The sequence below is a fragment of the Sus scrofa genome, chromosome 12 (assembly GCF_054392235.1).
Source record: "Sus scrofa isolate SSC_HxYL_T2T_F1_AM1 chromosome 12, Sscrofa_HxYL_maternal_Yorkshire_Landrace_v2.0, whole genome shotgun sequence".
Taxonomy (NCBI): domain Eukaryota; kingdom Metazoa; phylum Chordata; class Mammalia; order Artiodactyla; family Suidae; genus Sus; species Sus scrofa.
Window position 1 is genome coordinate 27,683,016 of NC_139394.1, and position 144,179 is coordinate 27,827,194.

General features: G+C 40.5%; 2 protein-coding genes across 52 annotated transcripts; one reads left to right on the forward strand and one right to left on the reverse strand.

The window, feature by feature from the left end:
- Positions 1-633: 633 nt before the first annotated feature.
- Positions 634-75,658, reverse strand: MBTD1 (mbt domain containing 1). Of its 50 annotated transcripts, none has more exons than XM_084984873.1 (21): positions 75,432-75,658; positions 74,722-74,785; positions 70,984-71,081; positions 55,146-55,288; positions 49,223-49,424; positions 43,927-44,060; positions 43,057-43,171; positions 42,517-42,631; positions 40,562-40,644; positions 29,401-29,518; positions 25,526-25,660; positions 25,175-25,263; positions 24,711-24,945; positions 23,630-23,685; positions 23,183-23,287; positions 17,108-17,255; positions 15,344-15,426; positions 14,741-14,975; positions 14,171-14,248; positions 10,331-10,522; positions 634-3,854 (listed from the first exon to the last, which is right to left on the reverse strand). In XM_084984873.1, exons 9-21 carry the CDS (start codon positions 40,634-40,636, stop codon positions 3,736-3,738), a joined length of 1,668 nt encoding a protein of 555 aa, XP_084840999.1. In that variant the 5' UTR covers positions 40,637-40,644; positions 42,517-42,631; positions 43,057-43,171; positions 43,927-44,060; positions 49,223-49,424; positions 55,146-55,288; positions 70,984-71,081; positions 74,722-74,785; positions 75,432-75,658; the 3' UTR covers positions 634-3,735. The 50 variants fall into 50 exon arrangements, with proteins under 50 accessions (XP_084840999.1, XP_084840998.1, XP_084841000.1 ...); XM_084984872.1 differs by having other exon boundaries at positions 40,562-40,647; XM_084984874.1 differs by lacking the exon at positions 74,722-74,785 and having other exon boundaries at positions 40,562-40,647.
- A 385-nt stretch (positions 75,659-76,043) lies between these two features.
- UTP18 (UTP18 small subunit processome component) lies at positions 76,044-114,325 on the forward strand. 2 transcript variants are annotated; one of them, XM_003131596.6, is made up of 14 exons: positions 76,044-76,523; positions 78,419-78,531; positions 80,865-80,963; positions 83,984-84,051; positions 87,683-87,771; positions 89,841-89,966; positions 90,065-90,239; positions 93,631-93,731; positions 94,147-94,237; positions 97,801-97,924; positions 105,832-106,006; positions 111,490-111,632; positions 112,440-112,478; positions 114,028-114,325. In XM_003131596.6, the coding sequence occupies exons 1-13, from the start codon at positions 76,134-76,136 to the stop codon at positions 112,462-112,464; spliced, it is 1,719 nt and encodes a 572-aa protein (XP_003131644.3). In that variant the 5' UTR covers positions 76,044-76,133; the 3' UTR covers positions 112,465-112,478; positions 114,028-114,325. The 2 variants fall into 2 exon arrangements, with proteins under 2 accessions (XP_003131644.3, XP_084841013.1); XM_084984887.1 differs by lacking the exons at positions 76,044-76,523; positions 87,683-87,771.
- The last annotated feature ends 29,854 nt before the right edge of the window (positions 114,326-144,179 follow it).

Here is a 144,179-nt window from a genome sequence, read left to right on the forward strand (position 1 = left end):
AGGAAAAAAAAAAAAAAAAAAAAAGTCCCCTAGCAGGCATGTCAACCCTGAAACACCATGTTCTATCTAACAAGGTGATTTAATTTCCCCACAAGTGCGCCACACTCACTCCTGCTGTAGGTTTTGCCTTTTCCCTCTATGTGAGATCCTGGCTCAAACGCAACCATGGCTAAATTACCCATCCATATTCTCTTCCTCCCTTGTCAGCCAGTAGTTAAATTCCTCCTCACTCATGCTGGCTTTACCTTGTGAAAGCACAGCTTCTGTGAGGGAGGAACTGAGGAACTGATCTTTTACAAGGGCCTTAGATTACTCAGTATTTTGCTTTTTAGGGCTGCACCCTCGGCACATGGAGGTTCCCAGGCTAGGGGTTGAATCAGAGCTGTAGCCGCTGGCCTACACCACAGCAACGCCAGACCAGAGCCACATCTGTGACCTACACCACAGCTCACAGGAATGCTGGATCCTTAACCTACTGAGCGAGGCCAAGGATCGAACCTGCGTCCTCGTAGACACTCGTCAGATTCATTTCTGCTGAGCCATGACAGGAACTCCAAGGCACTCCATGTTTTGAATAAAAAAAGAAACCCCTCAATATCACCAAAGCATATTAAAGAACTGCTCACATACAACTTAACTTTAATGTTTTATTTTGTGTAAAAAAGGGCAAATTTAGTGAATTATTTTCATCTTGTACACAAAGTTATAATTTTAATGCTTTCCACATCCATGCTGAAAATTTGTAATTTCGTAAAAATGAAAGGAACATAAATTTCTCTGAAGGAATTTTTCACGCCATTATATATATACATTTCATGAGAAAGTCTCAAATGCTTTCTCAATGATCACAAGTTACCAAGAAAATAAAAGATTAAATTTGTACAGATATTGATCTATATATCAAATACATACAGAAATGATGTAAAAACCTTATGCAGTTTACTTTGACCTCTGTCCTCAAAAGATTTGCCCAGGGACAGACGCTTTTCTTTTGTATAAATGACTGTGGCTTTAATATTTAAAGTATGAAAATCAAAGGAAGAAACCCAGTTTAATCACAGTATTTTTAAAATCCCTTCCCAATAGTAAAGGATCATTACCAAATATATAGCACCATAATACAAATATTGATGGGAGAGGGTATTCACATCACGCAAAATTAATAATAATAAAAACAAACAAACACTGAAAACCCGTGTTAGTATCCGTAGAAGAAGAAGTTGATAACAGCTTTAGCTTTCCTCATACACAGCAAGGAAAAGGTTAAAGGGTTTAAACTACCAAAAATTCCCAAATAATCCTAACAGGAAAAAAACAAAAACAAACCAAAGGTCAGCAGTACGTTTGAACCGTAAGAGAGAATGGGGCTGAGTTGTATGCTCGGAGTTGCTGCTAAGACATGAATCTCCTCTGCATCAACTCATTTTCTGTTCATCGGCAGTAGGAGTTAGAGTCGGAACAATGAAGAGGGCTTTATGTTGTGTTTAGATGGTAGAAGTCTTACCAACCTTTAACTGTTGGTCATGGGATTAAGACAGGAACACTTCATAAGTACGTAGGAAATTCGAACACTCAGAGCCTGGCTTTGCTGTAGAATTGGAAGCTTATAAAACCTGGCTACAACTGAGCATTTCACAGAGCTAATTACCAGGCTCTAAATCAAATCCCTCCTGGTTTATTCAGTTCCCCGTAGAGCCCCTAAGCCCAGGGTATTGTTAGAGCACTTGATACAACTGGCTTCTTGTGCTCATCGCATGAAATCAGAGTCCTGGGTTTAATTCACTAAGCCTGAGAATAAAGACTTTGTAAGCCCTGCTTTGGAAGTCTTCCAGGCTTTAAGTGTACGGGAAGATTCTTAAAAGTTAAAGATTTGGGAAGTGTGAGGATGTCACATTTACAGTAGGTCCCTCTCAGTAACGTTTAAGATAAATATCCAGTAATTTAACAGTTGAATTCACATATATTTGACACATGAGAATCAACTTGGCGTTGATATGATCTGCATTTTATGCCCCTAAAGAGTCAGTATTAAGAAATGTTGACATGCGATTCCATACATTCTTACACTATAAAGTAACAAATTTTACTTCCAGTAGCAACTACAAAACCTTATGATATTAACCCCTCTTGCATAGAATGAGGTAAACCTGTGCATATTACCAATGCTATTATTCCCAAAAGTAGAGCAATATTTTAGAAAATAAACTGCTGGTTTTTAATGTTCTATGCATTTTAAAATTCAAACAAAAAACCTTACCTAAAATGGTCTCCTGGGGCTTTCCATTAACATTTTTTAAAGCATTCCATAGGCTGAAGGACTGTAGAGGTTAATCATTTTGATTAATTTCTAATTAGCCCTACCTACATTCCAGAGGAGATGGTCAACATTACCACTCTGAGGAGGCCAGGCTAAGACCCAGAAGCACTTCTAGAACAGATGCAATTAATTCCTGAGAGTTTAGTTTATGAACCTCACTGGTAAATGCTAAAGCTCTCTCATTCAGTCACAACTCAGAAAGTTAGAAAAATGCAGAGAGCAAACCTTTCACCAATTTACCCTTATATCCTTTTTTAAAAGGAGGCTATGTTAGTTTTAAAATAGGGAATGTTCAAAATGGTCCAAATGAATTACTATTGTTAAAATTAATTCTGAATATAATTAAAGAAAACTCATACTATATATATATATATACGGAATTTTAAGAAAATTAAATTCTCTTTCAAATTAGCTTTCTAACAAATCCAGAGTAGTTAAAAGCAGAGCTGGAATGATTTTGAAATCTAAAGTTATTTTGGCTTTAAGCAACTTAATTTGATTCTCCTGGTAATACAGAACATGTGTTTTGGGGTGTGGTTATACCAAGTATTATCTCACAGATGGTGGCAAGTGGCAGAGAACTGATCAGAATCCCTTTTGTGGGGTATTTTTTTCTTTTTAATAAGGAAAATAAAATAAACTTAGGACAATATTACAGTTTCCCCAACCCCTCAACATGTAGACTGAGATCTTGTATGTATCTTGTCAACCATTCCAGTTTAACACTTTAGTGTTAGGATAATTTTACTCATTTTTTAATTAAAAGAGAACATATAAAAGTATCCAGAGTTCTTCCAGTTTCATACAGAACTCCAAATAAAATTTCACAGAAAGAAAAACATTTCTGTACAAATATTTAAAATGGGCTGCAATAAAATGCCAAGAAGCAGAATTAATTACCCTTCCATGATCTATGTGGTGATGAGCCCTCCAAGGGGGCAGGGTTCAGTTGCATATTCTGCAGCAGAGGAAGCTGGAGATGTGACTGGCCTAACTTCTGAAATCCCAAAGTCTCCCAACAGGTACCAAAAAGGTTCATTTGTAATGACAGTTCATTTGCATTTACAACTATATCCTTCTTAAATCATTTCCTTCAATCCTGCTACCTAAACTTTAATCTTACCAAAAAAGTTAGAATTTCAGTTCTTGTTAACAATGCACATAAATCCAAACTTGGAAAATATTACAAAATTCTTTCAAAAGCTTCAAATACAACACAAAAATTGTCCATCTTTATAAATTGAAAAATTTCCCCCCACGGCTAAAATAGTTTCCCTACCCACTTGAAAAATCTGGAACTGAAATTTTCTATGTTTAGCAAAATGTCCCAGTAGAACAGCCCCACTGTACAGCTGGATTGATTATAAATCAGTCCTGTGTAAAATTCTTTCCCTCCCACCCACAGTTTCTGAGCCACCTCAGGGCTCTTGTTTGATGTAGAAGTTGGCAGAGCCATTGCTCTCCTGATCAGATGCTCCTTGGAGGAAATTATAATCCTCTCCATCTATCAACTCCTCCTTCAGTTGCAATGTAGTCACTGCAAAAAAAGAGATAAACGTACGAGATGTTATTAAGAATTTCTGGAATATTCAGATTGCTTTTAATCTTCATGTTCCACCAGCTTTTCATTTAGTAAGACCTCTTCATGTCTTCAATAACTCTTAAAATTAACCCCCTGAAGGAGAAGTATTTAATGTTATTTTCAAAGTGTATGTGCAGTTAAGGCAAGTTCTGAAAAGAAACAACACTGCATACTCAATACTGCAGAATGGACACTGTTAATGAAATACTCAAGGTAGCAGTGATCACTAATCTGACTAGAATAATTAGAATTTTTCTCATGATTAAGTATTCACTTTTACGTCAATGTCTATATAAACAACGATGAATTTCTTTGATGGCTCTGAACTTATAAGCAGTAACACAATAAATATGACTTTAATACATTATCTCAAGGAATACCTTTATTAAAAAGACTCCCTTCAGAAAAAAAGACAGGAGTTCCCGTCGTGGCGCAGTGGTTAATGAATCCGACTAGGAACTAAGAGGTTGTGGGTTCGGTCCCTGCCCTTGCTCAGTGGGTTAACGATCTGGCGTTGCCGTGAGCTGTGGTGTAGGTTGCAGACTCGGCTCGGATCCCGCGTTGCTATGGCTCTGGCATAGGCCAGTGGCTACAGCTCCGATTCGACCCCTAGCCTGGGAACCTCCATATGCCGCGAGAGCGGCCCAAAGAAATAGCAAAAAGACAAAAAAGACAAAAAAAAAAAAAAAAAAAAAGACATAAATCTGATAATTTAAAAATATTAGGAGTTCCCATCGTGGCTCAATGGTTAACGAATCTGACTAGGAACCATGAGGTTGCGGGTTCGATCCCTGGCTTTGCTCAGTGGGTTAAGGATGCGGCGTTGTTGAGCTGTGGTGTAGGTTGCAGACATGGCTCAGATCCCGAGCTGCTGTGGCTGTGGTGTAGGCCGGTGGCTACAGCTCTGATTCGACCCCTAGCCTGGGAACCTCCATGCGCCGCAGGAGTGGCCCAAGAAATGGCAAAAAAACAAACAAACAAACAAAAAAAAAACACACAAAAAACCATAAAATATATTATCTACAATATAAATATTATGCAAATATATAACTACATATTCATAAAAAACAAATAATCTTATATTAAACACCTTGATTTTTTTAAAATAGAGAAAAACTTAAGTAATCATTTTAGGTAACATAAAAATTGACTGGCATCAGCAACGTAAACAGCTAGCTTGACAGTAGTACTGTTTGTCTGAGTTCTTGTCTGATGACTTTTTTTAATGAGAGCAAATGACAGTATAGGCAGTCCTCAATTTATGAACATGTTCCAATAGATCTTCATTTTTATGGACAACTGATTTTCAGTTTCCGGTACTGTTAATGGGGATTAGGTTTCTTGGTAGCCACTGAAGTCATGGTAGTCAGAATTTTTAGTGACAGAAGGGCTTTTTTTTTTAGGGCCACACCTGCTGCACATGGAGGTTCCCAGGCTAGGGGTCAAATCAGAGCTGCAGCTGCCAGCCTACACCATGGCTATAGCCGTATGGAATCTGAACCGCAACTGCAACCTACACCATAGCTCATGGCAACAACAGATCCTTAACTCACTGAGCGTCCTCATGGATATTAGCCGGGTTTGTTACCGCTGAGCCACAAAGGCTCTTTCTAATGCATGAACAAACAAGAGAAAGAGGAATTTGTTGCTGTTCCCAGAAATGGTCTTACGCAAAAACGTAGGCTGTTTAAAGTCTGAGATTTTCCTATCTCTTTTTATAAACCTCTCTGAAGTTACTGTCCCTCAACACAATTAGCCAGTAAATTCAGACTGCCTTGAATCCCTTCCCTGAAGCCTACCCCCTGCTTCCTATAGCACTCCTCCCTTCAAAAAAGTTACTTTTCTATTTTAAATTTTATTTTAATTTTTTCTTTTCAGGGCCACACCCATGGCATATGGGAGTTTTCCAGGGTAGGGGTCGGTTGACGACCTATATTGCAGCCACAGCAACACCAGATCAGAGCTGCTTCTGTGATCTACATAGCAATGCCAGATCTTTAACCCACTGTGCCAGGCCAGGGATCAAGCCCGCATCCTCATGCATACTAGCTGGGTTCTTAACCTGCTGGGTGGCAACAGGAACTCCCATTTCCCTACTTTTTAAATGAAAATGATCTCAACTAGATGTCAAACATTAGTCTAAGTGACTACCAACCTTTCATAGATGTGATCAAGTTTCTTAAAAAGCTATTGTTTAACCAAAATTGAGTTGGTAAAGTTTCAAATAATTTAAAGAACAGGTGACCTTCTATGCTCCCATATTCGCTGGAATCTAATCCCACGCTGAGTAACGCTAACTTTCTTCTTCAATTTTTCTAGCACACAGATCTGCCAAATCAGAGGTCACAAACTGGGCTTCTCCCTCTCTCACCTTTGCCCTGTGGTTCTTTTAAATTTGACTGAATATTCTCAAATAGGAGATCTCACTTAAAACCCTGAAAAGTAGAGAGACTTGGTAACATGAAACCAGCATTCCTGAAGTACTGTTAACAGTGGGAATCAGGGGGCTGCTACAGCCTGGCAGGATAGGCTGAGGCCTCTCCCTGCGCAGTGTGTTAACTCTCAGGCTGGTCACTCAGCCAAGAGTAACCAACTGCTTGCTTCCTGCAGGCACTGGTTTGAAGGGAAAGGTGAAAAAATTTTCTTTATTGTGGATCTTTTCATTATAACTAGAGTGAGAGGATGCAGATACATATGGAATGCAAATTGGGAAGTGCTTACACAGCTGAAACCACATCAATTTATGAGAAGAATTACAACTCAAAGAGTGGAGTTCCCGTCGTGGCGCATTGGTTAACGAATCTGACTAGGAACCATGAGGTTGCGGGTTCGGTCCCTGCCCTTGCTCAGTGGGTTACGGATGCGGCGTTGCCGTGAGCTGTGGTGTAGGTTGCAGACTCGGCTCGGATCCCGCGTTGCTGTGGCTCTGGCATAGGCCGGAGGCTACGGCTCCGATCTGACCCCTAGCCTGGGAACCTCCATATGCCATGGGAGCGGCCCTAGAAATGGCAAAAAGACAAAAAAAAAAACAAAAAAAAAAAACAAAAAAAAACACCTCAAAGAGTATTTAGATGAGTAAACCAACTAAGTTTTCATGAAGCAAAAACTCGACAGTGTCACCATGTGGAACAATATTAAAATGACTACACTTTTAAAGTCAAATAACAATAAAAGATTAGTTTCAAAAATAATGCTCTGTGACATCTTATTTAATAATTTAAAGAATAGTCTTTTGAGGTATACGAATTCATTTTGTTTTACTTTGGTACTTGTTATGGTAATGGTGTTAAAAAATTTAATAGCCCAAAGGCAGAAAAGTGAATACACTATCCGTATAATAGCAAAACAGGAGTTCTGGTTGTGGCGCAGTGGAAACGGATCTGACATTGCCGTGAGCTGCGGTGTAAGCTGACAGCTGTAGCTCTGATTCCACCCCCTAGCCTGGGAACATCCATATGCCACGGGTGCAGCCCTAAAAAGCAAAAATCAATCAATCAAAACTAAAAAAGCTATAAAGAGCAACAAATAATAGCAAAACAGATACCAATCAGATTTTTGAAAGGTAAAGCGAACGTGACTGTGCTTGCATTCTGTAAAAAAAAAGTTCTTTAAAAAATTGCTTAATATGGGAATTACCACCGTGTTTCAATGGTTACCGAACCTGACTAGGATCCATGAGGATGTGGGTTCGACCCCTGGCCTCGCTCAGTGGGTTAAGGATCCGTTGTTGCTATGAGCTGTGGTGTAGCTTGCAGACACGGCTTGGATCTGATGTTTTTGTGACTGTGGCGTAGGCCAACGGCTACAGTTCTGATTCATCCCCTAGCCTGGGAACCTCTATACGTCGTGGGTGCGGCCCTAAAAAGACACAAAAAAATTGCTTAATATAATAAAATGGAAGATATTAATACCAACATGCATTAATTGTTAAGACATGGAAAAGGATAACCCCCCATATTTCATTAAAGGTGCAGTACCCACAATAAAAGGTTGATTAAAACAGTATCTTATTATATGATGATCAGATGGCTAAATGAATGAGAAAAGAATTACTGTGCTTCAAGACCAAACATGTTCCATTCAAACAGATGTTTTTTGGTTTTTTTTAAATGTAAGAAAGGTAAATTGAGACAAGCTGAGATTCTAAAACACATCCTGAAACTATGCGCATTTATTAACAATAACAAGTTCTGGATTATACTTCTACTCATGCTAAAATATGGAAACAATGTGCTTAAAAAAAAGTAACTCAAGATAAAGGTGAAACATTCACTCAGATGTGGAATGTTTTAATGCAAGGTTTCACTGTTTTCATGGAATCTAAAATAAAGCCTGTTTGGTAACTTCATGCTAATCATTTCTCCTTTATAAGCCTTGTTCTCAATGAATGATGGATAAAATAAAATAGATTGTGGCTGATGTCAATTTCTACAAAAATGCATTTTCTTGGCTCTGTTTTTAAAAGGAAGGCACTCTGCTGACTCTTATCACTAACGTTTCAGAAGATAAGCCAACGGAAATCACATTTTCCTAGTTAGAAGTCCATAGATAATAAATTTTTTCAATAGCTACACAAACTTCAGCTTTCAGATAGTCAAGACAGCAACACACTCCCTACAAAGTTTCACCAGAGTAAAATCGCACTTAAGTCCCACAGGACATGCCCCCTGATCAAGACACACACACGACAGACACTCGTGGAAAGGAAGTCCCTTAGGCCTTCTGGTTGCCATCCTGTACGTCTACTTCAAGTTCCTGGGTTTCGCCAATCCTAAAAGTCAAGTTCTCTTACAAAACATGACACACACCTTCAAAATCAGTCTAATGCATGAGAAAACACATCTAAAATCCAACAGAAATTCAGAGCTCACAGTACCTATAATTAATTAGGTTACAGAAGACTTTCCTAATAATACATACATACAAAAAGAAAAAAGTTAAAAAGACAAATAGGAGTTCACGTCATGGGGCAGTGGAAATGACCCGATTAGGAACCATAAGGTTGAGGGTTCGATCCCTGGCCTGGCTCAGTGGGTTAAGGATCCAGCATTGCTGTGAGCTGTGGTGTAGGGTGAAGCAGCTCAGATCTGATGTTGCTATGTCTGTGGAGTAGGCCGGCAGCTGTAGCTGCAACTGGACCCCTAGCCTGGGAACCTCCATATGCCACAGGTGTGGCCCTAAAAAGCAAAATAAAAATAAATAAATAAATACAAATAAAAAGAAATAATAGAAGCTGAAACGCTCCTTCGATAGACTTTGAATGCATTTCTATTAAAGAGCAAATAAACTTGGATTTGCAGTCCTAATCTACTTTTTTATACAAAGAGGTATATATAGTGATTTTATCTAGATATAAAGATGAGCGTGATCTTCAGAGAAACAGACTAGGAAGGATCAAGATCACCTAACACACTGTTTAATAAGGCAAAAGCTAAAGAACACATCTTAATACTCGAAAAAATGGCTGATGACAACTTCAGATGCAAAAATACTAGCAAACAGAGCAATGAGAAGAAAACAGAGCTGGGTATTAAGTCCCATCAGCATTTTCAACATAGAGAAGGCATTTTAAAGAATGCCAGTCAGATTAAAAAATTAATGTAAAAGCAATAGTTAGGATACGGCAGAATACAGGCCACAGCAGATACAACTTTGGCTTTGAAGCTATGTGATCTGTACTCATCTCTAAGACTCACCAAACGTTAACTGAAGCCTTTCTGATATTCTATGATAACATGTTTGTTCTTAGCAATTACAAAGGGCAGTCTTTCTTACACTCTACCAGCTTGGCCTAACCAATTCAACTAAATGTCACTTACTTAAATCACTGTACCTACATAAGCACGAAATTACACAAATAAATTTTGCTCAAATTCAACACCCAAATTATACTGATAATGTATTTCCAAGTCCATGCTATTCAACTAAAATTGTGGTAAATGTTACTACCAGAACCAAAATTACAAAGGAACACAAAACACATTATTTCTACTGAATGAGATGCTATGGAATGCTAAGAACAAAGCCTCATTTCTGGATCTGATTAATCGGATTGATCCCTCATGGCCTATTTCTCCTCCAGGTCAAGTAACATAGAATTCTACAATGGAAGATGTTCAACTATTTTAATGAGACCATGAAATAGTATAAGCTGTCTCGCAATTTCATAAACTGAAATTACAGCTCTATCTGAATTTGAAGCTCAGAAGTGGCTTATAACAAAATAAAAGTCTTTCCCTGATGATTCATCTTAGTGAAGTGACTATCAAGAACTAGTGAAAATGAAATTTTCAGTTGAAAGAAAAAGAAAAATTTAATGAGCCAGCATCTGTCACGCCAGACCATGCCTTCTCTCCCCCGCCTTCGCTCCCCCGACCCGAACCCAGACCTTGACCCTCTGCAGTACCTGAGGTGCTGATGGGACTAATTACCTGTTTTGAGGCTGGGACTGAACTCTCGGCTAGTGCGGGGAGGTGGGAAGGCCTCCGAGGCTGTCTGTGCTGGAAGGGTTCGATATGGAGGAGGAGTCAACTCTTCGTCACCAGAGAAGCTCCTCCGCAGCCCACCTGTCATGGGTAGGCTCGACAAACTGACAGGCTTCTTCCCACTTGGCATCTTCCTCTCTAAATATCAAGTCAAACTAAAGTAAGCTTTTACTTACATGTGTGGTAAGAAAAGTGCATCATAACTAGGAAAGGCTGCATTGCATAGGGTACTCTGAAAAGAGAGCCAACTATGCAAGGTTTGCATTTCTAAAACCAAGGGGTGGGTGGGCATGTATGTGTGCGTGCGTGGGCTGCGGAATGGATGACAGGTGATTATTTCTAGTCTCTGCAAGTCCAAATCCTGGATCCTGACTCTCCATTGAAAACAAAAGAAAGCAAAATGAACTATAGAGAGCACTGAGTGTGAAGAATTAGCTGGCTAATTGGGAAAATTTTAATTTGAGGGGACTGAAAATCCACTAGAAGAGAGAGGGTTTAAAAACCCTACTTGCAGGCCAAAGTCAGTGGCTGCCCATGTAAGACAAACACTGTCCTTCAGAGAGAAATCAAACAATTTAATAAATGTATTTGACACGTGGCAGGACTTTACTGATATGAAATGTACTTCTCTAACTTTCGGTTTATAATCCACTCTTTCAGGAAAGTCATAATTCTTAATCTGAAAAGCAGTTCTAAAGTTTAAACATTTGTTGACTGCATGTTTGTAAGCAATCTAATTTCTTCTAAAACACTTTTCATTAGAGTTTCATAAGCACACAAAAACCTTCGAAGACTTACACAATGCTTTCACCACCAACAAATAATAATCTAAGCTCTGCGAATATTGAATAAACAAGCATTCTGCATTAATAGGTTGAAAGCTGAAGGATACTTACATAGCTTTGTGACTATAAATTACATGTTTTCTTTAAGAGTGTTTTTTTTTTTTTTTCTTACAAATGACCCAGGCAGGATCAATTAGAAATTATGCTTTGCAAAATTAGGACTAAAAAGATAAATACAAGTCAGACAGTATTCCTATGTAAAATGATCTGGAAACCAAGCTCCTATGAGTACACATTTAATTCTCAACTGCCAAACCAAAATCATTTGCAGCAATCATGTAGACAAGAGTCTAATGTACCACACACTTGGAGATAAAAATGCCAGGAGAGTTTCTACCTTTCTACTACTTACAAAAGCCCCTGAAGATGGTACAGAAATTAGTGTTGATTTTCCTGCTCTAGAATTATTAAACCTTGAGGAAAAAAAGGCTTTTCAGATTGGATAGATGACTTGCATACAATGATCCTCTTGACAGAACGTAACTCTTATTTCTCAACAGCACTGGTTAATAGTTATCCCCTCATGCTATAAAGCATGTTCATACACAGCTAATCAAAAGACAAGCTAGGACAATGAAGCCAATCTATTTCTGTAAAAAGTAAGCCCTACCAAAAGAATATACTGACGGATGATTTTAGGTACAGTAAGACCAAAGATGAAACAACAGAACCAGAATATAATAATCTGTAGACAACCTTAAAACCAAATAGGTTTTGTAGCCTGTCTGACATAAATCTGCATACAATGGATGACTTAAGTTCTTGGACCCCCCAATTCTTTCTTATTTTGGTAAATAAAGTTTTGTGTGAAAAGGTTGTAATAAACTACTTGCTGCCGAGTAATGTGAAAAAAAAATTAAAGGAGCAAAGAGTACCCTTACAAGAAGACTGCCTCTTCATGCACACAGAACTACAATTCCTTATCCTTAATTCCAAAAATTCAAAGTTTTTTCGGCACAACTTTGGCGACAAAACCAGACCTTACTTGGTATACTATTTATAACCTTTATTTAGCCCATTAAATGTAACTATTTATGCATATTTTGCTTTGGGAAATGCTGCAGAGCCTACAAGGGATGTTACATAATATATGCTACAAACAATGTACTTCTTTTCTAAAATCCAAATAATTCTAAATTTCAAAACACATCTGGCCTAAGGATTTCTAATAAGGGACTGTGGGTCCACAGTTCTTTTTTATGTCCAAAGGACAATTTAAAGGCATTGGAGATGATGTCATAATATTAAGAGCTACTAAAAGTTAAAGGACACATCATATTGTAGCTATATCCAGTTTTTCAGCTAATCCTGAAATCTAGTACTGTTATCACTAAAAACTAGGATAATGATATTACCACTTTATTAATTTCACATTTCTTCCCATGTCCCTAGCCCATTCATTCAAAATCATTACACCCCATAAGCCACAAACCCAGTAAGAGTTACACCAACTGAGGTATGCGATCTGTGCATACAATGCTCAGAAATTAGATCTAAAAAACATACATCACACAGTTACTAAGTAATAAAAAATGTTCTGAAATTCCACACATTATGGAAAGAAAATCCTGATATCTCAAAGTCTTATCAAATAAAATGTGAAAAGACAGGCCAAAGCGGCCTGTACTACTCAGCCTTAGAGAAAGCTTAGTGATCAAACATGGTAAGCAGCTGGGTGGCAAAACAATTCTGGGACTGTAGGAGGCTTATGTCTATAATATGAAAGAGAGGGTTAGGGGCCTGATGGTTATCACTACTGTGAGGCTGATATGGGTTTTTTATGCGGAGGAAACTAAAGAACCACTGCACTGGCTGCTAGAAGTTAGGTTTCTCACTGAAGAAATTATAAACAAACATTTATGATCAAAAAGATAAGGGCTGGATTTTCCTTGTGGCACAGATGGTTAAGGATCCAGTGCTGTCACTGCAGTGGTTCAGGTTATTGCTGTGGTTCAGGTTCAATCAACTTCCATATGCCACAGGGGATCCTTGAACATAGGGCAAGTTAGTTGGAAAAATCTGTTTTAATTTTAATCCTCGAATGTACTTTTTACTTAAAAAAAAAACTTTAAATAAAAATAACCATATCTCAGAGCAAAATATTCCACAAGTTTCATGAAGAAAAAAAATCTGTGGCTTCCTATGTTGGGGGAAAAAAGATTAAAAAAAAAAAAAAAATCAGAGTTAGGGCTGCACCTGTGGCATATGGAGGTTCCCAGGCTAGGGGTTGAATCAGAGCTGGAGCTGCTGGCCTACACCACAGCCACAGCAACACAAGATGCGAGCAACGTCTGTGACCTACACCACAGCTCACGACAACGCCAGATCCTTAACTCCCTGAGCGAGGCCAGGGATTGAACCGACATCTTCAAGGATACTAGTTGGGTTCTTAACCCACTGAGTCATCATGGGAAGTCCCAAGAAAAATTTTTTTTGGCCACACCGATGGCATGTAGAAGTTCCTGGGCCAGGGGCTGAACCTGCCGCACAGGAGCATTCTGAGAAAACTTTTCTTAGGTCTGATTTTGTTAGCTATCACCTTGAATTTCTCAAAAGCATCATTCTAGAAAGAGTTTTCATTTATAAGGATGGGTTTATTAATCTCCAAGTCTATTGTAAGCATCTGCTTTTAAAGTTGTAAAACTCTTAAAGATTTAAAAAAGATTAATTTTCAGAAGGTTTACATGTTACTTCAAGAATTGTCCACAGACTCTATTCTTTACCACATATTAAATATTATGGTAATAATTTCCCCTATCAAAGGTAAGTGTTTCTCATTACTGAAAAGGTTTGCCTTTTATAGCATACTGCACCTTTAAGCATAATACAGAATGCACAGTTATCTGCTCTCAAAAAGGGTATCGTTTCTGTGCAAGAATATTTAAGACCCCAACTGGTTAACAAGTTACAAAGTGTATATAAACACCACATGGTGACCCACTTTTCTTATGTCCTTTGTATTGCTGGGACTTAGCCTTTTTCTTCTGCTTTGATGAACCTGATTGGCTTTCTCTTGATGCTGAAAAATAAAAGGGAAAATTGGTACCAGACAACTCCTTACAAATCTAGATACAACTTAGTTCACCAAGAACATTACGCTTATAAAAGTATACAATGTTTTAAAAATAAGGGTACTTTTTCCTGCAAAACCATGAACTTCAATACCAGAGAGATTCCACTACTTATTCAATAAGTCCTTCAAATACACCAATAACATAAAATTTATTAGCCTGTAATTTTAAACTCATTAAAATAAGTACAGTTTAATTTGGTGAGTGCTCTTGATGTTGTGTTTCTATAGTCATTATGTAACTGACTACTGAGTTCACACTGCCATGGAACACATGGTCTGATTCTGTGATATTGTCGTTGAGTCTTAAGATCTTACCTGGCAACCAATCAGACTTAGGTATATTCTTGTCCTGTGAGCTCACAAGATGATTTATGTGAGATAGTCCTCCGAGAACTGCTGATTTTTACAAAAGGACACCTTTTCTGTATACCAACTTACACTGTGATGCTGGAGGCTGTAGCTGATATCCAGTTAATTGACACCACCCTACAGGATAGAGGTCAGGGGACTCACAGTCTACCCACTGATCATATTCTTCTTCCCATCCATCAAAATGTATCCTCAAGAGACGATGAATAATTCGAGTTACTGTGGCTACACATATTAATCGTGGCTCCATGAGATCTACTGCTTCTAATTTCATTCCTACACGAAATCCGTGATTGGGAACATCCTAACGTGGAGAAGCAAAACATTAACACTGGTGAAAAGAAGAATGTATAATCCGCCATTACTAAGGAAGAAAAAAAAAGAACACAACCAATTGACAATTTAGACCAAAAAATCTGAAATAATTCTTTAATTATTGAAACATATGAGGCTGAAGCATATTAAGCACTACTTAGGAAATGTATTCATTCCTATTTTATTCAGATTAAAAATAAAACAAAATCTGGAAACAACCTTAAAGTCCTATGTAAAGAAAATACTTAGCATTGTTTTACTATTATATGTTCATATTAATCTTAGGAATTCTAGCATAAGGCAAAGACATTCTGACCAACACTGATTTGCATTTGTGAGGCATCATTTAAAATTTACCTTATTAAACAGTTTTACTGGTGCTGCAATGGAGCCAGTTTCCCTGAGGTAGTCAAACCATTTAAAAGGAAGTTTTGTGTAACCTGAAAAACACAACTAGTTTAACTAGCAGTTCTTTTAAAATGAGCATATATTAAAATGCAGATGTAAAGTAATTTAGTATACACTACAATCACAGATTTTGTTATATGACAAGCTCTCTGTTATATGAATCGTGCTCTGATGCTGTAGAGTTTGATAGTTCCTCCTTGTTATATGGATTTTCCTCTTTTCTAGACAGAAACAAGTACCCACTTATTCTAATGCCAAAGTGACTCTCCCCTCCTCACTCTGTAAGAACTACAGACTTCTGCTTTTTCAATCCTAGGATTAGAAGAGCCTAACATTTAACACTTTTCAGTAATATTTTTCTTTCTTTGTAAGAAAGAAAACAGGCTGGGCAAATACTTTTTCTTTTTTTAATAGTCCACTCTTTTGGCTTTTCTCCATTTCTTAAAGAGAAAAAAACCTAAGGCTCAGATACTGAAATTAGGAAAGTCATTGGTTAAACCATAAGAGCTATTTAAGCATATACCTGCTTTTAAAAAGTCACATGGTAATCCAAAGATGAAAACTTGCTTTTCCTCAAAAGCTAAAGTTTTTTTTTTTTTTTTTAAGGGCCACACCCACAGCATATGGAGCTTCCCAGGCTAGGGGTTTAATCAGAGCTACAGCTGCTGGTCTACACCACAGCCACAGCAACTTGGGATCTGAGCCACGCCTGCGACCCACACCACAGCTCACAGCAACACCAGATCCTTAATCCACTAAGTGAGGCCAGGGATTGAACCTGAAACGTCATGGTTCCTAGTAAGACTTGTTTCTACTGTGCCACAACGGAACAGCCTAAAGTATCTATTTTTTTTTTAGGGGCCGCACCCACAGCATATAGAGGTTCGCAGGCTAGGGGTCTAATCAGAGCTGTAGCCACCAGTCTATGCCAGAGCCACAGCAACGCCAGATCCAAGCCACAACTGCGACCTACACAACAGCTCATGGCAATGCCAGATCCTTAACTCACCGATCGAGGCCAGGGATAGAACCTGCAACCTCATGGTTCCTAGTTGGATTTGTTTTCGCTGCGCCACAACAGGGACTCCTAAAGTATGTACTTTTTTTTTTTTTGTCTTTTGTCTTTTGTTGTTGTTGCTATCTCTTGGGCCGCTTCCGAGGCATATGGAGATTCCCAGGCTAGGGGTTGAATCGGAGCTGTAGCCACCGGCCTACGCCAGAGCCACAGCAACTCGGGATCCGAGCCGCGTCTGCAACCTACACCACAGCTCACGGCAACGCCGGATCGTTAACCCACTGAGCAAGGGCAGGGACCGAACCCGCGACCTCATGGTTCCTAGTCGGATTCGTTAACCACTGCGCCACGACGGGAACTCCCTAAAGTATGTATTTTTTAAAAAAAGTTTATGTGTACAACAGACTTTGGAGCCTAAATCACCATCTCAACAGGGCTTGAGAATATTATTTCATATTATAAAATGTATAGATGCTCAGAAAAAGATTCTATACCAATTATACCAATTATTAAAGCTAGTTAGGATACAGTTCGTTATGTTTTCAGAGCACCCAACAGATCTTGTGTGTGTTTATATATATATATACACATATACTCTTATTTTCATACAGCAGGAAATCTAGAGCTGTGGTAAATGTTAACAGGTACCATGTAAAAAGCAAGGATGAAAACTCAGTGTATATATTAGGAAGAAGTACCTCTGGGTGGAGTAAGTTCAATCATGTTAATTTCACAGAAACCAACAGGGAAAATAGAAGGGGAGGTTGCATGATAACAGAACCAGTCAGAACCATCTGCTGCTTCTGAGCCATCGATCCCAATCATCAGGAATCCATCAGCCAGCACCTTTTAAATGAAAAAAATTCCAAGTATTTAATATTAGTATCACTAACCAAAAAGGAAAAATCTATTACATAAAGATCTCTTAAAAGTTAAAAATGCTTCTTCACTGAATTTTGTTAAATAACTGGAATTGTAATGAAAAAAATCTGTGTACATTTTAGAGTGTACCAGAAACTAAAGCATGGCTGCACAGAAGTGATTTCAGAAGTCTAGGGAGAACAGTGTCTCTGTCAATGGCTAAGGCTGTCTGCTGTTTATAATTTAAGTACCTAGTCTCGGCTAAGCTTTAAATTTTACTCAGAAATAACTTATTTCCTTGTGATTTATCACATAAAGGTGTTTTCCCAAACTTTTTCTACCTTCCTCAAGCTCTAACTTTACCTGTCTCATGCTCTGGATAATCGTGCTCCACTATGACAAAAACTATGTGAGGGCCTCTCAAGTCCTTCCTTTAGCCACTCAGATTGTTGTAATAGTGGTCCTTTCTTTGCCCCTCAAGACAAACTTATCCATCTTGTCCTATCATTATTGGTACCTTGCTCCTAAAACACCATCTCTTATGCTCTGTTGTCGCCCCATTCCCATTACAGGAAATATCTTTTATTTTGGGAGTTCCTGTTGTGGTGCAGTGTTAAGTATCCAGCATTGCCACAGCTGTGGCACAGGATGCAGCCGAGGCTCAGATTTGATCCTTTGTCTGTGAACTTCCATATGTCACAGGTGGAGCTTGAAAAAAAAAAAAAAAAAAAAAAAACTTAAACCATTCACACTTACAGAACAGGTATAAGAATAGTACAATGAACTCCTTTATACTCTTCACCCAGAGACCAAATTCAAGTTGTATACAGTGTAACTCGTTGCAGTCTGCCATCTGTCCTTACCCTTTTCAGCTACTAAATTCACCAACTACTTCCTAGTTTGTCAAATCCAGTGCCTTTCCTCCCAACACTTTGGCCTCCCTGCAGCTATCCCATAACATACTGTTCTCAAAAAAGAAAAAATTTTTTTTGTCTTTTTAGGGCCGCACCCCTGGCATATGGAAGTTTCTAGGCCAGGAGTCGAATCGGAGCTACAGCTGCTGACCTAAGCCACAGCCATAGCCACTCGGGATTTGAGCTGTGTCTACACACAGCTCACAGCAACATCAGATCCTTAACCCACTGAGAGAGGCCAGGGATTGAACCCGAGTGCTCATGTATACTAGTCGGATTCGTTACCGCTAAGCCACAAAGGGAACACCTCAATTTTTTGAAACATTTTCTCCCAGACTCTCATTATAGTATACCCATCCACCTTTTCACTTCTCTGTTCATTCCTTTCACACTGTTTTGGTGGCTACTCTTTCACCTTACATCCTTATTTCTGATTTTACTCCTTTTCTTTTAGTCCACACCCAATGCTTCAATGAGTGACTTTTATGCCAACAATTCCTCAAGTTTTTTTTTTTTTTTTGTCTTTTTACGGCCACACCCGAAGCATATGGAGGTTCCCAGGCTAGGGGCTGAATTGGAGCTGTAGCCACCGGTCTACGCCAGAGAGCCGCAGCAATGCAGGCTCCAAGCCACATTTGCAACCTATACCACAGCTCATGACGGATCCTTAACCCACTGAGCGAGGCCAGGGATTGAACCCATGTCCTCTTGGATGCTAGCTGGGTTTGTTAACTGCTGAGCCACGACGGGAACTCCAATTCCTCAAGTTTTATGATGAGTTTGTCACTTTTTCAGTGTCCCAGGCCTGTACTTGACCTGCATGCTGAACATACTGAGAGTTAGTACAGGGCACCAACCCAACAATGCCTTCTCCTGCTCCTTTCACAGGCAATCAATCATGGGGTCCCTAATGCTCTCCCCAAACATTCAGTCCCTTTATCCTTGCCATTAACTCTCTCTCCACTATGTTGTTTGATACCACGGCTTTCAGCCTTCCTCTATGGACATTTCCCCTCTTACCCAGTTAAACTTCCTTTTGGTATGAGCAGAAAACCTTTACCAACTTATCCTGTTCACTAAAGAAAGCTCAGACATGGAGTTCCCATCGTGGCGCAGTGGTTAACAAATCCGACTAGGAACCATGAGGTTGCAGGTTTGGTCCTTGGCCTTGCTCAGTGGGTTGAGGATCTGGCGTTGCTGTGGGCTGTGGTGTAGGTCGCAGATGTGGCTTGGATCCTGTGTTGCTGTGGCTCTAGCGGCTACAGCTCCAATTAGACCCCTAGCCTGGGAACCTCCATATGCTGCAGGAGCGGCCCTAGAAAAGGCAAAAAGACAAAAAAAAAAAAAAAAAAAAAAAAAAAAGAAAAAGAAAAGAAAAAGAAGAAAAGAAAGCTCAGATAGCCAGATTAAGCATTACAAAACTGCACAATCTAATTCCACATCATCTTTTGCCTCTGCCTGCAAGTTCCTTTCTCCTAGTTATTTCGACCATAATGGATATGTACACTAACTTTCCCTTTAACTGTAACAGTTCTAAGACCTCTGGATACGAGGTCTTAGATTCACATGAGATTCTTTACTCCCTTTCTAAATAAGCTGACTAGATCAAAGACTAGTATCTAATCTTCAGAGGGCCAAGCCAAAAGCTGGGCTCAGTGTAGATTTTCTCTGAGGAATCAGAATTAACAGACACAGAGACTGCAGTCAAGTCATGCGCTGGAACTGGACTGCAAGGCTATGTGGTACAGACAGAGCTAGGGGCTATCACAGGTGGCTTGAGCGAGCAGGACACCGATTGAGGCAGAGTGAAAGAACAGTGGCAGAGATGAAGAGCAGCGAAAGAACAAAGGGGACCCTAAAAAGTGGAGAGAAGCACCAATTTTATGCCTTTCCAGGTCTCATCCCTGTGTCCTTGCACATCTGTGGGAGTGCCACTGCACCCTTAGTACCTTTCCTAGAGCTCATTTGAGTGGGTTTCTGTTCCTTAGAAACAAAAAGCCTGGCCCAGAATATTCAAAGCAACTTGTTTTTTTTTTTTATTTTATTTTCTTGCTTTTTAGGGCTGTGGCATATGGAGGTTTGCAGGCTAGGGGTTGAATTGGAGTTACAGCTGTTGGCCTACACCACAGCCACAGCAACACCATATCTGAGATTCGTCTGCGACCTACACCACAGCTCATGGCAAAACTGGATCCTTAACCCACTGAGCAAGGCCAGGGATTGAACCCACAACCTCATGGTTCCTGGTCGGATTTGTTTCCACTATGCCACGACAGGAACTCCTCAAATCAACTAGTTTGGTTTTGTGTGAAACACTCCCCATTGCCTAAGCATGGCCTGTACATTCCAGTCCTGATGCTACTGTACATATTCTCTTTCCAGGGCACAGTTTCCTCCTGCATCTCTGCTTGGCCCATCCCCCCCCCCCCCCAATTACTCAAGACGATTCAGATGCCCTCTCTTCCATAAAGCTTTCCTTGATTCCTCCAACCTCTTCTTTATCTGATTTCCAACAGTACTTGTGCCTTTCTAAAATCATAGTTGACCTTAGGTGTTAACTTACTTTTATATGCCTCATCTTGTTCTATAAGAATCCAAACCAAACCCAGCATGGCAAGAATTCATTAAGTATTTTCTTCTCCTTTTTTTTTTGTTCTTTTTTTAGGGCTGCACGCAAGGCACATGGAGGTTCCTAGGCTAGGGGTTGAATTGGAGCTATAGCTGCCAGCCTACAGCACAGCCACAGCAACACCAGATTCAAATCTACACCAAAGTTCATGGCGATGCTAGATCCTTAACCCACTGAGCAAGGCCAGGGATCGAACCTGCAACCTCATGGTTCCTAGTTGGATTCATTTCCGCTGCGCCATGGTGGGAACTCCGAGATCTATGTTTTAAATAGTACCAGGTGGTTCTGATCCCTCGTCAGGTGAAGAGACCAGGAGGCAGTCTGGTCTAGCTATGTGACCTTGAACACAAGTAAGTGCATGTGACGTGGCTGCTATCATAACTGTTTTAAATTCTTTCGGCTTTAAAGCCAGCTATAACGGAAAAAATAAAAATTATAAAAAGAATTCAATTCTTTCGGCTTAAGGTCTCCCCCCCAAGCTCCCCCCCCCCACAGCAGGCAGAAGTTCCTGGGCCAGGGATTCAACCTGAGTCACAGCAGTGAAACACTGGATACTTAACCTGCTGCGAAGCAAAGGAACTCTACTGGCTTAAGGCTTTAAATTATGTTGAAATGCAAATCACAATTTAATTATATCTTTATGTAAATGGATGTTGGATCAACAGATTTTTTTTTTTTTTTTTTTTGGTCTTTTTAGGGCCGCTTGAGGCATATGGAAGTTCCCAGGCTAGGGGTCCAATTGGAGCTGCAGCTGCTGGCCCATGCCACAGCAACGCTGGATCTAAGCTGCGTCTCTGCAACCTACGCCACAGCTTGTGGCAACATAGAATCCTTAACTCACTGAGTGAGGCCAGGGATTGAACCTGTATCCTCATGGATACTAGTCGGGTTCTTCAACTGCTGAGCCACAGTGGGAAATCCTGGATCAACAATTCTTAACCCTGGTTGTACTTGAGAATCACCTGGACTTTGTTATTCAACTATACTTCAATAAAACTTAAAAAAGATTAATATTTAAAAAATGCCAATGCTAGGAATCCAAACCAGGCTGATTAAATCAGAATTGGGGGTGGGGTGGGGTTGAGGAAGAGGTCTAGTTAACGATATTTTTTTAAGTGTCCCAGGAGATTCTGATGCTTACTGAGAATTGAGAACCGCTCTTCTACACCTTTTTGTAAAAGCAGTTTCAGAAGATAGGAAAAAGAGAAAAAAAGGAAAAACAGGGAAAAAAGCACAACATGGAAACACAGGAAACTGATCCTAAACTTGGCCTTGTTACAATTTTGTATTAGACCAGAAGCTTTGATCAGGAAGTAACTTAAAATATTCTTCCTCTAACTTAAGAACATACTTTGATAAGATAAAGGCAGCAGACTCAAGATGACAATCTGGACAAGAAGATATATAAAAAGAGAACCTCTGGGAGTTTCCATTGTGGTGCAGCAGAAACGAATCTGATGAGTTTCCACATAGACTTGGGCTATCCTGGCCTCGCTTAGTGGGTCAAGGATATGGTGTTGCTGTGAGCTGGGGAACAGGTCACAGATGCGGCTCAATCCTGAGCTGCTGTGGCTGTGGCTGTGGCTGGCAGCTGTAGCTCTGATTTGACCCCTAGCCTGGGAACTTCCATATGCTGCAAGTGCAGTCCTAAAAAGACCAAAAACAAACAAACAAAAAACAAAACACTAAAAAAAAAAAAATCAGCCTGTTGATCCAGCATCTATCTACATAAAGATATAATTAAATTGTGATTTGCATTTCAACATAGTTTAAAGCCTTAAGCCAGTAGAGTTCCTTTGCTGCGCAGCAGATTAAGTAACAAACAAACAAACAAACCCGAAACAGAAAAACAAACAAAAAAAGAGAACCTCTGATAAGACAATTCAATTTTTTTTTTTCTTTTTTTGCCCCACCCTGGCACATGGAGTTCCCTGCACCGCAGTTGAGACCTAAGCCACAGCTGCAGCAATACCAAATCCTTTAACCCACTGTGCTGGGCTGGGGATCCAACCTGCGTCCTGGAGCTGTAGAGATTTCTCCCATCCCATTGCGCCACAGCAGGAATGCTTAATTTTTTTTTTTGTTTTTTGGCTGTGCCTGTGGCATGTGGAAGCTGCCAGCCAGGGATCGAACCTGAGCCACAGAGTGATGCGAGCAGCAGCAGTGACAAGGCTGGATCCTTAACTCGCTGACCCACAAGGGAACGTCGAAGAATTCGAATTTATTTTGAAATGACTGTAACCTTCTCCCCAGTGAAGACCCAGATGCACAAATTTTATATCAAAATGAGTATGTTAGGGGTTCCTCCTATTACCTTAAACCCAGCTCTGATAAACTGCATTTCCATATTTTACAACCTATTCTCTTACCTTTCTAATGGTCGCAACACATATTGTGGAAAGATTTAATGGGTCTATAGCTTCCAATTTCATTCCTTCCTTGAACCATTCCCCAGTCTGGTCTACTTCTTTTACCTAAAGAATTACATGAAAGCACATCTACTATTACAAGTGTTATCATTTTAGTAATTAAAATAATACCAATATGAAAAGATTTACCAGATGAAAATAGCAAGTGCCTTCTCCTACCTACCTAATATTATAACTCAGACTTCCATTAGGGAATAGAGAGAATTCAGGCAATAGACAGAATTTAAGAATAGTTACAATCAATAATTGTGACACATATGGATTATAAGGTCTTAATCCTTTTAGGTGAACATATGTAATTGTGATTTCCAAAATATTAGGGAAAAAACCCACAACCCTCTTTCAAACCTAGTTTATAAATGAGGGTTCTTATAAAAACTTTCTTACCTTAGCAAATAAATGTGGTGGTGTATCAAAATGTCCATCCTGTTTCTTTGTAATATCTACAAGGAAAAGTTACATACTAATCTGTCAGCATTTGTGAGAAGACCAAAAACCACGTTTCTTTGAAGGTTTCAAACTCACAAGGTATGTAGATACTCTAAAATATGGCGAGAATACATGCCTTCTACATTTATGGTGTATGATATTCTTTAAAAGTCTTTCTCTCTTCAGAGTACATGTGCTATCAAAATACAGTCAGCCAACTGGAGTGCTGAAAATTCCCTTGTTAGGAGAATTACAACTTTAGAATTATGTTTTAATGTGTTTAGTAGTTAAGACTAAACTTAGTCTTAACTTTGCTATTTTGACTAAAATTGAATGGAAAGGGAAAAGCTACCTTAATTTTTTTTTGGTATTTTTAGGGCCGCACCTGGGCCACATGGAGGTTCCCAGGTCAAATGGGAGCCGTAGCTGCTGGCCTACGCCACAGTCACAGCAATGCAGAATTCGAGCCGGGTCTTCGACCTACACCACAGCTTGAGGCAACGCTGGATCCTTAACCCACTGAGCGAGGCCAGGGATTGAACCTGCATCCTCACGCATACTGGTCAGATTTGTTTCTGCTGAGCCATGACGGGAACTCCTGGGAAAGGCTACCTTTAGAGCTTTCAAATGGGCTGGATGAAAATGTGTAAGAAAACAAATGTGACCAAAAGAGCTTTTTTTTTTTTTCCCCCCTGGCCACAGCCACAGCATGTGTAAGTTCCCAGGCCAGGGATCCAACCCACACCACAGCAGCAACCTGAGCCACAGTAGTGACAAGACCAGATCCTAATCCATTGTGCCACAAGAGAACTCCAAAAGTGCATTATTGTTTTACTTGGGCAGAAATGGAAGGAATATAAATGAACTGGTTAGGATATTAATATTCCGATGTGAAGCTTCCCTAATTAAGGTAGAATAAGCAGCCCAGGTAACTAGAATGCTAGTTTTTATCTATTCTATTCCGTAAAGAAAAATAACTAAGTAGTACAATTTAGTCTCAAGGATATTTTCAACAGGAGTTCTTGTGACAGGTGCTTACCAGATCTTTTGAATCGATGGCCTATGCTTCGGGACCAACCAATATGATGGATTAATGGGCTGTGCATATGGCACCAGAAGTCATCTGTTCTATCTTCGCTCTCTTCATACACTAGTCTTAATCTTCCTCCAATTACACTTTCCACCACTGCCACCCGTGTTCGACACAAATGCCTCTTGTCAACCACTTCTACTCTCATGCAAGGTTTGAAAGGATACTGCATGCTCTCAGAAACCTTGAAACAAAAGCAGAAAAAAAGCTGTTAGGTATTCATGACAAAGGTCTACAAATAACTGCAATACTATAAAAATATCTTCAGCACTATAAAAATAGAGTGTATTCAACAGTTAACATTGGTCATCTGACTCACTAAATTAAAACAATTCCTTAAAAATTGTGAGGTTACTCCATTTTTTAAGAGCTTTTATTTGCCACTTCAGTCCTTTCTAAGATCCTGACTTTACCTTTTGTGAGAAATCGGGAGGAAGTGTTTTGGCACCAGTAAGTCGTTTCACTAGAAAAGCTTTCCAGTTTGTATACTTATGCTGAATAGCTAAAATGAAAGAAATAACCAGTTACACTTTAGCAAAGAGTAGAATTCCATCATAAGCTATTTGTTAAAAAAAAAAAAGCAACAAATTTTCCTGCAATTACAGCTATGAAGAAGAGTAACAAAAATAGGGAAAGCAAATATGTCTTGCTAGCAAACCAAAAAAATACTATTTTAATTTTTAAGTCACTTCACTGTGACTAAGCATGAAATTTCATTAAAGTGCATATATTTAGGTTACAGTAAAGGTAAAGAAGCTACTCACTTCTAGGAGGGACAAGAGGTTTTCCACTGGCTGCACACCAACCAACTGGATGGATGTCAGAACCACATATATTGCACCAGAAGTCCAGACCAGAATCATTTTCAAATCCTTCATATCTTAAAAGGGCATTGTAACCTGAAACCAACAAATCAATCACCAACAATTAACAAATCTTATTTCTTTTCATAATAAGAAAACCAAATGAAATAAAACCAGATATAGCTGCTGGTAGTGGTCATCAGATGTTGTGAACACCTGCAATGGATTCAAGTGCAGGGCTTGTTAACAGGCAGATGGCTGGGCCGCAAACCCCAGGATTCTGATTTAGTAGATCTTGGTGAGTCTCAGAATCTGCACTTCTAACAAGTTCCCAGAGGCTGCTGCCACTACTGGTGTATGAATGAAACTGGTAACTATTTGATAGTGCAATTAAACTCATTTAACTGTTTTCAGGGCATGGCCTCCTCCTCCTCTGAATATATTTCAACTTTACCCACAGTTACTTAAATTCTAGGAAAGAAGTTCTCAGTGAAAACAGGGGTGGGAAAGTTCTACTAGAAGTTGTAGTTTTGGAAATAAAGAAAATTATGGTAAATTAGTATAATCCTGTTAAGTCACAGAAATCCAGTTAAAAGTACATTTCAGGGAATTCCTGTTGTGGCACAGTGGAAATGAATCCGACTAGGAACCACGAGGTTTCAGATTTGATTTGCTGGCCTCACTCAGTGGGTTAAGGGTCTGGTGTTGCTGTGAGCTGTGGTGTAGGTTACAGACGCAGTTCGGATCCTGCGTTGCTGGGGCTGTGGAGTAGGATAGCAGCTACAGCTCCGACGGGACCCCTAGCGTGGGAACTCCACATGTCCTGAGTGCGACCCTAAAAAGCAAAGGCAAAAAGAAAAAAAAAAAAGTACATTTCAAAGAAACTGCTTCATCCAGTAGATCAAGTGACCAAATTATTCTTGGATAATTTGGATGTGCCCTCTTCAAGAGTGTAAATTTTTTTGTTTTGTTTATTTGGAAATTAGATTTAAAAATGCTAGGTGAAGAAGCTCAATACGAGTTCCTGTTGTGGCTCAGTGGTTAACGAACCCAACTAGCATCCATGAGGACTTGGGTTTGATCCCTGGCCTTGTTCAGTGAGTTAAGGATCTGGCGTTGCTGTGAGCTGTGGTGTAGGTCACAGACGCGGCTCAGAACCCGCCTTGCTGTGGCTCCGATTAGACCCCTAGCCTGGAAACCTCCATATGCCTCGGGTGCAGCCCTAAAAAGACAAAAGACCAAAAAAAAAAAAAAGTTCAATAAACACAAATAAAAATATGTGAAATAACTTAAAATCTATATGTAAAAAAACAGGAAGATTGATCTCCTGGAAAGAACAGAATATGATGTATACTGTTTATAACTGAATAAACCTTATATTGATAATAGATTAATGTTTAATTTAAAGTCTTTAGTGCAATAAAAAGGCCCAATAAACTTTTATTTATTTATTTTTTTGGGTCAAACCTGTAGCATACAGAAGTTCCCAGGCTGGGGTCTAATCAGAGCTGCAGCTGCTGGCCTACTCCACAGCCACTACAATGTAGGATCTGAGCCACATCTGCGACCTTCACTACAAGCTCATGGCAATGCTAGATCCTTAACCCACTGAGCAAGCCCAGGTATTGAACCTGATTCCTCATGAATACTAGTCGGGTTCATTACCGCTGAGTCACAGAAGAAACTCCCCCGCCCCATAAACTTCTATTTCAGCCAGGAGCTATGCTGAGTCAGCATTTTCATGTGTTAATATGTACGATGAAAGTTCACAGTCTTAAACCTTTAGTTTTAAAATTCAGTAACTCACAAAACAACTTATGAGTCCACTAACTATTGCTGAGCTCTAGGCTCATGAACATTAAGCTCACTTCCAAGATGTCATTAAAGTAGCTTAAAATGAGATGTTGCAGTTAGATAAAATACAAATGTAAAACCTAAGATAATAAATTCTTGGATATTAAATGCACTGATATTTAGATCTTTTTTTTTTTTTTTTTGGTCTTTTTAAGGCCATACCCATGGCATATGGAATTCCCAAGGCTAGAGGTCGAATCAGAGCCTATGCAACAGGGACAACAACTCGGGATCCGAGCCGCACCTTCAACCTACGCCACAGCTCACGGCAATGCCAGATCCTTAACCCACTGAGCAAGGCAAGGGATCAAACCCGATTCCTCATGGATACTAGTAGGGTTTGTTAACCACTGAACCTCGATAGGAACTCCCTAGATCTCTTTAAATGCAACTGACTTAAACATCTAGGACAGAAACCATATACTGCTGTTTTAAACTAAAGTGTAGAGAATAGTATAACTATTTAGAAAATGCTTATATACCTGGGCAAATGTTTCAAGGAAAAGACAGGAACTGAACTGGGTTAAACATGGTAAGAAGGGAGCATGGGACACTTTTTTTGTGAGTGAGTAAAAGGCATGGAGCTGACCGAACATGCCATGTGAGGGAGGAGGGAAACTAATCTCACGAGAACAGATCATTTATGTTGGGAAACAACAAAAAATCTGGTAAGCAGTGTATGGTGAAACTCATCGACAGCTATAAATCCTAACCGTTCAGATCCTTTAAGGACATAGAAAACATTGAAGACAGATTATCATTTTTCTGGGTAAATTAAGTCTATCAGCAGTACACCCGGAGCTACAGGCAGGATGTTTTGGGGAGGATGACAGGATGTAAGACTAGAAAGATGAGGATGAGTAAGACACCTCTTCTAGTAATCTTAGGACAACTTCTACTAAGTGAGCAGCTACTCCTTCTTCGCAGTACCACAGTATCCTACCCCATCACTCATTGAACACCTCTGTCACAAAGGTATTCAATATTTAACAGATGTGAGGGTGCAGAGAAAACCAAATCTTAAACGTCTGCATGTCACCTGCCCAGTGTCTAACACAGTGGATACCTAATATGTTTACTTCATAAGCACTAATATAATAAGGGCTAGGGTACATGGAAGAGGTGGAGAATGAAGAAAAAGACAGTACCCAAAACTGATGAAAATGTCAACACTAGCTTACTTTCGATGTTATGGATTATATAACTTTTTTTTAGTACTTCAATTTTTTATTACTATGCAAAGTACTTCCCCTTACCAGGGGCTGGTAAATTATATATGGCCCACAGATCTGGCCTACTGCCTGCTATCTTTTATTTTTCAGTCTGTCATCTAAGTATGGCTTTTACATTTTTAAATGGTTGAAAATAAACAGATAAAATAATATAATGATATGTAACAATTATATGCAATTCAAATATCAGTGCCCATAAATAAAGTTTTACTAGAACACAGCCATGCCTATTCATTTATGTATTGCTAAAGCTGCTTCTATGCTATGACAGTAGAGTTAAATGTTGTGACAGAGATTTTATTGTCCATAAAGCTGAAAATATTTATTGTCTGGTCTTTAAAAAAAAATTTTATTTAAAAAAATTTTTTAGGGCCACACCTGCAGCATATGAAAATTCCTAGGCTAGGGGTTGAGTTGGAGCTGCAGCTGCCAGCTTATATCACAGCCATAGCCACACCAGATCCAAGCCATGTCTGTGAACTACATCATAGTTCAAGGCAATGCTGGATCTTTAATCCACTGAGTGGGGCCAGGGATCAAACCATGTCCTCATGGATACTAGCTGGGTTCACTACTGCTGAGCTACAATGGGAATTCCATTTATTGTATGGTCCTTTATAGAAAAAAATAATGCTAACTTCTGCCCTATATCATACTTATTTGGCAATATTTGAAAATTTACAAACATGTTTTCTTATAAGTTACAAATATAATTGACGTTTTTAGTAAATTATTATGCATGCTTTTCACCTGCTAATTTTACAATTCCAGCAATCCAGAAGACTTTGGTAGGTAGGCTGCAGTCTGTATTGGGAACTTCTACTCTCACATTTTCTGAGATATCACCCCAGCAGGTCCCCATGGGTGCCTGTCATATAAAAATTATTAAATTATCATCTTATTAAATAAAAGCCTGAAATACATCATTCAAAATCAAGCATTACCATCAATCATGGAAAAATTAAACTAAAAATATCATTTAATTCATTCATTTTTCTCTAAAAATGTAACTGTTATTTCCTTTTTCACAGAATCCTATTTGGAAAAAGCTGGTGTTAGGGACAAGCTCGAGATGTTCAAGAGAAGCCACATGTATCAGAAGAGATTCACATCAAGTTCAAAATTCAATATTCCCCTAATACAAAACTTGAGTACCAATTTTTGCAAAAGCCAAATCACAAACTTGATAATAGGTATCACAGGAAAAAAGTGACTTAAGACATTCATTATTTTTAATATGAACTAAATGAATGTACTTTACCTTAACCTCTAATTCTAAAAGATCTATTCAAAGAGCAAGAAGAAAGATAATTCCAGTCAGCAATGTGGTTTCCAATGACACAGAGAAATGAAGATTAGTTACCTATATTTTCAACTTAAGTTAATTCATAGACTAGATTTACAGTCTGTTAAAACAGACCTATGGCAAAAGCACCAGATAATTATTAAAAAGATGGAGTTGAAGAGTTTTTAAAGAATCATACCATGGTAAATTAAGTAATTTATTATTTCAAAATTTCTTCTGCAAGAATTACTATAAACAAAGAGAAAATTTTCAATGTTAGATCTGGTAATAAATGGTCTGCACACAAACTATTAAGATGGGGATTCAGAAAATGATTAAATATCATGAAGGGGTTTTCCAAAATCTGTTATATGCTCCCAAGTTACAACTTCTATTATATTTTAATTCTTAAATTTGAGGTAATTTGCAATTAATAAGAGTTTATGCAATGGTTAATTAAACCAAATAAGTGAATTTAGCTTTTTTTTTTTTGTCTTTTTAGGGCCGTATCCGTGGCAAATGGAAGTTCCCAGGATAGGGGTCGAATTGGAGCTGTAGTTGCCAGCTTATGCCACAGCCATCGCAACTCTGGATCCGAGCCGTGTCTGCAACCTATACCACAGCTCATGGCAAACCAGATCCTTAACCAACTGAGCGAGGTTAGGGATCGAACCTCCATCCTCATGGATACTTGTCGGGTGTGTTATTGCTGAGCCACAATGAGAACTCCTAAATTTAGGAATTTAAATGCTTACAACATCAGTCTCTACAGCCCTTGATAACCAGCTTTTTGGCTGTGCCTGCGGCATGCAGAAATTCCTGGGCCAGGGATCGAACCTGTGCCACAGCTGTAACCAGAGCCATAGCAGTGACACTGCTGGATCCTTAACCTGCTGAGCCATGGGGGAACTCTGATAATGAGCTCTTTATTAAACATAATTTAGAACCTTGACCACAGAGAAAAAGATTAGGGAATGTTATAAAAGGCCTGATAATATGAACAGATCAGGAAAAGACAAATAGCTCAAAGATGAGTAAATAAAGATATCTAAGAGTTAATACACACTAGTCCATCAAGACACTGGGCACATGTCTTCCATGCAAGGCTGCTCATACTTTGGTGGATGATAATCCCACAGGAGGATTGCCTAAAACATTACTCAACCCCTATGCTCTCAATAGTTTATGGAATTTCTGAAGGAGAGGAAGAAAATGTCAAATGATACTGAACTAGGATACTAAACACAGAGTCAACTTATGGCTATTGCTTTAAGTATCAAGTAAAGAATACTCTTCAGTCACCTGGAGACAGTGGCCTATCTCAACTATTTGTGATTCTGGAAGGATACACATAACTATCTTCCTAAGCTGCGCAAAAAATAATACATCCATTAGGTCTACCCTTTTCTGCTATTTTTAAATTGAAAGAATGGACTCTTCAGGTTCTGCTGTCTCCCCCTATATCATTCTAGACTGTAGGGCCATCCCTATTGCCAGCAGATATGATCAGAAAAGGAGAGGCTGGAAAGAATATAGGGTATCAACACAAAGACTGTGTATTAATTTCTGTGAGGATGAACCAGTTAGAGCAGACAGATGCAGTGAAATGTATGCATTAAAGTAGGATATCCATCCCTCTTTGTTCGGCTGCCAAATCTTGTGGAATGGGCTTTCTTCTTCATTGAGAAGGAAGAGGCATGGTTATGCTGACAAGTTGCGGGTTTGTTAGCACACTGCTAAGTGAATTTGGCACATAGGACTGACTCCCTTTTGAGCTAAATATGACAATGTCACACTGACCTTTTAAAAAATCTTTTCGATTGTTTGGAGAAAACAACTTTTAGTCACATTTTATTAAGGAAAATAGGTGTAACTTAAAAAATAAAGTTAATGGTCATTTTAGTGGGGGATGTTATGTTTTGGTCCCTACAGTCTGGATTGGTATAGGAGAAAGTAGCAGAAAGTGACATTTGTTCTTGCCTGTAAGGTTGTGGTTCTGCTAGGCCCTCTTAAACCAATCCATATGATTCACTCTAAGAAGAAAAATGAAGAAACAAAACCAGTAACAAAAAAAGAGCACCACAGTCATTGCATAGTATGTGCTCAATGTGTTGAAATAATAAAGTAATTTCATAGATATATCTGCCCTTTTGCTTAAAACGAATATTCTTAAGTGTGGAAGACTAAATGACCCAGGGCTTGAGAGCCATCTTCATCCAAGTCATCTGTCTTCTCTTGCTGGCAGGAGGGATACCTCTGAAAGTCTGGATTGGCATAGCATGAACTAGCAGAACCATAATTTACAGGTAACAACAAATTTACCTTCCAGACTCAGGACGAGAGAGGTCCACCTCAGGTTCCTCCCAAACCAGGAAGATCTGCTTCACCACTTCCTGCTCCAGGACCACTCGTGAGGGCTATGTGGGAGCGACTCTCCTTCCCTGCAAGGTAAGCTGTCATCAGGTCCTGCAGGACACGGCCAAATCCAAATGTTGAGGGCTCCCCAATGCAAATGTATGAAAATCTCCACCTGTCTGTCTATAGGAAAGTAACTGGGTGGGATGTCTTATTTTTTTCTGTACTTCAAGAACATTCTCAGATAGTCCAATAGCCCAGATGGCTACTATTTACTCTCAGAGGGCTGACACACTGTACACGATGCTTTATGACAGAAATACAGATTTCCCTCCATAGAGCTGACCACCTATAACTTTTGATAATCACACTCAATCTTCAATAGTGACAAAGACGTTAAGCAGGCAGAGGTTATCCTTGAAGGTGCACATAGGTAACCAAGAGGAACTGAACCCAATAATGATCTGGCGAATATACAAAAAGCCACCACTGAAATACTTTGACTAGTAGGCATATGATTACTAAAGTTCATCTAGTAAAGACAAACTATTATTTGGCTAAAAAGGGGAGAAAACATTATAAAAGATTAACTAGAAAGAAATTAGAACTCCTAAATACTATTTGCTGGAATTGATAGGAAGTAGAAACAGAAAAAAAAAAAAAAAAAAAATTGTTTCGCATGTCTCCAGAAAGTCCACTCACCTTTTGGTTTGATAACAGAAACTATTCTTTAGGGTAGTGTCAGCAGGGAGATGGGGAGTACAAGGAGAGTACAAAAGGAAAATGGGGAGTTTCTGTGTGGCTCAGAGGTAACAAACCTGACTAGTACCCATGAGGATGCGGGTTTGATCCCTGGCCTTGCTCAGTGGGTTAAGGATCCAGCGTTGCCATGAGCTGCAGTGTAGGTCGCAGACACGGCTTAGATCTGGCATTGCTGTGGCTGTGGCGTAGGCTGGTGGCTGCAGTTCCAATTCGACCCCTAGCCTGGGAACTTCCATATGCTGTGGGTGCAGTGCTAAAAAAAAAAGAAAAGAGAAGAGAAAAAGAAAATGGGATGCTTGGGGTGAGAGAAAGATTAAGAATGAGGAAATGCTAGTGTATGTAAAAAGAAACAGGAAGCAGTGGTTACAAATCTGCAAGCCATAAAAGTCTATAATACAAAAAAAAAAAACCCACTGAATCTATAATTTAATAAAAGTCTATAATTTAAATGAAAATAAACCTAGATTATTTAAGGTTTCCTTAAAACAAGTGATTTTGGGGAGTTCCCGTTGTGGTTCAGTGTAAACGAATCTGACTAGTATCCATGAGGAGGGAGGTTCGATTCCTGGCCTCACTCAGTGGTTTAAGGATCCGGCGTTGCCATGAGCTGTAGTGTAGGTCACAGTCTCTGCGTGGATCCCAAGTTGCTGTGGCTGTGGCATAGGCCAGTGGCTATAGCTCCAATTCGACCCCTAGCCTGGAAACTTCCATGTGCCATGAGTGTGGCTCTAAAAAGACAAAAATGAACAAACAAACCAAAAAACCAAGGGATTTTTAGGAGTTCCCTTGTGGCACAGCAGGTTAAGGATCCAGCATTGTCACTGCAGTGGCTCAACTCACTGCTGTGGCATGGGTTTGATCCCTGGCTTGGGAACTTCCATATGCTGTAGGTGTGGCCAAAAAAACCCCCCAAACAAAAAACAAACAAGTGGCTTTTATTATATTAGAGTCCACTGCTTTTCTGCAGACAATCTATTTTGTGGCAACATTCACGATAGCTAAATAAATGTGAAGTAATAACATGTGCCAGAAACTAAGTTTTATTTCCATCAGAAAGAAATTCTGCAATCTAGGATGACATACTGAAGATTCTTACTTTAGTTAAAATGGATGCAAAATTACATTTCCTTTTTTTTTTGTCTTTTGTCTTTTTAGGGCCACACCCTAGGCTAGGGGTCAAGTCAGAGCTATAGCTGCCAACCCATATCACAGCCACAGCAACTCGTGATCTGAGCCACGTCTCAGACCTACACCACAGCTCACGGCAACGCTGGATTCTTAACCCACTGAATGAGGTCAGGGATTGAACCCAAGTCCTCATGGATACTAGTCGGGTTCATTAATTGCTGAGCTGTGATGGGAATTTCCATATTTACTTAATTTTTAACGGAGTTATGTATGTATGGTTAAGGTTAGGGAAAAAAAAACAATTTTATTTGAAAGAGACTGTTTTATTAATAAACATATACCCGAGAAATAAATAGATGAGTTTTACTATAAACTTGTTACTGCACATACATAAACAAAGGGCTTTTGTTTTTACCTTTAAACCCCCAAATATATTTGTAATACATGTTGCAAAGAAATATGGATAATCTTCTCCCCTTCAAAACAGCCGGTGTACAGGTCAGGTACGAAAGAGGATTAGAAAATTTCATGTAAGCAATACCAGGTGATATCTGTGAAGGCAGGATGAACTATTACGGTAAACTCAGCTCTAAAGCTATGGCATGCATGTGTGCAAAGGACCCTTTTTAAAAAAAAGACATAACTACAACTATTTTTAAGGGAAGAAACAGTAGGATGATTACATTTCTGGTTTTAGTAATGACAGTATCAAGACATTAGAGTATATAGTCCAGGTATCAACCAAAGAAATCTGAAGTTTGTAAATATATAACTAAAGGAATATGATTGTAGCTTTTGTATGATTTACGTATACTTGATATTAGCAGATTTTGGCCTGTGCTGTAATGCTTAGAAAAGAAATATCTTACAAGGCAAATAATGGCAAAAATAGGAATGCTACAATTTAAAAGACTACTTAGTGAAAAAAAATTAAGACTACTCTAAAGCTAAATACTCTGCATACAACTAGATCAACTGGAGGCTCTCTTGGGTTCAACATAAATTACCAGTAGAAGAAAGCAACCTGTGAATTTCATTAATGTGTACAATGTACCTAACTGGCACGTAGTACTGCAGCAGTACTTTGGAGATTTTCCCACGATTAGGAAAGATATAGTTACCGCTTTTAGGGATTGTGAAATAATAGAAAAAATACATCTTGGTCTTTGGTCTGTTCCACCACAGAGCTCTTAAAACCTTCATGACTTCCTAAGTGATAAGAGAACCTCACATATCTTTTCTTCTAATATTTGATCTTCGACCCTTATTCCTGACACAGAGCTTTTATATCCTTAAGAATTTTTTTTTTTTTTTTTTTTAAATGGTCACACCTGCAGCATATGTAAGTTCCTAGGCTAGGGGTCTGAACTGGCTGAGATTTGTGCCACAGCAACATCAGATCCCAACTGCATCTGCGACCGATCCTTAACTGACTGAGTGAGGCCAGAGATAGAACCTGCATCTTCATGGACACTATGTCAGGTTCTTAATCAGCTGAGCCACAATGGGAATTCCTGTTTTGTTCTAATGAGGCAACTCTTTGCAGGCCCCTAGAAAGCTTCAGCATGGGAGTTGGTCACAACACAGATCAAAGAGTGATTAGAAGCCTGGAACTTTCAGCCACATTAACCATCTTCCAGGAAAGGGAGAGGAGCTAGAGACTGAGTTAATGACCCATTATGCCAATGTGATGAAGCCTCCATAAAAATCCCAACATACAGGGTTTGGAGAGCTTCTGTGTTGATGGATGAATAAATGTGCTAGGAGAGTGTGTGTGGAAAGGGCATGGAAACTCTGCCTCTTCTCACATACCTGACCTTACATATAGCTCTTCATCTGGCTGTTCATCTCTATTTTTAAAAATTACATCCTTTTTTTTCTTTTGGTCACCCCAAAACATATGGAGCTCCTGGGTCAGGGATCAGATCTGAGCCACCGTCGAAACCCAAGCTGCAGCTGAACCAACACTGGATCCTTAACCCACTGTGCTGGGCTGAGGATCAAACCTGCATCCCAGTGCTCCCAAGATGCAGCCAGTGATCCCACTGCACCACAGATGGAGCTCCTTTAATTATACTCTTAATAATAAGCCAGTAAGGAGTTCCCATCATGGCTCAGTGGTTAACGAACCCAACTAGTATCCATGGGGACATGGGTTTGATCCCTGGCCTTGCTCAGTGGGTTAAGAACCTGGCGTTGCTGTGACCTACAGTATAGGTCGAAGACAGGGGTCGGATCCCGAGTCGCTGTGGCTGTGGTGTAGGCCAGCAGCTGCAGCTCTGATTTGACCCCTAGCTTGGGAACCTCCACATGGTGCATGTGTGGACCTTAAAAAAAAAAAAAAAAAAAAAAAAAGGACAAAAGACAATAACAAACCAGTAAACTTAAGTGTATCCCTGGATTCTGCAAGCCATTCCAGCAGATTATCAAACCCAAGGAAGGGGACATGGGAATCCTGATCTATAGCTGATACATTAGAAGTATAGGTGACAATGTGGTACTTGCAACTGGTGTCTCAGTCCCCTTGTGGGACTGTGCCCTTAATCTGATGGGATCTGATGCTAATTCCGGATAGTGTCAGAACTGAACTAAATGACAGGACATCCAACTGGTGTCAGAGAAATGCCACACATCTGGTATCAGAAGTACTGCACAGTAGAACTGTGTAAGTAAAGGGCAAACAAAGGACCGTTTTTCCAATAGGGGCTACATTTAAAATTATGTTTTTAAAAAAAAAAAAAAAAAACCAAAACAACTGCACAGAGAAGAGCAAGTTAAAGTCCAAAGTTGAAAATTTCAATATAGTAACTGAAAAAAGTAGTAAGAGGTAAAGTAATAATTTTAAAGATAGCTTATGGCTTTGTGACCATATGATTTAGGATTTATTTGATATTGCCTAATTCAGTGGTTTCCAACCTCAGAGACTGCCAAGAGAAAGCCAGGGGTCAAGGACCAGGGCTCAAGCCAAACCCTACTACTGCCAGACCAATCAGCATAGCGTCCCCTTATCCTATCTATGTTATTAGGGAGAAGCAGAATTGTAATGCTTAGGAAAAAAAGAAGTCTGAAAACTTCTACCTAGATAAAAATGAAAGCTTTATCAGTATATAGCAATCATAATATACAGATTTCTAAGTTGATATATTTAACGACACCTGGGCTCCATTTCCACTGATAATTATTAAAAATGTCATTGTGGTAACAGTGATTGAGAATAAACCTTTATGCACAATTATAGCAATAATCAAAGAGAATATCATTCTATGATATACTCTGCAGAAACTTTCAAGAAACTTAAAGACAGACCATGGAAAAGAGTAATTCTACTGAAATTGTATGGTTTACAACTAATCACAATCAAATTTAAGTGCTGGAAAACATACTCACCTGACGTCCTTACTGCAGAAGGGGTTATGTTAAAGAAGCAAGGTAGTTAAGGCTATCACAGTGCCCCTCACCCCAAATCCTGGTTTAACTAGAATAGCTCGGTTTTCATGTTACGTATTGAATGTTTTTAAACATGATATTTGAAAAAAGAATCCCCTAGGAACAGGGAAAGGCTCCCAACCTGTGCTCAACTTGGAGGTAGAGCAGATGTAGAATCTGAAGGAAGGGGCCCTACTGATGAACTGGTGTTAGAGCAGGCATCAAGTGTTAGAAGACTGATGACTCGAGGCAGGACTGTGTGCCTGCAGCCATTCCCGGCAATAGAGTTTCTAAAGCTAAAGCCTGTAACTCTCCTTAGAGACAGCGAAAACTATCTGGGGGAGAACCATGAAGACTCAACTCTAAAGGACAAAATCAAGTACAGCATCAAGTCTGACATCCTAAACCAAATGGCTTCAAATGAAGATGCTGGTTAAAGCAACAAAGCAAACTTATTTTGTACTGAAATGTACTAAGACATTACCCATATAAAATGTTTTCTATTTGGTAAGGAGGAGGAAGAGGAGTGAAGCAGGACAGCACTGGGTGACAAATGCCTTGCTTCTGAGTGAGAAAGAGGAAGTTCCGCAGTATCATTAGTAATTACACAACTAAGGCTGGCTACCTATTCTATATGATAGAATATATGATTACATATGACAGAACATTTTAATCTTAAAAAAGCAAAGTCAGGCGTTCCCATTGTGGCTCAGTGGTTAATGAACCTGAGTAGTAACCATGAGGTTGCGGGTTCAATCCCTGGCCTTGCTCAGTGGGTTAAGGAAACGGCACTGCCGTGAGCTGTGGTGTAGATTGCAGACGTGGCTCAGATCCTGCGCTGCTGTGACTGTGGCATAGGTGGGCTGCTACAGCTCCGAGTCGACCCCTAGCCTGGGAACCTCCATATGCCGCAGGTACAGCCCTAAAAAGACAAAAAAACAAAAAACAAAACAAAACAAAACAAAAAGCTAAGTCAAATACAAAATCAATTTCATTATAATAGAGATGTTCTTGCAAAGAACTTTTAATATTACTATCCAAAGACACAGACATGAAACAAAACATATTCTGGGGATTGTGAAATGCTATTTTAAAAATATTGACTACTTAATAGCTTGCATGGCTTATGATATTAGGACATAAAAAAACAAAATATTAAAATAAAGATAGGATAAAAGATAAAGGCTGTTCAGAAGACAATAGACAAATTCCTATTCAGGAATCTGGGATGAAAGTGTTATAACTGAGTACTTATCTAATTCTGAGCTTCTTAATACAAAAAAGAACTATTCTAAGAGAAGAGAATTAAAGATTTGCTCTGTAGTTTTCATGAAAGCTGCTGCTGCCATGTATTAAATTTATCTACAAAAGTGACATTACTATCAATAAAACAATAAAATATATTAGCTATTAAACACTGAGATAAAGTATCTAAGATTCCACTTAGGCTGGTTTAGATAGTCAGCATGCCACTGACTAAGGACTTAACACCTGTACTTTCAAGAAAGAAAACTAACAAATGAATGAACTTGGCTTTCATTTGTATCTCTACCACTGAGTTAATACGTTTGGCCTTGATTAAAATCCTTTACTGGCCAGGAATGAAGAAAATTCATGAAGATTTCCAGAGCAAGAACTCAACCTTTGATTTGTTTACATGCTGTTATTTAACAGTAAAGTCCCAAATTAAAATGTTAAACGTAAACAAAATTTCATTCGTTAATTTTCTTTTCTTTCTTCCTTTTTAAGGTCAAATCTACGGCATATAGAAGATCCTGGCTAGGGGGAGAATGGAAGCTGCAGCTGCTGGCCTATGCCACAGGCACAGCAATACGGGGTCTGAGTTGTACCTGTGTCTGTGACCCACACCACAGCTCATGGCAACACCGGATCCTTAACCCACTGAGCAAGGCCAAGGATCGAACCCATGTCCTCATGGATACTAGTCGGGTTTGTTACCTCTGAGCCACAACAGGAACTCCACATTCATTAATTTTCTAAATTGTCTTTTCTTCTTATACATGACCAGTAGCAGATAATATCTTTAAACATAAATCAAACTTGTAGTCGGGTATAACAAAGTATTGAAGAGAATTAACCACAGATGACTGAATCAAAAGAAATGAAATCACAAGGAAATAACTTGTCATTAGATACATTTTTAACATAATTCTTAAATTACTTCAGACATTCGGTCACAATCTACTCCTTAAAAAGATTACCTTGCAAAAGGTAATTTCAGCCCACAATACTATCCTACTAATAGTTCTTTGTTTTTGTGATTTTACATTGAGTGACAAAATAAAACTAGATCTTTTCTTTTCTCAAATATTAGGTCAAATCACCAAAATGTAGGTAACTGGGAGTTGCCATTGTGGCTCAGTGGGTTACAAACCCGACTAGCATCCATGAGAAATCGGGTTCAATCCCCGGTTTCACTCAGTGGATTAAGGATCTGGCACTGCTGTGAGCCATAGTGTAGTTCAGACGCGGCTCAGATTCTGCATTGCTGAGGCTGTGGTGCAGGCCAGCAGCAACAGCTCCGAGTAGACCCCAGCCTGGCAATCTCCATATGCTGCAGGTGTGGCCCTAAAAAGACAAAAAAAATGTAGGTAACATCAATATAATGGATGATTTCTACGAGGTTGAATATTATAAGGCTCCAATATGATAATGCAAAACCAATAATTTTATATGGTTCAACTTATTATGAAAACTGAATAAGACTAGTACCTTTCCCTGTTTAAAATAACTTCAACTTGCAATGTCTTTATGGGAACCTTTTATTTATAAAACTTCAAGAAGTTAACTATTAATAAGTATAATAATTACTAAAAAATTTCCATTATGATTTATAAAATGAAGACCTTTTAAGGATAAGATACTTAAAGTTATTGTGCTTTCAGACTGAAACAAGGACTAAGCAATTCACTGGGTGAGAAATTTGATACTCACATGTTTAAAGCAGGTAACTGGAGCTGCTATAAAGCTATTGCTATTGATGTAGTTACCCCAGCTGAAACCTTCCATGGAGACTGCTGCTGAAATAAAATAAATTTAGATATATTATAGTTTTCACGTCTTTTCTTTCTTTTTTTTTTTAAAGGGCCTCACCTGCAGCACATGAAGGTTCCCAGGCTAGGGGTCCAATCAGAGCTGTAACTGCTGGCCTACTCCACAGCCACAGCAATCCCAGATTTGAGCCACGTCTGTGACCTACACCACAGCTCACGGCAACGCCAGATCCTTAACCCACTGAGTGAGGCCAGGGTTTGAACCTGTGTCCTCATGGATGCTAGTCAGATTCATTTCTGCTGAGCCACGATGGAAACTCCTCAGATTTTTTTTTTTTGGTAAGAAGGCTATTATTTTAAGATGTGAAATTACACGGATTTAATTTATCACCTTCAAAAAAAAGTTTTTTTTTTTTTCCTGTAAAGATAGAATGTCTCTAAACAAACATGAACTTTGACATTTATCATATTTGCAAACACAAATAGCAGTTTAATTCTTCTATATACAACATGCTCCTTGGGAAGTGAAGTAAGAGTTCTGCAGTTACAAGAGACTTTTAAAAAAGAGCCCAGAGCTGAAGAAACACTTGGTACAACAAATGCTGTTCTAGCTGCTCTTGTGTTTTATTCCCACGAAGCTCCTACCACGCACCCCAATGAGATTTCTATTTAGTATCTACCACCCTAATACCTTTTTTTTTTTTTTTTTTTTGGCCTTTTTAGGGCTGCACTTATGGCATATAGAAATTCCCAGGCCAGGTCGAATCAGAGCTAGAGCTGCTGGCTTATGCCACAGGCACAGCAATGCGGGATACGAGCCATGTCTCATGGCAACTCTGGATCCTGAACCCACTGGGCAAGGCCAGGGATCGAACCTGCATCCTCGTGGATCCTAGTCGGGTTTGTTAACCACTGGGCCACGAAGGGAACTCCCCTACCTAATACTTTCACTAGGGTTTTCCACTGCCTTACTTCCTACTTATTCCCTTGCCTTTCCACTCCTGTTAAGAATCTTCTGTTAAAAACAGTCCTTTCTCTTATTACTCTCTTCTCCCCCATCCCTCTAAAGCCTAATAAATGTCCCATTTCTTTGTCCATTATCTCCACAATGTTTCCCACTGTCCACAGCCAAGATCAGTACATTAAAAAAACAAAATACACCAAATAAAAAACATTAACGAGATTGCCAAAAACACCGTAACTTGTGAACATAGCTATTCTCTTTCAGAAAAATTTACTGAAACCAAAACCATTATCAGGAAGCCTAGTGTCTTAATGTGTAAATAGGCAACACAAACAGCTTAGTTAACGGAATCCAAACTTAAAATGTCATTAATTAAAAGTAGATGAATTAGGAGTTCCCGTTGTGGTGCAGTGGTTAACGAATCCAACTAGGAACCATGAGGTTGTGGGTTTGATCCCTGGCCTCGCTCAGTGGGTCAAGGATCCGACGTTGCCATGAACTGTGGTGTAGGTTGCAGACACGGCTCGGATCCCATGTTGCTGTGGCTCTGGCATAGGCCGGCAGCTACAGCTCCGATTCGACCCCTAGCCTGGGAACCTCCACATGCCGTGGGAGCGGCCCAAGAAAAGGCAAAAAGACAAAAAAAAAAAAAAAAAAAAAGTAGATGAATTGGAGTTCTTTCTGTGGCTCAGCAGTAATGAATGAACCTGACTAGTATCCAAGAGAACTTGGGTTTGATCGATCCTTGACCACGCTCAGTGGGTTAAGAATCCAGCTCTGTTCCTGAACTGCTGTGGTGTAGGCTGGCAGCTGCAGCTCCGATTCAACTTCCAGCCTGGGAACTTCCATATGCCACACTTGCAGCCCTAAAAAAAGAAAAGTAGGTGAAGCAGGGTCAAATATTTCACCTCTACTACATTCACCAATATTACCTGCTTTAGTCTTTGCTTGGTTTTGCAAGGTAGCTTGATACTGAGCATATGCGGCTAGTTTAGCGACTAAAGGTTGTTTCTGAAGAACTTTTGCTTTCTTTGTCGGAGGCTTACCCTAAAACAAGAAGAGTTAAGTAAATAGGATTCTTTATCATCCCCCCCACCCCCAAACCCAAAAACTAACTTGACTGCGTACTACTCATTCTGCTTAAGTAACATTGAGGGTTTAGAAAATTATTAAAGCAAAGAAAACATACAAGGAATTTTAACATGAGAAATGTTTTCTGGAGTTCTGCTACAATGGAGATATCTAATATGGGTAGCAGAGCTGGCATAGACTAAAATAGCAATATGCAAATTAATATGTTAATAAAAAATTATATCCCATAAAAAGTTAAAAATAGGCTGTGGTAGATAATTGATTCCTTCTTATACTAGATAAAACCAGTGGTTATTCACTCATGCAGCTTGCAAAGCATTGCTATTTATATGATAAGAGAAGATAATTTAATGTTTAAAGAGCAAGTGACAGGTTTATACCTTTAGTGCTAACGCAAAAGATCAATGACAAAATGATCATGGGCCAAATTCAGTGTGACAAACTGCCATCCATTTGGGTACAGACCATTGCTCAGGATCTTTAGGTACTGTCTATCTGAAATATAGAAATACATCTAAGTGATGTATTTCCTTAATTTGGGGAATTTAAATAATCCTTTCAGTGCTATGTAATGATCACAAAGTAAAGGAAAAGTTAAAAAATGTGATCACTCACATAAAATATATTATAAAAATCAGTTATGTGATGTCTTTAAAATGTCGTTTTTATGCTACAGTAGTATAACTTAGTCAAAGGTCAAATCTCCAGTCATTTTGCAGGCACTGACACACATTAAATAAAGGATGATTTTCTTTTCGTATTACGAATGTTTTCAAAAAGGTTAGTTGTATTAACCAAATACACTTGGTCAAGTTATCAAACAGGCTGCAATCAAAAGTACAAACCAAAGATGGTGGAAAAATAAAACCAAAGGGTAAATCACTTTTCCCCAACAATGAAAGTTTCTACTTTGGTATTAACCCAAAAGAAAACAAGGGGGAAAGTGGCCTCGATTTATGTACATAAGAAGATGTTTATACTTATTTAGAAAAGGGATAAACATTTTAATTCACTTACACCAACAATCATAATTTAGTTTGGATAGTACGCCTTCTCTATTTATAACAGCTGATTCAATTTTATAGAATGAAAAAACACTGGGGCTCACATATTTCTTAAAAGTGTGGATACAAAATAACTAGCCAACTGGGTAGAGGTGGAGTGCAGTGAATCACAATCAAATGACAGATAAACGGTGAGAGCCATAGAAATAACAGGTATAAAGAATAAGAAGGTTTCTGTACCGTTACCTGAAGTCTGGCCAAAATGCTTGCCTTCTTGGAGTTTGACGAATAACTTCTTGAACATGAAACACTGCAGAAACGCTTTGTTTTAGAGTAAAAAGCATCTCGCACACCAACCATCCCACACATTTCACAGGTAGCTAATTAACAAAATTAAAACATTGGTATTATAATCATAAAACTGATTTTTATCTAACGGTTTAATAACTTCTCCAATTATCCAAAGATTTTAATTTTTTTTTTTTTGTTTGTTTTTTTTAGGGCCACATCTATGGCATATGGAAGTTCCCAGGCTAGGAGTTAAATTGGAGCTACAGCTGCCAGCCTATGCCACAGCCACGGCAACACAGGATCTCGGCCACGTCTGAGACCTACAGCACAGCTCATGGCAATGCTGGATCCTTAACCCATTGAGCAAGGCCAGGGAGTGAACCTGTGTCCTCATGGATACTAGTAGGGTTTGTTACTACCACTGAGCCATGATGGGAACTCCTAAAAAGTTTCCTTCAAACAGAAACTACGTAGGTTGTGGGATTGCTAATTATATGGCAGTTCTATTTTTATTTTATTTTATTTTATTTTTTTGTCTTTTTTGTTGTTGTTGTTGCTATTTCTTGGGCTGCTCCCATGGCATATGGAGGTTCCCAGGCTAGGGGTCGAATCGGAGCTGTAGCCACCGGCCTACGCCAGAGCCACAGCAACGCGGGATCCGAGCCGCGTCTGCAACCTACACCACAGCTCACGGCAACGCCGGATCGTTAACCCACTGAGCAAGGGCAGGGACCGAACCCGCAACCTCATGGTTCCTAGTTGGATTCGTTAACCACTGCGCCAAGACGGGAACTCCCTATTTCATTTTATTAATTTGTTTTTCCATTTTTGGCTGTCCGGAAGCATATGGAGCTCCTTGGCCAGAGATCAGATCTGAGCTACAGCTGCGGCCTACAACACAGCTGCATTAACACCAGATCCCTGAACCCACTGTGCAGGCTGGGGATTGACCCTAAGTCCTGGAGCTGCAGAGCTGCTGCTGATCCTACTGTACCACGGCAGGCACTCCCAGTAGTTCTATTAAAGTTTTTGAGGAATTGCGTACTGTTTTTTCTTTTCTTTTCTTTCTTTCTTTTTTTGGTCTTTTTTGCCATTTCTTGGGCTGCTCCCGCGGCATATAGAGGTTCCCAGGCTAGGGGTTTAATCGGAGCCATAGCCGCCCAGCATATGCCAGAGCCACAGCAACGTGGGATCCGAGCCACATCTGTGACCTTCACCACAGCTCATGGCAACACCGGATCCCTAACCCACTGAGCAAGGCCAGGGATTGAACCCTCAACCTCATGGTTCCTAGTCGGATTCGTTAACCACTGAGCCACGACGGGAACTCCTTCTACTGTTTTCAAAAACAGCTATACCAATTTACAATAACACCAAGAGAGTATAAAAGTTCCCTTTCTCCACATCCTCCTTGGCAGTTGTTATCTTGTCTTTTTTTTCCTTTTTTATGGCTACACCTGCAGCATATGGAAGTTCTGGGCTGGGGGTTGAATCTGAGAGCTGGTGTAGGCTTAGGCCACAGCCACGGCAAGACTGGATCCAAGCTACATGTGAGACCCATGCGAAAATACTGAATCCTTAACCCACTGAGCAAAGCCAGGTAATTGAACCCACATCCTCACAGAGACACTGGGTTTAATAGGAACTCTTCTCGTCTTTTTGATGTTAGCTAACCTAACAGGTGTGAGATGGTATCTCGTTATGGTTTTGATCATCATTTCCCTGATGATCAGAGATGTTGAGCACCTTTTCATGTATCTATTGATCGATCACATGTATGTCTTCTTTTGAAAAAGTGTCGATTTAGGGCCTTTACCCATTTTTTAACTGGATTGTTTCCTTTTTTTTTTTTTTTCTATTGAGTTATATGAATTCTTTGTATATTTAGATATTAACCCTTTATCAGGTATACGGTTCACAAATATTTTCTCCCACTCTGTAGGTGGCCTTTTCAATTTATTGTTTCCTTTGCTGTGCAGAACCTCTTTAGTTTGATGTAATCTCACTTTTATTTTAGCTTTTGTTTCCTATGTTTTTGGAAACATAAGAAATCACTGCCAAGATCAACATCAAGGAGCCTTTTTCCTGTGTTTTCTTTTAAGAGTTTTACAGTTTCAAGTCTTACATTTACATTTTAATCCATTTCAAGTTAACTTTTTTTGTAGTTTATGTAAAAATTTATTTGATCAAAATGTAGAAAAAGTGATACTGTTACATATGATGCAGTTGCAAGAACCTAAATGAAAAGTGTGGGTTTCATTCAATTGCACAATTTGCTAGTGTATCTCCTGGGTAGTGTGATAATAATTTGGATAAGGTAGAAGCAGGGTGATTTTTAGTAAGCTTAGAGCTGAATGTTTCAGCTCTAAGATGTTAACTGAGAAAGTAGAAATATAATAAAGCCAAAATGTGCAGTGCAGCCCTGTCTACAAAATACTCCACATCCAGTTTAATCAGGAGTTTCTTGGTTTTAATTATTAACTTGGCCCTGAAGAAGGAATTAAATTTTAGATAAGTAAATCTCTAATTTGCCATTCCCGGAGTATAGAGGAGATGATGTTAGGCCAACTACATTTGTTTATCCACTTTGCTGTCAGAGGCCCATTCTGCTCAATATTTGCTTATAGAAAGACAGTCTTGCTCAATTATTGATGGCTAGCAGTCTTTATGATATGGCTTCTCTGAATGGGACTGAAATCTATAATATTCATTCCTGCTAAATGGATGGCCTCATATTAGAGCAGACAAGCATGGGTCAGTATTGGAATAAAACAGCTCCTCAGAGAACAACTTCAGAATGAAAGAAACATAGAGGAGCTTATCAAGGATTCAGAAAACATTTGGATAATTATGACTGACTTCTTAGAGGATGTTTGTTCTGCATGGGTGGAGGATGGAAAAGAGCCAGGATGATTAGGTTAATCTCTCTGTGGTTTATGACCTCCCACAGTAAACCCCACCGCCTTTTTTTTTTTTTTTTTTTTTTGCTCACTTCAAGTTTATTTTTGAGTAGTTTAAGACAGGGATCCAGTTTCATTCTTTTGCATGTGGATATCCAACCTCCCAACAGGTTTTATTGAAAAAGACTATCCTTTCCCCACTGTGTTCTTGGTGCCCTTATGAAAAGTTCGTTGCTGGTTCCTGTCGTGGTTCAGCGGGCTAAGAATCCAACATAGTGTCTGTGAGGATGTGGCTTAGATCTGATGTTGCTATGGCTGTGGCATAGGCTGGCAGCTGCAGCTCTGATTTGACTCCTGATCTGGGAAATTCTATATGCTTCAGGGGCAGCCATTAAAATAAAAAAAACAAAAAACAAAAAAAAACTGGAGGGACTCATGTTAATCAGCACTTACAAATTATGAGAAATCATGGAAAAAAGGTAAGGTGTCAGAGGATTAGAAAAAAAAAAACAGTGTTCTAAAGGAAAAAAAACCCTGAATGATATTATGTTGTAAAATTCTAGAACAGATTATATCTTTGATATAATAATTGAACATGTCAAACTAGAATTACCATGACTAGGATATAAGTTCTATCAGGGATTTTATTCTGTATTGTTCATATCTGTATCTCTAGTATTTAAAACAGAGTCTGGCACACATGGAATTCCTTTTGTGCTATGTATGATTACTAGATTGGTATGTTATAGCTAAACCATGGCAAGATATATACGATCAGGAGTTAATTCATTTGATAAAATCTCTCATGTAGCTTTGTCAATAAAGATTGAGAAATGTAAGATGAAGTATAAGACATCTAGGCAGTTCTTAACTAGCTGGATGACCACACCTAGTGGGTCCTGATAAATGAAGTTAAGTTCTTTGATATGATCTGCAGGATTCTGTACCAGGCCCTGCACTGCTCAACTTCGTAATCAAAAGAATAGAATATGACCTATAGGGGCATTGTTATCAAATCTGCAAATGATGATAAGATGATATTGCATCCAACATTAGGTGGCAGAATTAGGAAAAAAAAATTTCTGAGATTGAAATTTAATAAGACAAAGGTTTCATGAAGAACTTTAAAGTTTTACATTTTTGGTTTGAAAAAAATCAACTGCACGAGTTCCCATCATGGTCAGCAGTTAATGAACCTGACTAGTATCCATGAGGACATGGGTTCCATCTCTGGCCTCGCTCAGTGGGTTAAGGATCTTGTGTTACTGTGAGGTCACAGATGCAGCTTGGATCCTGCCTTGCTGTGGCTGTGGTATATGCCGACAGCTGCAGCTCTGATTTGACCCCTTTCGCCTGGGAACTTCCATGTGCCATGGGTGTGGCCCTAGAAAGAAAAAAAAAGAAAAAAAAAATCAACAGCAAAAGCACAAGATTGGTTTAAACTGGTCTAGGTCATGTGATTTCAGTTATTTGCAAATTCAGCATTAGTTTCAAAAAAGGTAAAGCAATTTTGGTGGCCTGAATGGAAACAAAATGTCCTGAAAAAGAGAGAAAGAAGCTAAGCCACCTTCTGCCCTAGTCACATAGGGTGACCAACCACTTGCCTGAGGTATTTTTCAGGATGTGGGACTTTTAATCCTAAAACCATGACAGTTTTGGGCAAATCAGGACAAGTTGTCACCCTACTACCACATAATCTGAAGTATCCCCAGTAAGGATTAGCATTATCCTCTGTGTACCTTCCTAAAACAAAATTAAGATCAAAAGACAAATGTGAGAGCAAGGATAATTTTGGTTCAATACAAAGCATGTTCTGGCAATTAGAGATACCCTATCACTGAAGTGTTATAACAGAAAACCTTTTTTATTTTTTGGCAGCACCTGTGGCATGCAGAAGTTCCTGGGACAGCGACTGCACCCCCACCATAGCAGTGACAATGCTGAATCTTTAACCCAGAGAGCCACCAGGGAGCTCCAGAAAACATTTTGTAAGGAATTGTTATAGAGTAGGGAGACTTACCTTGAGAGTCTCTTTCAACTGTGCAAGTCTATTATCTTACTTTTAATTCCCTAAGGATTTATTATTTAATTATGGAATTTAAGTCCCATTAAGTTTCTCAACAGCCTTTTGTTTTCATTTTGTTCTATTTGCTTTTGCGGAAAATGGTAAATAGGCAAAATAATGAGATCTAACACAAACCCAGTGATCTTATCTAAAACTACAAGTTTCACACTGTTTCTTCAAACTATACTTTGAAAATTCTAAGGGAAATGACCGAAGAGATGGAATCAAAACATCCCCTCAAATACAAAACTGTGTAACAGGTGAAGGCTAAAGTATCTATACTCACCCATGCCGGATTTACCATCTGGGTATGTGTAGACTTGGCCATTGTTTTTGATAATTGGGAGGTTAGAAGGTAAAGGAGCAACCTCTTCTTCACTTTCCTCAGAGCTGGAGCTGCTACTTGTGTCCTCACTGCAGCTATCATAACCGTCAAACATCCCGAATGAGTCTCTTCTTTTCCTTTCAGACTGTGAAGAATGTTCAGTCTTAAAAGTAGAAAAAAATCAGTAACACATGACACAGCACTCATATGCAACACCTAAAAGACCTTCATTCAACTGTGATAAATGACACTTGAAAAATGAAAATCTTCTAGGACTGAGAAAAGATTATCAAAATGGAGCCCTCCACTTCATGACACACAAATCTATTAGCTATTATCTTAGCTAACAGGAGTAACAGTACTGATGGAAAAAATACTGGAAGAGTTTCCTTGTGGCACAGTGGGTTAAGGACCCAGCACTGTCACTGCAGCAGCTTGGGTTGCTGCCATGGTGCAGGTTTGATTCCTGCCCCAGGAACTTCCACATGTAGAGGATGCGACCAAAAAAAAAATGAATGAATGAATAAATAAATAAAAACAGTGAATGGGAACCAGAAGATCATCATGTAATTCAAGTTTTGCTATAAACTAGATATAGCACATCTCTATAAAAATGAAATTAGTTCAGATTATTTTTTCTCAAAAACAAAAACAAAAAACAACAGAAAAAAAAAAAAACAACCAAAAACCTGTGGTGAAATACACAAAACAATACATGATTTCTGGAGTTCCAAGTTATGGCTCAGAGGAAACAAATCTGACTAGTATCCACAAGGACGCAGGTTCGATTCCTGGCCTCGCTCAGTGGGTTAATGATCCGGCATTACTGTGGCTGTGGTGTAGGCTGGTGGCTACAGCTTGAATTCAACCCCTAGCCTGGGAACCTCCACCATTTTAGGTGCATGTGGCCCTAAAAAGACCAAAAAAAAAAAAAAAAAAAAAGATTTCTCAATTTGCCTTTTATCTTTAAAACTGTAAATTTCTGTTATTATTCAGAACATCTAGGAAATATATGGATACTTTTAAAAATCACTGCTAAAAGTTCTGGAGGGATTGAAAATTTTAAATTTTGGAGACAATTTAGCTATTTAAAGATAGCATTTCTACAAGTAGTAATATTTTTTTCTTTATGTAAATGGTTAGAAAAAACCCAGTCTAAACACTAATCCCTTTTCAAAAGAAAAGCACAAAGATTCTATATATTACATTCAATGAATGCTACTCATATGTTCCTCTAAAAGATGTTCCCTCACTTTAAGCCACAAAAACATTCCAAAATGAATACCTACTGACGTTCCAACTTTTCCTAAAATAAATTCCAAAGTTTCATGTTTAGTGAGAAGAAAGTCAAAGGAAAACAGGAAATAATAAAGAGAAAAAAAAATAGACTATCTGAAATGGAAAAAAAATCAAACCATCACTAAACATATATTGAGTTACAAGAGTAGTAGAAATTATCAACCAAAAAATTCTTAACAGAGTTTGGCACCTATTTTACTCTTTTGCTTCAGTTATAATTTTTTTTGGAATTATCTTACACTTAATGCACAGTTTGCTTTCTCCCTTAGTTTAATGTCTTAATATAGCCAATAGCAAAGCTGAAATCTGTTGTTCAAAGCTTGACAAAATAAAACCATCCAAATGCATCTCTTAGTTTTACTGAATAAACTGTCATTTTCAGATATGCTACTATTAAACATTTGTATTAAGATGGAAAACTGATTTTCACGTGTATCAGGTGTAACTGTGAAAGGAACAAAACTGGTTTCTTAGTCCACACAATGGAAATACATACTCAAATGAATCTTCTTTTAAGAAGCTCCCTTGGGAGGCTGTACATGTTCTATTGATACTGACACAACTTTTAACTCCTTTTTTTTTAAAAAAAAAAACAACAAACCCAAAAACCTATTCTTTCAGAACTCTCTTTTAGACCCAGTTTAAAAAAGAAAAGTCTACTGTTCACGGTCACTCTATAATTATTTTCTCATCCCCCCACTGTTGTTTTCCCTAGCCTGATTATTTAGCAGACTTCGTTCTGAATAACTTTCAGTTATTTCTTCTTCTTTTTTTTTTTTTGCTTTTTAGGGCCACACCTGTGGCATATGGAAGTTTCTAGGCTACGGGTTGAATCGGAGCTACAGCTGCCGGCCTATGCCATAGCCACAGAGGATCTGAACTGTGTCTTTGACCTATACCACAGCTCATGGAAACACCGGATCCTTAAGCCACTGAGATTGAACCTGCATCCTCATGGATCCTAGTCGGGTTCATTAACTGCTGAGCCATGAAGGGAACTCCCACTTTTGGTTATTTCTATAAATCCAACGTATGTTTAAAGAATCAAAATCTGCTACCACCAGGAGATTTCAGAAGAATAAATAAGACTCTGAAGGCTTTTCAAAAGGAAAAGTCTAACAATATTTTGAGCTGATAAGGGGGCTGGGAATGGAATCGTCCTTGTTTGTTTATTTATTTATTTTGCTTTTTAGGGCTGTACCTGCAGCATATGGAGGTTCCCAGGCTAGGAGTCCAATCGGAGCTACAGCTGCTGGCATACACCACAGACACAGCAATGTAGGATCTGAGCCACGTCTGCAACCTATACCACAGCTCACAGCAACACCAAATCCTTAACCCACTGAGCGAGGCCAGGGATTGAACCCGCAACCTCATGGTTCCTTGTCAGATTTGTTTCTGCTGCGCCACAATGGGAACTCCAGTCCTTGTTTAGATGTAAGTGTGGTGCTAACAACACAGACTTCTGACAGATCGAGGTCTGAGACTCAGCTTTGGCATTTATTAGCCGTGAACTTGGGCAAATGGATAGGTTTCCTTCTCTTATACATTCAACATTCAACAACTATTCATCAAGCACTTTTGCGTTGCACAATAAGAGAGGCTAAAGAGAAAGGGCTGTACAGAGCAGACAAGATCCATGGCTCTCATAAAAGTTATGGTCTACTGGTTGGAGAAATCCAAGCAAGACCACATGATATTAGAGTAACAAGGCAAAGGCAGTCAACTGAGTCACTGGTGAGCAAAGTCCTGAGGACAAAAAAGGCAGTCACTTGAATATCTAGTGCTGGAATATTCCAGGCAAAGAAAGGAGCAAGATGAAGGCTTTCAGCCTGGAATGTTCTGGGGGCACTGAAAGACCAGTGTGGCTGGTGCCTAGTGTGAGATGAGGCTGGAGGAGGATGCAGTGGACAGATCAGCAGGACACTTGAAGGCCAGGGTAAAGTTCGATATATTTCTTTCCTGAGTGCACCATTAAGACACTATGGGGAGTTCCCGCTGTGGTGCAATGGATTAAGAAACCGACTGCAGTGACTTGGGTCCGTACAGAGGTTCGGGTTTGATTCCCAACCCAGCACATTGGGTTATCTGGTGTTGCTGCAGTTGTGGCTTGCATTCGATCCCTAGCCTGGGAACTTCCATTTGCTGTGGGTACAGTCATTAAAAAAATAAAACAAAGAGACTATGAAGTACTTATCATAATGCCTAAATAATACAATTAGTAAACACTGACTAGAATTCTAAGTTCTGATAAATTCATACACCCTGATTCCATGCAGAGATGACCTTTTATACCCAGAGTTTTCTTCTAAGCTTGTTGTTCACTTTACAGCCAGCCTGGTTAGCAGTTTACTGACCCTTACTGTCAAAAGGGGATATCTTATTCTGACTCAACTTGTTAGAGAGCATAACCCTAAATTTTCAGGGAGCCAATAATTATAAATATTTTGGTTTCAATAGTTATAGGCTGTTAACATTAAAGAAAAAGTACTATTGCCAAACACATCTGGGAAATTTTCCTTACTTTGAAGCCCTCTCCAAACCCTTAATATGCTTATGAACATTAAAATAATTTAAGAGGGATATATAGTAGGTAGTCTTTTCCAAAGCATCTTTAATGACAAATGTTTTAGAGCTATCATCTCTTCTGTGGTCCCTGCACAGAAGAAAATGATCACCTATATAACACGAGGGGAATAGGCCCCTGTATGCACCAGCCTGAGACCTCTGACTGTCCCAAGTGCTACAGGGAGGAGTATCTTGACATACATGTAATCCAAGTCGGGAAGCTGTATTCTACATGGGAAATGTTGTTCCCCAAGTATGTTTTCTTAGAGTTATATAGAATACTAGTGAACTATGTATATGAATTATAATGAATTGACCTTATGTAAAACCTACTATTTATTTACTGTGAGAAGCTTATCTGGAAAGCCTTGCGTCAGACCAAAACCCTTAAGCAGAATGCAACTTCAATAAAAGCTGCAAAACTGATGGGAAAAAAATCTGACTATGTGCAAAGGGGACTACAAAAGAACCCTCTCAGTCTATGCTCTGGGTGGAGAGGCGTCTCTGGGATTTTGCAATCAAAGGCCTGAGGTTATAACTTACGCCACCCTAGACGGTCAGAAAGTTGCCAGGTCAAGAAAGTGGTTCCAAGCTACCAGTGCCCCTTGACACCCAACAAAAGCAACCCTAAATCATTTCAGGAAAATATCACCTACAATTCAGGTCTTTCAGCATTCCCAAAGATTTTTATCAAATATCAGTAAAATCAAATATCAAACGCATACTAAGCAATCCACCACAAACCAAGTGTCAGCACAAAGAGATGAGGAATCCCAAATAGTTATGCACTGGAACTGACAGAGACAGAATATAAAATAACCCTATAAGAACAAAGAAGAAATAAACACAGGAGCTCCCTGGTGGCCTAGTGGTTAAGGATTCGGTATTATCACCGTTGTGGCTCAGATTCCATCCCTGGCCTGGGAACTTCCACATGCTGTGGGCACAGCCAAAATAAAAATAAAAATAAAAAACAACAAAAAACATTGATGGATGTGATGAAAGCAGATTAGACCTGACTGAAAAATAACTGGGGAAATGGAAGATAAACATTAAAAAAAAAAAAAAAAAAAAAGAAATCCCAAACAGCAAAGAACAGAAACATAGAAAATAAAAGGTTAAAAGAGCACTGAATGTAAAGATCTAATAAATGTCAGTTAGAATTCTCAAAGGAGAGAATACGGAGAATGGAAAAAAGTAAAGCTGAATGAGATATTGGCTGAGAATGTTGAAGAAATAACAGAAACAGGGGAGTTCCCGTCGTGGCTCAGTGGTTAACGAATCCGACTAGGAACCATGCATGAGGTTGAGGGTTCGATCCCTGGCCTTGCTCGGTGGGTTAAGGATCCGGCGTTGCTGTGGGTTGTGGTGTAGGTCGCAGACGTGGCTCGGATCCCAAGTTGCTGTGGCTCTGGTGTAGGCTGGTGGCCACAGCTCCGATTAGACCCCTAGTCTGGAACCTCCAATGTGCCACAGGAGCAGCGCTAGAAAAAGGCAAAACCAAACCAAACCAAAACAAAACAAACCCAAAAAACAAATAAACAAACAAAACCAAAAAATAGAAACATGAATTCAGATAGAACTACGATGTATATTAAGCACAACAAAAAGAAACCCACATCTAAACAGATTACAGTAAAAAAAGCAAATCAGAGAAAAGATTTAAAGTTGTAATTGGTTATATATTCTTTATACTGGAGTTCCTGTTGTGGCTCAGAGGTAATGAACCTGAGTAGTATCCATGAGGATGCGTGTTTGATCCCTGACTGCGATCAGTGGGTTAAGGATCTGGCACTGCTGTGAGCTGTGGCATAGGCTGGCAGCTGCAGCTCTGATTAGACCCCTAGCCTGGGAATTCCCATATGCCCTGGGTGCTGCTCAAAAAGGAAAAAAAAAAAAGTAACCAATCACAACAGTGAATTTCACTAGTCAACAAGCCCAACTTAGGCACATTTAGTTCCATCAGTTGATTAGTAACTAACCATTAAACATGAATAAACAGGCAAGTATTACCAACCTTTTGAGAAAGGCCTCTTAAGAATGTGAAAGACCAGGGAATTTCCTTGGTGGTTTAGGGGTTAGGACTCTGCACTTTCACTGCTGTGGCCTGGGTTCAATCCCTGATTTGAGAATTGAGAACCCACATCAAGCAGTTGCGTGCTGCAACCAAAAAAAAAAAAAAAGAGTGAAAGACTGCAACTAATCTTCAGAAAAAAAGAATCCATAGAAAACAGAAGTAATACAAGGCGCAAAAGAAAACTTCAAAAAAAGTGAAAACAATTCTTCAGAAATGTTAAGAACAGGATACTACTGTTGAACAAGATAGATCTTGGAATTTAAAAAACAGAAAAGGCGGAACAATAAATTAGTAAATGGATAACAAAATCAAAGAAATCTTTTAAAAAGCATGTGTTGTGGATATACATACAAACAGCCAGATTATAAAAAGCATAAAAGTTAAATCCGGAAGATACAAAATCCAAAGAACAGAGATATCAAGAAAGAAAACAAACAGAAAAAAGAAAAAAATACAACAAAAATTCCAGGATCAAAAGACAGAGCTTCTATATTGAGAGACCATGTAAGTAAGTCCAGCTTAATTAGTCTTCAAAAAACAAAACAAAACAACAAAACTATACCTAGGTACATCATTATAAAAATTATAGAACTCAGTCATGCTAAAAGCTTCAATAGAAATATCACATAAAAAGTGAAAGAGGAGTTCCTGTCGTGGCGCAGTGGAAATGAATCCAACTAGGAACCATGAGGTTGCGGGTTCGATCCCTGGCCTCGTCCAGTGGGTTGGAGATGTGGCGTTGCTGTGAGCTGTGGTGTAGGTCACAGATGCAGCTCAGATCTGGCCTTGCTGTGGCTGTTGTGTAGGCTGGCAGCAACAGCTCTGACTGGACCACTAGCCTGGGAACCTCCATGTGCCGCAGGTGCAGCCCTTATAAGACAAAAGACCAAAAAAAAAAAAGAGAGAGAGAGAGAAAGGAATTAGGATATCAGTGGACTTCTCAATAACGAGATAAACAAGAGCAATGCCTTCAAATTTCTAAAGGGAAAAAATTCTTACCAGAAAACCTACACTCAAAGCTCCAAGTGAAAATCAACTAGGAGCTCTGTATCACAGTGTGTTAAAGATCTGGCATTGTCACTTCAGCAGCCTAGGCCACTGTGGTGGCAAGGGTTCAATCTCTGGCCTGGAAACTTTTCACATGCTGTGGGTATGCCAAAAAAAAAAAAAAAAAGAAAGTAAAAAGAAAAAATGAAATCAAAAGCTCGTTCTTTAACAAGATCAGTGAGACTGATTAACCTTAAAACAGAGATAGAGAAAAAAGGAGAAAAGACAAAATTTCCAATATCACAAATGAAGTGACATCACTACAGATTCTATAGATATTAACAGGAGATTAATAATATTACCAACAACCTTATGCTAATAAATTTGACAGTTTAAAAGAAATGGACATATTCTTGAAAGACAGAAAACCAAATTTCACCATAAAGAAACACATTACCTGAACAGGTAAATAACTATAATAACCTGAAAAGGTAAATAACTACAATAACCTGAATAGGTAAAGAAACTAAATCTGTACTTAAAAATATTCACACAAAGAAAACTCCAGGTCCAAATGACTTCCCTGGAGACTACTACTTAAGAAATACTACTGATTTTATACCAACTCTTCTAGGAAACTGAAGAGGATGAAAAAGTTTCCAATTCATCCTATTAGGCCAGCATTACTCTGATTCCAAAACTAGACAAAGCCATTACAAGAGAACCACAGAACAGTATTACTCATGAAGATAGGATGCAATCTTTTTTTTTTTTTTTCTTTTTAGGGCCACACACATGGCATATGAAGGTTTCTAGGCTAGGGGTCTAATCGGAGCTACAGCTGCCAGCCTTCGCCACAGCCACAGCAACCTGGGATCCGAGCCGAGTCTGCAACCTTCACCACAGCTCACGGTAACACCAGATGCCTGAACCACTGAGTGAGGCCAGGGATCAGAACTGTGTCCTCATGGATACTGGCTGGATTCGTTTCCGCTTTGCCACAAGAGGAACTCCAGGATGCAAATATTCCTAACTAAATTTTAGCAGACTGAATAGAACAATATATAAAAAGAATAACATAGGGAGATCCCATGGTGGCTCAGTGGTTAACAAATCTGACTAGGAACCATGAGGTTTCGGGTTCGATCCCTGGCCTTGCTCAGTGGGTTAAGGATCCAGCATTGCTGTGAGCTGTGTAGGTTGGAGACACGGCTTGGAACTGGCATTGCTGTGGCTGTGGTGTAGGCTGGCAGCTACAGCTCCAATTAGACCCCTAGCCTGGGAACCTCCATATGCTGCAGGAATGGCCCTAGAAAAGGCAAAAAGCTAAAAAGCCAAAAAAAAAAAAAAAAGAATAATATAAGATGGCCAAGTGGGTTCTCCCAGGAATGCATAGATAATTCAATATTTGAACATTAATTAACATTAATAGACTTAAAAAGAAAGGTCATATGATTATCAAGAGATGCAGGAAAAGCATTTGACACAATCTAAGACCTATTTGTGATTTTAAAAACCCTCAGCAAACTAGGAATAGAAGAAAATTTCTTCCCCCCCATAAAGAACATTTAGGAAAATCTTAAAGCTAGCATCAAATTTAACGGTGAAAATCTAGATGTTACCCAGTATGTCTGCTTTTGCCACTTTTATTCTAGCCAGTGGAATAAGGAAAAAAAATAATAAAAGAATCCAGACTGGAAAGAAAGATAAAAACATCTTTATTCCCAGATACCATGATTATAAAAAATCTGATAAACATACAAAAAGCTACTTAGGCTAATCCCAAGTGTGTATGGCAAGAATGCAGGGACAAAATATCAATACAGAAAAATCAGCTGTATTTCTATATACTGGCAAAAAAAAAAAAAAAAAAAAAAAAACAAAAACCCAAGACACTAAAATAAGAAAATACCACAATAGCATAAAAATTATGAAATAATTCAGATAAAACTGCCAAAAGATGTGCAAGACTGATACTATGAAAACTACTGAATGTTGCTGAAAAAGTTAAAGATCTAAATAAAGATGTACTGTATTCACAGATCAGAAGAATCAATATCGTTAAAATGCCAATTCTTCCCAAACTGATTTATAGATTCAACACATGTGATCAAAACAAAGGAGATTTCAGGGTACAAACTGATAAGCTGATTTTAAAATTCACATGGAAATGCAAGGATCCAGAATAGCTAAAACAAATTTGAGAAGAACAAAGTTGAAAGACTTAAGTTTCCTGACTCCAAGATATATGACGAAGCTACACTATCAAGGCAGTGGGATTTTGACATAAAGACAAAGAGATCAACAGAAATAGAGTTCAAAAATAGACCCACACATATATTTCTTTTTCTTTGGCTGTCCCTGTGGCATATATAAGTTCCGTGGCCAGGGATCAAATCCGGCTGAAACTATGACCTACACCATACCTGCAGCAATGCTGGAACCTTAACCCACTGTGCAAGGGATGGAGCCAGCGCCTCCACGGAGACAAGCTGATCATTAACCCACTGTTCTACAGTGGGAACTCCCCTCTGTCAAAGGTTTATAATTCATTACTGTCCTTAATTATTTCAGGGGTCAAATTATCTCAGATTTGGCTACTAGGATCCTGTTGAACTGACTCATGGCATTTTGACATGCCCATGTGAATTTCTGAGTAATGCCTTACTTTCTGGGATTTGAAAATATTTTAGGATAATTTTATACCTATGCTGCTCTAGCTCTGAAATCTATCATTTCTCCAAGGAACTCTCATCCTTTTTAGTGGGGACTGGTATTAAAAACTGGTATATTGGGAGTTTTCACTGTGGCTCAGCAGGTTAAGAAATGAACTAGTATCCCTAAAAATGTGTATTTGATCCTTGGCCTTGTTCAGTGGGTTAAGGATTTGGTGTTGCCACAAGCTGTGGCATAGGTCACAGAGGCAGCTTGGATCTGGTGTTGTTGTGGCTGTGGTGCAGGCTGGCAGCTGTACCTTGGATTCAATCCCTAGCCCAGAAACTTCCATGTGGTGCAGGTATGACCCTAAAAAGCAAAAAAGAAAAAAGAAAAGAAAAAAAGAAAAAAGAAAAAAAGAAAAAAGAAAAACAAAAAGCAAACAAACAAAAACCCAGTACACTTCAACACACAGTTTTTCATTTCTTCTCGTGTGTGTGGACTTCTCTGTTATTACCTTTTGTCCTTTTTTTAGGTTTTTAATTTTTTAAATGTTTTTTTCAAAATTACATTTAGGAATCTATCCTAAATTTACCCTTATCTGTTATATATATGGCAAATTCTGATCTGGCTTATGGAGTTTTTTTTTTTTTACCGTGTAATCAAAAATCTTTTACTGTACTAAAATTTGTCAGTATTTTCTTTTATTGTACCTTATTACTTTGAATCATAGTTAGCAAATTTTCCCATACGGCATAGTATATAAAAATTAACCCATATTTTCTTACTATGTGTATAGCTTTCGATATTTACATCTCTGATCCATTGTCTCTTAAGTATGGTGTGAAGGGACCTAATATTATCTTTTCCCAACTGGCTATCTAGTTGTGCCATTACCTTTTACTAAAATGTCCACTTTGTCATGATTTGAAATACCACTTTAAGTACTAGGTTTCCATACACAATCATGTCCATATCTGACCTTTATACTATTTTACTGGTCTGTCTATTCATGTGCCAGTATCTTGCTTTTTAAATTATAGAGGCTTCCAAGTATATTTTGATATCTGGTAGGCCTAGATATCTTCTCAAAGATCTTCCTTTTAATGTTTTGATATTCTTGCATGTTTATTTTTTCAAATGAACATTAGTATTAATTAGTTTAGCTCTATACCACAAATTGATGGTATTTTTTATTAGGGTCTCATTATATTTATAACTTAGGAAGAAGTGACATCTCCATGTGGTTGAGATGTCGTAACAAGGAGCAATGAATGCTTTATAGTCTGCATCATATAAGCTTTTAAGCAACTTTTGTTTAGAGGCAATTCCTTATGAATGTAAGTACTTTATTTACTTTTTCTGGCTAATGTAAATTCAGTTTTCCCTTTTATTATATTGTGGAATTGGTTATTGAGTACATTAATATTTATTATTTTATAAACTTCAATCTTGCTAAATTATTTTTAAAGTTTTGTTATTGATTCTCTAGGGCTTTCCAGATAAGTTAGCATGTCACCTTCAAAGAAATCTTTTTTAAAAAACTTTTTAGGAGTTCCCGTTGTGGCGCAGTGGTTAACGAATCCGACTAGGAACCATGAGGTTGCGGGTTCGGTCTCTGCCCTTGCTCAGTGGGTTAACGATCCGGCCTTGCCATGAGCTGTGGTGTAGGTTGCAGATGCGGCTCGGATCTGGCGTTGCTGTGGCTCCAGCGTAGGCCCCGGGCTACAGCTCCAATAGACCCCTACCTAGCCTGGGAATCTCCATATGCCGCGGGAGCGGCCCAAAGAAATAGCAAGAAAAAAGAAAAAAAAAAAAAAACTTTTTAATTTTTTATCATTAGGGCCACACCCTATGGCATATGGAGGTTCCCAGGTTAGGGGTCGAATTGGAGCTGCAGCTGCCAACCTACACCAGTCACAGCAATGCTGGATCCGAGCTGCATCTGCAACCTATGCAGCAGCTTATGGCAACGCCAGATCCTTAACCCACAGAGTAAGGCCAGGGATGGAACCCACGTCCTCATGGACACTAGTCAGATTCTTAACCCACTGAACTACAACGGGAACTCCAAAAACTTTTATTTCTTTCCCACTATGCCTATATTTTCTTTTTCCTAATTGTATTGGTTCATATTTCTAGTACAATGTTAAATAGTGGAGATGGGAGTTCCCTGGTAGTCTAGCAGTTAAGGATCCAGCTTTATCACTGTTGTGGCATAAGTTAGATCCCTGGCCTGGGAACTTCTACATGCCACAGGAACAGAAAGGAAAAAAAAAAAAATTGGAGAGACAATGGATACCTTCTGTTTCATTTTTTCTTTTCTCCTTTCTTTCTGATCTTAGTGTTTCTCTATTAAGATGCTACTTTAGGATTAAGGTTATGTGTATAAATGTGTGAATGTGAGTGTATTTATGAAAATCATGTTAAGGAAGAATCTATCCATTCCTGTTTACTCAAAAGTTTTTATTAGGAATAGGCGTTGAACCTTGTCACAGACTTTCCCAGCACCTATAAATAGAATAATTGTTCTCCTTAAAGCTATTAATATTGTAAATCATATTAATAGAGTTCCAAATTTCGAATCATTCCTGTATTCCTTCTATAAAGCTCACTTCATCACAGTGTATTTTAATGTTAGAGGCTGCACAACATTTAGGATTTTGCACTGATATTCATAAATGTCTAACTTTCATCTTTCTGCACTATCATTATCAGGCTTAGAAACTGGTATTACTCTTGCTGCACAAAGATTAGAAAGTTTGCCTTCATTTTCTATGGTCTGAAATGATTCATACAGCATTGAGTCTACATGGTTTCTAAAAGGTTTTGCAGACTCCCTTGTGAAATCACTTGGGCCTGGTGTTTTGTGAGATATACCCCTGACAAATTTGTTTTTCCTTTTTCTTTTCTTTTTTTTTTTTCTTTTGCTTTCTAGGGCCACACATATGGCATATGAAGTTCCCAGGCTAGGGGTTGAACTGGAGCAGCAGCTGCCGGCCTACGTCACAGCCACACCAGATCCGAGCTGCTTCTGTGACCTATACCGCAGTTCCTGGCAACACGGATCCTTAACCCACTGAGGGGGCCAGGGATTTAACCCGTATCCTCATGGATATTACTAGGGTTCATTACCACTGAGCCACGATGGGAACTTTTTTTTTTTTTTTTAATTGAGTCATAATTTTGGGGTTTTTGGTTGGGCCTGCAGCATGTGGAAGTTCCTTGGGCCAGGAATCAAACCTGCACCACAGCAGTGACCCAAGCTGCTGTAGTGACAATGCCAGATTCTTAACCTGCTAGGCCACAAGGAACTCCCAGTTGAGGCATAATTTTTTCTTTTCTTCTCTTTTTTATGGCTGCAACTGCAGCATACGGAGGTTCCCAGCCTAGGCGTCGAACTGGAGCTGCAGGTGCTGGTCCACACCACAGCCACAGCAACATCAGATCCAAGCCGTGTCTGTGACCTACACCACAGCTCATGGCAACACCAGATCCTTAACCTACGTACGGAGCAAGGTCAGAGATCAAACCTGCCTCCTCATGGATGCTAGTCAGATTTGTTTCCACTGAACCATAAAAGGAACTCCTGAGGTATAATTCTGAATGCACATCAAGATGCAGAATTTTTCTGTCACTCTAGAAAGCTCCCTCCTGCCCTCTAACAGTTTTTCTCCTCCCTTGGGTTTTAGCACCATTGGTTAATTTTGCATATATTTAAGATTGTACATAAATACAATAAAGTTACACAGACAAGTTTGTATCTATTTCACTCATCATAGTATTTTTGAGATTTATTTATGTTATTGCATGTATACTAGCTCATTGCTTCTTACTCCTCAGTAATATTGTGCTTTATCAATATATTCTCTATCAATATATTACTCTATTCTCCACCAAGATTTGACTACCATGAATAAAACTGCTATGAACATTCTTTTTTTTTTCTCTATACTTGCATGGATTCAGTTAATACATTTTTTTTCCTATGAACATTCTTGTAGAAGGCTCTCTAACATGTGATAGGTTTCTACATTTCAAAATGTATCCTTTTGCTTTTTGCTTGGTTTCTTGAATGGGACCTACTGATATTTTCCTAATAGAGCAACACTTTTTGTGAATATCCTGTGTTTGAAATACAGCATATTCTATATCATTAGGATGTAGTGATGGATATACCTGAAGGTCTACCTTATTTTGTGGTTCAGACTTTTCATATTCTTATTTTTTATCTATAACATCTATCTCGTGCTAAGAGAATTAAAGTCTCCAATTTTTAGTGTTTCTTCTACTTGCATTTTTAATAGCTTCTGATTTACACAGACTGTTGCTGCAGGGGTCAAATCAGAGCTGCAGCTGCCAGCCTAGGTATGCCACAGTGGATCCGAGCTGTGTCTGCAACCTACACCACAGCTCACAACACCGGATCCTTAACTCATGGAGTGAGGCCAGGGATCAAACCTGCATCCTCATGGATACTAGGTCAGGTTCGTTACCACTGAGCCATAATGGGCACTGGTTTTGGTTTTTTTGATCCAATTTGAAAATATTTTTAATTCTTGAGGGAATCCTCAGCAATTATCATACCATCATACCAGTGATATCATATCAATATCATATTATACCAGTGATATGACTGGTATGTTTGATTTCAATTCTGTCATATTATGATGAACTGCTGACTACATTACATAATATTTACACTCATTTTTCACTTCATGATGGTTTTGTTTGGCTGGTCTTTAAAAAATTTCTTTCTGTATTTTGGAAGGTTTGTACTTTTTTTTTTCCAGTGCTTACTTTTGAATTAGTCATTTACTGTTCCAGGTAACTTTTTTTTTTTTTGCCTTTTTTGGCCTTTTCTAGGGCCGCTCCCGTGGCATATGGAGGTTCCCAGGCTAGGGGTCCAATTGGAACTGTAGCCACCGGCCTACGCTAGAGCCACAGCAACATGGGATCTGAGCCGCGTCTGCAACCTACACCACAGCTCACGGCAATGCCGGATCCTTAACCCACTGAGCAAGGCCAGGGATTGAATCCGCAACCTCTTGGTTCCTAGTCAGATTCGTTAACCACTGAGCCATGATGGGAACTCCCCAGGTAACTTTTTTCTTATCTAACCTTTTCTTTCAGTTTCAGATGGTATCCTTTAAATCCTGAGTGATAGCTAAACATTGTCATCAATTATTTTGGTTTGTCTCCTTTTCTTTCCCTTTCCCCTCCCATATTTTTTAGCTGCATTCTTTCTGCTTTCTCAAAACCTGTAACAATTATGTACTCTTCTTTTATGTACGTCACTACTTTTGGTTTTATCCTTAGTTCAAAAAGATATAAAATACTGTCAGTTTTTAGAAAATTTCCCAAATACCTTTTCTAGATGAAGGACATCCTTTAATTGTTTCCAGGAAGGACTAGAGAGTACAGTATTCTCTTAGCTCTAGGCATGTTCAAAATTGATACTCTACAGTCTTGAAGGATAGTTGACTGGATATAGAATCTTTGGTTTTTCTTTCCTTATGCTTCTCAACTATTGTTTTGCTTTGTATATTGCTGCGTTTTTGTGGCCATGACGACAGCATGCAGAAATTCCTGGACCAAGGATCAGACCTGGACGACAGCAGTGACCTGAGCCACTGCAGTGACAATGCTGGATCCTTAATCTGCTAGGCCACAAGGTAACTCCCTGTATGTTGCTTTTGAGAAACCCGATACCATTCTAATTATCTGGTCCTTGTAAGTTATTTCATCTTTTTGCCTGGGGGTTGAGAATTTTTCTGTATCTTTAAGGTTGTATATCTTTACTAGAATATATCCTAGAGTTTTATCTTGTTATGAACTTTTGATGCATTCAACATGCAGATCTTTTATTCCAGAAAGTTTTCTTGGATTATGGTTTTAAACATGGTTTTGTTTTTCCTTCTTGAGACGTCAATACCTGTAAGACTTTTCAGAACCATCTTTCACTGAAACTGTAGATTAAAAAAAATCTCACGTCCATTCTCTTGTTTTCCTGTTTTTCTTCTATGTCTTTTATTTTATTTGTGTTTGACTATTGTTTGCTGGGAAACTTGTAACTTAGTCTTCATCTCTTCCCCCCTTGCCCTCAGCATGTGGAAGTTTCCCAGCCAGGATCGAACGCAAGCCGTGGCAACGACAATGCTGGATCCTTAACGTGCTGAGCAACCAGGGAACTCCAGTCTTCATTTCTGATATTTTTTCCTTCTCTTTTCTCAATTTACCCTAATCTGACTTTATTCCTTCCTGCTTTTTGTCCCTTTCTATTCTGTTTAAATATTGGTTTTGAGTATTATTGTGTCAATTTTCTTCTGACTCACATTTTTTTTTTGGTTGGCGGAAGAGAGATTTTCATCAGCCAATATGCTTAGATTTATATTGTTTTTTTCTTTTTCTTTCTTTCTTTCTTTTTTTTTTTTTTAGGGCTGCACCCATGGCATATGGAGGTTCCCAGGCTAGGGGTCGAATTGGAGTTAACAGCTGCTGGTCCACACCACAGCAACACCATATCTGAGACGAGTCTGTGACCTACACCACAGCTCACAGCAACACCGGATCCTTAATCCACTGACCGAGGCCAGGGATCGAACCTGCATCCTCATGGATGCTAGTCAGATTCATTTCCACTGAGCCACGATGGGAACTCCTTCATGTTGTTTTTTCTTAAAGAGTTCTGTATGAATGTGACCCATTCTTTTCTATTCATTTCACAGTCAGGGTTCCTAATTTAAGAACACTTTCTTTTTCTGAAAGATTATTTTTCCTTCTTTCTCTTTATGACTTGAAGTCTTTATGTCTTCACTCCTTCCCTTAAAGCACTGCCTACACCACAGCCACAGCAACGCCAGATCCAAGCTGCGTCTGCAACCTACACCACAGCTCACAGCAACGGCGGATCCTTAACCCACTGAGCGAGGCTGAGGATTGAACCCACAACCTCATGGTTCCTGGTCGGATTGGTTTTTGCTGTGCCATGATGGGAACTCCATGTGGTAATCTGTTTCTCAATGCTGAAGGCAGCGGTAACAAGTGATTTCTATGTGTTCTTTATTGGTTTATAGGTAGATGGGTGGGAAAATTACATCAGGCTTCTGCTTGTTCTCCAGACTTGGAAGTCTATACACATCTGAATAGTATGTTAGAACATATTAGAAATAGTTTAGAAGTATTTCTTTTGTCATTTTCTGTTTTTTTTTTTTTTTTTTTTTTTTTTTTTTGTCTTTTGTCTTTTTAGGGCCACACCTGCAGCATACAGAGGTTCCCAGGCTAGGGGTCAAATTGGAGCTGTAGCTGCCAGCCTACACCACAGATCACAGCAACGCCGGATCCTTAACACACTAAGCAAGGCCAGGGATCGAACTTGCATCCTCATGGATACTAGTTGGGTTCGTTAACCACTGAGCCACGACGGGAACTCCTCTTTTGTCATTTTCTAAAACATTTCACATGTCACACAATAGATTCACTTTTTGTATTACCTCACAGTTTTCCAGAGTATAAATCTTTTTCATTTTTATCAAATTTGATTCAGAATCACATCATAAATCCCTAATAACTTTATGAACCATTTCTTGTTACCGATTTGTACAAAGTCTGTTATGATTAGTAATACAAGTATTACAACTAACAAGATGCTCAGTATGTGCCAGAGACATTTTTAAGCACTTAACTTGTAGTACTGCATGTAGTCCCTACAACTATTAGTACTTACATTTTACACATGAGGAAGCAGAGGTTCAAATCTGCAAAAGGTCATAAAGCTAAAATGAACACTAACAATATGAATCCAGGGAATAATGTTCAATTTTAACATTTCCTCTTTTTTCTTTCTTAATTATGGTGCTATGAACTAACTTCTATAAGCACAGAAAACAAAGATCAAATAAAATTGTTTCAGATAATGTGCCTTTTGGAACACCTTACTTTTCAAAATAAAACAATAATCATGTTAGATGACTACTCAAGGGCTTGAATATAAGGGGACAGAACGATTACAGATGAGAAAACTCTTCCTAATATTAGGGCATATACAGTAACTCCTCATTCACCACAGAGGAAGTCAAAAGATAATATCTAAAGTTCATACACCAAGTAACATATGGCTAATATTTAGAATTATAGAGACAGATACCAAATCAAAAAGATAAAAAAACTAAGTTGTCTCATGAAAGCTGAAATGGATAAGCAATGAGATCCTGCTGTATAGCACTGGGAACTATATCTAGTCACTTATGATGGAGCATTATAACGTGAGAAAAAAGAACGTATACATGTATGTGTGACTGGGTCTTCTTGCTGTACAGTAGAAAATTGACAGAACACTGAAAACCAGCTATAATGGAAAAAATCAAAATCATTATATTAAAAAAAAAGCTGAACTGGAAAGAGAAAGAAATGCTGCAAGGTATCCTTTTGGGGTGTACTTCTGTATTATTGTTTACATGATACTATCCAGTGTGTGTATTACTTTTAATTTTTTTTTTTTTGGCTGTGCCTGTGGCATGTGGAAGTTCCTGGAAGAAAGATGGAACCCACGGCACAGCAGTGACCTGAGCTGCCGCAGTGACAATGCTGGATCCTTAACCCATTGTGCCACAAGAGAGCTCCACTTTTGATTTTTATAAAGTATGAGCTACCTCTAAAAAATTCAATAAACTGGTAAAAATTGAGACTGATATCAGGCATTGAGCAATTTTTTCTGTGGGAGAAACAGCACTCATGTATGCTTGGTATGAAGGCAAATATATGCTATCTTCTTGGAAGGCAATTTGTATTACTTATGAAAATTTAAAAATAAGTATGCCTTTTGATCAGGGAATTTTGCTTTTAGGAATCTGAAATACTCACAGGACACAGGAATCTAAGTGGAAGGATATTTCTTACAGTAATAATGTAATAGTGACAAACCGAAAGCAATCTAATCATCATTAGGGGAATGATTAACAACAGGTAAAACACTGAGTGAAAAAAAGCGAACTGCCAAATATGAATAGCATGACTCATTTTTTACCAAAAGAAACAATACATGCTGGTATATGCACAGATTGATATATCCATGTTTGTTTACGCATTTAGAAAGATCCCAAAAGGAAAAGCTAAACTATTAACAAGGTGAGAATGGGCTGAGAGGATAATTTTATCTTTTCCTTTTCTTTCTTTTTTTTTTTTTTTTGTCTTTTTTTGTTGTTGTTGTTATCTCTTGGGCCGCTCCCGCGGCATATGGAGGTTCCCAGGCTAGGGGTTGAATCGGAGCTGCAGCCACCGGCCTACGCCAGAGCCACAGCAACGCGGGATCCGAGCCGAGTCTGCAACCTACACCACAGCTCACGGCAACGCCGGATCGTTAACCCACCGAGCAAGAGCAGGGACCGAACCCGCAACCTCATGGTTCCTAGTCGGATTCGTTAGCCACTGCGCCACGACGGGAACTCCAATCTTTTCCTTTTCATTTTCTTTTTTTCATTTATTTATTTATTGTATTTTTTTTTTTTTTTTTTTTTTAGGGCAGCACCCACAGCATATGGAGGTTCCCAGGCTAGGGGTCTATTCAGAGCTGTAGCTGCAGGCCTATACCACAGCCACAGCAACATCAGATCCAAGCAGCCTCTGTGACCTACACCACAGCTCACAGCAACGTCAGATCCTTAACCCACTGACCAAGGCCAGGGATCGAACTGGCAACCTCATGGTTCCCAGTTGGATTTGTTTCCACTGTGCCACAAAGGGAACTCCTCTTTTATTTATTTTTTGTCTTTTTAGGGCCGTACCTAAGGCATAAGGCGGTTCCCAGGCTAGGGGTCGAATTGGAACTGTAGCTGCTGGCCTACGCCACAGCCATAGCAAGGCCAGATCTGAGTTGCGTCTGTGAACCACACCACAGCTCATGGCAATGCAAGATCCTTAATCCACTGAGCGAAGCCAGGAACCAAACCCAAGTCCTCATGTATGCTAGTCAGATTTGTTTATGCTGAGCCAGGATAGGAACCCCCCATTTTCTTTTTTTAAACAGCAAATATGCAACACTTCCATAATGAAAAATCAAACAGAGGTTGTTGTATGACAAAACGTAGGAAGAAGTCATCTATCATAGAATTTCATTTTCCTAACATGACTGCCACACTGACGAACATTCTTCCTTATAAAACTCTTACAGAAGAAATGCAAATCAAAACTACCATGAGATACCACCTCACACCAGTCAGAATGGCCATGATTAATAAATCCACAAACAGCAAGTGCTGGAGGGGCTGTGGAGAAAAGGGAACCCTCCTGCACTGCTGATGGGAATGTCAACTGGTACAGCCACTATGGAGAACAGTTTGGAGATACCCTAGAAATCTATACATAGAACTTCCATATGACCCTGCAATCCCACTCTTGGGCATCTATCTGGACAAAGCTCTACTTAAAAGAGACACATGCACCCGCATGTTCATTGCAGCACTATTCACAATAGCCAGGACATGGAAACAACCCAAATGTCCATCGACAGATGATTGGATTCGGAAGATGTGGTATATATACACAATGGAATACTACTCAGCCATAAAAAAGGATGACATCATGCCATTTGCAGCAACATGGATGGAACTAGAGAATCTCATACTGAGTGAAATGAGCCAGAAAGACAAAGACAAATACCATATGATATCACTTATAACTGGAATCTAATATCCAGCACAAATGAACATCTCCTCAGAAAAGAAAATCATGGACTTGGAGAAGAGACTTGTGGTTGCCTGATGGGAGGGGGAGGGAGTGGGAGGGATCGGGAGCTTGGGCTTATCAGACACAACCTAGAATAGATTTACAAGGAGATCCTGCTGAATAGCATTGAGAACTATGTCTAGATACTCATGTCGCAACAGAAGAAAGGGTGGGGGAAAAAACTGTAACTGCAATGTATACATCTAAGGATAACCTGACCCCCTTGCTGTACAGTGGGAAAATAAAAAAATAAAAAATAAAAAAAAATTAAAAAAAATAAAAAAATAACTCTTACAGAGAAATTAAAAAGTATAACCATTAACTTATTTGTATAATCACCCACAGGTTCTAATAAAAGTGTAAATCTCTCCAGTATTTTACAGAAAATACTTGAGATTCTAAATGCAAACATGTAATAATAAATATGCAACCAAGTAATAAGAGAATGATCTCAATATGAATAAGCCAATTAACACTTAACCAGCTCTCCATTATCAGCACCAAGAGAGTACAGTGGCCCACATAATTTTCAAAGTTTTATATTTAGTCATGGACTACAAGTTTTCTAGAACCATAAGTTTGAAAGTTGTGTGTGTGAACTGACCGAGTACGAAATAAGAACTCACAGATCCTCTGTGACGACTGGACTCAATAGCAGCTGGGGAGCTACTTTGCTTTTGCTGGTCTCTTCCTCACTCCACTATCAGAACACAATTCACTGGACTAAACAGAAGTGCATTCATGGTTTCTAAGCTTACTATTAGAAGAAAAGTAAATGCTATGGATTTGGGATTGTTAGGTTTTTGTTTCCCACAAGTTCATTGTGAAAGAAAGAATATATCCATGTCAATGACACAATCATTGAATCAGCACCAAACGAGCTATAATATCCTGAATATATATATATATTTTTTTGTCTTTTTGTCATTTCTTGGGCTGCTCCCGCAGCATATGGAGGTTCCCAGGCTAGGGCTCAAATCAGAGTTGTAGCCGCCGGCCTACGCCAGAGCCACAGCAACGCAGGATCCGAGCCGCGTCTGCGATCTACACCACAGCTCATGGCAACGCCAGATCCTTAACCCACTGAGCAAAGGCAGGGATCGAACCCGAAACCTCATGGCTCCTAATTGGATTTGTTAACCACTGCGCCACGACGGGAACTCCAATATCCTGAATATTTCACCTACAGAAACTAAAAAGTACCCAGGGAAGGAGAGAAGACAATATTCAATATTCCACATGGCAATAGTCTAACATTTAAAGCCACAGTGAGCAAAAGGAAGCTAATCTTTGATACATAACAAACACAAATCTCTTTGGGTTCAAGTTCTGGTTCTATTATCTAGGACTTTGGATGTAACAGTTACTTGGGTCCCAGTTTCCCTCTCTTCTAAATAAGTAAAATACCACTTACCACACAGGAAGGACGTATGAACAATAAAATAATTCACATGAATGGGCTTTCAGTTCTTCAGAGGAAAGTTATGAATCCTTAAGCATGAACCTGAAAAGCTAATTAAAAATAAGATGATTTTGTCAAAATTAAGTTTGAAATGCAGTAGCCTAGAAGGTCTTTAAGATCAGCTATTAACTCTACTCCAAATGAAAGAATTCACACTAAGGCTGGGCTGTGGTATAAATGTAATTTAAGCAATCAAACAAGATCATTTATTACTAATGTTAATGCAGCAAAAATAAGTTAAATACATCATTTAGCATCATGTTGATTTGATACACCTAAAAATACTGATGTAAAATGGTGATATTCTCTTGGTGTTCATCTTTAAAAAATTTATCTGGAGCTTGTTGCTCAAAAGATATATAATCACTGAACAATAATAACTATAGGGTATTAATAATGGAGCAATTAAAACATAGTTAAACACATGTGTACCCAAGGAGGTTATTAATCTGGTGTATAAAATAATCTGAAACTAGCTAATTATAGTTTTGAAGTCTAATGTAAAATAACAGATAATATTATCCAATATTTACTGAGCAACATATGCAAATCATTATACTAGGCACTAGAACTACAAAAAGGTATTAAACTTAACAAGCATGTCCTTAAACTACACTACATACTATGGCCAAATATTTGGGAGGCTAAGAAATTACTAAATTAAATAGTAAGTATTGTATACAACCAATTCTATAATTTAAGTAGGAATTAGATAATAGAGTGAAAAGGGAAAAAAGAAAAAGGAATTCTGGAAAGATATCTTAACACTTTATCCTTCACAGCAACCCACACTTTCTTATACAGTAGCCATCACAAATGACTGGAGGTTTACAGAAACCTTGGGAGGAAGGCAGGGCCGATGCCTGGCCCTTATTTTAGAGGAGGAAAATGAACCTCAAAGAGATTACGCAACTTGCTGGAGATCACAGGTCAGGAGGTGGCAGAGCTATATAGCCCGGCCAGTCTGCCAACTTTGTCCAGAGCTCGTTTCTACTACACTGTATTTTAGGCTATCAATACCAAAGTGAGAACTAGAAGGGAGCTCAGAAATCTTCTAATGCAGTGTTTATCTAACCAAACTGAAAAAAACCTTTCTGAAGAATGCAATCCTAGTCTCCAATGCAGACATACTGAATGATAAACCTCTGGGAGAGGTTTTGTATTTTTACAACACCCCCAAGAGAAGATTCTGCTGATAAGCTTGCTCTATATCTGCATATTCATTGTGGCAGATATGGCTATTTAAATTCACACTGATTAAATAAAATTAAAAATTGGGTTCCTCAGTCACTTTTAAGTGCTCAGCAGCCACAGGTGGCTAGTGGCCACCATGCAGGTGGCACAGATTCAGGACATTTCAATCACTGCAGAAAATTCTATTGGATAATGTTAATTATAGACCAACCCTTCCACTCTAAGGATAAGAAAACCGAGGTACAAGACCTTGTCAACAAGGGCTACGAAGACAGTGGAGAATTGAAATGCTAACCTAGTCTGCCAGTGTTCCTCTTACTAGATCACTTCATCCCATCTCAAATTCAGGGTTTATTTTCTTTCCATCCTTCCTTGTGGGATGCAACAAAGCAAGAAGAGAAATTCTAAATTTGTGGGGAAAAAAAGTCCTATATAAAAGTTTTATTCAAATTTCATGATTAAATCTAAAACAATCTGCAATTTCTGCATAAAATTAAAGTGGCCTTGGAGAGTTAAGAATATCCTACTGTTAGAAAGCATATCTTAGCCTTGTTTAACCATTATTAAGTACGTCCTCTTTTATGGGCCTGATGTTTTTATCTTTCGTTTTTCAAATCCTGGACAGACGACATTTTACCTCACCTACCTTAACGTTATAAATGTGGAAAAGTGAAATCTTATTTAGCAAACATTTTAAAGATGAAAAACTCAGAAGCAAGAAGCAACCAAATGAAGTGACTTGTCTAATTTTAGGATGTGGTCATTCAAACCACTGAGAACTCTTGGCTTTTGGTAACCTAGCGGCTTAGTATTTATGACATTAATATGTTGTTTTCACTTCTAAGCTATAGTTTTACCTTCCTTTGACTATTGCGTTACATTTAAAACAATTTAAATTCCAAGGTAACGAAGGGTTTGAAGCCTCTGAACAACCAAGAAGGTTTTTACAGGAATTAAGTCAACATATAACCAGCCATGAAAATACAATGTAGTGTCTTCTTTAAAAATAAAACCAGTCATTCCTGTCTAGTATGTTTGGAATGCAAATGTCTCCAAAGTCACTCAACTTAAATCATGACAGTTCACGTTTGAAGGGAATAGGAACTTGAAACTCCACATTAATTAACACTTTCAGGACACAATTACACAGTTCCATTAACTTTTATCAGTACCTAGTATTCAGTCTCAGGTTAAATCTTAGTGACTAGATTTAGAGAAAATATCACATGTCAAAGTGTATATGAAGTTAAAAATTGGACAGTTAAAAGATATGGTCCAATATCAGATACTTAAGAACAGATACTTATTCAAGACAGTTTTTGCCATACTGTGCACCAGAACCTTGGAGTATGGGCTTCTACATAAATAGAAGTTCTTGTTATTCAGAGAAGGAGGTGGTGCAAAAACGGACAACTATTTTCTTTCTCAACACTCACTGGTGTTGAAGTAAATAAACAAACAAAAAAACCCAGTGTAAATACATTAGAGCAGAGAAACAGTCTCCGAGTCATAAAAAGGGGGAGAGACAAAAATTTCTGTGCTCTAACATTTTAAACAGCAGACTGGGAGTTCAAAGTGAAATTTACTCTCTGGCTTTTACAACCAATTCATTACTTCGACATTTTATCTGTTATGTCTTCACTCTCACTTAACCATATTAGGAAGAGGAAAACATGTGCCCCCAAGATTCCTATGCCAATAAAACTACTTTGGAAGCAACATAGCTCACCAAATGAAGAACATCAAAAAAATGCTAAGTGACAAAAGTAGAACTGAACTATCTCAACTTCTGAGTGATAATCCCTGGAACAGGTTAATGCAAGGAGCATAAAAAATATTGCAAACTCTACGCAAATGTTAAAGAGTTGCAAAAAACTCAAATATCATAAAAAACTGGAGGGAAAAAAAGAAATAAACGAAAGTACTGTGAAAGGAGGGCGCTGAGAAGGAAGCTTGATTGAAGCACACAGGTCAAAGGGAGGTGGGGAGGGGGCCTGCAGTACTTCCGTTCTCCTCTCTACCAAGAGGCAATTTTAGGCATCCTTAAGTGATTGAGGCAACAAGACATGTGCTTTGAAACAGGAGTACTACGGAGATGGTCTTGAAATGTCCAACTTAGAGAAAACAACCATGAAATCCCCAGATCATATTTCTCAAGCTTCCTGTAGAAAAATATCAACCATGCTCACACATCGAAGCCAGCTCATTTGACCTCATCTAGACAAGTCTTCGGACAGCCCTCACTCTCTCTCCAGCCCGCCTTCCTTCACTTCCCTGCTGTTGCTTTCCTGGCACACAAAATATAGGCCAGTGAACGGTGGGTGGGTGAGGAGGATGTGAGAGAAAATATGAGAAGTAAAAACGGAATCCACTTAACAGGGACATTAATGAGTCTCATAAGGGCAGGCCAGCAACAATCAGAAGTGAACGGAAAGGGCTTTCCTGGGAAGCAGCGAGCGCGTCTGTAAGGGTTGGGGCAGAGGCCAGGCTACCTACCACTTTTCAGAGAGGCTGCACGGGGGCCGGCTGCCTTGGGTGACCTCTACTGTCTCTTCCGACTCTGAAATGTTAGGATTCTCATTTCACAAAAGGGAACGCGACGGTCATAAAGCCCTCCGACTTAGGACCCTTGTAAATAGGCTGCCTCGTCGGCAGCTTCCCAAACACCACTCCCACCTCTCCCTCCCACACGTGCCCACCCCGCCCCCTTTCAATTTTTCCACCTCCACGTGCGAAACGCCTCGCAGCACTCGCCCCACAGCGGAGAGCGCCTTCCCCTGCAAAGCACCGAAACTCTGCCCCCCTGGGAGAGGTGAGGCGTCCACTCTGCGACCCTGAGCGGCCAAAAAAGGAACTCTCAAATCCAGTCTGCCCCCCTCGCAGCCAGAGCTGAAGGAGGAGGGGGGCGGGACGCAAAGAATTAACTTTCTTCTAAAATTTCTCGTCCAGAAAGCGGAGGAGGGGGGGGGGGAGAGAGAGAACCCCGAACAGTCCGGGGCTGAGCGGGTGGGGGGAGGGGAAACCCCCTCTCCCCGCATCGTTTAACGGCCGGCAGGGGGGAGGGGGACTCCGGAGGTGAAGGGGGCGTGGGATGGAGAAGCAGGCCAGGGAGCAGGGTCAGGGAGCTGCAGGGGTTCCTGAGGTTGGGGAGCTGCGGGCGTCCCCCCCACCTGGCACACAAAGCAGCTGCCGCGCTCGGCTCTCACCAGATCCTTTGTGTTTTCCATCAGGGCCTCATGGGTAGGGGTTGTCCGTGCTCCCCAGGCCCGCGGCGCCCCCTCCCGAGCTGGGGGCAGACGCCTCTGCCCAGAACTATGGCGACTACAGGGGGGGCCCCGGATGGGCCCAGACCGGTGGCAGCTGCGGCAGCCCCCGGATTTCCCCCCTTTAACTCGGGTGGCCCCAGGATATCAACAACATTAGCATAGCCCTCCCTCCCTAGCGCGCCTGCGCCGTGACCCGCGCCCCGATTGGCCCACTTCCCTACATACCCTCCTCTCAGTCTTCCAGCATGGGACCCTCTGCAGGCTCCGTACTCCACGGGCCGTACCAAGACGAAGGGGTGGAAAAGGCAATTGGGGCTCGTGTAAGTCAAGTGGTTAAAAAGTCAGGAAGGAAAGGAGAAATTTCATCCCGTCACCTCAGTTTATACCCTAGCATTCTTGCGTTCCTTTCAATCACTTGTAGCTGCGAAGTTGTGTTGGAAGAAAATTCCCACTCCAGTTACGACGCTTCCCCCTCTACTCGGAAGATTGGTCCTCCCGGAGGAACTCCCACACGGGGAGGAGCTCTTGCGGGGAGTGGGCGTTACGTAGAGCGAGAGTGTTGGTCACGTGCTCACAGGCGTTGCAGGCTCTTTCCGGCCTCCGGCAGCCCCAGCAGCAGCGGAAAGCGAGGGGCCTCGGCGCATGCGCAGTGAGGTTCCACGTGAGCGCCCGCGTTCCTTCTCAAACCCAAGGATGCCGCCGGAACGGAGGGGCCGAGCGAGACCGGACAGGACACCCGGAGTGAGACCGGGCCGGAAGACCCAAGTGAAGCCGGGCCGGAGAGCTGGACTGGGGCGGGCTGGGCCGCCCCGAAAGGCTGCTGCTTCATCCCAGCGGCAACCGCCGGCCCCGCCGGGAGCAGCGGCCGCTGCGATAGCAATCGCGGCGGAGGAGGAGAGACGGCTCCGGCAGCGGAATCGCTTGAGGCTGGAGGAGGACAAGCCGGCCGTGGAGCAGTGCCTGGAGGAGCTGGTCTTCGGCGATGTGTTGGACGACGAGGACGCGCTGCTGCGGCGTCTGCGGGGCCCGCGGGTGAGGGAGGCCGAGGCGCGCGGGCTGGGCGCTCGGTGGGCGGTGAGTCTCCAGGGGCGGAGCCTGGGAGACCTGCGGCGCAGAGGAGCTCTCAGGTGGGAGGGAGCCGGGAACGCGGGCGCCCAGGGGTGCCACTCTGAAAGTCTCCGGAGGGCGGAGACAGCGCTTCACTCCCTTGGGAACCGCTTTCCCAGGTATCTAGCAGGCGCTCAATACATACTAATCTGTGTTGAAAGTCTTGAGCATTTTTCGCAGCTCAACCCCATCATCTCCTAAACTCGGTGCTCCTTTCCGCTTGGCCGTTCAGTAGCCTGCCTCAATATCTTGTGATTCGGGGATTCCACCTCGTTTGTGGAGTAAGAATTCATGGGCACGGGCCTGAGAGTCTGTTTTAACAGTTTATCCATATGATAGACTAGCTAGCTTTTGAGAACGATCTTGCCTTCGTCTAGCCAGTAAATCTCTGTGGGCCAGTTTGGCACCAGATACTTTTCCTGGCAATGAGAACCCTGCATAATATTTTTTGCACACTTTTTGCCTCTTTTTTTTTTTTTTTTTTTAAATCCTGAACCTGTTTTTTATTCCAAGATAGGCTATTTCTAGGCATTCTCTAGGCACTGGAAGAGAAGCAGCAATGCAGGAAAACATCCCTTCCTTCTTGGCGCTTTTGTGTTAGTGGTAGAGGCAGAAGATAAAGTTCAGGTATGTCAGTGAAGTGCTGAAGAGAAAAAATAAAGGTACTCGAGAAAGGGAGATAAGTGTGTGTAGAGGAGGCCTATAAAATTTTACATTGGATGGCCAAGCAAAGCCTTACTGAAAATTACTCTATTTGATAAGTGAATATGGACCTATCAAGTATTAGTTGATTGCCAGAACCTTCTTTGGGTGCTTATGGGAGAGGTTGCAGAATCTACTTGGGAGATAGAGAAATACTACTGAAAAAATGCTGAACTGGGTGACAGCTTCCCAGGCAGAAAAAGAAACAGTCTCGTGAGTTGGGGTTTGTAGGGCTTTGGAGGATCACAGGCCAGGAATGGAGCAAGTAGAAATCATCTGGACATTTTTATTTATTTATTATTATTTTTTTTGTGTGTTTTTTTGCCATTTTTAGGCCCGTTCCCGTGGCATGTGGTCGTTCCCAGGCTAGGGGTCGAATCAGAGCTGTAGCTGCTGGCCACAGCCATAGCAACAGCAACTCCAGGTCTGAGCCGCATCTGCAATCCACACCACAGCTCACGGCAAAGCCAGATCCATAACCCACTGAGTGAGGCCAGGGATCGAACCCACAACCTCATGGTTCCTAGTGGGATTCATTAGCCACTGAGCCGCAAAGGGAACTCCCATCTGGACATTTTTAACATGTGGTTTGGGGAAAGCTCAAACTTACTTAAGGGAAAATCTCATGGTTGAGATTTAGATTTGATTGTATGGTATAAAGTTTCTTAAAGAGGTAGGAGGTCAAGAACAGTGAAGAAAAGCAGAGAAGAGGTATTTCTAAGAATATGGGATATAAATTATGACATTCAATTGTGTTATTTTATTTTTAATGTCAGTCTGCCTCTGGTCCCATGATTTCTGCGGTTCTATGATTTTCCCTGCTCCCTTCTTCTTCTGTCAGTTTACCTTTTCTGATCTTGGTTTTTTCCTTTTAGCAAGTTGACTTTTTCTCCTGGACTGTTCCATCTTCCATCTCCTGTCTAGTGGGTGGTGCCGTTCTCTGATCGCATTTTTTATTCCAGCCTCGGGCGTTTGCTGTGGTTGCATTCGGGCCCCATTATTTCTTCAGAGGGCCTTAAAACCAAAGCATTCTACAAACCATTTGACTACAGAGTGTCCTTGTCTCCCACCAAGGGGTATGAAAGACTCAGTGCTTGTAGGCATTTTGTCTCCTCTAGGTTCAAGTACAGGAAGACTCAGGCGACTCGGAAGTGGAGAATGAAGCAAGAGATAATTTTCCACCTCAAAAGAAGCCAGTTTGGCTGGATGAAGAAGATGAAGATGAGGAGATGTAGGTTGCCTAATTTTTCTTCAAGAATCCCTCTGGATATTTCAGAAGTTATCTTGCAGAGTTTAAGAAAGTTTTCCTAATATGTGATTATGTGAAGGCTTGAAAAAATACTGGAAAGTAGAGCAAAAATGATTCATAATCCCACAGCCACAGCAACATGGGATCCATGTCTGCTACCTGCACCACAGCTCAGGGCAATGCCAGATCCTTAACTCAGTGAGTGAGGCCAGGGATCAAATCCACACCCTCATGGATCCTCGTCAGGTTCATTACCACGAACCACAATGGGAACTCCTCAGTTATTTAAGAGAGATTATTTGAGGTAAAATTACTTAACATATTTTTAAAAAAATTTTTCTTTCTTTCTTTTTTTTTTTTTTTTTTGCTTTTTAGAGCTGTACCTACGGCATATGGAGGCTCCCAGGCTAAGGGTCAAATCGGAGCTGCAGCTCCCAAGGAGAACCACTGTTATATACACATACTGGTATCTCTCTCTCTCTCTCTCTCTCTCCTATCCCGTATAGAAAAGCTAAGAGAGCAGTGTTTGGGGTCAGACTTGGGTTTACCTCCTGATTTGGCCAGTTCCTAACTGACCATGGGCAAGATTGGAACCCACCTTTGTTCATTTGTAAAATGGAGGTAATAATACCTATATAAGAAGGCTCTTGAGATTAAATGAAAGAGTGTTTGTAGTGCTCTTAACACAATGCCTGAATTTGAGAAAAGGCTAAAAAAAAGTTAGCTTATATGCACAATGTATATTTTAATAGGTAAATGTATTGCAAGCATTTCTTGGCACTTTAAAAAAAGCTTTATAAGCATTTTAAATGGATATATTATAGTCCTTATATGACTAAATATTTAACCATAATTTATGTAGTTTTTGTTGGAGATATGTGTATATATATATATATATATATTTTTTTTTTTTTTGAAGGTCCGCACTTGTGGCATAGGGAGGTTCCCAGGCTAGGGGTCGAATCAGAGCTACATCTGCTGGCCTATGCCACAGCAACGTGGGATCCAAGCCACATCTGTGACGTACACCACAGCCTACGGCATCGCCGGATCCTTAATCCACTGAGCAAGGCCAGTGATCAAACCCTCAGCCTCATGGTTCCGAGTCGGATTCTCTTCCACTATACCATGATGGGAACTCCTAGATATACTCTTATTTTTTTAGGCATCGAGATGAGCATTTTTATGCATAAACCTTTTTCTATTTTTTCAATTATTATTATTTTTGCTTTTTAGGGCTGCACCTGCACCATATAGAAGTTCTCAGGCTAGGGGTTGGATGGGATCTGCAGTTGTTGGCCTCCCCACAGCCACAGCAACATGGGATCCAAGCCATGTCTGCTACCTGCACCACAGTGCAGGGCAGTGCCAGATCCTTAACTTGCTGAGTGAGGCCAGGGATCAAATCTGCATCCTCATGGATCCTAGTCGGGTTCATTACCACGAGCCACAGTGGGAACTCCTCAGTTATTTAAGAGAGATTATTTGAGGTAGAATTACTTAATCAAAGAACATATTTAAAAAAAAAAAATATATATATATATATATTTTTGCTTTTTAGGGCTATACCTATGGCACATGGAGGCTCCCAGGCTAAGGGTCAAATTGGAGCTGCAGCTGCTGGCCTACACTACTGCTACAGCAACTTGGGATCCGAGCTATGTCTACGACCTCAGCTCACGGCGATGCTAGATCCTTAACCCACTGAGCAGGGCCAGGGATCAAACCCGAGTCCCCAGGAATACTAGTTGGGTTTGTTCCTGCTAAGCCATGATAGGAACTCTTTCTGCTGATATTTTTAATTAACTCCTTTATTTTTTTTTCTGGTTTCTCCTGTGGCATGTGGAAATTCCTGGGCCAAGGATGCTAGATCCTCAACCCACTGAGCCAGGCTGGGGATTGAACTGGCACTTCCACAGAGACAAGTTGAATCATTAACCCACTGTGCCACAGTGGGAACTCCAAAGAGCAGGCATTTTTTAAGGTTCTTGATAAATACAGGCTGACCCTGAGGGTCTACCAATTTACCTTCCCATCGAAAGGGGTCCGTTTCACTTCAATTTAAAAGCAATGATTTCTCTTTTTTCGAACTTTGTCCGTTTTATTTTTTTTGGCCACGCTGTGGCCTATGGAATTCCCGGGCCTAGGGGTTGAACCTGCATCTTGGCACTGCTGTTGATCCCATTATGCCATAGCAGGAACTCCCACATGTTACAAATCTTGACCCTTATTGTTTGCTCAAGATACTAAATGCAACAGCTGTTTATGTTGATTCTTTAAAAGTTATTTAAAGCATGCTGTTCTATTTTTTACAGGGTCGACATGATGAACAACCGTTTTCGGAAAGATATGATGAAAAATGCCAGTGAAAGTAAACTTTCCAAAGATGAGCTTCAAAAGAGACTTAAAGAAGAGTAAGTACACTTCATGTGATTTACTAAGTGGTATTTATAACCAGTACTTTTTTTTTTTTTTTTTTTTTTTTGATTCACTCAGTGTTTGGCTATAAGCAGCCTCAGACTCTTTAGTAGTCAGATTTCCATTTTCACGTAAAGGCATTGCTCCTGGAAGACATGATTACATTTTAGCATGAGGGGGAGGGAATGCAACAAGTCCAAAAAGTTTTGGATATATACTTGTAATCCCAACATCCAAATATAGTCAGTGATACTGTCATTTACTTGTTTGTTCATTGGTATATGGTAAACTATCTCTTTTCCACAACTTCTAGGTTCTTTCAGTTGAACAGAACTGGGAAATACATATTTTAAAATAATTTCTTTTTCTTTGTCTTTTTAGGGTCACCCCTGTGGCATAGGGAGGTTCCCAGGCTAGGGGTTGAATCTGAGATGTAGCTGCCTGCCTACACCACAGCTCACAACAACTCGGGGTCCTTAACCCACTGAGTGAGGCCAGGGATTAAACCTGCCTCCTCATGGATACTAGTTGGGTTTGTTACCGCTCACCCATGATGGGAACTCCTTAAAATAATGGTTTTATGTTGATACTTTCAATTCAAACTTAACAGATCTTTAAAAGTATTTTAAAATATTTTTCTTTGTACCGAGAACATTTTTTAATTCCTAGAGATTCATTGCATTGTCACTTTTTTTGAAAGTAGATTCCTATAAGGTATAATTTACATATAGTGAAATTCACTCTTTTAAATTTTGAATTTAAATTCAAATCCTAAGAATTTTGTTAAGCACGTGTAGTCATTATAAGTACCATATGGTAACCACGTATGGAAACAAGATACAGAACATTCCTTTCACCCAAAAAGTTCACTTACAGGTCTTGGTAGTCAACCCCCTCTCCTCCTCTTCTAACTCCTTCAGCCCCTGACAACCACTGATCCATTTTATGTCTTTATAAATTTGCCTTTTCCAGAATGTTATATAAATACAGTAATACAGTGTATAGTCTTTTGAATCTGTTAAACCCATTTAGTGAATTTATTACTTCAGGTATTTTCCAGTTTGAGAGGAAACCTAGACCTTTTGTTGTGTTTAGTTCTTATTTTTCCTTTTATTACGTTCATAACTTTGTTTAAATACTTGGAAATATTTGTATTAGCTCTTTTAAAGTCATTGTGTACTAATTCTACTAATTCTGTCTTTGCTGTTGCATTGTCTCTTGACTGCCTTTTTTTTTTTTTTTTTTCTCCTTTTTACCACCATGCCTGTGGCATATGGAAGCTCCTGGACTAGGGGTTGAATTGGAGCTGCAGCTGAAGCCTCTGCCACAGCCGCAGCAACACTGTATCTGAGCTGCCTCTGTGACCTACACTACAGCTTGTGGCAACACTGGATCCTTAACCCATTGAGCAAGGCCAGGGATTGAACCTGCATCCTCACAGATAATGTTGGGTCCGTAACACACTAGCTACAATGGAAACTCCTTGACTGCTTTTTCTTCTGGTTATGGCTCATGTTTTTCTGTTTCTCTGCATATGTAGTAGTTTTGATTGGATTCTGGGCAGTGTGCATGTTGTTCAGTGTCTGGATTTTGTTTCCTGCTTTTAATGAGTATTGAACTTTGCCTTGGCAGGCAGTTAATTGACTTGGAAATCAGTTTGATCCTTTCAAGATTTTTTTTTCTTTTTTTTCTTCTTTTTTTTTGCTTTTTAGGGCCTTGGGTGTGGCATATGGAAATTCCTTGGCTAGGGATTGAATTGGAGCTACAGGTGCTGGCCTCCGACACAGCTCACAGCAATGCTGGATCCTTAATCCACTGAGCAAGGCCAGGGATCGAACCTGCATCCTCATGGGTACTAGTTGGGCTCGTTACCACTGAGCTACAACGGGAACGTCCTCAAAATTTGTTTTTAGCTTTCTTCTAAGGGAGCATTTATTCTAAGCTAGGTTTGCCCCATTATTAAGGTATGACCTTTCTGATATCTCTACTGAATGCCCTGAGAGTGTTCAAGGGCATTCCCTCTGACAGGTTGATCTCAAGTGTCTGAGCTTTGGTTCAGTGCAACTTACAGCTCCCTAGTAATTCTTTGCTTGATTTTATGGAGTTTCATCCTAAGAGTGTGAAGCTTGGTATTCAGACCCAATGACCCTGGTGTAGCTTTTGGGAGCTCTTTGTCTTTCTCTTCTACAGTTGACTGCCCCTTCAAATTTCTGTTGTCTCTACCTCGCCCACGTCTGATGTTTTTCTCCTTGTCTCTGTGTAAAGGTGTTACAAAAATGACTTGAGGGGAAAATCCCAGGGATGGCAGGGCTCACTTTATTTTCTTTCTCTTAGGGATCATAGTCCTATGTTGCCTGTTGTCCAATTTCTGAAAATATATTTATTCATATGCTTTGGCTGCTTTTCTAGTTAGTTATGGCTAAGTGAGCTTAGTTAGGTGGACTTGTCTGTAATTCTGCATTAAACAATTAGAATGATTCTTTGCATGCTTCTGGATACCAACCCTTCAGATTTTAACTTTCATGCATCTCCTGAAGCTTACTTTTTCCAGGGTGAAATGCTCCTGTTTTATTCAAAGGCTATATGATAAATTTGTGTATTTTACCAACCTGGTATTTTTTTTTTTTTTCCAGACATGTTCTTGTGTTGCACTCTGTGTACTCTGTCGCATTGATTTATAACCACAAAGCGATTTCTTTACCTAGTCCCAAGGTCTGGTGTGTTGATACGAGCAACTTATTTGCAGCCGTGTAACTAGATGTAAATAATCAACCACACATCCATAGCCAGGTGTCCTGTATTCAGAACTACTTTAGATGGTTTAGAAGTTCATGGAAGTTTCCAGTTTAGGCAAGTTGGGACTATGCTGTGTGAGTAACCTGTGCTTCAAGATAATAACTTCTTTGAAAACAGATTCTATTCATCCTCTTAAGGATGATCTCTGACCTATGCTCTTTTGATGTGTTAAGCTCTGTAAAAATATGTGATTACTATAAAATGTTGTATTTTTGCTTAGATTCCAGCATGCCATGGGGGGTGTGCCTGCCTGGGCAGAGACCAGTAGGCGGAAAACATCTTCGGATGGTAAGTATTGACACCTCTGTTTAAGTTGGTAAATAGATCCCTGTTCTGTTATTATTTGAGCTGTCTCATGAAGCTCATTAAAACCTAGGTGTTTAAAATGTTTTTTGTTTTTTAATGTCTGGTTTTGAAGTGTACCATTTTTCTGAGGGAAGCCTTTTTATTTACAGTAGTGTGTAAGGCTTACTTCATTGCATATTCTCCACGCGAAAAGAGAATAGTGGATGAATCTTCTCATGTGTTTTCTCAGCAGAACTATGTTGCATTGTGGCATAGGGTTAAGTGAAAACGAGTGGAGTATTCTTCCTTGATTCAGAGTCCCTTCCATGAGGCGGTGGAATGTCTTTATAAGGCGCACATGTTAGGTCAGGCCCAGATGGTTACTCGCTTCATACAAACCTGTTTTCCAACTCCAGATTTTAAGTTGGACTTGACCCAAAACACTCTTCTTAGTTTAGACATTAAAGCATGGATGGTTTTGGCGAAGGTGTGATTTGAGTGCTTTGGAGTTACAAATTTTAGACTTGAAATTGACCTTCGAAGTCCTTAAGGGACTTGAGAGTATATCCTTGTATGTAATGCAGGCACTCCTTTCTTCGCATCCCTGGTATCTGATGAACTTCTCTTTCATTACCGTCTTTACTTCTCTCTCCCTTCTCCCCATGCCTGTCAGTCCTCATGGTCTTCAAGTATAGGGAGCCCTTGCAAGGAGCCAGCTGTTTTATATAATTCTCGTAGTCAGTTAAGTAGAAATCCACCCTCTGGTTTCCAGTGCTTGAGAGGATGAAGGGCTCTTAATAAGTCAGCCTGTAATGTGCTCCTCAATGGACTCTGTTCCCCTGTTCTCCTTTTCTTGAAGAATTAGTTGTTACAGGTTTTTTTTTTTCATCATTTTGAAATTTAACCTCCCAACATTCTGGAGTCCTACCTTTTAAAGAGATGTAATTTTATCTTTCTTATAAACTTTTCTGTTATTTGAGACATGATTTTTCCAAGTTTTTTAATATATTAATCATTTCTTGTCTTTTGGCTGTTTTTGCGTGACCAATTTTCAAACCTTGGTCACCACTTTTCCCTTCTAGATGAAAATTAATTTTATTATCCATTTTAGAATATTGCATTCATAGAACCACAGCATTTTATTTTATTTTTTGGCTGCACTTGTGGCACGTGGAAGTTCCTAGGTCAGGAATCAAACCCAAGCCACAGCTGTGACCTGTGCTACAGCTGCAGCAATGCTGGATCCTTAACCTGGGAACTCCTAGAATTTTTTTTTTAAGGGCCGCACCTGCGGCATAAGGAGGTTCACAGGCTAGGGGTCTAATTGGAGCTGTTGCTGCTGGCCTGTGCCACAGCCACGCCGGATCCGAGCTACATCTGTGACCTACACCATAGCTCATGGCAACACCTGATCCTTAATCACTGATTGAGGCCAGGGATCGAACCCACGTCCTCATGGATCCTGGTCAGGTTGTTAACTGCTGAGGCAAGACGGGAACTCAGTAGAATTTTTTTTTTTCTTCTTTTTACTCCTGCACCTGTGGTACATGGACGTATCTGTTTCAGGGATTGAATCTGAGCCACAGTTTCGACAACGCTAGATCCTTGATCCCACTATGCTGGGCCAGGGATCGAACCTGTGCCTCTGTAGCTATCCAGACCTCTGCCATTGGATTCTTAACCCATGGTGCCATGGCAGGAACTCCTATTTTTATTTTTTATTATTATTTTCCTTCTGGTTTTATTGGGATATAACTGACACATAGCATTGTGTAAGTTTAAGGTGTGCAGCATGATGATTTGACTTATATCATGAAATCGTTACCACAGTAAGTTCAGTGAATATCCATTATCTTATATAGATACAAAAATTAAATAAATAAGAAAGAAAAATATTTTTATTTGTAATGAGAAGTCTTAGGATTCACTGTCTAAACAACTTTCATATGTTACATACAGCAGAGTTGTAGTTACCATGTTGTACGTTATATCCCTAGTACTTATTTATCTTATAAATAAGTTTGTACCTTTCTATAAATAAGTTTGTACCTTTTGACTTCCTTCATCCAGTTCCGCTTTACCTCACCCACCACCTGTGGTAAATCTGATCTCTTTCTGAGTTTTAAAAAAAATTATGTCTGGAGTTCCCGTCATGGCGCAGTGGTTAACGAATCCGACTAGGAACCATGAGGTCGCGGGTTCGATCCCTGCCCTTGCTCAGTGGGTTAATGATCTGGCATTTCCGTGAGCTGTGGTGTAGGTTGCAGACTCGGCTCGGATCCCGCGTTGCTGTGGCTCTGGCGTAGGCCTGTGGCTACAGCTCCGATTCGACCCCTAGCCTGGGAACCTCCCATATGCCGTAGGAGCGGCCCAAAGAAATAGCAAAAAAAAAAAAGACAAAAAAAAAAAAAATTATGTCTGGTAATTCCACTATCTAGATCTCCTATGAGGATTGTCTGTTTTTCCTTAGATTTTGAGTCAGATTATTTTACCTTGTCATAACTGACCTCATTATATTTCATTGAGTGGTGGACGTTGTATATGAAAAATAATACTGATTAATTAGAGGCCAAGGACAGGGATATCTTTTTCCAGAGAATTTATATATTTGTTTTTGGGTAGCTGGCTGGGCAGTGGGCACTAGCATCCTAAAGCATCTTGTTTTATTGAGAGTGTGAGGATTCAAAGCTGGGTTTCAGTTCCTGGGAGATGTTCTTTGATTTCACCTTTTTTTTTTTTTTTTTTTGCCATTTCTTGGGCCGCTCCCACGGCATATGGGAGGTTCCCAGGCTAGGGGTCGAATCGGAGCTGTAGCCCCTGGCCTACGCCAGAGCCACAGGAACGCGGGATCCGAGCCGCGTCTGCAACCTACACCACAGCTCTCGGCAATGCCGGATCCTTAACCCACTGAGCAAGGGCAGGGATCAAACCCGCAACCTCGTGGTTCCTAGTCGGATTCCTTAACCACTGCGCCATGACGGGAACTCCCTGATTTCACCTTTAATTTTATGTGTAGTCTTTTATGGCAGCAATCCAGAGCCTGATGGTTTGCCAGACCTCTTAGGAACCTTAGAGGGCTTTTGGTGCTGGTTTTTGCCCACGTAACCCTGCAAGTGTTTTAAACACTATGCTTAGCTTCTCAGCTTTCTTTGCTAGAATCATCCGTCATATCCAGGGGAAAAGCAGCCCTATTATCACTCTTTGAAGTTCTGATACATAGTTTGCTGACATTGATCTTTGAATCAGCTAAAAGTTCTAGTTCTTTTTCATGTGGGTTGTTAAGCTAGATCTGCTGTTCATCCTGTTGCAAAATTTGCCACAGTTAGGAGTTTCTCTTTTTAAATTAAATTCTGAGTCTCTCTCATTTCATGCTGTTTTAGTCACTGTCTGTGAATGTGTGTCTTTCATTCCAGAGTCAGGCTTTGAGTTAACCATATATATTGAGGTCTTTGTCATCTTTTTCCTCTCCTTTCACATTTATTTTACTGTTTTACTTTTGCCAATTACAGCTTAAATAAAATGACTGAGGTTGGGAAACTGGGAGGGTAGTCGAAGTTTGAAATATAGATGTTTAGGGTAAGTAATGGCCATCTCCTTGGTTCTAAAGATTAGTCTGTGGGTTTGTTTGACTTAGATGAAAGTGAAGAGGATGAAGATGATTTGTTGCAAAGGACTGGGAATTTCATAGCCACATCAACCTCTCTTCCTAAAGGAATCTTGAAGGTGAGAATCAGTAAAGTTGGGTCTGTCCAGCTAATTACCTCTGAAATCCATCATGCTTCCCAGGCACAAATGTATGGATTCCTGTTATTGATGGGATTAATTGTGCATGCTGTCATTCTGCCTCAGTAAATATTTGTTAGGTTTTTTTACTTCTGTCAAAATGATGAATAAGGTTAAATTATGGCCCCAGGAATCTTTTAGGAATCGTATTTGATTTCTCCTTTTGCATTTCTCATCCTTTCTGTTGGCACTAGCCTAGTTTATGCTGCTGTTGTCTTTTACCCAGTGCACTAAAGCAGCTTTGTGACCAGACTCTTCACTGCCCTTTACTTCTTCCTAAACTGTTCTTCCTACACTAGCCCGAGAGGACTTTTAAAAATAAAACATCAAAAAAAAAAAAAAAAAACTAAAACAAAAACCAAAACAACCTTACCACACACGCGCGCGCGCGCACACACACACACACACACACACACACACACAAATAAATAAAAATAAAACATCTGTAATTCCTGTTGTAGCACAGAGAAAATGAATCCAACTAGGAGCCATCAGATTGCAGGTTTGATCCCTGGCCTCGCTCAGTGGGTTGAGGATCTGGTGTTGCTGTGATCTGTGGTGTAGGTTGCAGATGTGGCTTGGATCCTGCTGTGGCTGTGGTGTAGGCCAGCAGCTGTAGCTCTGATTCCACCCCCAGCCTGGGAACTTGCATATGCCATGGGTGTGGCCTAAAAAGCAAGAAAAAAAAAAGGACACACAGTCCAAGGTGGTGTGCCTGATTAAAGTTGGAGGACGAGAATGTCGCAACAGATGTGTTTAGGTATGTATGTGTGTGTAATTCTCCAAGTTACCATGTGCACATATACACATAGATACATTAATTCTGATACATCATAAATAAAAAATAAAACAAACAAAATATCATGTCCTGTTACGTTTCATTGCTCTTTGAAAATTCCTTAGAGTCTACATTGCTCTTCACATGATCCGGCTTCTGTTTATATTTTCAACTTCATCTCATACTTCTCTCTCTTCTTCCTTACTCAGGCCACATAAGCCTTTTTTCTGTTTCTTAAACATGCCTAGTCCTTTTTTCTTGCTCATTCTTCTGTCTCTCTGCTCTTCAGGCACAGCCAGTGGCCAACTCATTCTTAACCTTTTTACTCCAGTGACACCCTAGAAATGTCTTTTCCGGCCTTCCTAGCTGAAGTGGCTTACTGGTTACTTTCTAACTCATCACCCTGTCTCATGTGTTCATTTTGGTGACTGAGTGCCTGCCTGGTTTCTTGCTTCGTTAAATAGCTGTCACATGAACAGATCTCTGACTCAATTTTCCCCCTGGAAGAATGGGGGCATGCATATGTAGATGGCGGAGAAGGGGGCCATGCTGTCGGAAATTATTACACAAATATATATATTCTTTGTACTCTCCGAGATTCTTTTCCCTTTATAAGTTATTACAAAATATTGAGTATGGTTCCCTGTGCTATACAGTAGGTCCTTGTGGGTTATGTTTTATTTATAGTAGTGTGGATATGTTATTCCCAAACTCGTAATTTTTCCCTACCTTTTCCTTTCCCCTTTGGAAATGTAAGTTTGTTTTCTATGTTAAAACTGAATTCTTGGAGTTCCCATGGTGGCTTAGCAGGTTAAGAACCCCATGTAGTCCCTGTGAGGATGTAGGTTTGATCCTGGCCTTGCTCAGTGGGTTAAGGATCCAGTGTTGCCTCACACTGCTGTGTAGGTCACAGATGTAGCTTGGATCGGCTGTGGCTGTGGCTGTGGCCTGCAGCTGCAGCTCCAATTGGACCCCGAGCCTGGAAACTTCCTGTGCCACAGGTACAGCTGTAAAAAGACCAAAAAAAAAAAAAAAAAGAAAAAAGTGAATTCTTGCATAGTGAAGTACTATACTAGAATACTAGTTGGTAACAGAGCTGTGATCTGCTTACCATCCCAGTGCACATTCTTCTGCATTGTAAACTGCATTATAATGTCTTTTCTTTGTGCTTAAAAGAAAAACAAGTTTAACCCATTTGAATTGATAAAATTTTAGCTTAATTTTTCCATAGATGAAGAACTGCCAACATGCTAATGCTGAACGTCCTACTACTGCTGAGATCTCATCTGTGCAGTTCCATCCTCGTGCACAGGTTGTGATGGTCGCGGGACTAGATAACGCCATATCGCTGTTTCAGGTATGCATTTTTAAATGAAGCCTGTATGAAAAGCGTTTACCATCAGCGTACATGTTCTGTGGAAATAACCAAAAGTAATATTTTGTACTTCTTTATAGGTTGATGGAAAAACAAATCCTAAAATTCAGAGCATCTATTTGGAAAAGTTTCCAATCTTTAAGGCTCGTTTTAGTGCTAATGGAGAAGAGGTTTTAGCCACGAGTACTCACAGCAGGGTGCTTTATGTCTATGATATGCTGGCTGGAAAGCTAATTCCTGTGCATCAAGTAAGAGGTGAGGTTTCTTTTGAACCCCCAGCACCTCCCCACAGCCAACAGCTAATAAGTTCCCTTAACAGTATTTACAGCCACTTGTTTTTCCCCCCATAAAGTTCTTTAAAAATGAGAGTTTCTTTGGTTTTAGTATTTGGAAAAATGTCATGATGTTGAGACAATATGTTTGAATGAAAAAAGTGAACTGACTTTTTACTGAGCACATGGGAAAAATGATAATTTGCAAATGTGTGTTCCCCTAGACCAGAAAAGCAGTAATAAATACTTGGCTGTAAACTTAGCTATTGGCTGCAGCAGAAAGAGCATGAGCCTGGGAGCTAGAAGACCTGAGTTCTACTTTTTTGGATAAATTATTATTTTTTTTAATTTATCTTTTATTCTGTTGTCTGTTTTCCTTTTCTGGGGCCACTCCCGCGGCATATGGAGGTTCCTAGGCTAGGGGTCTCATCGGAGCTGTAGCTGCCAGCCTACACCACAGCCACAGCAATGTGGGATCCCAGCCGTGTCTGCGACCCACACCACAGATCACGGCAACACCAGGTCCTTAACCCACTAAGCAAGGCCAGGGATCGAACCTGCAACCTCATGGTTCATAGCTGGATTTGTTAACCACTGAGCCACAACGGGAACTCCGGATAAATTATTTTTCTGATCTTCAGGAAATTTGAGTACCCTTCAGTTCTGCTATTTGTTATAATAGAATTTTGTTTTACATTTAAAGGAAATAAAGTACTGCTTTTGGAGGTTGTTTTGTATTTTAAAGAATGAACTATGTAAAGCATACATCTTTTTTATCAAATGAAAATTCATCTTTCCTCTGCCTTACGTATTTTTCACTTGCATTCTTCTACCCCTGTTACCACGAGATATGGTGATGCCTTTACGAATCCTTTGGGAGCCAGACTCCTGCTAATGAAGTTATTTGGGTTAACATTGTAAAACTTGGGAGGTGATGCTGGCAGCTCACCTTCAGTCTCCCTGATAAATTGCTTGTATGTGAGGCTGTAAAGGACAAGCATTGCTCTGTACAGCCTTTTGGCTGTTGGTTCAAAGGGAGTAAGGCCAATTTTAGAAACCTTTACAGTGTTTATTTTCAGGGTTTCTAGTCTCTTCTTTCCTGCGTTACTGATGCTTTTAGTCGTCCTTTCCAAGCAGATTCTTAATTTATCTATTTGTGCTTTAAACATGTGTCTCTCAAACCTTAATGTACATCTGAATCTCCAGGGCACCTTGTTAAAATGCAGATTCTGGTTCTGCTATTCTGAGGGGGGCCTGATTTCTGCATCTCGAACAAGCTTTTAGATACTGCTGATGTTGTTAAGGACGGCGTATAATTGATCTGGTCAGTCAGTCCACTTTGCATCCTGAGGAATTCGGCTCCATTCTAATTAAATCAGACATTCCTTTTCTTATCAGTTGCTTAGCAGTTGACCTAGAAATCTCCTTCCCTAATCTCTGTGTATCTGACGTCTTTAGAGCTTTGTATCTTCTTCCTCAAGACCATATTATAAATTTTATCAGGCTTTTTGAGAGGCCTATCTTTTGTAAAAAGCAATCGTTGATATTAGTACTTACTATCACTTTTTTTGTGATATTGTAAACTCTGGATGAAAATATGGTTATCGTATTTTTCCAATTAGTTGGTAAAGCAACTATTTGTCCTTATTTGTTGGAAGGCTGATATCTCCTTCTTTAAGACAGCCCCCTCCCCTGAATTGCCCAAAAACTCTAGGCTTACTCAAAGTGGTAAGGTCTGTGAGTACAGGCAGAGAGCAGTGTAATGAGTCCTCTGGCGTTTTGTGTCTGTTGCTATCATAATTGGGTCTGTGTTCACACGAGTCCTGCACAGTATGAGGGACCTTTGTTTTCTGTTGCCCTTATAACACCGGTGCGCTCTGCCATCTTCCAGAACCATGGTGGGGCCCAGCTGTAGGTTCCAAGGTGAACACTTGGAGTTCTCGCTTTCGTTCTCACGAAAGCAGTCTGATACTGTGCCATGAGGGTTAGGTCTGGCGGGGTTTCAGGATGTAGCCTCACGCTGCTAGAACTACTCTCCCTTCCCTGCTTTGTCATGTACTGATATCTTCTTATGTTTGGAGCTATTCCTGTACATTGTGGTCAGTACACAATATTTGACCCAAATTTGGGATGACCATTACTCTTAGAAATAGTCATGGTGAAGAAGATTGGTCATCCTTAGCAGAGGCAACCCTAGAACTTGGAAACATCTCTCTGGATTGATTCTAGTCAAGGAAGCTAGGGTATATAGTCTCGAGGAGGGGTGGGGGAGTGGAGGAGGGACACGATTGGAAGCCCAGTTTGGTCGTATTGTGAACCATCTAGACAGAGACTGTTATTAGCACAGAGATAGTCTGTGGGACCTTTACCCATCACTTTCCTGTGGGGGGACAAGGACTCTTCACTGGGTTTTTCTAAGCTTTAACTTAGCAATTTAAATTTCTTTCTCTTTTTTTCTTTTTAGGGCTGCACCTGCGGCGTATGGAAGTTCCCAGGCTAGGGGTCGAATCAGAGCTGAAAGGTCAATATGAGCCTTTCAGGCATAGAGAAAGAACATGTCCCTTTATCAGTAAGTAAATTGATGCTCTGTTCTCTATACTTACCTTGTAATTTGGTTACACGAGTCTTGCCTTGAGAAGCTAATCAGTCCTTGAATACACTGACACATGGTTTTGTTTTGTTCTCGTTTTATATCAACAAAGTTAAGAATTAGACTCCTGTTGATCATGAGATACTTAGTAGGTGGCTAGTAACTTGTTTCTCCAGGTTACTGTGTTTTAGCTGTCTCTGATGGCAGTGCATTTCTCTTCTGGTGATGAATGTCGAGACAGAGAAGTGTCATTTATCCTTTTTGTTAATTACAGGTATTACTGTTTACATTTGGAAAAGTAGTGACTAAGTTAATATTTGGAGAGCTGTATCTCTGGCCTGAGGGTAAATTGGTGAATGTTAACCAAGACAAATTACAGAAGTTGGCTAAGCATTTTGTAGTGACCTTATATTTGGGTCATACTCACTGATGCATGGGTCAGACTCACTGATGCATGGGTCACAGTCTGAGTCCAGGTCTTTTTTTTTGGTTTTTTTAGGGCTGCACTTGCGGTATTTGGAGGTTCCCATGCTATGAGTTGTAGCTGCTGGCCTGTACCACAGCCACAGCCACGCCAGATCCCTTAACCCACTAAGCAAGGCCAGGGATCGAACTGCATCCTCATGAATACGAGTCAGATTTGTTTCCCCTGAGCCACAATGGAAGCTCCTTGAGCCCAGTTGTATTTAATTTGAGGCACTTGAAAAGTAAGAAACTCTCAGTTGTCAGTGAAAGATAGCTTTATTGCAAACCATTAATCCTACTGATTCATCTCCTTTCTTAGGCTTGAAGGAGAAGATAGTGAGGCGCTTCGAAGTCTCCCCAGATGGGTCCTTCCTGCTTATAAATGGTGTTGCTGGATATTTGCATTTGCTGTCAATGAAGGTGAACCATTATCAGTTGTTGCTTGTTCTTCTAGGATAGGACATTGGTGTAGGGATAGTCTTGAACCATAACTCATGGTGTCCCTAAATCTGCATCTGAAGTAGAGAAACGTAGTGGGACTTGGGAGAAGTTATGGGCAGTTAGGGAAGAATTTTTTTTTTTTCTTTTCATTTTTTTAAAGTTGTATTGAAGTATAGTTGATTTACAGTGTGGTGATAATTTCTGCTGTACAACAAAGGGTTTCTGTTATACATGTACACACATCCATTCTCTTTCGGGGAGAACTTTTAGAGTATGGGGAAGAACAAAGTTGAGTACGTGCTACAAAATAGAGAACTGGATTGTTTTTATTCTACACTTTGAGATTCTTCTGTGCAGCTCCTAACAGTTTGATAAGTAATGTTTATTCTTTCAGACTAAGGAACTGATTGGCAGTATGAAAATTAATGGAAGGATTGCAGCATCCACGTTCACGTCAGATAGTAAGAAAGTATATGCCTCTTCAGGTAAGTTGAGTTAATGACAAGATGATCCGAATAAGATCATCACAGTAAGAAAATCATTTCTATTTTTAGAATTCATTTTTCATTGCTCTTTGCCTTCTCATTTACTAACTGGTAATGGTGAAGTGCTAACCGCTTAACATGCACAGTTTGAGGAAAAGATGAGAAGAAAATGCACATTTAAAAGATGATTCAGGGAGTTCCCGTCGTGGCTCAGTGGTTAATGAATCCACCTAGGAACCATGAGGTTGTGGATTCGATCCCTGGCCTTGCTCCGTGGGTTAAGGATCCGGCGTTGCTGTGAGCTGTGGTGTAGGTTGCAGACATGGCTTAGATCCCCGTGTTGCTGTGGCTCTGGTGTAGGCCGGTGGCTACAAGCTCCGATTCGACCCCTAGCCTGCCATATGCCACGGAAGCAGCCCAAAAAATGGCAAAAAGACAAAAAAAAAAAAAAAAAAAAAAAGATTCAGGAGTTCCCATTGTGGTGCAGCGGAAACGAACCCAACTAGTATCCTTGAGGGTGCAGGTTTGATCCCTGGCCTTGCTCAGTGGGTCGGGGATCCAGCATTGCTGTGAGCTGTGGTGAAAGTCTCAGATGTGGCTTGGATCTGGAATTTCTGTGACTGTGGCGTAGGATGGCAATTGTAGCTCTCATTTGACCCCTAGCCTGGAAACCCCCATGTACCATGAATGTGGCTCTAAAAAGCAAAAAATAAATAAATAAAAGATGATTCATTCTAAGACTTTCTCACTTTTTTTTTTTTTTTGAAAGATGCTTAGAGTCATTACCCTTTTTCTTTTAGCCCCTTTTTACTTGGATAATGTTCGGAATTTTCTTCATTATTGACTGAAGACAGGTTTGATCTCATTCTGACATTTTTGTAGTACTGTTGACCAACTCTTTGTCTTTCCTGATGGTCCCTACTCTTGTGCTTTTCTGCTGGCCTTTTTCACTATCCCATGTCACCTCTGACTCTTACTCCCTTCCCAAAGGATCTTGGGGGCCTTCACTAGCTCATGCTGCTTGGTAGCGGGAGGCATCAGAATAGTTCTGCCAGTGAGTAGTACTCTTAAATTTATGTGGCCCTTTTTAGCATATTTTTTTCCATTTTTTAAAGGTTTTACTGATGTATATTTGATTTACAATGTTATGATAATTTCTGTTGTACAGCACAGTGATTCAGTGATGCATTTACACATGTCCATTCTTTTTCAGATTTATTGCCCACATACAGACCTTAGCATAATTTTTATTTTACTTCAGCTAGGAGCATCTGATAATATAGTATTAATTTTTTTTTAAGCTTTAAAAACTTTTTTACTAAATTTAGCGTTAACTTTTTTTTTGTCTTTTTAGGGCCATGACATGGAAATTCCTAGGCTAGGGATCATATCAGAGCTGCAGCTACACCACAGCCACAGCAACACCAGATCCGAGCCGCATCTGCAACCTACATCACAGCTCATGGTAACACCAGATCCTTAACCCACTGAGCGAGGCCAGGGATCAAACTTGCATCCTCATGGATACTAGTTGGGTTCTTAACCCCACTGAGCCACAATAGGAACTCCTAAAGGATTTTTTTTTTCTTCTCAGCCTTTTTAGAGCTGCGCCTGTGGCATATGGAAGTTCCCAGCTTAGGGGTCAAATTGGAGCTGTAGCTGCTGGCCTACGATAGCAAAGCCAGATGCAAGCTGCATTTGCCACCTACGCCACAGCTCATGGCAACGCCTGATCCTTAACCCACGGAGCAAGGCCAGGAGTCAAACCCATGTCCTCATGGATACTAGTCGGATTCGTTACCGTGGAGCCATGACGGGAACTCCCCTAAAGAATATTTTTAGAGAAGGAGGGTTGAAGAAAGAATTTACCTTTTATCTTTTCAACTTAATCAGGTTTTTCTTTTTGTTTCCTCCTGGAGTAATTAATTGTTACTTCTTTTATCTTAAGTCGTCATCAATTCATGATGATTTAAATCCCCGTACTTTCTAGGTGATTTTCCTGCCCTTGATCCCTTCCCTTCCCATTTTTGTCTGTTGCCAGCTAGACATGTCCTTAGACACCTTCCTTTATTACTCTACAGACATAGAGTTTTTAAAATTTGACCATATTAAATTATTTCTAAATACATATTTTACTATTACCTAATCTGACTCCTTGCGCCAGCCTAAGAATTTTTATTAATGAAATAGTTGAAATGAGATTCACTGAATTTTCTTTTCTTTTCTTTTTTTTTTTTTTTTTTTTTTTGTCTTTTTGCCTTTTCTAGGGCTGCTCTCTTGGCATATGGAGGTTCCCAGGCTAGGGGTCTAATCGGAGCTGTAGCTGCTGGCCTACACCAGAGCCACAGCAACTCGGGATCTGAGCCATGTCTGCAACCTACACCCCACAGCTCATGGCAACGCCAGATCCTTAACCCACTGAGTGAGGCCAGGGATCGAACCCACAACCTCATGGTTCCTAGTTGGATTTGTTAACCACTGTGCCACGACGGGAACACCTCACTGAATTTTCAATAGAAGGATAATAGTATAGGGAAGGATGAACTTTCGAGCATTATCACCAAAAAGAAAGATGAAGTAAGTGATTGAGGGACCATCTTTGAGATGGGTGTAAGGTCATTATTCAAACTTTATAGTGGCTGTGCGGAAGAGGGTGCTCATCCATATTGAATGTAGAGGAGGAGACAAAAGAATAAGGACTGATTTTGACAATTGGATGGCTATTTCTTTCTTTTTTTTTTTTTTTTGGCTGCATCTGAAGCATATGAAATTTCCTAGGCCAGGGATGGAACCTGCACCACAGTAGGGACTTAAGCCCCTGCAGAGACATGTTGGATCCTTAACCCACTGTGCCGCAAGAGAACTCCTAGATAGCCGTATCTATCATGAAAATATTTGTGTTCTCTTCAGATTTAATATCTTTTATACATTCTCTCATTTGTATAAACTGCTTGTGTTCATCACTCACATTTAGCATTTCTTATTTAAATGAGTTGTAAATGGATAAATTATGCATTCCTCCTTAATTAAATTATAAATTCCTTTTGATCTGGATCAGTTCATTCTTCACTTCTTCCTTTTCTCTCGTCAGCTGCATTCTTAGTTTGGTGTCTGAATCACCTAGCCTTGCATATTAGGTGCAAATACCTCTTGATAGATGTTGGAAGACCTGTGTGGTAGTATTTTTTTTTTTTTTTTTCGAATTTTGCTCCAATAATTTTTCTGAGTGAAATGTGGAAACGTTCTTAAAAGCTCAACTCAAGCCAAGAGATTGCGATTTTCACTCTAAACATAAAGATGGTGTTTATTAATGACTAATGAGGATGCAGTTTTCTATATATGGAGAATATATTCAAGAAGTATTTTTAAAATTTTTAGCATTTCTATATACAAGAAATATTTTTAGGCAAGTTTTCTAGATCTAGGACATTCATAGTAGGTCTTTATTGTAGTCCCTCGTGTTGTTAAAGAGGCATCAAGAATGATCAGTTCATTTGCCTTAAAAGTTTAAAGCAAAATTAACCACAAGCCCTTTTTTTTTTTTTTTTGTCTCTTTCCTTTAGCGGATGGGGAAGTTTATGTTTGGGATGTGAACTCTAGGAAGTGTCTTAACAGATTTGTTGATGAAGGCAGTTTATATGGCTTAAGCATTGCCACATCTAGAAATGGACAGTATGTGGCTTGTGGGTAAGTACAAAGAGGTTCCAGTAATCTCTTTTTTTTTTTTGCTTTTTAGGGCCACACCTGCAGCGTATGGAAGTTCCCAGGCTAGGGGGATTGAATTGGAGCTATAGCTGCTGGCCTACACCACAGCCACAGCAACCCTGGATCCTTAACCCACTGAGCTAGGCCAGGGATTGAACCCAAAACCTCATGGTTCCTAGTCAGGTTCGTTTCCACTGCACCACAACGGGAACTCCCGGTCCTGGTAATCTTTAATCACCTTTTGCTAATGAGAAAACATTAAATAATTGAATATACTAGATGATGCTTGAATAGGTCTGTTTGTAAACTCTTTGGTAATATGAAATCTGTAAATCCAAGTTTTTTATTTTACATTTTATCATCTTAATACCTGTTAATATTTGTATTTAATAATGTAATTAATGGCAGTTTTTCAGCTCTTAAGCAAAGAAAATACTGGACTATCTTGTCACATTTTCTTTTTTTGCTACTCTTGTGGCACATGGAAGTTCCTGGGCCAGGGTTCGAACCTGTGCCAGAGCAGTAACTTGAGCTGCTGCGATGACGATGCCAGATCCTTAACTCGCTGCACCACTAGAGAACGCCGACATTATTACATTTGTTCTTATGTTTGAAGTACTCATTTGATTACATCAAGTGTCCTGTTACTGTTTTAGCTTCTTATCATTGACGATGCAGTAGAATAAGTTAAACTTTGATTTGAGGTCTTAAAAATACTTAAAGCATTTTTTCCTTTGCCTAGGTAAGTAATTTAAACCAAAAATATATTCCTTAGGAATACTTTTTTTTTTTTTTTCTTCTTTCCTCTTAAGGCTGTAGTTGATCAGAGCTGCAGTTGCTGGCCTAGGCCACAGCAACACTGCATCTACCACCTGCGCCACAGCTCACAGCAACACTGGATCCTTAACTCATTGAGCAAGGCCAGGGATTGAGCCCACATCCTTATGGATACTGGTCGGGTCCTTCACCTGCTGAACCCCAACAGGAACTCCTCTTTGTTAGTATTATAGAGGCTTTGAAAATATTATCTAGAACATGTTGCTGAGAAAAATGGTTATTATACTGGGGAAAAGATGGCTTTATTTCCCTACTTGGTTCTAAAGATGCCATGTTGGAGGAGGAGGTATTGGATACTTACCTGTAATTCTGAACGATTTTACCTGTCAAATCACTACTCGCCACTCGTAATTTTAGAACTTCCAGAAGTCGGTCTTTTATGATTATCTTGGACTGAACACGATTGATCATAGAGATTTCAGTCGCACTCTCCCTTGTTGGGAGAGCCTGTGGATCTTCCTTTTCAAAAGCATAGCACACTCCCCACTGTTTCTTCATGTCTCCATCCTTCAGAAGTTAAAACTGGGGAAACTGCTTATAAATAGTTCTACCACCATTTGGCAGTTGGTTAGCTTGGGGCCTGGGAAGCAAGGAAAGGAGAACCAGGCTGTGGTGCCTGGCGTATAGGCTAACATCATGTGGCTCTGCCATGGGCAGGAGACAGCATGAGCCTGGCCTTTGCCAGAGTAGTGAGCGCTGTGGCAGCAACTCATGATTAGCAGCTCTTCTGAGACTAAAGCTCCTTTAAAATGAAGACTGGTATTTAAACTATTGCTAAGTAATTTTAAGCAGACCTTTTGTCTTTATGTGGTACAAGAATACTACACAGAAATAACCTTCACTCAAATTTGTGAAGTTAATTTAATCCTTTCCTGGGCTTGCCTCTCTTTTTTGTATCATTTTTTTTTTTTTTAAAGCCTTTTTACTAATCCTCTTTGAAGGGCCCAGAGAGGAAAGAATCTGATATTAGTAGTTAAAGCTCATTTGAGTTTAATTGCCCTTCAGTGTAATTGAACTCAGATGTGCTTGGTCAAGGACCATTATTAGGTTTTTATTGTTAAACCTCTAAAGAAGGCCTTAACCCCTGTTAGGAGAATTTCTTCATGTTATCAGGCAGGTGGGGAAGAGTTACTGGTGGTGGCATCAGGGCAGAGGTAGGAGAAACTGAACTCACTTAAGCTGGTTGATTGGCTGCTCCTTCCCTTCTTCCTCCCTCCCTCTCCTTGCTCTGTCCATGTACTGAGTGAAACCCCTCTGTCCTAGCCTTTGGTGCTGGGAATTAATTTCTCCTTTGATCTCATAATTCATCTGTTAGTATCTGTTAACTCTTTTCAGTGTACTGATATAAAGTAGATGCTTTTGATTTAAAAGTTTGCTCTGAGAGGGAAAATAAGAATATTGTAAGTAGAGAAGTCTTTTAGTTTATAGTATCTTTTCTATGCCTTTGGTTAATCTAAGGATTGCTACGTATTTTTAGAAAGTAGTTGAGAGTTCCTGTTGTGGCTCAGCAGTAACAGACCAGACTAGTATCCATGAGGATGGGGGTTCAATCTGTGGCCTTGTTCAGAGGGTTGCCGTGAGCTGTGGTGTAGGTCATAGACTGCTCGGATCCTGTGTGGCTGTGGCGTAGGCTGGCAGCCGCAGCTGCGATTCAACCCCTGGCCTGGGAACTTTGATATGCGGTACCTGTGGCCCTAAAAAGCAATAAGAAAAAGTTGTCACATTAATTCATACAACATCAGTATTGGAATGTACTGGGAAAATCCTTCTGGACTAATCCTTCCTAATAGATGAGGGGCTGATTGCTCTGAAGTGGTGGGTAAGACAACTGAAATCATTGATAAGGTAGGGTCTTGAACTCTGCAGTCTTACTTTTCCCGGTGGCACTGCCCTTCTCACTTCACTGGGTGGGATCTGTAGTTAAGTTGTACCTTTCTTCTGTAAATGCAGTAGTGTGTTTTGTTTTGTGACTTCCTATCTGGTCTAGAAGTCAGTAGAAGAAAGAAACATTTGAATGGTGGCAATGTATAAAGAACTGTATATTGGAGAATGGGAAATAGTTAAGACCTGGCATATTTATTCCTCTGCATGTGGCAGCCCTTGGAACAGACCTTGGAAGGTGGCTCACTAAATTCACGTGGCCCCATAAGGTGACTTGGAGAATGCCCATTATTCGTGGCTTCATAGTCTTTGCTTACAGTGAAAAGGTTAGGAGAATCTTGTGCTACAGCCACGGAATATCACTAGCTTGGGGTTTCTGCCTTTACTAGGGGTGTGCAAGCTATACACCACTTTGGAGTCTTTGCATTTGGGGAACCAGTGGTCAAAGCCATAAAAATACCTATTTTTATATTTCTAATCAAAATTCTGTCAGGTGATTAGATGTTTGTTGACCTCCATCTTCATTAGCTTTTTATAAATACACAAATTAAACTTGCCTTTTTACTAGTTTCCATCTAAATTGTTGCAGAGAATACGGAATAATTCAGGACTGTAGGAAAGTATGAAATTCATTTTGATTTAGGGCCTGGAGTTAATAGGCCTTTGATTTTAGTGCTCTCATTGGACAAAAAATGGGTTTCATTTTGCTTCATCTGGAGATTCTTCAGGACACGGGTGCTTTATAATGCAAGAAAAACCTATTTTATTTAGTGATGTTTTTGCTTCAGTGTCCTTATTCATGAAACCATTTATTGAGCATTGAGCTGGGGCCTGTAAGATAGAACGATGCATCTTATAGTTTATGATCTTCCAGTGGGGACCAATGCATCCATGTATCTCTGTTTACAAGGCAAGCCATATCATAAGGACTGCAGGTGAGATGCAGAGAGGTTGTTTTGTTTTGTTTTGTTTTATAGCTGCACCTGCAGTGTATGGCCAGAGATTTAATCCAAGCTGCCACGCTGGATCCCACTGCGCCAGGCTGGGGATTGAACCTGTACCTCCACAGCAACCAGAGCTGCTGCAGTTGGATTCTTTTTTTTTTTTTGTCTTTTTAGGGCCGCACTCATGGCATATGGAGGTTCTCAGGCTAGGGGTTGAATCGGAGCTGTAGCTGCTGCCCTACACCACAGTCACAGCAATGCGGGATCCTAGCCGAGTCTGTGACCTACACCATGGCTCACAGCACTACTGGATCCTTAACCCATTGAGCAAGGCCAGAGATCAAACCTGCATCCTCATGATCGGATTCATTTCTGCTGAGCCATGGTGGGAACTCCAATGTAACAGTTTTAATTTTAAGGATATTAGGAATGGTGAGGGTTGTTATAATTGAACATCTAGAAAAGGTTTTTTGGATATATTGGCACTTTATCTGGGCATTTTCAGGGCCAGATGGGATTCAGAGAAAGGCATTGCCACTGCAGGGGTAGTGGAAAGGGTGAGAGAATTCGGGTTTGTGTTCTGAGAGGAGTATGGATGGGATGACTCATAAGGGGGGCTTGGCTACAAGGTAAGCAATTGGGGATAACTTGTAGAGAAGTCTTTTGTGCTGTGTTGAAGAGTGTGGACATGATATGAAGTGGGAAAAGAAACCGTTAAGGGTTTTTAAGTAGAGAATCATGATGATATCTGAATTTCAGGATTTGAAGTAGGTAATTCTCATGACAGCCTCTAGAAGAATAGAGATGCAAGAAGATGAGCCTTGAGATCATTGCAGTAATCCAGGCATTAAGTGATACGGGTGCAAGTGAGAATAGGGAGATAGGTAAATGACGCTTGTAACATGTCATAACTGCTGGGAAGATTGGGATGGGAGAAAAGCAGTGACGCTCTCAGGCTCCAGGCCTGATTAACCAGAAGAGTTGTCCATGTGAGGGTGGAGGAGAGAAGTGTCAGAGATAGGTTCACAGCCGTGTCCGCAAGCGGTTAGAAATCAGTATGGAATTAGATTAAAGACACTCGTTTGGACATCTTTGGTGGTCCATGGGAATAAATGAGATGAGAGAGACCTTTATCTCTTGATAAGGTAGGTTGATCTGGCTAATAGCCATCATTCCTGTTGGGCTCTGATAATGGATTGAGCTCTCCTCTTTTTTTTTTTTTTTGTCTTTTTCTAGGGCTGCACCTATGGCACATGGAGGTTCCCAGGCTAGGGGTCTCATTGGAGCTGTTGCCGCCAGTCTACGCCAGTGCCACAGCAACATCGGACCCTTAATCCACTGGGCAAGGCCAGGGATCGAACCCGCAACCTCATGGTTCCTAGTCGGATTCATTAACCACTGAGCCACGACGGGAACTCTGAATTGACCTCTTGATTCAAGAACTGTTTCTAGTCTAATCAGCTGTGGTTAGGGTTGGGAGGATGATAGTCACATCTATTTTTTTAGTTTGAAGTTCAGGGATGAGCTCCTTTCTCCCTTTGTTCTTCCACCTAATGATACTTTTTGTGTGATTTTTTTTTTTTTTTTTAGCCTGATACCTCACTTTCCCACCCTAAGTCTCACCTCTTCCGCAAAGCTTCACTGGAGCAACTTCAACTCATATTACTTTTTCCCTTCTTGAGGTTCTGGATCACATACAGAACTTAGCTTATGTTTTCTTGTATTTCTGGGTATTTCTTGCAGGCATGGTTTTTCTGGGATAAATTTCTTCTGATACTCTGTATTCCTGAGACAGTTTGCGTACTGCAGTATGTACAGATAACATTCAATAAATATTGACTAAGCACTCTCAGCATGTTAGAATCAGTTATATTTTAACACAAATGCCACTATAATAGTCTGTTTATCAAAATTATTGTGCCATTTTTGTTCCACACATTTAAGCAATAGTCAAGCAAGAATTAATTAAGGGTTTAATTTAAGGATACTCTGATGTTCATAACGGTAAGATTTGATCTAAAATTGGTATTTAGAAGAGAGCTATATGGATTATAGCTTCTTGTCTTTAATTAAGATGGATTTAGGTATAAATTCTCTTTCAGTAGAGAAGAGATTTGGTATAAGTAATAATAGGTATTTTGATCCAAGTCAAAAATATAAATAAAGATAAATTTTGTCTTAGTCATTTTGGGTTGTCGTAACAAAGTACCGTAGAGACTGGGTGGCTTATAGTCAACAGAAAATTTGTTCCTCATATTTCTGGAGACTGGAAATCTGAGATCATATTGCCAGCATGCTTGGGTCATGGTAAGGGCTTTTGTCCCAGGTTACAGAAGGCTGACTTCTTGCTGTGTCCTCACAGGGTGAAAAGAGAGTGAGAGAGCCTCTGGGGTCGTTTTTATAAAGGCCTTAATCCCATTTGCGAGAGCTCTATTCTCATGACCTGATCATTTCCCAAAAGCCCACCTCCTAATATCGTTATATTTTGGATTAAGATTTCAACATAAGAATTTTAGTGGGACCCAAACGTTCAGTCCATAACAAAATTACACAAACCCAGGGTATATATTATTTCTCCTGAGTGATTAGCATGGACGACATAGAGTTATCAGGGCTTAAATTAAGGGGTTCCTAATGTATATGAAATGTGCATGAGAAAATGTATTTGTGAGTAGTTTGAAGACTTTATTTTTTTTTGTCTTTTTGCTATTTCTTGGGCCGCTCCCGCGGCATATGGAGATTCCCAGGCTAGGGGTCCAATCGGAGCTGTAGCCACCAGCCTACACCAGGGCCACAGCACCGTGGGATCTGAGCCGTGTCTGCAACCTACACCACAGCTCACGGCAACGCCGGATCGTTAACCCACTGAGCCAGGGCAGGGACCGAACCCGCAACCTCATGGTTCCTAGTCGGATTCGTTAACCACTGCGCCACGACGGGAACTCCAGTTTGAAGACTTTAAAGCATTACATCTAGCATACTATTTGGTGCGTCAGCTATAATTTCAAGCTGTGGAATCTTGTGTGTGAACTGACTTTGTCTCTTTTATGCATTGTGCCTGGTTCATTGTGTGCAGTAAATATTAAGAAAATAAATAACATTTGAGTGATAGGAATGGGAGAACGCAGAGTAGAATGCACGAGTGCCACCTTTCTGAGTTTGAGGCTTAATTTCTTGCATCTTTCTGGTTTATATTGCATTTGCTAATTAAATTTAAGTATCTGTGAATTACAAGGACCTATTCATGTTTCTTATAAATAATGCCCATAACATTAGGTGGTCTGAATATTCAAGTCAAAAATGTTTACTGAAAGTTCTTGTCTGTCAATGATACTGTTAATGATAAAGTCATTAAGATGTACTTTTCATGAGTGTAATTCATTGCTGGTAAATATTTCAAAACTTGGAGTGGATGGTCACTTCATTAACTCTTGTCGGTAGATGTTCAAAAACTAAGATGCCTGCTGTCCCAGCTCTTGTTCACCACTGATTTGGAAGTTCTCATAAATAGAACGGAATATAAAAAGAAAGGAGGTGATCTAAGTAGGGGAAGGACAACTTCCATTTGCATGCTGGAATATTAGGTTGACCATAAATGCTATGAGAGTCGCAGTCTTAGTCCCTTTTGTTTCTTTAGTATCCCAGGCACTTAAATAGGCATAGAGAAGAAATTCAGGAGTTCCCGTCCTGGCTCAGTGGTTAATGAATCCACCTAGGAACCATGAGGTTGTGGGTTCAATCCCAGGCCTCGCTCAGTGGGTTAGGGATCTGGCGTTGCCATGCGCTGTGGTGTAGGTTGCAGATGCGGCTCGGATCCCACCTTGCTGTGGAATGTGGCATAGGCCAGCGGCTACAGCTCTGATTAGAGCCCTAGCCTGGGAACCTCCATATGTCTCGGGCGCGGCCCTTAGAAAAGATGAAAAAAAAAAAAATTCAGTAAATATTTATTGAAAGACTGAATAATGAAGATTCTGCACTCTCTTGGATTTTCTAGCTAGACTAGTAATTGAAAAGCTGCCTGAGTTTATAAGAATTTGGCAAGATTGCAGTAGAACTGATAGACTGTGTCTAGCTTTTGCCTTTGGTTGAGCTTTCCAGCCATGGGCCTCATGTAACACCATCTGCTTCCTGTAAATATCAGTTTGTGGGTTTAAATCTATATTCACGTAGGTTGTGAAAGCCCTTTTGCTTGTTTTTAATCTGTTGTATTCTTTTTTCTCTTCGCAGTTCTAATTGTGGAGTGGTAAACATATACAATCAAGAGTCTTGTCTCCAAGAAACAAACCCAAAGCCGATTAAAGCTATAATGAACTTAGTAACAGGTGTTACTTCTCTGACTTTCAATCCTACTACAGAAATCTTGGCCATTGCTTCAGATAAAATGAAAGAAGCAGTCAGATTGGTAATATTTCCTTACCCTTTCCTTTTAGCATTGATCATTTTATTTAAAATTTTTTTAAATTTTATTTAAGAATTTTATAGTTGATTTAGTGTTGTGTTGATTTCTGCTGTACAGCAAAGTGACCCAGTTATACATATACACACACACACACACACACACACACACACACGCATTCTTCTTTTCATATTATTCTCCATCATGTTCCATTGCAAGTGATTAGATACAGTTCCCTGTGCTATACAGCAGGATCTCATTGCTTATTCACTCCAAATGCAATCTACTAACCACAAACTCCTGGTCCATCCCACTCCCTGCTCCTCCCCCTTGGCAACCACAAGTCTGTTCTCAAGTCCATGAGTTTGTTTCTTTTCTGTAGATAGGTTCATTTGTGCCATATGTTACATTCCAAATATGTGATATCATATGGTATTTGTCTTTCTCTTTCTGACTTCACTTCATATGAGAGTCTCTAGTTTCATCCATGTTGCTACAGATGGCATTATTTTGTTCTTTTTTATAGCTAAGTAGTATTCCATTGTGTATATGTACTACATCTTCTTAATCCGTCATTGAATATTTAGGTTGTTTCCATGTCTTGGCTGTTGTGAATAGTGCAGCAGTGAACATAGGGGTGCATGTAACTTTTTGAATGAAAGTTTTGTCCAGATTTATGCCTACGAGTGAGATCACTGGATCATATGGTAGCATTGCTCATTTTAAAATTTAAGTTGAAAACATGGAAAGATAATAGGAAAGTGTTGGATTATTTTAAAAAGAGTAGCCTCTTTTGATGTAGAAATTGCTAGTATTGTAGCTTTGGGGTGTGATTGTAGAAAGGATGCACAGTAGCCACTAAATTTGTATTAAGTTCTTTTGGGAAAGCTGTGCTGTCCATTCCTAGCATTTCTTTCTTTGGCCATGCCTGTGGCATGTGAAAGTTTCTGGGCCAGGGATCGAACCCCTGCCATGGAAGTTTCAGCACTGGATCTTTTATCTGCTGAGCCACTAGGAAACTCCCATTCCTAGCATTTCTTAAGTGGTGGTTTTCATTTTCAGATGTTTCTTTCAGCTTATATATGAAGGAATATATTTAAAGATTTCATTCCTCTGTAGTTTTCTTTCTTCATCTACCTCTTTAAAGCCTGTTGTCATATGGAGACAATTCTTAAATTTTGAAAATAAATTGAGCTTGAAAATGTGTAAAAAGATTTAAATTTAAATAGCTGGATAGTATTTATGAAGATAGCTCTGTGCCAGGGGTCCCCAGGACCTCCCCCAGATTTGGTGAATTATTCTTTTTTTTTTTTTTTTTTTTGGTCTTTTTAGGGCCACACCTGCGCCACATGGAGGATCCCAGGCTAGGGGTCAAATCAGAGCTGTAGCCGCCAGCCTACACCCCAGCCACAGCAACGCCAAATTCGAGCCATGTCTGCAACCTACACCATAGCTCATGCCAATGCCAGATCCTTAATCCACTGAGCGAGGCCAGGGATTGAACCTCTGTCTTCATGGGTGCTAGTTAACCACTGAGCCAAGACGGGAACTCCTTGGTGAATTATACCAAAAAAAAAAAAAAAAAAAAAAAAAAAAAATACAGCAAAAGGAAAAGGCCCATGGGGCGAAGCCTGGAGGAAACCAGGCACAGCTTTCTAAGAGTCCTCTCCTGGCGTGATCACATAGGACACATATAATTCCTCCAGCGAGTTGTGACCGCATGTGTTAAGTGTTTTTCTCCCAGAGAAGCTCATTCGAGGCTCAGTGCCCAGAGTTCTTATTAAGGGTCGATCATGTAAGTATCATCTGCCTGGGAGGTACCCACAGTAAAGACAAGTGTTCAGCATAAACCACATTCGCCAAATCACTTAGGCACAGTGAGCGTCCTTATCATTTAGGTTAAGTTTCCCATCACTGTAGTGAGCTGTGTACCAGTCAAGTTCTCAGATGCCATCTAAGGGCCACTCTTGCAAGTGGGCCTTTCTAAGGATGTCAGCCTCAGGCCTGTGTTGACTCTTTTCTGCCCAACCTCAGAGCTCAGCTTAAGTGTCACTCCATCACTGAAGTTTCTTACCTTTCAGGCAGAACCAATTTCTTCATTCATTCAACTTGCTCTAAGTCAGGCATACAGATGGCATAGAACTTTGAATAGCAGCATTGCATTGTGCTATGGTTATGTGACTACCAGATTGTAAGCACGTTACAGAGATTCTTATTTTTCTCTTGCTCATTCAGCAAATTAGCCATGCGTTTCATCAGCTTTGTTTAATAGTGTATAGTTTACAAAGATTTATCAAGAATTTTACCAAAGAAATTTGAGCCAATTAGCAGTCCTCAGATGATTAGCCCACCCATAGTCAACAGCTAGTAAAGGGTGGTGAACTGTGATACTAGATTCCATATTCTTTCTAGCATTTTAATGGTTTTCTTGCTAAATCCCTCAGAGCCCTAGAACATATTCAGGGCCTCTCAGGTGGCAAATAGGTTAAGTAGGAGGCTAAGCTCCTCCCTGTATCACATGGAGCAGCTTCACGGTTACCTGTGGTACATATTGGTATTCTGCATAAGATTTTGAGGGAAGAAAGGATTGTGCTGCAAAAAGAGTTTGGAAAATAGAGCATTGCATTTTAGTGGTTCCTTATTGAATGAATCGTTTGATAAATGAGAGGGTTCTAATTCAAGCCAGCTTTAAAATCCCTACTCCTGTGAAAGGAGTGGTGGACTAATTCATACTAACCTTTTATCATTTTAGTGGTAGTAAATTGTTTTAGAAAACCATGGGATCTATCTCTGTTAATGTAATAAATTCTGCAAGATGCCTAGTAGTTAGTTCTGCCTAGTTTGCTTCAGTAATCATGGCAGCATTTATGGTTTTTATTGTGGCAAAATCACACAAGGAATTCATTAGTAACAGCCAACTCCTGTTTTTTAAATGGTAGTCAACCATAATGTCTAATGGAAAGAAACCAGGCATAGCAGCTTCAGAATGGCTCAGTGAAACAGTTTTAGTATCATTAAATGCCGTCTCTTATAATGATCCAAAGAGTTCTGTTATCTGGGCACAAAGTAGGGAAGATAAATCTAAGGCATTGCACCAGTAAAAGACCCAGAAGTTAAATTGTTATTACATCTGCAATCTTGGACGTTGCAGACAAACTGGAACTTCTTATCCATTAAATTAAGGATGAGAGTGCTTTTATTTGTTGACTTTTGATATCTGGACCCTAAAATGTAATGACAAAAATTACGTGGGCGATAAAGGAAACTTTTTGAATTAAAGAAGCTAAGTTCTTACTGGGCTTTTTATTTGTTCAATTATAGCTTTTAATACAGGGTTTCTAAAGAGAGATTAGAGCACAGCTGAGTTCTAACCAGGTGGGGGTCATTGGTCTGAGGGAAGGTGTATGAAAGCAGGGAGATTACACCAGGGAAATTTGCGGGTAGATACAGTTGAGTCTTTCATGAGGGCTTGTAAACATGTTTTTTTGCCCCTGATACCCAAGTCAGTGTAAGATAAATTAAAAAAAAAAAAAAAAAGGTCAGTAATTTGGTCTGTATCCTCCATCAGAAAGAACACACCAGCTTGTATGAAACCATGGCCTCTGCATGTGGTTGTGTTGTTATTTGTTGCACAAGGACACCATATCTGAAGGGACACTGTTCACATCATACACTTTGTGTTTATATTTACCACATTATTTCCGGTAATTTTGGTAACAGAATTGTTGTTTATTTAGGTAGAATAAATACACAGCAACCTGCTGGTAATCATGGGCTTTAAAAAATTGCTTTGTGTCTTGTGCCCCAGTTTTTGTCAACTTTTTGGCATTAACGGGTCAAGACCACTTCTCAGTAGCACCAATGCCTTTGCATTGATACCATGCTATGCAGGCAGAACCTGCTTCCTGGAGAAGTTGAGAAGAATTGAAAATGGGTTGGAGATTTCACTGTCAACTTGACTTCTTGACAAAATGATCAATAGGTATATTATGTCAGGGGGAGTAGGGCCAAGTAATGGCTGAAACCTGTTCAGTGGACAGAAGTATCTCTAACAGTGTGTTTTACATGGTAAGTACTATGAAAAGCACCTTGATGGGGTGGTTTAAAGTCTCATTGAAAAGTGTGAAGAATGATAGACTACGAAGATAAACAGCTGAATGATAATTCTTTATGTCTTTGAGTGTGAAGGTGCTATTTTTCTTGGCAGAGCTTAGAGAATGTGGGAAGGTGCGAGTTGTTAAAATCCTAGTCTGCTAAAGTAACTGCTTCCATGCTTAGGTTTTATTTATCCACAAATTGGATGAGGCCTCAGCTTGCCTATTTGGGTCTGTTTTCCCTGGCAGTGGACTTTTCTGGAAAAAAATGACTTGGCCTCGAAGTGAGCTTTTGGCTCTCGGAACACAGTTTCACTTGATGAACCAGGTTTTCCTCATTTAGTCTTCCTCAAGGAGAGACTGTGAAAGGCAAAGAATATACCACACAATTGAGAACTAAAAGCGAAAAAAAAGGAGTTACATAATATTGGAAGATTTGGTGTGCCTTTGTCTCTGCTTCAGACTCTTTTTTTTTTTTTTTTTTTTCTTTTTCTTTTTCTTTTTAGGGCCTCACCTGTAGCATATGGAGGTTCCCAGGCTAGGGGTCAAATGGGAGCTGTAGCTGCCAGCCTACACCACAGCCACAGCAATGCCAGATTTGAGCCGTGTCTGCAATCTATACCATAGCTCCTGGCAACACTGGAACCTTAATCCATTGAGCGAGGCCAGAGATCGAACTTGTGTCCTCATGGATATTAGTCAGATTAGTTTCCGCCTAGCCATGACAGGAATTCTGGCTTCAGACTCTATGATGTTCAAAGTATCTGTTCCTTGTGGTCAAATTTTAGTGTTCTTTACTGTGGTTATGAGGTTAGAGTGTTAATGGGTACTCCTCTTGAGTTTTCACCTTATTCATTTATTTGTTTGACTTTCCCAGGCACCATGCTAGATGCTGCATTAAAAGCTTCAAGAAAACACTTTCTGGGAGTTCCCGTTGTGGCTCAGCAGTAACGAACCTGACTAGTACCCATGAGGATGCAGGCTTGATCCGTGGTCCCATTCAGGGGGTTAAGGATTCCACATTGCTGTGAGCTGTGGTGTAGGTCGCAGACGCAGCTGGGATCTGGTGTTGCTCAGGCAGTGGTGTAGGCCAGCAGCTGCAGCTCCAGTTTGACCTCTGGCCTGGGAACTTCCATATGCCGCGCATGTGGCCCCAAAAAGGAATAAAAAAGGGAAAACACTTTTCTTCTCTTCCCTTCTTTCTCAGTTAATAGCACGTTGAGAATCAAATTTTAATTTTGGAGCACTCTCCTACTTTGAGAGAACTGAACTTTCACGTGTGCTACAGTCAAAATGAACTTTTTTCCCCCAGCAAAAAGATAGATTGAAGACTAAAATTTAAGAATGATAAGTTCCCAGTCGTTGCAATTTAAAACTCTTTATTATTTCCTACAGGTCCACCTTCCTTCCTGTACAGTGTTTTCAAACTTCCCAGTTGCTAAAAAGAAGAATATTTCTCTTGTTCATACCATGGATTTTTCTCCCAGAAGTGGGTACTTTGCCTTGGGGAATGAAAAAGGCAAGGCTCTGATGTATAGGTAGGTATTATTTATGTTTAAAAGTCAGAAACGTTTCTCAACCGCCTCTGAAAATGTAAAGATACGGTTGTTACATTCCAGGTTCTACCGTTATGTATAATTTATTAAGTCTGTAATTGTAATTATAAATTATTAATTGATAAATTGCCCTTTCCTTGCCTCCATGTGTTGGCAGCAAATGTTATGTAGGACCCTGTTTTATGTTTGAAGGCCTGCTTTCAAAGAAGCTAAAAGCTGGGGTGAAGAAGAGAGAGAATATAAATTGGTTTTGAGGGGATAGTTACGAAAATAGAACATAGCAAACAATATGTTTTATAGTTTTTTACTTACTTTGAGAGGAAATGGGTGGAACTGGGAAAATTGATAATTCCATCATTTTCATTTTTAAGGTCATTTTTAGAGTGATCTTTCAGTTTGGATTTTTATAAAAGGATGTAGATTCTTGCTGCTCTTGCAACACATTGGTTTGTTGTAATAACTGATTTTTTTTTTTTTTTCTTTAAGCCCCAGAGCCATTAGTGTTTACACCAGAGCATTGGTCTCTAAGTGAGACTGTTTCTGGCATGTGGGTTGGACTGACAACCTTTCTGCTGGATATGGCTGAGGAGGTATTTCATAGGTCTTGATTTAACTTTTAGCTAAAATCTGATGCATTGGCATTAGGATCCCTCAGAATGTCAGCTGCCTAGCGAGAATGGTTGTGATTACATTTCTGCACTTAAGGTTTTCCTGAATTCTATTCTGTGATCTGACAATAATGCTGGGTATCACAACTGTTGTTTTGATGATTTGTGTTTTCTTTTTCAGGTTGCATCATTACTCAGACTTTTAAAGAGATTATTTGAAGTAAGAAAATCTTTTTTTTAATTGATTCTACAGATTTTAAGGTTACACCCGTTGCTTTTAATTGGCAGAGGGACCATTTTAATTGATCTTGTTTCTGTGCCTCTGGGTTGCTGTATGTTCATTTAGGGGAATGGGATGGTTGTAGATCAGAAGAGCCTAGATGGACTTGATCCTTCCTTGGAAATTTCTTATTTCAAATCACAGAAATCTGGCTCTGTTCTTCTGAGGTCAGATCTCTAATATTGTGTCCATAATGGTCATCAGAATTGTAATTACTGAATATTTAATCCACAAAGATTAGATAACAGAGAGATAAGTATCTTCAGTTATAATTACAGCTTCCATGAGCTCAAACCCTTTTATTTTTTATGTTTCTTTAGAGATTGTAAGTGGCTGGCCTTGTGCTACCTAATAGTGGCTTGTCACAGAGGTAGTTAATGGCTGGTTATTGGTTTTTGCTGCCATATATAATGTATATATTGGTTACATGCATATATATATATATTCCAGTTTTATTGAGATATAATTGGCATACAGCACTGTATAGGTTTAAGATATACGGCAGGATGATTTAACTAACATATGTCATGAAATGATTAACACGGTAGGTTTAGTGATCATCCATCATATCATGTAGATACAATAATAAAGAAATAGAAAAAAGTTTTTTTACTTGTGATAAGTCTTAGGGTTTGCTCTCAACTTTCCTGTGTAACATATGATAGTGTTACATTTATCATGAGGTACATTGCATTGTTAGTACTCATTTATCTTATAGCTTAAAGTACCTACTTTTTTGACTGCCTTCAGCAAATGGCTGCTTGATATTTAAAAACAGTAGGACATGCATCACTTCCCATGGCTTGATTTTTTTCACCCTAGATGTGGTAGTGGTTCTGAGGTTGAGCTTTGCAGTTGGCCTGTTCATCACAAGTGACTAATTTGGTCTTCTCTGAGATTCATAATTGTTAAAGACGAGACTCTGGGAGTGCATAAAGATTTAATTAGGGAAAATAGTTTTGTTTTTTTTTTATAGCAGCATCTGTGGCATGTGGAAGTTCTTGGTCCAGGGTCAACTCGGAGCTGCAGCTGCAGGCCTACCCTCTAACCATAGCAACACTGGATCCAAGCCACAACGTGCAGCTTGCAGCAACATTGAATCCTTAATCTTACTGAGTGAGGCCAGGGATCAAACACACATCCTCAAAGAGACAATCTTGGGTCCTTAGCCTCCTGAGGGAGAAGGGAGAAGAATTTTTTAAATTTAAATTTTTTATTTTTAAAGTTTTATTAAGGTATAGTTAATTTACAAGGTAGTGATATATTCTGCTGTACAACAAAGTGACCTAGTCATACGTATACACATATCCATTCTCTCTCAGATTTAGGGAAAAGGATTTTTGAAGGTAGTGGAATTTTGAACAAATCATTAGCCAGGAAGGGAAAGCAGTCCAGCTATCCTGACTTCCCCAAATGACATGACAATGGCATGTTGTTTATTGATGACTGGCAGCTATAAATTATGTTACTTCTTGTGTTCTTTCCTCAGATCCATTTGAGCCCAAAGGAAGCCTGTCCTGATGAATTTTCTCAGAAACTTTCCTGAATGTATGATAATATATGGACAATGATGTATTGTGCCAACTGTGCTTATTTAGGTTAACAGGATTTTTAAAAAAATTTTTTTGACCACGTCAGCAGCATGCAGAAATTCCCAAGCCAAGGATCAAACCCGTGCCACAGCTCTAACTAGAGCCACAGCAGTGACAGCGTTGGATCCTTAACCCACTGAGCAGTGAGGGATCTCCAACAAATGTTTTAATAAACCCATAACTTCTGTTTGAAAACAAGTGTATATGGTTCTTCTCTTTCCATCTACACACGCATACTGATTTGGGTGCATTTCTTTTAAGACTGAACATGAGAGATTGGAAGCACTTGTCTGGAGCCAGAAATCATATTCTCGTGTTACACGGTTAACCCTCGTTACCATGTCCCTCTTTTCCAGCATAGATCTCTCTGGTACTGGGGTATCTTCTAATAGAGGTTCTGATGAGCCGTGGAGGTCAGTCAACATTTGTGAGCGTGATGAGATCTAATGGAATGAATTTTGAACTTGCAGGTCTTCCTAGAAAGGTCGTTTGGAAACAAAAAGATTTTTCTGGGCTCAGTACTTTGAATGTTTGCCATTATTACTTTGTGGGGTAGGAGGCATTTGAAAACCTGGTATGCTTGTCCTAATTATTAGCCACTCCCCTTCCTGGAAATGTTCACCGTGCCAACCTAAAAGTACCATTTAGTTTAGGTTCCAAGTTTGACGGTTGGTTATGTAATTCTTTTTTTTTTTCTTTTTTTTTTTTGTCTTTTTAGGGCTGCACCCACGGCATATGGAGATTCCCAGGCTGGTGGTCTCATCAGAGCTATAGCTGGTGGCCTGCACCACAGCCACAGCAACACGGGATCTGAGCCTCGTCTGCGACCTACATCACAACTCACAGCAACACTGCATCCTTAACCCGTTGAGTGAGGCCAAGGATCCAACCCGTGTCCTCATGGATGCTAGTTGGGTTTGTTAACCACTGAGCCCTGACAGGAACTCTCCGTAATTCTTTAATCATAGTATAATCTTACATTTCTTAGGAAAAACTGACATTGTGTATTCCACCCCACCTCGTTAAAACTTGGAAGAAGAGAAACACCAGGTTAGGAAGGGAAGTTTTTCCAGTGACAAAGATGGTTCTGGCTCTGCCCAGAGAGGTAATAGATCCCATTTACCTGTACAAACAGGTCAGTGCAGGGCATCTTCAGTGTTTGAGGCCCTTCCAGATCTGTGGATGATAACCTCGAGCAGCACACTGGATCGTGTTAACGTATCCCAGGATCTTTCTAAAAGAGCATTTTCTGTTAGGATGGGCAATTGCTGTACAACTTTGGAGACCCCTTCCTATGTGCCCTCCTTTTTCAGCAGCATCTTCCATAGTAAATAATAACTAATGCTAACAATTTCGGAGTCCCGAATCCAGTTGGCTTATTAGTATTGTATCTCTCTTGAGTTGCTAGAGGGCAGCATTGTATTATGTAATTGAAGGGAAGGCTCTTGTAGCCTTTTTATCATCATCACATCTTTAGCCTCAGCTAAATCATTGTTTCAGGAATGGACACTGAAGGAGTTCTCTTTGTGGTGCAGCTGGCTAAGGATCCAGTGTTTTCACTGCAGCAGCTGGGTTGCTGCTGTGGTGCAGATTTGATCCCTAGCCCAGGAACTTCATATGCTGTGGGTGTGGCTAAACCACCTCCCAGCCCCCCAAAAAGGAATGGACACCTGGCCTTATATGTGCTTATTTTGCATGTGGTTTTCAGAGTGTGAAAGGTTTATAGGAACTTAACATTTTAGAGAAAATTACAGCGGCAGAGTTTGAATTTTAACTCTACTTCGTTAACATCTCTAGATTATACCCTAGTAGGGGCAGAATAAAGAATTCCCAGTTGTAGTTTCCAGGATAGATGTATGTGCTATTTGTTCTACAGACAGGTGCTACCAAGCCTGTGTCTTTTTTAGTTCCTGGGCAAGAGATCAAACCCATGCCACAGCAGTGACCCAGGCCACTGCAATGAGTCAGATACCCAACCCACTGCACCACAAGGGACTCCTGTCTTGTCTTTTATGGTTTTTTTTGTTGTTGTTTTTTCCTTCCCTTTTGGGAATAGAAGATTTGAGTCAGGTTTTCACTTCACCTCTTTGTAACCAGTGCCAAGCTAACTCTTCAAGGATATAAGAGCTGCAGTCATGAACTTATTTACTCGATTCTCTATTGGCAGTTGCTGAGGTAGCATGAATGTGGCTTCTGTCTGTTTTGAGGGGGAGCTTTTTTTGGGGGGTGGGTGCATCTACGGTGTGCAGAAGTTCCTGGGCTTGGGATTGAAGCTGAGCCACGGTGACAATGCCAAATCCTTAACCACGAGGCCGCTGTGGAACTCCTCAGGGGGAGACCCTCCTGAGATGTGAGGTGATATTTTGCCTTCTAGAGCCACACGGGGTTCATTTGGAGTGATGAATTGACAAGTTGTGTTCTATAGTGTATCCCATTCATCTCTCCCAATCCCTGCTCATATTCAATGAACTAAAGAATTATTAGTCTCTTGAGGGTTTCTTCAGTTGTTTGAACAAGTTACAGGTGAGGAGTGTCTTGCCTTAGCACATGTTAAGTGTGCATGTGTGTGTTTCTGGTGAGGGTGTGTAACCCTTCCTAAGCGTGCACAGCCTGTAGTGACCAGCTGCAGGGTTTGTGACCAGCATTTCTGTTCTTCAGCTTGAGGATGGGATGGAAGCAAGCAAACACCTATGAAATGAAGTGCGTGTTCACACCTGCAGTCAGCTCTTACGCTGCTTGGGATTCTGCTTAAATGCATCTCCAACTTCATCCCATAAAAAGCAAAAAGCATCGTCTGTTCTGTTACTCTAATCTGGAGGAAATGGAAGTCGGGGCAGGAGGTTTGGGGAGAAGGTAGATTGTGGAGTGGAAACAGCATTTCTGAGCTCCTGGCACTGTACTTGTATCAGTATATACGTATAATGTCATGACTTTTGCATTGCTCTTCTGTTAGGAAAGTAGTATTTTCTTCTAACATGGAAGTAAATTGAGGTTCAGAGACGTTGACCATCCCAGTCCTAAAATTATCACTTTTGCATAGATCAGCAGTAAAGGGTAGGGTGTCCATACTTTGTGTGGACAGTACGTGATAGAGCCAATTACATTGTGGGTAGAAAGTACTAAAACTTCTGTGCTAGGAAAATGGTTTTTTTGTTTGTTTCATAATGTTTGTTTTTTGTTTGTTTCGTCTTGTAGATAATTTAGATAACTTATAAACAAATGTGTTTAAGTTGAAGTGTTTTCTGTGAAAGGGCCCCTGATTTTTTTTTTTTTTCTTGTCTTTTTGCTATTTCTTGGGCCGCTCCCATGGCATATGGAGGTTCCCAGGCTAGGGGTTGAATCGGAGCTGTAGCCACCAGCCTACACCAGAGCCACAGCAACTCAGGATCCGAGCTGTGTCTGCAACCTACACCACAGCTCATGGCAACGCTGGATCCTGAACCCGCTGAGCAAGGGCAGGGATCGAATCCGCAACCTCATGGTTCCTAGTCGGATTCGTTAACCACTGTGCCACGACGGGAACTCCAAGGGCCCCTGATTTAGATGCACAGCACACCGCCGAAGCAAACTTGACACATCCAAGACTGAACACATTTGCACACCCATTCACTGTTTCACCAATCCATTTTTGTAGTCCCTTTTGACTGAGCCACTTAAGCTAGGTACTAAGACTGACTTTTTTTTTTAATTTTAAGTTGACATATAGTTGATTTACAGTGTTGAGTTCATTTCAGATGTACAGCACAATGATACGTATATGTGGATATTACCTATTCTTTTTCAGATTCTTTTCCCCCTTACAGGTTATTACAAAATATTGAGTAAAGTTCTCTATTGTACAGTAGGTTCATGTTGGTTATTTATTTATATGTGTATGTTAATCCTAACCTCCTAATTTATCCTTTCCCCTTCCCCCCACCTTTCCACTTCAGTAACCACAAGTTTGTTTTCTATGTCTGTGGGTCTGTTTCTGTTTTGTATATAAGTTCATTTGTATTTTTTTCCCTTCTTTTTACCACCGAACCTGCGGCATATGGAAGTCCCCAGACCAAGGGTTGAATCGGAGCTGCAGCTGGGGCCAGTACCACAGCCACAGCAACATCGGATCCAGGCTGCATCTATGCTGGATCTATGTTGCAGCTTGTGACAAACCAGATCCTTGACCCACTGAGCGAGGCCAGGGATGGAACCCACATCCTCACAGAGACAGCATCGGGTCCTTAACCTGCTGAGCCATAACAGGAACTCTTCCTTTGTATCTTTCAAAAAATTTTTTTATTTGTATTTTTAAAATTATATTGGAATACAAGTGTATTAGTTTCAGGTATTCAGCAAAGTGAATCAGTTTTACACACACACACACACCTGTTCTTTTTTCCCATATAGGATATTACAAACTGTCGAGTATTTTCCCTGTGCTATACAGTAGGTTCTTGTTAATTATTTTATACCGTAGTGTGTGTATTGTTATTCTTACCCTCCCAATTCTTCCTCCCACCCCCTCAGTTTCCCCTGTGGTAACCATAAGATTGGTTTTGAAATCTGAGTTTTTGTTTTATAAATAAGCTCTTTTGTATCATTTTTTTAAAATTGATTTTTATTTTGTATCGATGTACGGTTGATTCACAATATTATGTTAGTTTCAGGAGGACAGCAAAGTAATTCAGTTATGCATAATACGTACGTATGGATCTATACCTATTTTAAAAAATTCTATTCCATTGTAGTTTACAAGGTATTGAATATAGTTCTCTATGCTGTACGGTAAACCCTTATTGTTTATCCATTTTATCTATTTTATATACGGCAGTGTGCATCTGCTAATCCCCTGCTCCCAATTTATCCTCCCCTACACTCCCCTTTGGTAATCATTAGTTTTCTATATCTGTGGATCTGTTTCTATTTTGTAAATAAGTTCATTTGTACTATTTTTTGGATTCTACATATATATCATATATATATATATGTATATGATATACGTATGTGATATATATCATTTGTTTTTGATTTACTTCGCTTAGTGTGATAATCTCTAGATCTATCCATGTTGCAAATGACATTATTTCATTCTTTTTATTATTATTACTGTTATTTTTAATAGTTATTTCCCCAATACAATTTTTTTTCTACTGTACAGCATGGTTCTTTTGTATCATTTTTATCAGCGTCCACATGTAATTATATCCTATGATATTTGTCTTTCTGCCTGACTTCATTCAGTATGATTATCTCTAGATCTGTTCATGTTGCTGCAAATGGCATTATTTCATTCTTTTTTATGGCTGAGTGATATTCCATTGTTTATATGTACCACATCTTCATACATTTCTCGGTCAGTGGTCCTTTAGGTTGCTTCCATGTCTTGGCTGTTGTAAATAGTGCTACAGTGAACATTGGGGTGCTTGTATCTTTTTGAATTATGGTCTTCTGTGGATATATTCCCAGGAGTCGGATTGCTGGATCATATGTTAACTCTTATTTTTAGCTTTTTGAGGAACCACCTTACTCGAGGAACAACCATAGTGGCTGCACCAGCAGTGTAGGAAGGTTCCCTTTTCTTCACAGCCTCTCCAATGTTTATTGTTTGTAGAATTTTTTTTTTTTTTTTAATGGCTGATCATGTAGCTTATGGAAGTTCCAGGCCAGGGTCGAATCGAAGCTGCAGCTGAGGCCTATATCATGGTCATGGCAATACCAGATCTGAGCCGTATTTGCAAACTGTGCCACAGCTTGCACCACCGCTGCCTCCTTCACTCACTGAGCAAGGCCAGGGATCAAACCCACGTCCTCGCATAGACAATATCAGGTCCTTAACCTGCTGAGCCACAGTGGGAACTCCTGTAGGCTTTTTGGTGATGACCGTTATGACTAGCAGGAAGTGATTGTCATTTTGATTTGCGTTTTTCTGATAATTAGTGTTGAGCATCTTTTCATGTGTTTTTTGGCCATATGTATGTCTTCTTTGGAGAAATGTCTGTTTAAATCGTCTGTCCATTTTTTTTTTTCTTTTTTCTTTTTTGTTTTTTTTTAGGGCTGTACCTGCAGCATATGAAAGTTCCTGGGCCAGGGGATGAATCAGAGCTTCAGCTGCTGGCCTATGCCACAGCCACAGCAACACGTGATCCAGGCCATGTCTGCAACCTACACCACAGCTCAGGGCAGTGCCAGATCCTTAACCCACTGAGCAAGGCCAGGGATCGAACCCGCATCCTCATGGATACTAGTCAGGTTTGTAACCTGCTGAGCCACGACAGGAACTCCCTATTTGTATATTTTGGAAATTAATCCCTTGTCTGTTGCTTTGGTTGCAAATATTTTCTTCCATTCTGTAGTTTGTCTTTTTGTTTTGTTTATGGTTTTTTTGCTGTATAAAAGCTTTTAAGTTTAATAAGGTCCTGTTTGTTTATCTTTTGTTTTTATTTCCATTATTCTAGGATAGATTCAAAAGCTGTGATTTATGTCAAAGAGTGTTCAGCCTGTTTTCCTCTAGTTTTATAGCGTCCTAAGACTGACTTTAAGGTTTTTCTCTACGCCATTCCCCACCACAATGACTAGTTATTAAGCATTTTTTTTTTCTCAAAATGTCTCCTTTTGGAGTTCCCGTCATGGCGCAGTGGTTAACGAATCCGACTAGGAACCATGAGGTTTTGGGTTCGATCCCTGCCCTTGCTCAATGGGTTAACGATCCGGCGTTGCCATGAGCTGTGGTGTAGGTTGCAGACGTGGCTCGGATCCCGAGTTGCTGTGGCTCTGGTGTAGGCTGGTGGCTATAGCTCCATTTCGACCCCTAGCCTGGGAACCTCCATATGCCATGGGAGCGGCCCAAGAAATAGCAAAAAAAAAAAAAAAAAAAAAGACCAAAAAAAAGTCTCCTTTTTTTCCATATTTCTTCCACTTCACCAGCTTTTGTCAACACTTACCTGATCTTATGCTAACTTCACACTTTCAGTTGGATCTCCATATTATAGCCAGGGATTTAAAAAAAATAATTATGGAAAACTTCAAATTATACAAAAGGAAAGAGATTAATGAGTATACTTCACCCTCTTGTATGTATCACCCAGTTTCAGCAATGATCAGCTCCTGGAAATTTTTATCTATATTCCCACCCACAAACTCTCTGGTTATTTTGAAGTAAAGCCAAGATGTATCATTTCATCTATAAATATTTAAGTATGAGGAAAGATGTGTTTTACAAATATAAATCCCAACATGCTACTATTGCGTAAAATCTTTCAACAGCTCATCTCTCTCAGACTGTTTAGTTTGCCCCTCTATGGAAGGTAAAGGCAAGGAGGACTTTACAAATTGACCTGCTTTTAGGACTGTTATTAGATTCAGAACAGTGCATGGTCCAGGCACACTCTCCGTGAATGTTAGCTGCCCTCATTATAATCGTCATGACCACAGTCGGGTTCAAGATGACATTCAAGCAGCTGTGCTTGGTAGAAAGGCCCATTATTTTGGCCTCTTCCAATCTCTCCATCCTACTTTATGCTCCAGAAATCTCGAGTTCCTTGAGATTTCCCTGAATAAACCTAGCTGTTTTTCTCCCGCATGCCTTTGTTCTTGCTTCCTCCTTGCCTTTACTTTTTCTGCCTTTCAAACTCTGAACATCTAACAAGACTGAGATGGGCTCCTATTATAGTACCTACAGCCTTTGTTGCATTTTTTTTTTAATATATATACAGTCTTTCAATAGAAGATTTGAAGTGGCTTTCCAAAACACACAGTAAAGAGGAAAAATAGGTCAGGGCAGCGCCCGGGAAAATGAAGACTTAAGACAGGGGAAATTAGAACCCAAATATGTAGGCCATATGTGGTCACTAAAGTTGAAGTGTATATTTTTTTTCAATTTTTGGCCTAAGTAATACATTTTTTGGGGGAAAAATATATTTCAAGGAAAAGTGAAAATTCTCTTTTCCCTTCCTATCCAAGGGAACCTCTATTAATAGTTTGATAAATATTTTGCTAGTCGTGTTTTAAGGGGCGAGGTATTGAGTTAATTATGTGTTCAGATGCAAGAAGCAAAACCTGTCAAATAGGGGCTTAAATCATAAGGACACTTTTTGTGTAAGGTGTTTAGAGGTGGCAGACTGGCTTCAGAATCCAGTTGGTGGTTCACCAGTGCTCCATCCCTGGTCCTGTGTCTGTGATTCTCTTTGCTTGTTTTCTCATGGCTGTGAAATGGCTGCTATTCCTCAAATGCTCACACAACCTGAGAGCATTCCAAGCTAGAAGGAAGAGGACAATGAGAAAACAGTTTCTTCCCGGGCAGGGCTTTTCTTTCTAAACTTTTTTTCAGTTTTATCGAGAAATAATTGCCATACATCACTGTATATGTTTAAGGCATACAGCCGTGATGGATTAATTTACATAGATTGTGAAATGATTAACACAATAGGTTGAGCTAACATTTATCTTCTCATGCAGTATAATGAAAAGAAAGAAGAATAAATTTTTGTGACGAAAACTCCTGGGATTTACTCTCTTAACTTTCCTACATACCACAGAGAGCTGTTAGCTCCAGTCATCATGTTGCACTTATTTATCTTATGACTGGAAGTTTCTACTTTTGCCCACTTTCCTCCAATTCCCTCCTCCTCCAACCCCCACCTCTGATAACCATAGTCTGATCTCTTTTTCTATGAGTTTGGTTATTCTTTTTTTAGATTCCACATGTGAGATTGTACAGTATTTATCTTCCTCTATCTGACTGACTTAGCATAGTGTCTGCAAAGTACCCATTTTCTTGCCGATGGTAGGATTTCCTCATTTTTTTTTAATGGTGGAATAACATCCCCGTGTGTGTGTGTGTGTGTGTGTGTGTGTGTGTGTGTGTACACACATATATACATAAATATGCATATATCACAACATTTTTGGGGCCACACCCACGCATATGGAAGTGCCTGGGCCAGGGATCGAATCTGTTTCACATCAGCAACCCGAGCTCCTCCAGCGACAATGCCAGATCCTCAACCCACGGCGCCACAGGAGAACTCCATCACAACTTCTTTACCCATTCATCCATCAGTGGACAGTTGTCCTGTCTTGGCTGTTGCAAACAATGCTGCTGTGAACATGGAGGTGCAGATATCTTTTTTGAGTCAGTTTCACTACCTTTGGATATATTTCCAAAAGTGAAATTGCTAAACCATATATGCTAGTTCTATTTTTCATTTTTTTGGGCAGATCCTCCATACTGTTTTTCTGTAGTGAGGTCACCATTTACATTCCCGTCAATAGTACGTGAGGGTTCTTTTTTCTTCATATCCTCACCAGGGGCATTTCTTTTTCATCAAAGAAGAAAGTCTTGCCTAGACATCTCCCTGCAGACTTTCCCTCATGTTTCTTTGGCAGAATAAGGTCAGAGGCCCAGCTTTAGACCAGTCGCTGTCAAAGAGGACCAGTTTTTCCATAAAGCCAATCATGCCTCAACTCAGAGAAGAGCAGTGAGGCCTGCTACCCCTGACACATAGCTATCTGCCTGTTGCTTGGAAAAACTCTGGGCATTCTGTTTGCAAGGAGGAAGGAGGAGGAGAGAATGACTTTTGGGAGAAAACCAACAGTGCTAAATCATGCATGTTTTAAATTTTTAAAAATTTTTATGTATTTTGTCTTTTCAGGGCTGCACCTGAGCCAGGATGGGAATTCCAGATTTTTCGTTTTATTTATTTATCTTAACAGCAATGGGCCCAAGTTGTAATATTTCCAACTCCCTATTTTTACTCGGCGCACATGGATTTACCTTCTTCTTCTTCTTCTTCTTCTTCTTCTCGGCGCACATGGATTTACCTTCTTCTTCTTCTTCTTCTTTTTTTTTTTTGTCTTGCCTTTTCTTGAGCCACTCCTGCAGCATATGGAGGTTCCCAGGCTAGGGGTCCAATTGGAGCTGTAGCCGCCGGGCCTACGCCAGAGCCACAGCAATGCGGAATCCGAGCTGCTTCTGCAACCTACACCACAACTCACGGCAATGCCGGATCCTTAACCCAATGAGCAAGGCCAGGGATTGAACCCGCAACCTCATGGTTCCTGGTCAGATTCGTTAACCACTGTGCCACGACGGGAACTCCTTACCTTCTTTGTAACCACTGCATAGTATCTCTGACTGAGGAACAGTTGGGTAGTTTCCTGTCTTTTACTATTGTAAACAATGCTGCAATTAACTTTCTTCTCCAGGTCTCTTGGTACATGTGTGTATTTCTCCAGGCCAGATATGCGGAAGTACAACTGCCAGATAAAGACAGTTAAGATTTTGATTTTAAAGTTTGATGAGAATTGCTCTCCAAAAAGGCCATGACAAGAGTTCCCATTGTGGCTCAGTCATAATGAACCTAATGAGTATCCATGAGGATGCGGGTTTGATCCCTGGCCCCTCTCAGTGGATTTAGAATCTGGTGATGCTGTCAGCTGGTTCCTGATGTGACTCGGGATCCGAGTCACTGTGGCTGTGGTGTAGGCCGGCAGCTGCAGCTCCAATTTGACTCCTAGCCTGGGAACGTCCATATTCCTAAAAAGAAAAGAAAAGAAAACCCAAAAAGGCCATGACAAAGACATTTTCTCCAGTGTGGATGAGCGTTCTGCTTCCTTTCTCTTTGACAGCTAAGCAGTGATAAAATTGCATCACTAGCTATTGTTCACAATGAGGGAGAGTGACAGCTGTCACTTGAGTTTGCTGAAGCTCCGATTTTGATTCCATTAAAAAAGAAAGTTCTATGATTCACATTGTCCATAAGAGGAGTTGATATTGGTTTCTCAGAGAAGGCAGTCTTTTCCTCCTCCCTTCAACCTTGTCTTGACATGCATTTGTGAACATATTTCTCTCCTACTGGTATTTCATTGATCATTTATCTCCAGCATCTAGTACAACACTTGCTCCATATATTAGATACACGCTTTTATGAATTTAAAAAAACCTAATGATTACAGAGAGAACAAGGGATAAACATGGAGTAATAATGACTAAGAACACCTTTTCTGAATGTCAAATCAAGATGCAAGCCTCTATTGAGGATTTTTGTGTCACTTTTCGATGTGAGAAGCCACCTTGAAGGTACAACATCAATGTAGAAATGATGAAACTTCTGAAGTATATTAATGGTTTTACACACAGGTCAAAACATTTGGAATTGGGACTACTTTGGAGGTTAAGTTGTAAAAAAGAACTTAAGAGGAAGTGCTGCATCATAAGGAGAGATGATCTGTAGAGAACTGGAGTTGAAACTCAAGCCAGTAGTTTTAAAAATAGGTAATGAGTTGAAAATAAACTGTGAAACTTGAATTAGTCAGCAGTTGGCAAATGCATTATCTCACTGGCAGCTGAATGGTGATAGAATTCCCTCTTTGTAGGTTCTGCCTCCAAAGTAGAAAGCATATATGGACTTGTGAAAGGAAATCAAATACTCAGAAGATGAAATACTGTTATTTTTATATGCCTCTGTTCTACCTTAAACTCTTGCTTCCTCACATGTCATGTCCTCTGCCTGTTGCCCTCACCTGGATTTTCAGGTCATCTGTCCATCCACCTGCTGAATATCAGGTGAGCGCCTGTCCATGTCAGCTACTATGCTGCTCATGCCAGGTTCCCAGCAGTCATGGACAGAGAGTCTTCCCTCATGGAGGGGGTGTCACACATTAGGCGGGTAATTGCAAGTTCAAGTGTGACTGCAGAGGAAGGACAGAGTGCTTTGGGAACGTGGAGCAGGGAAGCTTGACCTGGTCCCAAGGGTCCTGGAAGGCTCCCTGAGGAAGCCATGTTGGTTCGGTTTGGTTTGTTGTTTTTTTCATCTTTTTAATGTTTTGTTGAAGTATCGTTGATTTACAGCGTTGTAAGAAGCCATGTTTAAATCGAGTGCTGGAGTTCCTGTCGTGGTGCAGCGGAAACGAATCCGACTAGGAACCATGAGGTTGCGGGTTCGATCCCTGGCCTCGCTCAGTGGGTTAAGGATCCAGCATTGCCGTGAGCTCTGGTGTAAGTCACAGGCATGGCTCGGATCTGGCATTGCCGAGGCTCTGGGGTAGGCTGGCAGCTGTAGCTCCGATTCTACCCCTAGCCTGAGAACCTCCATAAGCTCGGGTGCGGCCCTAAAAAGACAAAAATAAATAAATAAATAAATTGAGTTCGGAAGAGTGAGTAGGAGTTAGCCCAGTTCCTCCCCGCCATCTCACCCCAGTTCTCTCTGAGGCCTGGGCCTCCACCATCCTCTGTGGAATTTCCCCTCCTGCTGGGAAGAGACTCCTGTGCACTCCCTGCTTCTCTTTCTTTGGAACCCCGGGTCCCCCCTGAAGCTCCTGGGTCTGCAGTGGACCCCTCTGTCCTCTTTGATGGCTCTGCCCCATCCACCTCCTTCCCCCATCTCAGTTTGGGGAAAATGATGCTACAACTTCTCTTTCTTCTTAGACAATAAGGACACTAGGTCCAGCACAGAGTAAATTCTTGATATATGTTATATTAATGCTCTCATTTTAAAAAGATTCTGACAGTACATTGCCCATAATAAGTACTGGGTAAGTAATGAGTCCTTTCCTCCATTCAAGGCCCCATGGCCCATGCAGGGCAGAGAAGACAGGGCTGTAGGGATCATGTTGGGTAGGGACCTTAGAGGTCATGTGGTCCTGACAGAGGAATAATTTATCCAAGGGAATTCATCCACTGCTTGTTAATGTCACAGCTGGACTTGGGATCCAGGTCTTGAAACTTGAACCCAAGTGTCCCGACTTGCACTTTAATGTTCTTTCTGCTACAGTATCCCATACGCTCCACTCTCTGTGGGGATGCTCATTGGCGCTTGCTGTTTTCACAGGAAGCTCTTGAGTATGTGATTTCAGAGAGCTCCTCTGCAAAAAGTGGGCTATTCTGCGCAGCTCTGGAAATCCCAGGAACACTGTCCTCTGCAGGGAGCACCCTGCATGGGGATGGGGTGGGGGAGGATACAGGGCCCCTCCTGCTATTTCCAAGTCTTTCCTGTCTTGAGGGTTTGGAGGACGTATTCTTGGATCTCCCTACACTCCTCAGTCTTTGCTTGGAAGTGTTCTTGAAGCATCCCTTCTGCTTTGTTTGGGGAGACATTGCATTATTGGTACCTACTATGTGTCTTCCTGTTGTACAATTTTAAGGACCTAGGGTCCTTATAGAGATGTGCTCCAGAGGTCAGAACAGCCTCACAGTTAAGAGCACAGAACCTTGAGTCAGTCTTTCTTTCTTTCTTTCTTTTTTTTTTTTTTTTTTTGGTCTTTTTAGGGCGCACTCGCGGCATATGTCGGTTCCCAGGCTAGGGGCAAAATGGAACTGCAGCTGCTGGTCTACACCACAGCCACAACAACATGAAATCTGAGCCACATCTGGGACCTACAACAGCTCACGGCAACCCTGGATACTTGACCCACTGAGCGAGGCCAGGGATCGAACCTGTGTCCTCATGGATGCTAGTCAGATTTGTTTCCACTGAACCATGACGGGAACTCCCCAGTCTACTTGCTTTTAAATGTCAGCCCTAACTTGGGCAAATTATTTACTCTCCAAATCTCAGCTTCTTCACCTGTAAAAAGGGGCAATAATAGAGGCCGCTCCAGAGGATTGATGGAGAATTCAGTAGAACTGCAGCATATAAAGCATGTCGCCCATTGCCTGACACATGGCAAGCATTCAGTAAGTGCCAGCCGTTATTATTGTCTCATCAGCCTTGGGAGGTAGGCAGGTCAGTTGTTATTAACCCTTTTATACCCCTGGGAAGGCTGAGTTTCAGAAACATGAAATGACTTGGTCTGAGGTCACAAATCCAGTAAATGGCAGTCAGGACCCCAGGTGTCCTGACTCTGAGTCCAGTGCTCCGTCCGCTCTCAAGAGTGGCCGCTGGAATGAGTGGCATTTCCCTTGGGGACCTGCCTGACTTTCATGTCTGTGAATTCTCTCCTTGCTGCACCTCCTCTCACCAAACCTGTGCCTGGCGCTCAGAAGCACCGGGACGCAGGTCTCAGGTGGGGCCAGGAAGAGCACTTAGTGGCTGCAAGGCTGGTAGATTTATCCACGTAATGGAGCACTGAGCCTTCAGCTGGGTGTTCGCTTAGGTGTCTATTGAGTGGAACTGCTTTGAATCCCTCCAACTTGAAATAAGACCTATCATGTTTATGCATTTGAAAACTGCAGAGTCAATGAATTCTTATAACAGGTTAATATGATATTTACAAGATAGCAATGTGTTTTTACACTGTTACTCTTTCTACGATGGATTATTTTTCATCCGAGGCCTCTGGGCTTGGTTTTATGGGTCACCAACAACATCCCATTTGTTCGCTGAGAGCACTGGGTTTCATTCTTTGCTCTCCAGTGCATTGCCAGCATAGATGCTAGTGCTGCCTTACTCCAACCTCTGTTTTGAAGTGAGAGCTTTTTCTCCTGTTGGTGTCTCTGGGCAATTTACTGACTCTCTCTGAGACTTAGTTGCCACATCTGAAATGATAATTATCTGATAGAAATGTGTAAAGTGTTCAATGAGATGATGTATATGAAGGACTGAATACAGAGTTCCCGTCCTGGCACAGTGGAAAAGAATCCGATTAGGTTGCGGGTTTGAACCCTGGCCTCAATCAGTGGGTTAAGGATCTGGCATTGCTGTGAGCTGTGGTGTAGGTCTCAGACGTGGCTCGGATCTGGCATTGCTGTGGCTCTGGTGTAGGCCGGTGGCTACAGCTCCGATTCAACCCCTAGCCTGGAAACCTCCATGTGCTTCGGGTGCGCCCCCCCCAAAAAAAAAATAAAAAAAAATAAATAAAAAAGACTGCGTACAGCGCTGTCCCTGATATTTTTTAGGTGCTTGGTCAGCCTGAGTTTAACTTGTGTTTCTATTTTTCTTCGCACTTATCCATCCATAGCCACATTCATTTTTTTGTTTTCTTCTGACCCCGTAAAGCACATGGGACCAGTATTAATTTGAAATATGGATAGATTGCTTTACAAAAACTTTATTTTTTTTTTATTTTTGGGCCACCCCACAGTGTATGGAGTTCCCAGGCCAGGGATCAGATCCAACCTTTATCAGTTTATACTCCCATTTTCCTAGGAAAATCCACAGTTTACTGTCTTAATTAAATCACACATCTTTTTTTTTTTTTTTTTTTATTAAATTTTATTTTCCCACTGTACAGCAAGGGGGTCAGGTTATCCTTACATGTATACATTACAATTACAGTTTTTCCCCCACCATTTCTTCTGTTGCAACATGAGTATCTAGACATAGTTCTCAATGCTATTCAGCGGGATCTCCTTGTAAATCTATTCTACGTTGTGACTGATAAGCCCAAGCTCCCGATCCCTCCCACTCCCTCCCCCTCCCATCAGGCAACCACAAGTCTCTTCTCCAAGTCCATGATTGATTTTCTTTTCTGAGGAGATGTTCATTTGTGCTGGATATTAGATTCCAGTTATAAGTGATGTCATATGGTATTTGTCTTTGTCTTTCTGGCTCATTTCACTCAGTATGAGATTCTCTAGTTCCATCCATGTTGCTGCAAATGGCATGATGTCATCCTTTTTTATGGCTGAGTAGTATTCCATCGTGTATATATACCACATCTTCCGAATCCAATCCTCTGTCGATGGACATTTGGATTGTTTCCATGTCCTGGCTATTGTGAATAGTGCTGCAATGAACATGCGGGTGCATGTGTCTCTTTTAAGTAGAGCTTTGTCCGGATAGATGCCCAAGAGTGGGATTGCAGGGTCATATGGAAGTTCTATGTATAGATTTCTAAGGTATCTCCAAACTGTTCTCCATAGTGGCTGTACCAGTTTACATTCCCACCAACAGTGCAGGAGGGTTCCCTTTTCTCCACAGCCCCTCCAGCACTTGTTATTTGTGGATTTATTAATGATGGCCATTCTGACTGGTGTGAGGTGGTATCTCATGGTAGTTTTGATTTGCATTTCTCTTATAATCAGCGATGTTGAGCACTTTTTCATGTGTTTGTTGGCCATCTGTATATCTTCCTTGGAGAAATGTCTATTCAGGTCTTTTGCCCATTTTTCCATTGATTGATTGGTTTTTTTGCTGTTGAGTTGTATAAGTTGCTTGTATATTCTAGAGATTAAGCCCTTGTCAGTTGCATCATTTGAAACTATTTTCTCCCATTCTGTAAGTTGTCTTTTTGTTTTCTTTTGGGTTTCCTTTGCTGTGCAAAAGCTTTTCAGTTTGATGAGGTCCCATGGGTTTATTTTTGCTCTAGTTTCTATTGCTTTGGGAGACTGACCTGAGAAAATATTCATGATGTTGATGTCAGAGAGTGTTTTGCCTATGTTTTCTTCTAGGAGTTTGATGGTGTCCTGTCGTATATTTAAGTCTTTCAGCCATTTGGAGTTTATTTTTGTGCATGGTGTGAGGGTGTGTTCTAGTTTCATTGCTTTGCATACAGCTGTCCAGGTTTCCCAGCAATGCTTGCTGAATAGACTTTCCTTTTCCCATTTGATGTTCTTGCCTCCCTTGTCAAAGATTAATTGACCATAGGTGTCAGGGTTAATTTCCAGATTCTCTATTCTGTTCCATTGGTCTGTCTGTCTGTTTTGATACCAGTACCACACTGTTTTGATGACTGTGGCTTTGTAGTATTTCTTGAAGTCTGGGAGAGTTATGCCTCCTGCTTGGTTTTTGTTTCTCAGGATTGCTTTGGCGATTCTGGGTCTTTTGTTGTTCCATATAAATGTTTGGATTGTTTGTTCTAGTTCTGTGAAAAATGTCATGGGTAATTTGATAGGGATGGCATTGAATCTGTAGATTGCTTTGGGTAGGATGGCCATTTTCACAATATTGATTTTTCCAATCCAGGAACATGGAATATCTTTCCATTTTTTTACATCTTCTTTGACTTCTTTGATTAAGGTTTTATAGTTCTCGGCATATAGGTCCTTTACCTCTTTGGTTAGGTGTATTCCGAGGTATTTGATTTTGTGAGGTACAATTTTAAAAGGTATCGTATTTTTGTATTCCTTTTCTAATGCTTCATTGCTGGTATACAGAAATGCAACTGACTTCTGAATGTTAATCTTATATCCTGCCACTTTGCTGAATTTATTAATCAGTTCAAGGAGTTTTGGGGTTGAGTCCTTAGGGTTTTCTAGGTATAGAATCATGTCATCTGCATACAGTGACAGTTTGATCTCTTCTCTTCCTATATGGATGCCTTTGATTTCTTTTGTTTGTCTAATTGCTGTGGCTAAGACTTCCAAAACTATGTTGAAGAGCAGTGGTGAGAGTGGGCATCCCTGTCTTGTTCCAGATTTGAGTGAGAAGGCTTTCAGTTTTTCCCCATTGAGGATTATATTTGCTGTGGGTTTATCATAAATGGCTTTGATTATATTCAGGAATGTTCCCTCTATACCCACTTTGGCGAGGGTCTTGATCATGAATGGATGTTGAACTTTGTCAAATGCTTTTTCTGCATCTATTGAGATGATCATATGATTTTTGACTTTTTTTTTGTTAATGTGGTGTATGATGTTGATTGATTTGCGTATGTTGAACCATCCTTGTGAACCTGGGATGAACCCAACCTGGTCATGGTGTATAATTTTTTTGATATGTTGTTGGATTCGGTTGGCTAAGATTTTGTTGAGAAGTTTTGCATCTATATTCATCAATGATATTGGGCGATAGTTTTCTTTTTTGGTGGTATCTCTGCCTGGTTTTGGAATGAGGGTGATGGTGGCCTCATAGAATGTCTTTGGGAGTATTCCTTCTTCTTCAACCTTTTGAAAGAGTTTAAGGAGGATGGGCACCAATTCCTCTTTATATGTTTGATAGAATTCACCTGTGAAGCCATCTGGTCCTGGGCTTTTATTTGTAGGGAGTGATTTTATGACCTCTTCAATTTCATTTCTAGTGATTGGTCTGTTCAGTTGGTCTATTTCTGCTTGATTCAGTTTTGGCAGGCTGTAAGATTCTAGAAAATTGTCCATTTCTTCCAGATTGTCAAACTTATTGCCATATAGTTGTTCATAGTATTCTCTTATGGTTTTTTGTATTTCTGCTGTATCCGTTGTGATTTCTCCTTTTTCATTTATAATTTTGGTGATTTGGGTTCTTTCTCTCCTCTTTTTAGTGAGTCTGGCCAGGGGTTTATCAATTTTGTTCACCTTTTCAAAGAACCAGCTCTTGGTTTTATTAATTTTCTCTATTGTTTTTTGAGTCTCTATTTTATTGATTTCTTCTTTGATCTTTACAATTTCCTTCCTTCTGCTGACTTTAGGACTTCTTTGTTCTTCTTTTTCTAATTCATTTAGGTGGAGGGTTAAGTTGTCAATTTGGGATCTTTCTTCTTTTTTGAGAAAGGCCTGGATTGCTATAAATTTCCCTCTGAGCACTGCTTTCGCAGCATCCCATAGATTTTGAGAGGTTGTGTCTTCATTATCATTTGTTTCAAGGTAGTTTTTAATTTCCTTCTTGATTTCCTCATTGACCCATTGGTTTTTTAGTAGCATGTTGTTTAGTCTCCATGGAGTAGGTTTTTTCTCTTTCCTTTTCCCATGGTTGATTTCTAATTTCATGGCATTGTGGTCAGAGAAGATACTTGAGATAATTTCTATGCTCCTAAATTTATTGAGATTCGCTTTATGTCCCAATATGTGGTCGATTCTTGAGAATGTTCCATGAGCTAAATCACACATCTTGAATTGAAAAATAAAGCACAGACACCCCAAATTCACATATTACAAATTTATGGCTTACTGAATTATTTATTACAAACCAAAACACCACCCATGTCAAGAAAAAGAACTTTGCCACCCATGTGGGGAGCCCCTCATGTCCCATCCCGACCTAGTGCCCTCTCTTCCTATAAAAACCACTTTGCTACTTTTAGAGTATTCACTTCTTTGCTTTTTTAAGTTTTATTATGCAAATGTGTGTACCAAAAGAGTATCATTTATTCTTTTTTTTTTTTTTAAGGGCCACACCCACAGCATATGGAAGTTCCCAGGCTAGGGGTCAAATTGGAGCTGCAGCTGCCGGCCTACACCACAGCCACAATAACATGGGATCTGAGCCACATCTGTGACGTATGCCACAGCTCATGGCAAAACTGGATCCTTAACCCACTGATTGAGACCATGGATCAAATCATCATCTTCATGGATACTAGTCAGTTTCGTTACTGCTGAGCCACAACGAGAACTGCATTTTTTTTTTTTCAGGGCTGTACCCATGAGGTTCCCAGGCTAAGGGTTGAATCGGAGTTGCAGCTGCCCACCTATACCACAGCCCAGAGCTGTAGCTGCTGCTGGCCTACACCACAGGCACAGCAAAGCCAGATCCGAGCCACGTCTGAAACCTATACCACAGCTCAAGGCAACGCTGGATCCTTAACCCACTGAGCTAGGCCAGGGATCGAACCTGCGTCCTCATGGATCCTAGTCAGATTCATTTCCCCTGTGTCATGATGGGAACTCCAGGAATTCCATTCTTTTATGTCTTATAGTTTAAAAAAATGTGTTTGAGCTTGATCTGAACAGTCACAGTTTTATTTTGTTTTATGGACATCTCTTTCTGGTGTGTAGTATCTCCTATGTGTGGCGCCTAGTCCTAACAGTAAGCCCTGTCTTTTTTTCCTTTTTTTTGGCCTTTTTGCCTTTTCTAGGGCCACTCCCACGGCATATGGAGGTTCCCAGGCTAGGGGTCTAATCAGAGCTGTAGCCACCAGCCTACACCACAGCCACAGCCACGGGGGATCTGAGACACGCCTGTGACTTACACCACAGCTTGCGGCAATGCCGGATCGTTAACCCAATGAGCGAGGCCAGGGATCGAATTCGAAATCTCATGTTCCTAGTTGGATTCGTTAACCACTGAGCCACAATGGGAACTCCAGCCATGTCTTCATCACAGTGCTGGAGAAGGCCGTGTCCTTCCCTGTTTTCAGCTGTTTTCAGTTTGGGCCTCTGTGATTCTGCCTGAATACCTGTGGGCTGCTTCAGCGTCTCTGTTCTCTGGTGCTGCCCCTTAGCTTCTCTTTGCTTCCTAGATGAAGTACATGGACACTGACTGGGAGATAGGAGAAATTAGGGTCCCACTGCTGTCATCTTCCTAGAATCCTCTTTAGAACAATTCAAAAATCTTTGTGTTTTATACTAAAATTTGCCTCATAAATAAATATAAAATACATAATATTTAAAATAATTACATACTATGTAATAATAAAAAAGAATATATAATCATATGTGTATACTTGTATACATATATATGATTTCACCACTACAACTAAATGTAACAGAGAGAAAACAATCACTCCACATCCTTAATACATTAGCTCTTTTGTGTGCTTCGTCTTGTCCTATCAAACTTCACTCAGATTTGATAATTTCTGTCAAAGCGATACTGCTCTGGGTTAAGAAACCAGGTGATATGAAAACATTTATTATGTTTTTAAAAATGTTTTTATTACAGTTGATTTATAGTGTTCTGTCGGTTTCTGCTGTACAGCAAAGCGACCCAGTTACACATGTATATACAGTCTTTTTCTCACATTATCTTCCATCATGTTCTATCACAAGTGATTGGATGTTGCCATGAAAACATTTAAAATGACAAAATAGTCCCTGCCTCACCCCTCCTGACCCCTTAGTCCTGCTTTGAATCCCTTTAGCCTTTTCTTCTGGTAGTTGCTTCCTTTTCGCTAAGTAGTCCCCCGCTCCTATTTCGTGATTTATCATCTTTGGACATTTTCTGCTTACTTTCTGCTACGACAAATAAGGATTTGTCTTTTGTACCAATCTCCCTTCCCCTGGTTAATCCTTCCAATACGGTAATTTAGTTATTTTCATTTACCTGATGTTTCCATTATTATGACTAAGTAAATATTATTAACAAGAAAAAGAAGTCGTGTATTTTAATTACAGTTAATTTATGGTACTGCCTTCCTTTAATCCATCTCCTCCACCCCCACTCCAAGCTGTGGGTGTCTGGTTTCTGGAAACTTTCTTTCCCATCTGGACTCTGGGAAGCTCCTTGACTGCTTTCTTGGTTGTTATCATCCATTTTCTGGTCCCACGTCTTCCATTTTCTTGATTTAGTTCTTTGTTTTGCTCTGGCACATTCTCAAATGACTTCCTAAAATAAGGTGTACTGGAGACAAATTTCTAAGAACTTGTGGTTGCGAAACTATCAACTTGAGTCTGAGAATTAACTCCCTTAGAATACCGAGATGTTGTTCTTCTGGCATACAGTGTTAACTGTTGAGAAATCTGATAATATTCTAACTTGATTTACTTTTGAGAAAACTTGAAACTTGAAAAAAATGGTTTGGGGAGCTTTTAGAATCTGTTTTTTTGTTTTTTTTTTTTTAAATTGAAGTGTAGTTGATTTACAATATTGTGTTAGTTTCTTGTGCACAGCCAAATGACTCAGGTATATATATTCTTTTTCAAATAGAATCTGAAAAGGTTTGGAGGGAAAAACATGAAATGGCTCCAGCTTTCTTTTGCTGTTCCATCTATGAGATCCTGAGTAATAAGAGTTACCACATACTGAGGGCTTATGTGTCAGGCCCCGTGCTAAGCATTTTATAAACGTTATTTCATTTGAATACATGCTTTCAGAACTATCCTTCTCCACAGGTATTCTTTTTCAGGTAGAATCTGTTTTTATTCTTGGTGAAGTAGGACTTTATAGGGATATGCCTAGGGATGTAGGTACTTGGAACTTTCCATCTGGGAATTATCTTGAACTACTTCATCGATAATTTCATCCCCTCTGGTTTTCGTTCCCTCTTTCCAAAACTCCTGAGTCAATGGTTAGAATTTGGACTTCTTGAGCACTTGCTATGTCCAGACACTCGGCTAGTTGCTCAGGATAGTGAGGAATATGAGGCACCACCTGCTCTTATGGGTCTTACTGAAAGCATAGACCTTTGTTGAGGAATTTACGATGGAAAGAAACTTCCTGGAAGAAATGTTAATAGGAAAACTGAGCAGCTCCATAGATGCTGTCTCATCAGTTATCTTATTTGATCTCCACAAAAACATTGGGAGTTATTGGAGTTCCCGTCGTGGCTCAGTAGTGAGCGAATCCGACTAGGAACCATGAGGTTGCGGGTTTGATCCCTGGCCTTGCTCAGTGGGTTAAGGATTGCAGACGCGGCTTGGATCCCGCGTTGCTGTGGCTCTGGCGTATGCTGGTGGCTTCAGCTCCAATTCCACCCCTAGCCTGGGAACCTCCATATGCCACAGGAGTGGTCCAAGAAATGGCAAAAAGACAGAAAAAAAAATTGGGAGTTATTATCTGCATCTTTCCTTTGCTTTAGTGATTTAGGTGCTAAAGATTAGCGAGGTAAGTTCACAAGCCAGTAAGTAGCAGAGATTTGGACGCTGACTCCTAATTCTAAAGCAGCATCATCACTAGTATATTTCAACTCTTTCTGATGATACCTGTTCAGCTTTGGCGTCTTGGCCAGTGGGAATAGATGTCCTTGGGTATTCTCAAGATCCGATCTAAAGCATTGGATGTGCGAGGATTTCTGATCCCTCTCCTCAAGAAGCAGTAGGTCAGAACATGTTTCTTTAAACTAATGTCCGGGCATTTTCGCAATTGGAAAAGACCAATTTTTGGTGATTCTGAAGACCCCACTGGATTCCATTTTCTCCAGTTCTCAGAAAGCTCACATCTTCCTGGGCCTCACTGTTGACTTTTTCCATCCGTCATGGGGAGGGATGCCTCCCCGCCTACACTCAGCCTGTGGGACACACTGAACTTGACGGTGGATATTCGCCGGGTGATTCTTGTGCTTGGTAACTGATTATTGCAAACCCTGGGAGCCTGAGAGAAGAGAGGAGTGGGTGACAGCACCGCCAAGAAAGATGAGACACATATATTTTTCTTTTTTTTTCTTTTCTTTTTTCTTTTTTTGTCTTTTTGCTATTTCTTGGGCTGCTCCCGTGGCATATGGAGGTTCCCCAGGCTAGGGGTCAAATCGGAGCTGTAGCCTCCGGCCTACGCCAGAGCCACAGCAACATGGGATCTGAGCCACATCTGCGACCTACACCACAGCTCAGGGCAACACCGGATCCTTAACCCACTGAGCAAGGGCAGGGATTGAACCCGCAACCTCATGGTTCCTAGTCGGATATGTTAACCACTGCGCCACGACGGGAACTCCATATTTCTTACTATCATTTGTTGCCACTGTAAATCCCCTCAAAGAGACCCTGCGCCCCTGTGTGGATGCCTTCACAGGGCGATAGCATCAGCATGATGAATCAACTGTGGCTTCATTAGCTTGTCCCTGATATTTAATGGTAGCTGATGCCTGCCCTCCAGGGGCCAGCTCAGCACCAACACCGAGAGGAAAAGGGTCAGGCTGCAAGGGTTCAAGTCAACGAGGCTGGTTTTCCTCCTGCCAGAAGCAAATGTGTTCACATGCTTTTTTTGTTGAGTCAGTTGCTGTGGGGAAAGATTAAATATAAAGAAAGAGAAATAAACAAAAAACACAGGTAGCAAGACCATTAGCAAATAGAGGAAAGAAAGAGAGCTGGCATTTAGGGAGTTCTCGGATTCTTCCTGAGCTCAACTGTCTGGATTTTTTGGGAACTTTTGTCTAGATATATTACTTCATTTAATCCTCACCAAGGCCCTCTGATTATCTTCATTTTAGAGAGAAGAAAGGGAGACCCAGGAGGGTAAGGATCTTGCCTGGTTGCTTAGGTCTATGGACTGTGGAAAGGCAAAGTTTATGTTCTTTGTTCTCTTTCAACAGAGCCCAATTCATTATTCAAATCAGAGGTGGGCAAATTATGGCCATAGGCTAACTCCTCCCCTACCCCTCCGCCACCTCTTTCTGTATGGCTTTGCTCTAAGAATGGTTTTCACACTGTATTTTATTTTTTGCCTGGGTCTGCAGCATGCAGAAGTTCCCTCCCAGACCAGGGATCGAACCTGCGCCACAGCAGCGACCTGAGCCACAGCTGGGATGACACCAGATCCTTAACCCACTAGGCCACCAGAGAACTCTGGTTTTCACAGTTTTAAATAGTCTTTAACAATCAAGAGAGGACTAGTATTTCATGACACATGAAAAGTATATGAAATTCACATTTTGGGGTCTATGGTTAAGTTCGGTTGGCACACAGATTTGCTTGTTTACAGATTATCGGTGGCTGCTCTTGCCCTCCCACAACAGAGTGGTTGCAACCAAGACACTCCGGCCAGTGAAACCTAAAGTATTTACTGTGTGGACTTCTACGGAAGAACTTTGTCGACCCTGTTCAGACAGATTCCTGGACATCCTGAAGGACGGAGGAAGAGACAAACTGAATTCAGACATGGCTGCACACTTTATTGGATAACCGACTTTGTCAGACATAATTAAGCACACACAATTTCAGAAACACATCACTGTTCCGTTGCCAGCCAGGAATGGCCCCGTAAGGGTTTTAGGATTTATAAGCATCATTAAATATTGCAGTAGAGATTGTTCAGCCACTTTAGTGATTTGCCTTGAAGGAACTCAGTATTTTCAAATAAATGCCAGGGATAGAGTTTCGAATGCGACTTGAAGAGTTGGCTAATTTCTTTGTCCCTTGATTATTGGGTGTGTGAGCATGTCTGTGTGTATGTGATAACTGCAGAAAATATATTTGCTTTTTCCAAAGTTGGTCCGCTCAGTGACTGTGGCTGTCTCATTTACCAGTGTCGGTGGTATATGTCACGTTTGTCCATTTCAGGTATAAGGGAAAGCAAAGGAAGAAATGAAAAAAAGACAACCAAGCCATTGTGGGCTCTTACCAGGTCACCAGGTTTATGAAAACATGCTTTTAAAAGAACATGCACGAGCGAGTTGTCTCACTCTCCAATCCATGAAGGTTTGATTCCTCTGCAATGAAAAATTCCCTGGCCTGACAGGAGAGCACCCCAGGAAGAGCAGGGGGAAGATTCTTTCTGTTTTCCAGTATGGCTCCTTCCCATTCAAGCAAGCCCTCCTGGCCTCAATATCTCTTTTCTGCTCTTGACTCCATGAAGATCACAGGTTGCCTGCATTTGTCCCAGGCCCTCTTTAAAACTTCTCTTTTGTGAACCTCTTAGACTTCTGGTTAAATCTTCCTCTTCATGGTTGCCATTCTATCTTAAAACCCACCTGCCTTATGGTAAGGCACAAGTCTTATCATAGGACCCCTGGCTGTTCACCTGGCCATCCCCCGCCCTGACTAGGGGCTCCTTGAGAGGTGCTTTTTTTTTTTTTTGTCTTTTTGCTATTTCTTGGGCCGCTCCCGCGGCATATGGGAGGTTCCCAGGCTAGGGGTCGAATCGGAGCTGTAGCTGCCCACCTCCGCCAGAGCCACAGCAACGCTGGATCCAAGCCACGTCTGCGACCTACACCACAGCTCACGGCAACGCCGGATCATTAACCCACTGAGCAAGGGCAGGGACCGAACCTGCAACCTCATGGTTCCTAGTCGGATTCGTTAACCACTGCGCCACGACGGGAACTCCCGAGAGGTGCTTTTTTTAAACTTCTGTACCTCCGGCATCCAGGGAGTAACCCTGAGACAGAGCATGAGGACATCAGTTTTTGGTTTTGTTTTGGCAGGTGAACTGTATGTGCGTAAGAATGTGATAATTGTCTCTATGAGTCAGGATGACCAGAAAGCAGGAATGGAACATTTTTAGATTTTTCTCTGAAGACACCACTATGAAGAGAAGGAGATTTTCTTGAGGAGTATCTTCCAGGTTTTAGAGAGAATACTAAGTCCGAGGAGACCTCTTAGCCATGTAAGTAAGGGATTTCAGAGAGATGAGATCATCTTTCTGAGTTTGGGTTTTTTTCCCTATAAAACAGAAACAAGCATCCACCCAAAAGGGTCATTATGAGGTCCAAGTGGGGCTTGGCGACCATAAGGCACTGAATACAAGTGGGTCATGTTATTCCCAGAAGATTTGGGCGCCCGTTTTAAAGCCTCTGTCCTCACACACACCTTTTTTGGATCTGTTTCCTCTGCTCTTTCTTCAAAGGGGCCTGCGATCAGCAGAAGACATGATAAATACCGTCCCTTGTCTCTCATCCAGAGGAGAATGAAGTGATGCTTTCCAGTCCCAGAATTTCAGCCCAGGGGATGCGCTCCCTGGCAAAGCCCCCACATCCATTCCTTCATCCACTAAATATTTACTGTTCTCCTCCCAAAATGAAACAAAACCAAAAACGGATGCCCTCATGCTCGTTGTCACAGGGCTTTTAATTGTAAATTTAGTTTTAAGTGTAATTTTAATTGCAAATTATAAATTTAACAATTTACACCTGTTTTAATTATAGCCGCCTGCCCTGGAAAGAACGAGAGGGAGAAGGGAGTTGCGACCTCCTAGAGCACAAAGATTGACACCACAAGTGCCAGATCCAGCAGGTGCAGGCACTAGAGGAGGAGCTGAGATGGGGGCTCAGGGGAAATGCGTGAGAAGCCAGTGGGACCCGGGACAGAATGGACACTGAGAGCGAGGTCACACCCCAGCCAACACCACCCCTTCCCAGGCTGACTTGCAGGACGCACGGAGGGCTGTGGTCAGCATGAGAGGGAAGAGCTGCCTCCACAACAGCCTTTGCCTGTTTCATGTATGCAGAGTCTAGACCTGGGCCTGGCATTTTCTGGGTCAGAGAGGACATGGGCAGGGTTCAGCGCATGATCAGGGGAGCGGGTGTAATATTCACATTGGGCCTAATATTTTGGGTGGGCTGGGTGGGTAGTTATGAAACCTCACCTTTGTCTGGCATGGACACAGGGCCAGGCCAAGGCCAGTGCTGGGCACACAGTTGGTGCTACATTCACAGGCCGTCCAGTTCCCCAGGCCCCCAGAATCAATTGTAGCACTTCCTTCACCCTCTGGTTGATGATACCACTGCGATAGCTCGTAACTCTGTCCAGTGTTGTCCTCCTCTAGCTACCACCCTAGTCCAAGGTAAAGTTCTCCTGGAGTTGTTCTGTGATAGCCGCCTATCTCCTCTCCCCTTATTCCCTGGGGCGAGCATGTTCTCCTGCTGCCACCTCTGCCTACCTGTTCTCTTCGCTGTAGCTGGAGATCCCCTCAAAATGCAAATCCAATGTTCTCCGAGGGCACCCCCGCCTCCACTTCCCCATACCCATGTCCAGCTCTCTAGATCTCATCTCTAACATCCCTTTCCTCACCAGGTCAGCTCCTTCTGTTGTATGCTCTTAAAACATCGTGTACTCTTCCTTCCAAGGCCTTATCATGGCTTTTAATTATATATCTTTTTTTTGCATGTGATTAATTTCTTTCTCCTCCACTAGACATCAAATTCCACAAGGAGAAGGACAGTGTCTATTTTTTGCTCTTCTATGACTGTGTTTCCCAAGCAACCAACACAATCTACGACTTGGTGCTTGTTATATATATATATATATTCTAGTGAATGAGGGGATTAACAAATACGCAGGTGGATGATGTGACAGGGAGTGACATCTCAAGGCAGCCTGCTGTGTAGGGATCAAGTGGAAAACAGCACAAGCAGAACAGTGGACTGAGACCTCCTGCCTCCTGCAAGAAGATGGAGACTCATTGTTGAAACATTAACTTAAAAATGTGTTTCATTATTTTCAGATGCTTCCCTAAATGGATGTGGTGAAATAAAAGTGGGAATCACATAATGTAATCTGACACACAAAAATGAAGCAAATTGGTTCCCATCCAGGCAAAAATAAATAGACTAGAAATGATAACATTCATGGATCTTTTAGAACTGAGAGGAAGGGACAGTGGCGTAGGAAAGGCAAGTCTGTAAATGAGCTTGTCCAGTCTGACATGAACGTCCTTCAGCCACATTGGACCTGGAATGATTTTGGCTGTGGACCAAAGGCGCTTGCCTCACTCTACTCCTCTCTCCAGAAACCACTCCTCCCTCTGCTTATGCATCTGCAGGGTTAATTGCCTTCAGAGATAGTCGAGTTGGCCACACTGACAGATGGGACCACTGAGCTAAGAGAGCTCAGTAACTAGACCAGAGGGGACAACTGCAGGCTCGTGCTGCAGCTCCAACCCCTCCTTCTTCATACGCATGGCTCCACATGAAAACCACTCTTAGCCGTGGCCTGGATTCATCATCTCTCACCGCAGCTTGTGGAGATGAACCCCCTGTATGTTGGTGCCCAATAACCAGTCTAGCCCTCATCCGTGCTTCTAAGCTCCTTTGAGCCTGTGCTTTAGGAGCAGGGTGGGGAGGGGCCGGAGAGTGGGTAAGAGGTGAGAGAGGTGGAGGGGTGCAGGGAGAGGGGCAGAAGGCGTCAATGAGAACGGAAGGACGGCAGGATTTGGAGTCAAACAGACCTCGGTCCACATGACAGCTGATCTTGTAGCAATTTACCAAACCCTTTGGATCTTTTGCTTTTTCACCTGTGAAGCGAATTTAATAAGATCCTCCTTGTAGGATTGCTGTAAGCATGGACTAGGTAAGAGGCCAGCACAGGCACTGTGCACACAGTTGGGACTCATCAGGGTCTGCTCCCCTCCCTTTCCTTTTTTTTTTTTCTTTAGGCGGTAACGCGGTGCAGAGGATGAGTGTGAGTTTTGTAGCCAGACAGACCTGGGTGAGATCCTGGACTAGCTGAGTGGTCCCACCCAGGTAAATTAACCTCTTGGAGCCTTCCTTTCCTCATTTGTAAACTGGGGCTCGCAGCTTGGGGAGGGCCCTCCCCAGAGGCTGAGACCTCCGTGAGGTAATGCACGCACAGTGCTTGGCACGGAGTTGGGAGGAATGCATTACATGCAAACTTCCTCTTCCAGGTTCTGTTGTAGATTGGTTTATTTGTCCATTTAGGGGTGATTGAGTCTTACAAGACTCTCTGAAGGAAAGGTGAGCCATCTGCTTTTACAGCTGTCTGCACAAAGGGCTGTTTGTGGGTCCACTGGCATTGATATGCCAATCATGTACCCAAATGACAGGGTGAGCTTCTGCCGTGGACGGACTCAACTCTGCCTGAGCCCCTCGACTTTCAGGACGTCCTGATGACAAAACTCCCTTTCTGTTCTTTCAGGAAGTGTAGCTCGGAGTTCCCATCATGGCTCAGTGGTTAATGAATCCAACTGGGAACCATGAGGTTGCAGGTTCGATCCCTGGCCTCGCTCAGTGGGTTAAGGATCTGGCGTTGCTGTGAGCTGTGGTGTAGGTTGCAGATGCGGCTCAGACCTGGCATTGCTGTGGCTGCGGCTGTGGCCGGCAGCTACAGCTCCAATTAGACCCCTAGCCTGGGAACCTCCATGTGCTGCGGGTTCGGCCCTAGAAAAGACAAAAAAAAAAAAAAAAAAAAAAAAAGGAAGTGTAGCTCCTTTCACTTCATTGATTAAATGGCCATTAAAAGGAAACCAAACCCTCACATCCCAAGCTAACTCCCAGTGTGTTTTTCTACATTTGGCTCCAGAATAGGTAAAATGTTCCCTTTCTAGAGATGTTCTTCGCACCAAAATTTTCTGGAAACATGGGAAGGGCACTGCTAGTTCTCCAGAAGCTCCCAGAGTGAATATTTTCATCACCTGTATGTGAAAGACAGAGGGAGGGGAAAGGGTTTCTACCAAACATCTGTCTGCCCCAAGCTGCATTTAAGCAAATCCTGGGCTTTGGAGTCAAACCCACCTGCATTTAGATCCTGGCTCTGCCGCTTACTTACCTTGAACAGGTGTCTTAATCTTTGTGAAGCTCTCATTTTTCTCCTCTGTCAGAGGCGGGAGGGAGGAGAGCTACTACCCCATACATTTGTAGAGAGGATTAAATATTATAATGTAGGTTTTGCCTCTAGCATGGAACAGTGTAGCCTCTTGGCACCTTCCTCTCTCCCTCCCCTCAGTTTCCTTAGAGTTTCTTCTAAAGATGAGTTAATTTGGTGTGATAATACAAGCTCCCTCAAACAAAGAATGCCTCTAGGTGGCCGCCTAACTTAAGAGGATAGCGCGTCTCCAGGTCACTTCTGCGTGGTTCTCAGGGCGTGTCAGGACCTGTTTGACCAAGTGAAACTAGGGCTGTAGGAAAGTTGTGATTGCATGTGCCTGGACACAGGCCCTGAGGCACCTTCTCA

Bases quoted from the DNA above. Each gene is read 5' to 3' on its own strand.
- UTP18 (XM_003131596.6), top strand. From the start codon at position 76,134: ATGCGCAGTGAGGTTCCACGTGAGCGCCCGCGTTCCTTCTCAAACCCA. The intron at 84,052-87,682 runs GTAAGTATTGAC...TGTTTGACTTAG, and splicing joins GCGGAAAACATCTTCGGATG to ATGAAAGTGAAGAGGATGAA. The intron at 97,925-105,831 runs GTAAGTACAAAG...TTCTCTTCGCAG, and splicing joins GGACAGTATGTGGCTTGTGG to TTCTAATTGTGGAGTGGTAA.
- MBTD1 (XM_013981060.3), bottom strand. From the start codon at position 49,376: ATGTTTGACGGTTATGATAGCTGCAGTGAGGACACAAGTAGCAGCTCC. The intron at 29,519-40,561 runs GTGAGTATCAAA...TTTATATGACAG, and splicing joins CAGTTACCTGCTTTAAACAT to GCACCCATGGGGACCTGCTG. The intron at 10,523-14,170 runs GTGGGTCACCAT...CTTGATATTTAG, and splicing joins ATACAAAGGACATAAGAAAA to AGAGGAAGATGCCAAGTGGG.